The sequence below is a fragment of the Thermobia domestica genome, chromosome 12, assembly GCF_964235325.1.
Source record: "Thermobia domestica chromosome 12, izTheDome1.hap1.1, whole genome shotgun sequence".
Taxonomy (NCBI): Eukaryota; Metazoa; Arthropoda; class Insecta; order Zygentoma; family Lepismatidae; genus Thermobia; species Thermobia domestica.
In genome coordinates, this window is record NC_137465.1 from 101435577 (window position 1) to 101579755 (window position 144179).

A 144179-nucleotide genomic window follows, 5' to 3' on the forward strand; every position below is an offset into this window, starting at 1 on the left:
AAGTTCTTCTGTTTATTTCTGTAAAGAGAAAGGTGGTGTGACTCCGAACACACGGTACTTCAGGATCGAAACATTGATTGAAAAGTTTGGAGATTGCCGGCAACTACTTTTGTTCTGTCATGCGTTTACAGGATGTGACACGACATCGTGTTTTTATGGTATGGGCAAATTAAATGTAATAGATATGCTCAAATCACCGGAATTTCAAAACTGGGCCAGAGTGTTTTTGGATATTTCAAAATCTAAAGGGGAAATATTATCTACAGGTGAAAAATTAGTTTTGGCTTTGTATGATTTGGGAAAATACTCAAATTTGAATGAAGCCCGATACCACAGAATTTTGTCTTTCACAAAGAAAAGTTCACTAAGATCTAACTTTGACCTGGCCAAATTACCTCCAACTTCTGAAGTGTGTAATGAACATTCCCTCAGAGTATTTTTGCAAGTACAGAAATGGTTAGGAAATAAACTTCCTGACACAGAATGGGGTTGGAGGATAGAATTAATTAAAGAAAACGGACGCTCCAAAAAGACATTGAAACCTATTCCCACATGCAAGTCATTTGCACCAGACGAGCTTCTGTACATAATATCATGTTCGTGTAAGAAAGGATGTAGGCAATACTGTAAATGAAAAAAAAAAAACCCCTAAAATAGATTGTTCTGCAATGTGTGAGCACTGTATGGGCTGTCTTGCCTAAACTTACATTTCTATTCCGAGGAAGAACTTGTAGAATCATCATCCGAAAATTAAATAGTATACTGTATAGCTACGGAAGATTAAGTTGAAAATACTGCAGTAAGCAAAGCGGACACGTTTAATATTAAGATGTAAACATAATAAAAAATATTATAGATATAATTTCATACGCTAATTGACTGAGGAGATCCAAGGCAAAAAATAGGGAAAGGAAGAGCAAACAAAAATATTTCAAATTTTTATAGTTTATTTGTTTATCTAGAAATTTTTAGATTTATAAAAAAATAGAAAATAAAATAAAATAATTTTATCACTTTTTAAGAATAAAACAGAATGTGAAAATTATCACTGTGTTGAATAGTTTTGGAGATAATACGTTTTGTCAGAAACGCTTATTTTTAAATTTGGAATGGTAATGGGGATAGAGTGAGGGTTAAAGCTTCACAGGGGAGGCAGGACTAAACAAAAATGCTTTTCTAACATGCAGTGGTTTATTATTTGGAAAAAAAAGCTTTGTTATTTTTTTTTCTTTCGAAATGAAACATAGTGACTGATATTTGAGGCGAAAATTTGAGCCCGCTCGTCTTCAAACTTACCTCGCTACATGGCTAATTTTAAGAGTAACCCCCACAATATATACACCGTTGGAAAGATAATTTTATGCTCTTTAAGATTTATTTGAAACATTTTTCCATATCACAACTCACTAAGGAAATATAAGAGGAAAAACAAAATGGCGCGGGCGATTTTTTTCATTTTTTACTCTTTAGGTTAAAATTGCCAAGAAACCATTAGGTTTATGAAAAACTTTAAGGAATACAAAATTGTAGAGCACATTTCACAGATTACGAGAAAAAAAGAAGCATGTCAATATGTCCATTAGTTTTGAAGATATGGCCTTTTTTCTAAAACGCCCATTTTTTAACTTTGAGGGGGCGTGGTGGGGAAAGCTCCAGGGGGAGGGGCGGGGACTTTTGGGAAAATGTTCCTTTCATAGTGGTCTATCACTTGGGAGAAAATCAGCTTTACCCAAATTTTTTCCTTGCAAAAACCTTTATTGACTGGGCTACAAGATGCTCCATCGTAGCCTTGCCCTCTGCACTTCTTAACTCTAGGAACACAAAGGGTTTCTGTGAGACTCACACCCCTTGGTGTTTAATGTAACCTAAAATTACCTTGGTGTTCCTAGGGTTAATATCAATCTTTATAATTTTCTGCACAGTGTACGCCCATACAGGGGCTTATTTAGGACCGACTTCTGGGGAGGGGGGCGGTGGGTTTTCATACTGCTACTTTTAAGGGCTCCAAACTTCGGGATGGGTTTTATTTATATAAAATAAGAAAGTTTCCTCTTCTGTGGAGGGCTATCGCCCCGGGCGCCCCCTCTGGATCCGCCCCTGCGTCCATATCATGATATCCAAGGAAGCTTTCTACAATTTCGAACTTTGGGAAATGAAGAAAAGGTATCTTTCCCTCCATACACTTAGTCCTGGTTTATATTTTACATTTTATTACAGTTATATTAGAAAATTTGTTCGAAAATTTAATTTGGGGTGTTCGTTTGGGCGTTCCCTGAGGTTGGCGCCCCGGGGAGTTATCCTATTTGCCCGACCCTTGATGTTTGTGCTTGGTTCTGTGTAGCCGCGGTATCTGGCAATTGTGCTGTGACTCATAATTATGGCAACACTTTTTAACTCGTTTTAATCAAGATCTTGTAGGTCATTATTGTTGAAAGCCTGTTTCGCAGAGGAATTTTATTTAAAGTTAGTAAGTTGAATACATGTAATATAGGACTGATATCGTATTAATACACGAGGATTAATTTCTTAATCATACAGTGCTATAACCTCGAGGAATTTACAGTAATGCCAGTAAGTTGATACGCAAATGTAATAAACTGCGAGCGAAGTGAGCAGGAATTCTTGTTCTTGCCATGTTCGGAAATGACGACCGCGAAAACTTGGGGCGCCGAATAATATACCGAATGACTTGCGGCCTTAGGCAATGCCTACCCTGCCTACGCTATTGCTACGCCACTGGATAACAGTTTGAATGTGTATGAATGACACAAGGATGTTATAAAATAGAGGATCTGCCCATACAACAACATCGTGAAGCCACACGTCACAGCTTCGCCACACCTACTGCCCTATTCGCGCCACTAAGATCGCAATGTTTCGAGCCAACAATCATGACGGAAAGGGGAGTAGCCAATCAGACCTGTCGGCTCAGACGATGCTCGGTTGTTTTTTGGCTTCATTGAGTTCATATGTTGAAGATGGGCAGGTCCTCTATTATATAACATCCTTGGAATGACAGCACTTCTGTGATTGATAATTCAATCCCTGGGTCTTATTCCGTATAGTACAAGCATTCTCAAAAATTCCGGAACGTAACGCAGCACAAAATTTGCAAAAATAAAATTTGACTGCTTTGGTTTTTATCGCAAACTAAAACGCAGATTTTGCGTTGCAATGACGCAAATGGTTACGTAGGTATTCATTTTTTTTAGTGTTCTTCTGAAGTATCAATTTTTAAAAAATAAGAATTTTACAATTTAAGCTGGCAACACTGATGAATGATTAAGAGAGCCGTGTAAAGTCTAGTCTAGTGCTGTCTTACTGAATATATTTTGCGTCTAAACCTGTAATGTATCGATAATTTATAGTAAATGTTGACATTTATTAAAGCAATTTTGTGTTGATGAGAAATATTATTTTAGTTCGATGTGAGCTATTTGTTTCATCAAATATATGGTTCCAGGGATTAGTCCTAAGTTACCAATGTGAACGTCTTCCTGGAAAATTATTAAGACTGAATCACTCTTTCAGGTATGCATTCGAAATAATTATGTAGCGGTGTAAGAGACGTATAAGCTTGTGATTTTGTTGTCAGGTAGTAAACAGTGGGCCAGCTGCAGACGGATTTTCATAAACGTGGAAGACAAATGTTTCATATGATATCACTTCCTTTGTTTTCTGGTGAAACCCAGATGTCATAAGTTTATTGTATATTTTTTTACTTTAATGTTTTTATATATATTTAGGTTCGTTCATTTATCAATAAAGGCTGTTGTGCCGTGGAATAGGTCGAAAATGTAAAGGTTTGAATTAAGTTTGTTTAAAATGTTTGGGCTACTCCGGCTCTTAACCGTTAATGAACCCTATGATGATCATATGTTATTTACTTCGAAGTTGTATGATCAATTAGGGACAAGCCAGTATTCATTTATGTTTTACACAATCTTTTAAGGAGTACAATATGCATGCAGGTTTTTTTTTTTTTTTTTGCCTCAAGAGGTGAAAGTTTTTACTGATTAAGAATAATTCGTCATGAAAATGGTAACTTTGTGCTAGTCAGGTTTAAGCATGCCCCATTTGCTGTATTATATGTTTACAAGTGTAACATTGCTACTATGAAACCATTAAAAGTGCTATAGCTATTCGTATCAGTGCGACAGCTCACGTATTATCACAACTTGTACACGGTTGTCATACGCGCCTTTGAATGGGAAACCGTGGTTCGATTCCCGGTGTGAGCTTGTGTGGTTCGAATAACACGTTAAGCTTTAGGTTGATGTCTGATGTAGCCTCACTAGTGAAAGGGACACTAAAGTCAAAAACGCCCATTGTGGCAGATGCACTCCATTCGGACCCGCCAGCCTTGCACTGCCCTGCCTTGGTTAGATAACATTCGTGCCTTTCAATTTCCACCTAGTACATGTTTGTTCGTATCTTTTACTCTATATTTTTGTGCCATATATTTAACACTCTGAGCCCGACGGGTATTTAAACGTGTCACACACCCTGTCCGGCACTTTTTAGAGGTATTTTTAAAATTTCATATCTCTACTGATTTTAAACCAATTTCTTAGAAACTAACAGGATATACAGTAAATATATCAAATATTCAAAATTAGAAAAGCTAACCGTTTACCTTGTTTGGAATGTATGTGATGGTCCTGAGAAAAATGGTTGCATTTTGTCAGTTTTTTCACTTATTGCACACACTAAAAAATACACTTGCACAAAAAACAAATACACTCATAAAATTTATTATATGTTAAAATCTTATCCGATGTGTAATATTGCGTTTATACTTAAGAGAAAATGTCTTTTCAGATCTAAAAGTCCCAGTACTTCTCTTTAGTGTGATACATTTCAAAGCACTTTCCCACGCAAAGCCCAACGTCACATATCGGACAATAAATGCTAGTAAATTTTTTACTTCCCTTCCCCGTGCGGATGCTACACACTTTGCATCTCCTTTGTCCTACTCTATTGGGATTTGTGGATGTTGAGGGAACTCTGTATGGGTAATGGCCCCTTGCCACCAGCCTTCCACCGGATGAAGACTGGGATGGTCCCTGTACTTCTATGCCTGCTGAGTGCAGCAGTCCTTCTGCTACGTTCGCATAAAAAGTTCGAAGTGCGATATGTTTTCCTGTTTTCTTCCCATACAGTATATGAGCATTGACAAGTGATAAGTCAAATAAACGAAAAAACAGCTTCTTCCACCACTTGACAGACCTTCTCTCGAAGCTGTAATACGCGAGCAGCTGGTCCGACTTGTCTATCCCTATCTTGTATTTGTTGTAGTCGACCACAGCTGAAGGTTTTATTTTTTGATGCCTTCCTTTGGACATTGGCTGCTCAATCATGTCATCGGTGTGAACAGTGCTGAGAATATATACATCTTTTCTTACATCTTTCCACTTGATTGCTAAAAGATGCTTCCTTTGCATAGCAATATGTTCTCCCCTTTGTAGTTTTCTTTTGAAAGCTTCCTTTGGCATTTGTTGTCTATTCGGCATAACAGTGCCTACGGCTTTCGTATTATTTTTCCACAGATGATCGAAAAGAATAGGACTGGAGAACCATCTATCCATATAAACTGTATACCCTTTGTTTTTTATGTTTTCACAAAGTCTATCCACAACGTTCAGTGCAGAATTATGCTGCGCGTCACCAGAATATGAGCCCGCATATACTTCTAAATTACTCACATACCCACTTCTTGCTTCGCACAACTCGAAAATTTTCATACCGTATTTTCGGGGCTTCCCTTTCATATAGACACGAAACGACACCCGCCCACGAAATCCACAAATAGCTTCATCTATCACAACAAATTCTTCGGGTGTATACGTCTCCCGACACTTCCGCGTAATAATGTCCAAAATGGGTCGAATTTTGTACAGAGGATCATAATCGGGCTGATTTTTGGGGACAAGGAAGTTATTGTCATTCAAATGAAGCATAGCCAAAATTTCGAAAAACCTATCCCTTGACATATCAATAGCTCTTGCGTAGTTGGTTTGTAAAATTGGATTGGTACTCCAGTAATCCCGTAAAGCTGGTTTGCGTACAAGACACATGTGAATAATTAGTGCAAAAAATTTCTTGATTTCAACTGAAGTAACACGCTTCCATTTAGAAAACAAAGATTTTTGTTTCAGTGGTCTTTCTTTTTTCTTTTTCACGATCTGCTGTTTCGCATATTGATTAGTTTCTCTTTCTATTATATCTAAAACTTCATCGGTAAAAAACAGCTGAAACACTTCATATGGGGAACACTTTGTAGATAGACCAGCACTTTGATGAATTCCCGGGACACCACTAAACACGGGCTTTGCATTTATTTGAATTTTATCGCTCCAATCTGCATCAGATTTTGCCTTTGAATGGGAACGCCGCGCTTTTTTCTTTACCGGAGCAACCTCAGGTTCACTTGAAACCGAGGTATCTTGTTCATCCCCAGGTACGCCACTGAGCACAGAATAATCAGTGTCCTCACTGTCTAACTCATAACCGTCTGAGTCAGAATCATTCATCAGTTCTGCAATTTCTTTATCGCTCAAAATTTTGCCTGATATAGATTCTCTTCTTTCTGTAATGCCGGTGCTCGTAGAAGGAATATCCATATTTTTCTAAGAAAAGAGAACGAAAAATACACAGGAAAAATATAAATGCACGTTCGCCCGTTTCACTGCAATGAACGCATATGATGCGAGTGCGTGTATATGGTTTTGACGCCTACGAACCTAAGGGAAGTGTTGAAAACGTAATCAGTGCAACGTGATTTACAGTAGATGATAAGACGCAAAAACATCTTACGTCACCTACACAGTACATATTGTTTTCTTTCGTTGAAACAAAACATAGGACCCTTCTTCCTATTACATTCTGAAGGGGAATTGATCGCTGAACAACTTGGGTGAACACGTGATAGTCAAGGCCATGCTCCTTTTTTTCCTTTTAATTTTTAAATGTCGCGTTGTATATATACAACGCTCGGACTCAACGTATGTGCAAAGCCCGTTGTATATATACAACGTTCGGACTGAGAGTGTTACCGTATTTATACGGAAATAGCAGGGTTCATAGTGTTACTTTTTTTTTTAACTAAAAGTTAATTTTTTAAAGTTGGTCACTATATATATATATATATATTTTTTTTTTTTCGGGGATTTGCTTTGATCGTAATTGTGTAAAAGGAGAATGACATGTATTACCTATTGCGGAATGCTGTTAGAAGTTATACCTATTTTTACCAATCATGTGGTACTGAGAAAAAATTGATAACACCAATTGTACAAGAAAAATTTTATTACCAGTTAATGGTAATCTTGATGTTATGTATTAATTACATTACTTTAATTTTGTATTTTTGGACATAATGAAAATGTAGAAACTTGGCCTCACCCCATCCAGATCAGAAGACAAAACCGTGGAAAGTATGTAGTTAATAAAGAACCTCTAAATACAAGTAATCTAATTTTTTTATTAGCTGACAGATTTAAGTAAAATAATTTTTAATCTTAAAATGTTAAAATATTACGTATTTCAGCTATATTTTGGTCGAGAAAAGTTCAATTTATGCCCAAGTTTGGCATCAAGGTATAAAGTTACCTTTTGATGAGATTTTGGTCATTTTTCAACTATTTAGAATAAAACAGACCACTATGAGGCCTGAAATAGCGAAACAGTTATAATTTTTCAACAATTACTTCTGGTAGCCCCCCTTAAATTTTATTTACGCCAAGTGGAGTATTGTTTTGCCGCGCAGCGCAAATGTGTTGGAGGACAATAAGAACGAAATTAGTAAAGAACTATTTTTCCCCAGTTGTTTCAAGTGGTGTGCCTAAACTTGACTTGCACTGGTACTTTACGATTAAAATGAGCGATTGTATATGAAACAGAATTGTGTAGGATATTAAATTCTACTGTCGGAGGACATTTTCACAATACTGTAGGAAACCGGTATTTCATATTTCTAGATGTAATGTTGGAAGTGTGAAACGATTACAAAAGCTGTATTAGGGCTAAAATGAATGAGTGCATGTAGTGATGGGCAGTTTAGTTCCTTTCGCGGAATCAATTCCTTTGAATTCGTTCCTCCGGACCGAATCCTTTGGTTCCGCAAAGTTAAATGATTCCGTGGTTTTTTCGATTTTATTCCTCCAAACAAGGATTCGTTCCTCTCTGGATCGAATCCTTTGGTTTCGACGAGTCGGAATAATTTTGAGTTCTCATATGGCTCTCCAAAGTCGTCAAACCACTCTTACCGTCTGAGAAGTTGCTGCAGTGTGGTGGTGTGGGAAATTGGAATGAGTAGGAGCAAAAAGAGGGATTGCGGTGTTCTGAAACATGTTCACAAGGTTCCAGTTGTTCCTGATAAGATTAGTGTTGTAAAAAAACGTTTTTTTTTCTGTGAAGTTTTTTTCAATAAAAAACATCGTTCTTTTTCATGTTATTTTTCAAATGTCTGTTTTTTTTTCTGGCAACTATTATTTATTGATTTACGTTGCAGATTATTGAAATAATCAACAGAACTTGAGTCGAAGCCCTCGTAACTTACAAATCTTTTGTTTCTTTGTACGTATATACTAGCAAAATTGTGTGATTATTCCTTTCGGCCCCAGGTCATTTTTGGCGTTTTCCTACATTTCCAGTTAGTGACTTATTGCTCAAAAACCATTCATTCGATTGATATGGTTAAGGCCTTGTTTTTTAGAAAATAGATGTGACTATTTTTTGGTGTAAGTTGCATTGCAGTGTTGCCAATGGGTGGGAAATGTAGGGGTGAAAATTTACAAAAAAATCCCTAACCGAATTTCATTTTTTTTTGTATCTAGTACCACTCCTGCTATATAGGTTCAAATCACCTAAAAGAATCTTTGGTGTGTTGACAAGGTACAGTGAAATCCTGTAGTCGCTTGCTTCCATCCAAAGAGAGAAAGAAAAAATTCTGTCATACACATGAAATTTTGACACTTTTTACGCCTCACAAGCAAAAATCAAATATGCCGGGGCTACAACTTCTCTAATTATCCTATTGAAACATTTTATGATGCGTTCTGTAGGGCAAAGAGGAAGCTTTCAGGTAGTGGTACGTTTGTTTCAACGTAGCCAGTAAGAGGGTAATATTAGAGGGGAAGAGGGAATTTTTTCCGAATTTTTCACCTAAAAGCGGGAATTAATTGTTTTGGCTGGAAACACTGCCATCAGACAGACGAAAACTATCTAAAAATAAACCTTAGTACTCCAAGAATATATCCTACAAGTATCATGGCGATATATAACAAAGTAAGCATGAAATTTTAAAAAAAATCTCATTCTACCTCAGAAATTCACCATTTTCTTACCACTTACAGAACATGGTTTATTATAAACCTCAACTGTACTTTCCCTAATTATTCTAGTGAAACTTTTTATGGTGCTCTGCTTAGGCTAAGAATGAGGCTCCTAGACACTGCTACGTTTGTTCGAATGTAGCCAACAAGAAGGAAATAATAGAAATAAAAAAGGGAATTTTTTCCAAAATTTGCCCCTAAAATCTGGAATTAAAATTTTCTGTATCTGGCAACACTGCTATCAGACACACACAAACTATCTTAAAATAAGATTTGGTATCCCCCTAATATATCCTACAAGTAGTATGACGATATCTAATAAAGTAAGCATGTCAATAAAAAATATCTCATTCTACCTTTAAAAAAATCTCAGTTATCTTCCCAATTAGAGAACAAGGTCTACTGTAAACCTCAAGTGTACTTCCCCTAATTATCCTATTGAAACTTTCTATAGTGCGTTGTGTAGAGCAAAGACGAGACTTCCAGATACTGGTACGTTTGGTCCGATATAACCAACAAGAGGGAAACAATAGAGACAAAAGAGATATTTTTTCCAAAATTTCCCCCTAAAATCTGGAATTAAAATTTTCTGTATCTGGTAATACTGCTACCAGACAGACGTAAACTATCTTAAATTAAACATTGGTACACCACTAATATATTCTACAAGTGTTATGACGATATTTAAGGAACAAAACTTGTAATTACCAAAAATATATTACGGTAAACAGAAAAGTAGGGAAAAACTAGAAAAATCAAGGTTAGAACCTAAATATGAATTCTTCGTGCGTTCCCTAATTATCCCATTGTAACGATCTGAACTTGCGTTTCTTAAGTAAGGACAAATGTTCGATTGGCGTAAGTTGACTTGCACTCGGACATATAGGTACGGATTTATAAATAAAAATTTCTAATTTTTGCCCAAATTTAGGAAAATTTTAATTTCCCTAAGTGGCAACACTGCGCGCAGGCCCGTCCAATTGATGTCATCAGTTAGGTATCCATCCGGGGTATCTACTTGGCAAGTCTTAAGGAGGTCTTTCTACAACGAAGGAAGCTACAGGGAAAAAAGTAGTAGAGGAAATTCGTAATCAGAAAATTCTCGCATTTTTGACTGGGGTGAAATTTGAGAAGGAAATTCGACACCAGAAGAAAAAAATTAATATAATAAACTATAGTCCAACCATATTTTGCAAGAATAATATCCCGATATCTTAATTAGTGTCCACACAGGAGTGGATTAAACAAATGACACACCCGTGTGTGCCACTTTGGCTACCTGGGCCACTGAGTATACATTTGATTACATTTTGTTTTACTACTAACTCATGTTGTTGTTGTAGTTATAGTCTCGACTAATAATACTATCGTAGTTGTAAACAATAACTTTATAAGGAAAATTTTCTCCTTTTTACATCTTAGTTCCAACACTGTTGGTGAGAAATGCAGGGTGTTTCAAAATACATTTTGGGGTTTTAAGTCTTCGTAGTACTTATTACATTTTAAGTACAATTATAAACAATGCATCAAGTAAAAGAGCACCTCAAACAGTCTTTGCTACAAGTGTTCAATGTGAGATTCATTCGTCACACGGCGCACATCTAGTCGATAGGCGAGAAAGGCCCATAAACTTTCCGCCATATGGCACAAAACACATTCAATTTAGGAGAGTCTCGTTTCAAGTGTACCATCTCCTGAGGATTTGCTGACGGCCAGATACAAACATTATGAGTGTTCACATTAGCTCTTAGGTGAAATGTCGATTTACCACTGAAGACGACACGATCCAGAAAATCTTCATTGTTATGCAGCAATATTTCACTTGCGAAATTGGCATGTAAACCGTAGTCTGTAGACTTTAGCAACAGCAAACGATAAGGACGTAGTTGCAAGCGTCTCCTTAATATTCTTCACACAGACCGTTGCACTGTACAGATTCAGTCTTTGTTAAAACGCAAAGAACTTTCTGCTCTCCAGTTTACATCTTTGCTGCTTGCTGTTTCTAACGGCAGACAGAAGAAACAATGCATGTACATGCGTGCGTACAAAACTGTTTGAGTTGCTCTTTCATTTGATATAATATTTATAATTGTAAGTTAATTGTAATAGATACTACAAAGTTTCAAAACCCTAACATTAATTTTGAAACATCCTGCATTACTTCAATTTGAGTCATCCTATATTCGTGTCTTTTATATACATATCATCAGGGCCGGTCCTAGTCAATTTGTCGCCCCATGCAATGGCATAATTTGCCGCCTCCCCCTTTCTCCAGAAAGAACAAATCTTAAAAGTCATGATTTTAAGTATGCTACTCCAGCATGAACAACAAAGGTGAGGGTAAGTGCAGTGGCACTCAGAAAGGCTTAACCCTTATCCGGGCAAGACATTTTTTAACGTAAACGGGCAACCGGGGCCTGTGAAGCCCAGTATATATTTTAAGTGTAGAATACACAAAATCAATGCCTATTGTCACTTACTGTTCAGACTAGTCTAGAATGTGCCGGTATATATTTTTGTCAAGTAGCGAAACTTCGTGTCACGCTTTTGTAAGCCGACCAAACAGAATAGCAAATCCGGTCCAGACATTTTTGTAACGTAAACGGGCAACCGGGGCCTGTCAGGCCCAGTATATATTTTAAGTGCAGAACACTCAAAATTCAATGTCTTTTGCCGCATACTGTTCCGACTAAAGGTTACAATAGTCACGTGTTCAATATATAATTATGTGACAATTTGATCTAATATTTGACAGGAATTTCACTAAAGTTATACGGGGCCTCCTAGGCCCCGGTTACGTCAGGAAAAGATTTTCAATTAAAAAAAAAAAAAGCTTTACCAACTCGATATGTTCATGGTTTTAACTTCGACGAAAGATAGAAGAATTCAGTATTTTATATCTTCGAAATATGTATGGTTATTGAGAAATTTTAGAAAAATGAATCTACTGGGCCTGGGAGGCCCCGGTTGCCCGGATAAGGGTTAAATACTCACTAAAAATGCAATCCCGTTGTGTGTGTGTGTTTTTTTAATATTAATCTATTATGTTAGTGAAACATAAAGGAAACACACCTGCAGAGGATAGATGGTAATCCTTTTTATAGAATTCACTATCGAGCTTCAATCTCAATGTATCAGTTTGCAATTCCAGTGCAACTAGTTCTTTTATCTTTATTTCTTGATTTCTCTTCTATATCTGTTAACATTTTCTAAAAAAAACTTGTTTCTGTCTTCAATGATAAGGAACTTGTTTCTGACAAAAACAAGACTAGTTGTCATATCAAAACTGTGATAACTTACTAAATGGAACAGATATTCACTACTATTCCAGAATTGAATTCTTGCATTTGGCAACAATCAAGCAATTTGTGCTCGGATTTATTCGACTATTTGCTTTAGCATTGTCCATGTGGCCTTAAACTAATGCATCCTAAACTTAATTTATGAATGTAGTATTCAAATAGAAGGTCAGCTTAGTAAATGTAACTACCATCATCATAAAGTCTGTTTCCAACAAGAAATATTTAATTTAAATAATATACTTATGACAGATTTTGCCGGACCATCCAAACTTGCCACTCCATGCAAATGCACGTGTTGCATATATGGTAGAGCCGGCTTTGCATATCATATGTATCTAGTCGACAAATTATTTATATATGACATTTAGAAATATACTATTAGGCAAATTAGTATTAGTTTTTATCTTTAGACAAGTTATATGAATTTTATACTGTTCGTGACATTATTTTCGTACTTATTAAAGGCCTGCTTTCACGAAAAAAGAAAATTTCATTTCTACTTTTATTTCTTAGTTGATATTGATGAAAACTGCTGAAACCCGAATTGTTAATAGGTATGGTATTCATGTAAATTGTAAAATATTTGTAGCGTATCAGTATCTAGCGTTTAATTTATGTTGCATTTTACGGTGATTATACCTACATAAAAATATTTAATACTTAAATAGACGTAAGATGCATTAGAAATGACTATTTGAAAAAAAACGAAATTTAGAAAAAAAAACGAGAGGCAATGTTTTTTTTCTAAAAAAACGTACATTTCTGAAAAAAACGAACGTTTTTTTTCTATTTACAACACTAGATAAGATACATATTATATTGCACATAGGACAAGACCAGATACAGATATTGTTTGTTTCTTTAAAGTTTTATGTTTTATTAAAGCGTGTTGCTAAAAGTGCACGTTGAAACTGTTAAAGAAAACGGGTAGTCTTCTTTTTCTTCTTCTAATTTTTTTTTACATGGCTAGTAGACGCAAAAAAGTAAATGTTCTGTAATTTTCATTATTATTATTTATTTAAATACGTAATACCAGCAACGACAAACGAAGTCCCGGGCTTCCTTGTTTAGGGGCCAGTCATTCTTTCAGAAAAAATGTTCCGTGGGGGGACACACTTAGTATTCCGGGGGCCGCTCCTAGTACTTTTCTATTTCTTATTAAATTATAGACTTATTACTTTGGTCTCCTTCGGGGGCCACTCTCAGAACTTCGGGTGGCAGTGCCCCCAAAAATCATGTCTGGGAGAAACACTGGTAGGAGTGTCATTTGGAGAGGGCAGGGGGGCAATTTTCTATCGTATAATAATAATAAAAATAAACGTTCGCGGAATTTTGGTTCTCCTCGCGAGAGACTCGAGTTGTATTTCCAGTGGCAACTCGTTTGGTTCGGGAGGGGGGGCGGTGGCTCAGTGGTAGAGCGTTCACCTACGGTGCTTGGAGTCCCTAGTTTGATCCCAGCTCGCGCCGTGTGGACTTTGTGGTGGACAAACACCGTGTGCTTATTTTTTTCGGGGTTCTCCCGTTTCCTCCCACTTTCATCATTCCACCATTTCATTCATTACTCATCATCACCATCTCCTTCAGCCGTTATCACCAACTGGCATAATCGTGGGACGTAAAGCTCAAAGATTTCATTTCATTTCTATTTTCATATTATCTTGGTGTTGAAATAAGCATTAAAACCTAATCAAATAACTAATTGCGAATTTTATATTATTATAGGGTTATCTGGACATTACATCAGAGATATTGACTAAGAGCTTGTGCGTTACAGCAAATAGTTTTATTATCCGTCTTCCAAAAAATTATAGACCTGGTAACGCTGAACACCTGTGAAAAATTAAAAACAAAAGGAAAGAAAGAAAAAATAGTGATAAGACTAGCAGCCACTCTCCTGCTCTCTTCCAGTTGGGAGAGCAGTTGCGTTGGTCAGAATATTGCGGAGAAGTGTCAGGAAAGCGCGTAGGAAAGATTGCTTGTTTCGAGACATGCGCAGTAGGTGCATTATTTGCTTCTGTGTTGTGCAGTGTCGGTCTGTTCTTTACTACTGTTTTTGTCCCATTCATATCAATTCACTCGTTTGTTGTTTGGTTCCGGCATCTGGTTCCACCAACCGAATCCACTGATTCAATACGTAAACTTCTTGAGTGAATCCATCCCGTGAGTGAATCCGCCCAAATAAATCCGATTCCTTTCAGAGATTCGTTCCTTTCATTCCTCTGAAGGATTCGTTCTTTCGGAACGAATCATTCCGGAACTACCCATAACTAAGTGCATGTGAAAGACGACTATGTAACATACTAATTTCCACCACGGCATTATTTCTGCACGGTGTGGGAAATCTGTATTTTATGTTTACAAGTATAGAGTTAGAAGTGCTCAGACGTATTTGATTTTATGCTAAATTATTTGTGGACATTAAATATTACTGTGTAATAATTTACGTAAGAACAACAAATCGAAAACCCATTTCCTTTTTTCTAATGTTTGGAAACTAAAATTCCTTACTAAGTCTTCATAGGGGACGTACTTTGGGTAGAAACTGGTTTTCTTGTATGCAGGCATTTAAAAAACTTAAACTAAATATTTTCTATTGCATCAGAGTATTTAGTGACATTTGGTGTCCAAACAGTACAACACTATTCTTTTTTTGACCTCACATACGAAAGATGTAACTTTATAAATATTGATTCTTTATAGAAATCCTGTCTTATCCTGTAAATTAAACCTAGGTTTCTATATGCACTGCTCGTTATTGCGTCAATGTGTTGAGCAAACGTTAGTTTGCTATCAAATATAACTCCTAGATCGTTGAAAGTAATTGGTGTAGACAAAAGAACTGCCACTTATTGTGTAGGTAAAATTAATAGGATTTTCTTTCCTCCTGAAAGACAGAGATTTACATTTGGTCACATTCAGGATTAATTTGTTGTTGTTACACCATATTTGAACTCTGTAGGTCCTGTTGAAGTTTCACGCGATTGAATTTACTTTGGAGTATAATTTGAGATCATCAGCGTAAAGAACTTGAAGTTTTAATAAACGGAAGAACATAATTAATAACAGGAAGAAACAAGAGAGGACCTAGATTAGATTCTTGAGGGACTCCAGATAGAGTATTGAGCTCTTCAGTAAGAAATACTTTGTATGAAACATATTGTTTTCGGTCATGCAGTTCTTCATTGCTTGTTTCGAAAATTTCAGAGATGCTGTTTTAAATAGCAAGACAATATGAGCAACGACGTCAAATGCCTTACTAAAATCAGTGTAAATGGCACCTACTTGACCACCTATATCTAATTGTGTTACTATAAAATTAGATAAATTCATAAGTTTGTTGAAATAGATCTATTGCATAAGAAGCCGTGTTATGATGATAAGTTGAAAGAACTGGTTTTACATTATTTAAAAGTCGCGCATATGATTATATTTCTAAGAATTTTGGCAAAGGGCGACAGAGTAGCTATTGGCCTGAAATTTTCTATTTCTCTCTTGTTTCTAGATTTTGGTAAGGGACAAACTAAACTTTCTTTCCATATCTGGAAAAGTATTTGTTTTGATAAATATAATGCGGAGTGGGTATGTAAATTCATCACTGAACTTTTCACAGCATAATGTTACAGGTATCAGATCCACAAGATGCTTTTGGTTCCAACTCTCTCATATCATTTTCTGTTTCTTCGAGTTTTATTGAAAGTTGTCTAATAAATTACAATCGATCCGATTAGCAAGCAAAGAGTAAACGTTGTATGTCGCCAGGGTTTCAAAAAACCCAACCCACCTTGGCCCATATGGTTTTTTTGGGGGGTATTTTCGGGATTAATTGTTTGTTTGTTTGTTTTTTTTTTCGAAATATTTCAGTGTCTTTGGGGTAAAAGTGTTAAAATGTGATTTATATTTCAAGATTATCATCGTCACAACTTGCAACAATTTTGTGTTCACTGCTGTTTCGAAAAAAATGGCCACCATTTTGAAATTTTACGTTGGATCCCCGCCAAAGTATATACAGCTAATTTAGTGTGTCTTGTGCTTCTACTCTGAGCATGTCAACTTGAAAGGATCAAAACTTGCGCTTTATATATAGTGGATACCCGCTATTTTGAAAAAAGAATGGCCGCCATTTTGAAATTTTACGTTGGTATGCTGCCAAAATATATACAGGAAATTTAGTGTGTCTCGTGCTTGTACCCAGAAATTTTAAACTTAAAAGATCGAAAGTGATACCCTGTAGTATGTGTGGTACGGGCAGTCGAAAGAAACAAATGTAGATCGAATTATCCAGGAGCCTCAGTGACGTTCGCCGAATATGAACACCAAATATATTAATTTAGAACAAAGATATAATTCATGTTATATAAAATGAATGGTTTTATTTTGGAGTTCACTTCCAATACTTTGTGCGTTCAGTTACGGGAATTTCCCGAGCACTTGTTGCAAGACGGTTCTTTCCAGAAAATTAATTTAAAACAATTCAGAGAGATATAATTCATATTTTATAAAGTAAATGTTTTAACATTTTTCAAATGAAATTCAATATTTTCCAACGTAAAATAAGTAGTATTATTGTTGAAGTATTGAATTGCGACGCTTTGTGCGTTGAATTGCGGGAATTTCCCGAGCACTTTTTCCAGCGTTATTTTTCTTTCTTTTCAAAAATGCAGACTATTTATTATTATTATTATTATTATTATTATTATTATTATTATTATTATTATTATTATTATTATTACTGTACATTGAAACTTTCACTAGTACGGAAGTTTGAATTCAGCACTTGAAATAGTAAGCATTACGTAGTCTTCGCATAACCTTCTTAAATTTGACAAGAATTTTTACGCTATTGCTGGTGTTGATTCTACAGAATGCTTATTTGAAGAGTAGCAACAAATAACTGAACTAAACTTGTTGGAAAATTTAATTTTACTGAAGAATACTTGTGTTGCCATCAAAGCTAATAAAAAATAATACTAATAGTTTTAATAATGTTTTACGTATTTACTGGCAGTACCGGCACCTATGGCCTTAAACCCGTCCAACGTATGAAGGATAACGTCCCTCCACACTATTCACGGAAAGTATTTTCCAAAATATAAAATTGCTTATTTTACTTCAAATAGGCTATAAGCATAATCCATACATTAATTTGTCCTATACTTACCTTAAGATTTTTTATTTATTCAGTGTATTCAGAAGTTCATAAAGGCCTTATATTGAATGTTGTATACCTTAACGTGAAAGCATCTAATTCGCCCAAGGAAAGTCCAAAATTTGATAAAAGTCACTTTCAATGTAATCACCTTAGTTGTATCAATGATATACTAACAAAACGCTCAAAAACCCAGGTGGGTACAACCCGAAAAAAGCCCGTGTTTTTTTTCGGGCTGGCCCTCTTGGGCAAACCCTGTATGTGGTGGGTACATTGTTGTAAACTGAATGAAGATAACGTACGAATGCCTGTAGTATTTCATTGGCATGTTGGATATCATGGCCATTGTATGTAAGAGAGTTTGATGGCAAATGCTGTGTTTTGCGTTTAATAAAGCTTCAGATCTGGTTTGTGTCTTTTTACGACAGAACATTCTGAATTTAAAATAAAAGTTTTGTAGACCAATTTTATGTGAGATTTTATTTCGTTACGCAGTCTCTCAAATTGATCGCGATGATCAAGTATATTTGTTTATCCCTTTTTGCACTTATGGTGGTATGTCTTGAATTTTATTTTCTTAATTATATTGTAAGTAAACCAATATGGATAACTTCCATTGATATGTCTTTTGGGTGGAATACATACAGAAAATATGTTGTTAATCATTTGATAGAAGATTGTTAATGCAATATTTACATCATCCGATTGAGAAAGCCAATCCCAGTTTACTTTAGAGAGTTCTATATACATCTTTGGGAAATCTGCTTTTCTAAAATTAAAACCGGATACCTTAACTTATTTTTTATATTTCATCAGGTGTTTAAATGGGAAAGAGATAAGTATAGCTGGGTGATGCCCGTCTTCATTAGTAACATGGGAACATTGTTCTGTTGCAGAGACGTCGTTAAGATTTGAGAGTACTAAATCTAAGGTTCGACTATTATTATTTTGAATGCCATTATGGGACATTAAATCATATAGGGTCATGAAATTATTTAAGTCTTTACATTTATTTTTTAAAAATAGAAAGTCAAAATTAGAACATGTTATTTGATTTAAATTAATGTCTCCCTCCAAACAAAGGTGCTTCCTATTGGAACATTATTGTCCATGAATTTATAAAACAACTCATATGTCGTTACAGTTTAATCCGGAGGAATGCATTAATAAAAATAAATAAATAAAAACCTTGAGAGCTTGACAATTACACATTCAAAATTTAGATCACAAAAGTTTATATAGGAGACGTTGTAATTTTGATATACTGCTAGTTTTACTACACCCTCTCCCTTACAATTATTTGATAATTCAAGATTTCTGTCTTGACGAAAAACTTGGTATCTTTTATCAAAGAATTCCCCGTCAGTATGACAGTCTGTTAAAAACTTTCGGTGATTGTGATTACATCATAACTATTTGATAAAACATTTGTTTAGAATTCTAGGGCTTTGGACCGTAAGCCAATGTGATTGCATCATAACTATTTGATAAAACATTTGTTTAGAATTCTAGGGCTTTGGACCGTAAGCCAATGTGATTGCATCATAACTATTTGATAAAACATTTGTTTAGAATTCTAGGTCTTTGGACCGTAAGCCAAAAGTACTTTGATGAAGACTGACAACAATTTACAAGTATAGTTTTAAAGCGTGGTTTCGACTACTTAGCTACTGTCTACAGAACATGACAATGAATGAGCCTCGGGACTTGGTAATACAGTAAAACTTGAAGGTGAAGTTTTTTCTTTTAACACACCTGGCATTTACTAATTTTGTTGTATTTACTAATTGATGCAATTCCTGAACACAAAATTCTCATCGGTTGTAGGTCGATTTCCGCTTTACTGATTCGGAATTGAATAGTTGATTTCTTAACAATGGCGATGGGACGGGGAAGGGTTAACGTTCTTCAGAGGACTAACACCCACTTTGAACTGCCTTAGTTTGACTTGGTGACAGGGGTTCAGAGGCTGTAAGCTGGAATGTGGAGTCTTTTGTTCTGTTTGGATGCTGCCTGTTTCTATTTTCAAGTGCACTTAAAGTAAATTTCTCCTCATCAACATACAGATAAGCATAACTACCGCGTTGTCTTGCCTTGTTCATGTACACTTTGTAGACTTTTGCGTTCATTTCTCACTTGGTTCGATGTAAATGTTACTACCACGAAGTTTGCGTCTGCTTTTAAGAACATCTTATTTGAATTCGACCTCTCTCATAATTTTGCCTCTTCGAAACTCAAGATGATGTCTCATTTTACATCACCACCATCTGCCGCATCAACACACGCTTCCCTTGTATCCACTTGGACATACTACAGAAGATTACCTGACACAGTACTAACAACGAGCAGGCGTTGTACACACATCCTCAATGTTACTACCACATTTTACATGCCAAAAGCAGGTGTTTCCATTAATCAATAATAATCAGTGTGTGACATTTTTGTGTTTATATTTTGTAGATGATAGCTACCATAATAGAACAATGGGTTATGGTCAAATGGTTCTTGTGTAATACCTAACAATAAATTCATACAAATAGACTTAAGTTATATAAAACCGATCAAACACTTAGCTGAAATTGTATTTTAACTCCTAATTTGTTACTTGCAGGATCCTTTTAAGTATGAATGTTATTCTCTTGTGGAAAAGGCTATATGTGATGAGGCATTCCTTACTGCTCATCTAGATCATAGCGGAACTGTGAGTACCATAAGTGCTTTGCGCCTATACAGTTGCTGATGAAGAGACTTACATGTAAGAATAGTAAGTAAATTCTCAGAAAATGTATGTTTGTACTTACACTTTTGAAAATTTATAAATGTAGGAAAGTCAGGATGATTACGTTGTACATAGAAAAGGAAAGTAATGTAACACTACGTCAGATTATTACCATTTCAAATATACATAAAAAAAACTTAGAGTGTTACATTTATTATTCAGTGTTACAAAACTAACGATGCTACAGTATCACAAACATCCAAGTTTTGATGGCCTCTACAGCAATAATAACGGAAGTGAGATTGATGCGGCAGTGTACTTCCAAAGTACTTTGGTGCCTAATGTCACTATGATCATCATATGACAAATTTCGGGTAAATATGATCAGAGTTACAAGGGATTGAAAATCTGACTTTCTCCGAAACCTTTATTTCTAAATACTTCTTAGACAAGTACCTCATTCAATTGCATAGATGGTTTTCAATAGGTGTGTAAATCACAATACCATTTATAACAATTTGATATCTAGAACTGTTCTAGAGATATGATAAAAACTGGTAACGTTTGAAATACTGCTTAAAATTATATAATTACGAGAACTTTCGGAATTACACTTACTAAGAACTATTGTTGTAATATTGTAGAAACATAATAAATCAAAATTATTTACAAAAGATCCCATGAATACGCATTTTAAGCGGTATATCAGATTTTTCAATTTTCTTATTTCCCGAATGATTTGATATATCAAACTACTCTAACCGGCGTTATGATTTTTATGTCTGTTGAAAACCATGTACGTAATTGAATGTGATATTTATCTAAACACTTTTTCGAAATGACATCGTTTCAGAAGTCAGATTTTCATTTTCTTGTAACTGTGTTTTGACTTCTAAATATGACGTACGATGACCGTAATATTCCACATTAATTTACTTTGGATGTGCCTTACCCTGTCCGTCCCACTTGCGTTATTACTGTTATAGAATTATCCTAAATATGGTTGATTTCGATGCTTGTGATAGTAGCGTCTGTAGTTTGCAGCACTGCGTGATAAGTGTGCTACTGTAAGTTTTCATTTTATATTATATATATATATATATATATATATATATATATATATATATATATATAATATAATATAATATACAGGGTGTATCAGACCACTTGTCCCAGGCATTTTTCTCAGCTCGTAATGCACGTAAATATTTCAAACAAAAAATTAAATTACCAAATCGTATGTGAAGAACCAAATGGTGATGCTTCCATATCCAGTGGAGTAGCGGAAATACTACTACAGGGGGGTCAACTACAAAATTTCAAATGGAAAGTGGTATCAATTTCAATTTCTTTGGAAGAACTATTGAAAAAGAAACAACTTTTACAGGAAACACTTTTCGTTAAATTCTACGGTTTGGCATCTACGTTTATTTGTTGTAAAATTGCTACTATTAGACTACCCGTCTCACGCATTTTTCTCGGTTAGTAGTGCACGTAGACATTTCAAACAAAGAGATTTGGTGCTAGACAGACTGTCACAGTAAAAACAAGGAATGAAATTACATTCTGCACTTAAGTTAAGAGATTCGAAAATACTTTTTCCGATATGTAGGATAAAGAGCTGAAATGCCATTCGGCCGCCCAAATGTGAAAGGAAGTATCTACATTTTGCTTGTTTTGAGAACAACTGCAAAAAAAGGTAATTTCTGATAATTATCGTTACTGTTAAAGACTTTGTTTTGTCAATGGTCACTAATAAGGAAAGTACTTTGGCTCGAACGGGTAAATACGCACAAAAAAAAGGAAAGCGTGTGTACCGGAAATGGTTGGCTGGATGGAAAAATCTGTGCACACGTATCCCATTATTTTTAAGGGCACACATTTTGAATGAAAAAGCTGTGTCCCAGGGTCCCTCGCAGAGTCGCAGACAAGCTTCAACCAAAAGTTTCAAATACTAAGGGGGGAGGGGGGCAGGTAGAAGATCGTTGGAATGATAATGTGAAAAGAAACAAGATGAAACAAGTTCCCTTACATTCAAGCAAAAGGTGACGTTCGTTTGTCTGCAAGATGTTAGAAACCTCCACGAGAGGTCACAGGAGGCGCATGTAGATAACGTGGCGTAACTATAAGTGTACACGAGGATTGTCAAAACAGAACAGAAGACTATAGAACGCACGGGTAATAACAGAACAACACACGTCAACACCCCATACTCTGTAATGTCCGTATGGAAAGCCACATCGATTACACATTTGGAAGATTTCAAGGTTCGTTATTGTCATAACCAGCTTTTTGCCATACGTAACGAAGCATTGGTCGATAGATATCTGCCGAGAACTGATTGTAAATATCCGAATGCAGTTTCAGGAGAAAGAACCGATCATGTAAATTCGGCTGCTGCACACGGTAATGTAATTGGAGGCAGTCAGTAATTTGCTTGGCGTACAATTTGTATTGCTGAAAGAAATATGCGTCCAAAGGTTGAGCATATTTTGTAGCTTTTGGTGGGATTAGTTTCATATCGATACGTTTTCCTACACAGGCATCCCGGAGGATATATTCATTCTTGTGTCCCGACCGAGAGTCACACAGTACGAGTGATGTATCGTTGTAAGATAAATGTGAATTTAATACCGACACAAAAACATTGGTAAGATGTTCGTTGATCTTTCCATTCACACTTGCGCCCACTATTACATTAGGAAGTGTCTGTATGTGCGCCCTATCCAAAATGGTGGTCTCAGACTCTTTATGACAACTGTGTTGACATTTTACCTGTCTGCCATTTTGTACCCAGGGTGAGCGTAGAGACTTGGGACTTGCTTCATCTTGTTTCTTTTCACAATACCTTTCCAACGATATACTAGACCCCGTTACCATTTGAAAATTTTGGTTGGACCTTGTCTGGGACCCTAGGACACAAGTTTTTCATGCAAAATGTGTGCCCCTAAAAATAATGGGATACATGTTCTCCGATTTTTCTATCCACCCAACCACTTTCTGCAAACATGGCCCGGGGTCAAACTCTATAGACGCCGTATAGCTATGGCACGTGCTCTATTTTGTACTGCTCTTGCGAATGTTTACAGCATCTTCCAGAAAAACGGACACTATTTGCTTCCGGGACGCTAACATTACACATGCTTTGCCTTTTGTGGATATTTACCCATTCGAGCCCAAGCACTGTCCTTGTAAGTGTTCACTGACGCCGAATAGAAAACAAACTCTTAAACAGTAACGATCCAAAATCATCTTTTTTGCTGCTGTTCTCAAAAGAAGCAAAATATAGATACTTCCTTTCACCTTTGGGCGGCCGCATTTGAAATAGTTAGCTGATCGCTTAATGCCATTATCACGAAAAGAATACCTGAAGCTAGTTTGACTTAGCCGAAGAACTGAAAATGAATCACAGTTTCAACAAAGATAAACATAGTTCTGTGAAAGATGTTTACTACGAGTTTATGAAGTGACATCCCGATTTGTTTCTTAGAACTCTTGTGTCTACAAGTATATTGAGAACAGCAACTTTCAATAAGGAAGAAGTTGCAAAGTTCTTTTCGAATTAGTGCACACTAGTGGAGAAATATTCTTTTCCACCATCACAAACATTGAACGTAGATGAGACTCGTGTATCGTCGTATCATCCCAAAGTGATACATGAAAAAGGAAAACGAGTTGTGGGCAAGTTGACGTCGGACGAAAGAGGTCGAAATATAACGTTGATGTTCTACATGAATGCTACTGGTCAGTTTGTACCACCGCTCTTCATATTTCCGCATCAGAGAATGAGTGAGATACAGATGGTTGATGCTCCACCCGAGAGCATTGCTGTAGCAGAAAGTATTGGTTGGATAACGTGTGGTACTTTTTTAACTTGGTTGCAAACTCAGTTCTGCTAATTGTTTATGAACATGGCAGCCATAAAAAACTGAAAGTTATTTAATATGTGGGGGATCACAGTATTCAGTGCTCAGTACTTCTCCACATACCACTCGTCCCATTGACAGGTGTTTTATGAAACCATTTAAAGGTGCATACAATTAAGCTTGTTCACTGCGGATGCACAGGAATGCTGGAGTAAAGATAACAGAATACGATGTAGCGCAACTTGTTTCAGAGGCATACCGAAAGATGTGTCGCATGGACATTGCTCTCAATTGACTTTGCGTGCACCGGAATATATTCACTGAACCCTCAGATATTCACAGACATCGACTATCTGTCCGCAGACGTGATTCGTGTTGCAAGATGTTACACTAGGCCTACCGGTGAAGACCCACAACCTTCAACTTCGGCATCGGTTGAGGAAAAGGGGGCTACTTCTTGTTTGTCGTCTGCAGCAGATCCACGTTTTCCGTATATGACCGAGGAACCAGAATCTTCTCGTCCATCAACTAGTAAAGAGCTCTCAGTGAATAGTTATCATCACTACCGGAACATCGTAAGAGACGTTTAGCGTCACGAGGCAGAAGAATTGGAGCGAGTGCGATACTAGTGTCTTCACTATATAAAACGCAAATTGAAAGAAAAGTGACTTCAGCACACGAACTACCAAAGGAAGGTCGCAAGAAGCTAATGAACCACCACACCGACAAAGAGATAATAACATCAGACGAATAGGAAAGCAGCACTAAATACATAATTTGTGGTGAAGCGTTCAATGAAGGCTGGGTGTAGTGTGAACCTTGCGATGGCTAAAGTGTTTTTTACAGTCCTTTGCACCCTTCAAAAAAAAAGCGCGTAACACGATGTTGTATCAGTACGTGCACGACTATTTGCTGATTGGTGAAGAGGAAATTCGTCTACTTCCCGCAATATTTCTGCTGCAGCATGTGCGTGTATTTCTGTCACAGCGATGTGCATTACTTGTTTCACTCTCACACATCGTCGCGATATGGGGCAAAATACCGAATACTATATAATCTCCCCTCCTTTAAAAGCAACTGAACATTGTTATTTTTCTCCAAATTGTAATTACAGATGAAACTACAATGAGTTACGTCAAATTATCAACTGAACGATAAAGAGATGGCGCTGGTAACACCAAGCATATTTATCATTATGAGAGATTATTTCTTTTTCATCTATTACCTAAATCATTACGCATATCCATGAAAACATATGGTACTTTTCCTCTTTAAGTTAATTTCTTGATGTGCTTTCTTACATTGTATAGCATGCGAAAATACAAATAGTAACTTCAGTACTACAAAGTACGTAAATAAATAATGTGTATGTACTATTCTATGGGACCATGAAAATTAGCTACTTAAGGTCTTAATTTTCTTCAAGTGAATTGAACAACGTTGACATCGTTTGATAAACTATTTGCTTTTTTTCTGCACTTACGGGTTTGCCTTGTTTATGTTTAACAGAATAACTCAGAGCAGCAGGTAACCTGCTGGCTTCCTTGGGCGACATCTTTAAATTGTGGCGCGCACTTCGCGTGTTTCGTTATTTGTTATTATGACAGTTTTCTCTTACAAATTCGATTTTGGTTCAAGATTTCGATCCTATATAGATGCACACTTTGAGTCGGATCCTAAATGTTCTTACTATGTCTTAACAATACATTAGTTACCGTAATATGTTGCATTTGTTGTGTACTATTTGCTTATGGAAGAATCAACTGTTATTAGTCTCTTTTCAGTGTCGCTAACTTATAGTTATTTTTCAGTTTGTAACGCAACGGGAATTGTATTTTGGGAAACACTTGGCAATATCCTGTTTTGCGTTGTTTTCTCTTATTATTTATAAACGTACTAGCCAAGACCTAAAACATAACATATTTTTAGCATTTGTTGCCACTTATAAAGAGAAGAAAAACTTATCAAGGAACTGATTTTCCTTCACGCATTCAGGTTCGCTGCTTCAAGACTTGTGCTATTATAATTTCGTTGCCACGTGACACCTTATATTAAATCTGGACCATAGTCATTGTAAAAAAAAAATACTATAGCGGTCATTCCTGAAGGACAATAAAATGTTCAATTTATTTAACACTTACTGTACAGGTAAAACTGTATGCCGAAAATCTTACCGTAGTAACCAATACACGTAATACTTTGCAGCTGTGCTGTAATACTTTAAAAATGCAGATAAGTCTTTAGTATTTTCCGATTTCTTGAACAATACTATTACTTATAAGTGCAAACATTCTAGCACTAGAATTATATCAAAATCCGTTTGCTTTCAAAAGTACATCCATACAGTTTTTACTATATTTTCACTTTGCATTTTGTACTTAGATTTCGTTCATACCTTTCAAGAATAAAATGCACAAAGGAATGTTGTACTGTAAATATTCTATTTCTTTAAAAGATATACTTATCCTGCTCATCAATTTGTTAATTTCAAAATTATTGTGAGATAAGTAAGATACTCCAATCTTCTCTACTTTTTTTGCTGTGCAATTCCGGACAGTGAACAGTTCAACTTACTCTCTTTCTTTACGGAAATTCTTTTCAAAAGCACAGCATACAAATTATAAAGACTAACTTTGACAATTGTAAAGACACTAGTTAAACAATCTCAAAAACACACCAAACCAAAAGAGTGAACCATAATCAGAATTACATAAACAAATGGAAACAGACAAAAACATTATAAACAGAATATTCAAAATATTGTAGGGGAAAAACTGAACGCTACATCCTTCCCTGCCACACGAAAAATGAGTAAAAAATTTATTAACGTTCCTTTTTTTGCTTATATTATTTAGCCTCACTTAAATATTTCACTAATTACTTAGTCTTCAATATATAAAAGTTTATCTTCAAGAATGATGTAAAGTTAATTCACTATTTCAGCGTCCATTATATGCACAAATGTTATCAAAGAATGTCTATACAAGGAAAACGAAAACCAGCTATAAATTTACTAAATATTGATATATAATAAGGCACAAAACAAATTAACTTGATGCAACTACAACATAGTCTTTTAACAGTTCTTCTCGTTTCTCTCGGGAACAATCAATTATTTTTAAATTTGAAAAATTCTGAATGCCAGCAGCATTTCCTTTAAGATCCTGCAACATAGCACTATTCTTCATAAGTTTAACTACATACGGTCCTGTGTAAGTACTCATGCATTTGCGTATTCTGTTCTTAAAGGATAAGGAAAGCGCATGTGTTTTTACCAAAACCAAATCCCTTTCTTTGATTATCACTTCCTCTCCTGATGACTTCACTGTGTTTTTGTCCCTTTTAGAAGTTATTTCTGACAACTTCTAGGAAACGATCCTTGATATCCACATTCTCCATTTCCTTATGCCAGGGATAGTTAGATTTAAAACGTTCTGAAGCTGAATATGAAAGAAATAGTTCAGATGGAATATACCCCGTGCTGCTACAAAACGAATTATTTATTAGATCCTGTGCTCTTTTCAATACTTTACTCCAGTATTCTCATGACAATACACTCTGATGATAGTATGTCTCTATGTTTCCTATGATGATAGTCTTTATGATGATAGTATGTCTCAATGGAAAGTCCGTATGTTTCCTTTCAACTAAACCATTATACTTTGGATTATAAGGGGATGTCATATGTCGCATTTTATATTTTGTACAAAATTCTTTCCACACTTTCGAATTGAACAGCTCCCTGATCAGTAATACAACATGCTGGAATAGGATAATGATAGAAATATCTCTTTTCTAATATTGCAACAATTTCTTTCGTCTTCGCTAATTTTAGTGGGTAAAAGCAAGTGGACCTTGAAAAAACATCCAAAATGGAAAGTGTAAAATAGTATCCGGAACTGCCTGGAAGTTTACCAACAATATCAACACAAATCTTCTCGTGTGGTCTCTCAGCAGTAATGTGATAGGTTTCTCTAGCTATTTTTCTGTTAGTGAACTTAAGACGTAGCACAATCAAGGCAGTCCTTTATGCATTTCGCGAAGGTAGACCTCATACCTTTACAATAAAACACTCTTCTAGTGAAAGCTAGGCATTTTCTTAATCCCAGATGTCCGTTAACATGTATCTTTTGGGCCAAATCCGAAATATATGATTATCTTGTTCGTTGTAGCTTTGGAAATATTTCACAGTAATAAAACTAAACTGACCAAAGCATCATATTTATACTAATATTTGTTTAACAATTTCGGCAATGTAGCATCGCCTTTACCAGATACGTTATGAAAGACCAATCGAAGAATAAGAGTTTAAATATACAGAGAAAGTGAAAGAAGGGCCCGCCCACACTTTCCAATTTATTCTTGGGGTGAGTTTTTCTTCCGACGATTCTCTCAATAACGACTCATATCATTTTATCTATATCTCATTAATAACTCTATAATATTGTGCAAATTATTCCTTACGAAAATAATCACAAGGGGTAGTTCATTCTTGGGGATAAGTTTCTTTTGAGACATTCTCAACGACAACGGACGCTTTTTGTCATGTTTTAGAAATAAATATTTCATTATTATTCTTGTAATTTTGGATAAATCACTTTCATGAGATTATTGGCAAGGGGCAGTTTTTTCCTAGGGGTGTTCTTTTTTTCTGACGACAAATTTGTAAAATACCACTCACACGATTTTGTTACTATTTTATAAACAAATATTTCATTACTTACCCTAATATATGGCATAAGTTATTGCATAAGGACAAATCTACAAGGAATGGTTTATTTTTGGGGATGAGCTTTCTTTCAGTGAAGTTTCCCGAAAACGCCGTAGGATTTTGTTCATATTTCACAAGAAAATGTTGCATTATTAACTGCAGCACATCATCATTTACGAGGTGTGTTAGAAAAGTAATGAGACTGATTTTGTACTAACTACAGTTTTTATGTTTTTCAAACAACAATGTTATCTCCTTCAAAGTAGTTCCCTTGGGCAGCAATTCACCGTCGAAGTCGTTATTCCCACTCTTGGTAGCAGCGCTGGAAGCCTTCAACTGGTATGGCTTTTAACTGGTCGGTTACAGTCTTTTGAATGTTATCCAAAGTTCCAAAATGACGTCCTTTTAGGACATGTTTCAATTTCGGGAAAAGGAAAAAGTCACAAGCACTCAAATCAGGTGAATAGGGGGATGAGGAACAACAGTAGCGCGTTTTGAGGTCAAAAATTCCGCGTCAGTGAATTTTTGATGAAAATGACCATGTGACACGGAGCATTGTCATGATGAAGCATCCACTTGTCTGCAGTGTTTGGTCTCACACGAATCACTGTTTTCCTGAGACTTTCAAGGACAGTTTTATAAAACACTTGGTTGACAGTTTGTCCTGGTGGAACAAATTCTTTGTGCACGATACCCTTTACTATTAAAAAAAAAAAAAAAAAAATCAGCATCGTCTTGATCTTTGATTTGCTCATTCGACATTTCTTCGACCGAGATGATGACGGAGTGTGCCACTCTTCGCTTTGCCGCTTTGTTTCAGGATCGTACTCAAATATCCAGGATTCATCACCTGTGATCACACAATTGAAGAATTCTTGGTCATTGGCAATCCTTTCAAGAAGATCAACGCCCTTCAACGCATACGCATACGTTCGATTGTCCTTCTGTTCAGTTGTGAGGTTTTTCGGCACAATTTTGGCACAGATCTTTTGCATGTTCAAATTGTCTGTCAAAATTTGATGTACGGTGACAGTGTTCAACTGTTCACTCATCATCCTTATTGTTAAACGACGGTCTGTTCTCACAAGAACCCTCACACGTTCAACGTTTTCGTCAGTTTTTGAAGTTGAAGGTCTCCCTGAGCGAGATTCATCTTCAACGTGTTCTTGGCCTTCCAAAAATGATTTGTGCCAGTGGAAAACTTGTGCTCTTGTTAAGCAATGTTCCCCATAGGCCTGTTTCAACTTTTCAAAAGTCACACTCGCGGATTCACCAAGTTTAACACAAAACTTTATTGCACAACTTTGCTCTAAATTCCGATGCTCCATTTCTGTAACACACAACAAAACACAACTTCACTGATGGCGCTGTCAAAAATAATGTGTTAGCTGTACGGAGTTGTAACTCGGACTGAGGAAGTGGAAGGGATAAACAAACCGGTCTAGCACAGGCCGGTAGACACAACGTTGTCAGATGACCCGCAGTGTTGCCATTATCATTACTTTTCTCACACACCTTGCACTTTAAGTAATCGTTTAGTGCGGTGCCCCGTATCTTTGATTCAAGTATCGAAGATATTTGTGTGTTTTCGTACTATAAGTGGTTGTTCAGTGCTGCAAAATTTTAATATGCTGCTAAGTTTCCTTTTACAATCAGAGCTATGATGTTTCACAGACTAGGCAGCCACACAAAGTAAACTCGCTAGACTTATAACGTAAACTTACTAAAGGTTAAAGAGTACAACAGGAACATACTTCCATACTACATTTTGTTCCAGGATTTTGAAGCTACTCGGAATTTATCTGAGCTAACTGAAATGAAGAGCAAAAGTTCTGAGTGGGAGAGTAGCTCCCTGTCCAACCAACTTCATGTAAACAGTTTGATCAAGGCGGACAGTTGGCGTGTTTAGTCGAACTCCAAGTTTTGACAACCAAATCTCGTGATTTGTGCGGCTTTAATTAGTTAAGACGAATTAAACTACAAATGGGATCTTTCTTTATATTCAGACGAGTTTTAAATTCAAAATTAAATATACTCTGATAAAGATCGTATTTGCAGTCCAGGGTGGACCACAATTGTGTAAATAGAATACTATTGTTTTCACTAAGGGATGATCTTAAAGGGAACACTATTAAGCGATTGTAGGTAATACTTTTATAAGAATCATTCATTTGAAAGACTTACAGGATTCTAGACCACTAATGGGATAGAGAAAATGTACAAGTTCCCGAATGAGGAAACTAGCCAATTCGAGTGGAAGCCAGGTAATTTTTGCTTGTCGCCCACACTTTATGGGAGATTCTAGTTACTAGGAACATGAGCTTTTTCCTTGAAATTGTGTACAATCAGGATCGAATATTTGTATTTTACTTTCTCGTATGAAGTTCTAACTGTGAGGAGTCTTCCTCACCGAAACTATTTTAGTAATAATAAACTTATAAAATCTTATTTCTGGTGATCTTTTTACGCTTTCTGTTACGTTAATAAAACATTTTATTTCAGTGTTGATAAGAAGGAGGAGCAATAATATTTTGAGCATAATTACTGAAATATGCAACGGTTAAGGATCAGGCTGTTATCTTCTGCAGTATTACATGTTAATAAGTACTTTACATGTTAATGAGTACTTTAAGTAAACTTTCTTTACTGAAATTAAGTTATTTAGTTGGAATTTATGACATCACTAGAAACGGACGTGCTGCAGATTTTTCCCGGTCGGTCACAATCGTTCCCGCCCAAAATATGATGTGCTGTACTAGTTACGAATCAACAAGTCAATTTGTATTAATTTGCATTAATTTCCATTTTTACAGGGTTCTAAAATATAGCTTAACAATGGCTCATAGCAGTCGAAGTGCTGATAAAGCAGGTATGTTATAGATTTGCTCTTCTTTAAGAAGTAAGTTACCTTCAACAGATACAGCATGCCTCAGTTGAACATCCCACATTTAGTTCTTATGAAGAATTGTAATTAGCACGAGACAAAAGAATAGTTCAAATAATTTTATGTGCAATTCCACGATTCAAATGTTCACATTTATTTAAAATAATAATAATAATAATAATAATAATAATAATAATAATAATAATAATAATAATAATAATAATAATAATAATAAAACAGCTACTACCAGCACAACCACCCACTCCACTCTATATGTGCGTGTGCATATAGTGGTAATTATTATTATAATATCAATATCCAAGCAATAACAGCGTAAATCTAAATTTAGTAGTTTTCTCATATATAAAATATATGGGAATAAGAATATGAGAATAACATGTTTCATCGTTTTCGAAAGTTCTGCATCTAAGGGAGGGAAAGGGTGTAGTTTCTATAATATCAAAATATCCCTTTCTTTATTGAGAAAGTGCCCAGTGTGAGGATTCACTTCAGTTAAAATGTGAAATTCGGTGTAAACTCTTAAATACTTGTTTCACTTTATGAGAATACTTGTTTCACTATTTTGCAAAAGATTTTGTTCCTAAGAGGGAGAGTTTCAATACTATTGAAATTTACCTTTATTTATTCACAAGCTACCGAATATAGAGACTCGCTTTAGTTGAAGATGTGAAATTAGTTTTATAAACTCTTTAACTAAAAATAAGAGAGTAAGTGTTTCAAAACTACTGAATAAGTAGTTTGGAAAACTCCGCTTCAAAGAGGAAAAGAGGCGATATTTCTATATTTGAAATTTCCCTTTATTTTTTCTCAAAGTGCCATACGTGGGATTTGCTCAAGTTAAAGACGTGAAATTTGATATATAAACTCTTAAATACAAATAATGAGACACGTGTTTCAGCATTTTGGGAAATTCCGCTGTTATGGGGGAAAAGGCGATCATTGCCATTATACCCAAATTTCCTTGTCTTTATTGAAAAAATGCCTGTGGTGAGGATGCTGTTAAGTTGGAGATACGAAAATCGGAATATAAAGTCTTAAATAAAAATAATTAAATGTATATTTCAGCGTTTGCGAAAATTCCGCTTCTAAAGGACATAAGAGGTATAATTTTAAGATTGTCTATTATTCACTCAGAAAATGCTTAATGTAAGGATTCGCTTAAGTTGGCGCTGTGAAATTTTTCAGCGTTTTCGAAAATTCCACTTCTGGAAAAGGAATGGGGATTTATATGTACTATTATATGGAAAAGTGAAATTGATTCACTGAAAATTCATGAATTAATATATCTAGGAACGTGAGATTTGGATAAGAAACTTTTGTTACAAGAATAATGAATAAACAAGGGATTGTTCGAAATACTTATGCTAAGTTTGGTGAAGGGGATCCAAATGTTCCAGATTGCAAGGGACCCCTTCAGGGCCACTTGCTAGTTTCTTATATATTTCTATTATTATAATTATTATTATTCATATATACTTCAAGGTAATTATATATATATAAACGAATATATTCTTGTATATTTGTAATTACAATATAGGTATAAGATAAACCAGCGCTGGTTTCAAAGGTAAAAGGTTATGTGATATATATTATTATTATTATTATTACTATTTCATGTAAGATATGTTGTATTTACCATGTGTAATCCATATATTAATCTTGCAAATTCTTTTCTGCAGCATATAAACGAAAAAAAAAAATCTTCCTCTTTTTTATAGATAACGAATGTTAGTTGGAAACATTATCCGTTGCCAGCAACGTTTAGGATACAGACAGAGGGGAACGGGGACCTGGGTTTACTTTCGTATTCTTTTATTCCGCCTATGCCATCTATATGGGTCAATAGGTAGTTTTGTTAGAAAACAGTGGGATATCTTTCCGAACCTCTGATATATATATATATATATATATATATATATATATATATATATATATATATATATATATATATATATATATATATATATATAGAAGGCATTCTCTTGAAGCGGGGAACCATTTAGTGCTTCGAATAGCGGGAGAGGCAGTTTTGTCCTTCTCTGGTTCCATTTCAGGGATTGGGGATTCCTTGGTCTAAATGATGAGTTATTTGTTTTGCTTCTCAATCTAAGAATATATATATATATATATATATATATATATATATATATTGGATAATGTTTAGCTCGCGATTTCTCTTTAAGCACTTTAACTAGGAAAATTAGTGTTTGTAGTTTACATTAGTTTGCCTGGGCTCCTTGCTCGGGTCCAGTGGATAGGCTTATTGCTTTTGAATTGGAGAGCTCTGGGTTCGATTCCGGCCGATGTCTGGCTATATAAGGCCAGGCTGATAGTTTGTTTTTTAATAACACATTTAGTTCCGCTGTAGAATGCTAGGGGACTGGAACGGAGTGTAATTTAACCTATACCTATAGATCTGAGTGTTGATCTAGAAAGGCCTCTTATTGGGGTCTATTCCTATATCCTCACTGAACCTATCCTAGTAAATTTTGTTAGCTAGAATCCTTCTTGAGGAAGGTCTGGTTCCGAACTTTTCCTCGCTTCAGTTTAGGCCAGGTGCTGGATAAGTGGTGAAGACACCTTTAGAACAGTAAATTGGTTCACTTCATCAGCTTGTAAGAGAACGCTTCCTGAGTGGGCCCTGATAATTTAGAGTATTAGTTTATGTAAATTTGTCTTTTGTAAATTACTGAAGTAGGAAATTCTTAGATCTATTATAGTAGGGACTAATTCCCTATTCTTTAGGGGTTAGGATAAAGATATACTTAAGTCCCTCTCAGTCTCCGGGAGGGCAAATAGAGACAGATAAATATTTTATCTAGAGATCATAGACTATTTTCTCAATATCATTCGCACTTTATTGAATAAAAATATCAAAAAGAGGAAACTTGATGACTTTTTCATTATAGTTTGAGTCTGTATGCTAGTTGTAGTAAGAACTCCCGTAGATTCTTGCAAACAGGGTGAATAAAGTCGTTAATTTAGAATTGGTCGACAGGAAAGGTTGTACGAGAATATTTAAAGGATTAAGAGATAATTAACTCATCTTTTCTCTCTGCCTCCCTTGAGCAAGTTAAAGGAAATAAGGGAGAGAGGAGAATCTTAAACCGATCTGGTCGTAAACAACCTTGGTTGTAGTTAATTATTTGTAATTAGTGGTTCTACCAATCCTCCTCCAGAGAAATATTCTTTTGGAAAGATAGCTGTTAACTGGTGGGTGAGGTAATAACTTTAGATACTGAGAGTCTGGTAATAGCACTCGCACCCAGATAGGTACGCCCAAAACCGTTACAGCTGAGGGCTTGTAGAGGGAGCCATTGCAAACTGGGCGCGTAGACAGCGCTTACAAACTGGGGGCTCGTAGTCATCTCTTACAAGATCCGGAATAGAGTGCCACATAAACTCCTAAAGTTAGGAAGATGAAAGTCTTAATTAAAAGTTTACACGTGTCAGCGTTATTTTTTTTTTTTATTATTAATTCCCGTTTTAAGAAGAATTATTATTTTTTTCTTTCGGGTAAAAAGCAATGTCTGTTGTTTGTGATCCCATCACGGAAAAATGGCTGACAATTTCTAAATGATTTATGGAACATACGTCTACCTCGGGCTAGGTTTCATCTCCACTTTTATTAAAGGACGTATCCTAAAGGAGTATAGTTTTTAAAATTAATGCAATAAGTAGAGTATCTCACGTGCCCTGTCAGTTAGCAGAATGAATATCTGTGTATATACTCCTAATTATAAACGAGTGCATATGTGACACAGCATTTTCCAAAATTCTGATTTTATGGGTAGGAGTGGTGCAATATATTTTTTTTTCTGTATTTCAATAGATGTTATATGTTGTTTGTTCGTCATAGAAAGTGGATTTTGCGTTTAAAATGAATCTTGGAACATATTTAGTACCTGCCTCAAGCTTTTTTTTTTTTTTTTTTAATCATGCCAAGAATAGAGTATCTTACGGATTTTTAAAATTACACTTTCATTGAAATATGTATCTTAAGGGGGTTCATTTATTTTCTATAAACCTATCCTCCCCGTGAGAAGAATGAGTATTTCAACTAGTATATACAATACCGTCCCAAGGTTTTTAAGCACTAAGAAATGGAAACAAAACTACGAAAAAATAATCAAAATCATTAATAGAAAGAAATTCTTTTTCCATACGATAAGAAAACTATGTCAAAAGAAATGAGCAGAAACTAGATTCTGGCTTCGTAAAATAGCCACCTTAATTTTTAATGATTTCCTGACAAATGCTTGACATTGTACTGATTAATTTGTAAAAGAATGCTCTATCTAGATTTTTCCCATTCGTACTGTAACTATCGCAGAAGTATTTGGCACTGATTTCAAGCCGACTTTTCACTCCTCCCTCTTTCATACCTCACAAACTCAGTTCAGGGTATATTGGGTGATTATGATGACCATTTCACGACTTTTATTAATTCTTCATTCTGTTTCTATTCTAACAATTCTCTACACAGTTTAGAATCATTCTTTACATCTTTGTCTTCCTGATGTACAAAACCAGAGCCAATAATATTTTACCCAAAGGGTTTAGCATGGTTTCGAAGAAATTTAAATGTCCTTCTGTTTATAATATCCCGTCTGTTTTTAAAACACCCGCAAATAATTATGGAACCTTCTCTGTGCTTAATAGTACACATTCAGATGACTTCGGAGGGGGGAGTAGTCCACAAACATCTTTCTATTAGAACCAAATAACTGACAGTTTTATGCATCTTTCAAAGAACTTGGTTCCATTGGTCTATAGTTCATTTTTTGTGTATATTTTTACCTACCTTAAGCTATTTTTCTCATATTTGGTCGTTAATTTTGGTTTCTTATTGTCTACACATCCTCCTAAAACAACAGACTATTTAAAAACTTTTCAACGGTAGTACTGAGTACTTGAGTTTCACGTGTTTCATTTAAAGTATCTGTGAGTTGTAAGGCAGTTAAGCATCGGTTCATTCTAGATAAAACTAATGAATTGTTCCTGCTTCATTGTGGTGGATTTGGGCCTCCAATTCAATTTCAGTTTCTGTTTGTACGAGTCGCTCGTTTTCTAACAGGATTGCGATGGAACTCTTCCAACGATATGTTGAGTTTGTTCCCAATTCACCGATAGATATCTGATTCATGTTAGCTTTGCTTTACTTGAGTAATTTCACAAAGGAAATAAAAGTCTCTTAAGAAAGCAATAATTGTGTAACAGTTTCGCCAGCTAAACTATGCATCTTGTCTTCATCAGAAACAATACAGTACGTTAGAGAGTTAACTCTTAATAGAACAATTCCTGAGACTGATTCTGAACTCTGGTTGGCTGATCAGAATGATCTTAACTAATCAAAATAAGAGTTGAAAAAGGAGAAACAAAAAACTATAAACCCATTTTTTCCCTGGTCCGGTAGACACTACTGGACCTAAATAAACTACAAACTAAGTTTTTTTTCAATAACTTGTCCCCACTGGTAATCAGTTTTAAGACCTACATTCCAATTCATGACATCACCTTGTTCATTTTCAATAAATATGGCCTCCTTCCAATTTCTTATCGGTGTTCTTTGTTCTTACTTCACCTTCGCACCAATTAATATTATGCCCCGTTTCCCTACATACTTGTAAATGACATTTCTTTCTCTTTGTAACCTTACATCATCTTTGTGTTGTTTTACACGTTCTTTCAGTTTTTTCACCGTTTCACCAACTTCACAGTTGTCACAGTCACTACTCCCTATCTTGTAAATAACTCCTTCCCTTCCCACCACTTCTCGGCTTTCCTTCATACATATCACATTCAATATTCTCCTATCTTAAGTGCTTCGTTGTTACCTCAGTGGCCTCACCCAGGCTCTCTATTCCCCACCAAGATTTACTTCCTTCTCCTCCTTCGTCTTTTTCTGTTTTCTCTTCCTTTGTGTTTTTACTGCTTTGTTCTTTTCTTCGTCTTTCCATTTTAAGCTTTCTTTTAGGATATATGTTTATTTCCAGTTGCTTGTGAAAATCCTCTTTGTTTTCTTCTGCTTTTGTTTTATCACTATTTACTAAGCTAATAGTTTGCCGTAACAAAACACTATCACTAAGAGGAGGCCGCGGTGGCTCGGTAGTAGAGCGTTTACCTCTGGTGCATGGGGTCCCGGGTTCAAACCCTGCTCCCGCTAAGTGAATTTTGTGGTGGACAAACACCGTGTGCGTGCGTTTCCTCTGAATTCTCCCGTTTCCTCCCACTTTCTTCATTCCACCATTTCATTCATTTCTCATCATCACCGTCTGCTTTAGCGTAGCCGGCATAACCGTGGGACGTAAAACTCAAAGATTTCATTTACTAAGACAATATTCTTTCACTTGCCCATTTTCAAGTTTAGCAGTTATTCCCCTCAAATTTTGATAATTTCTCTGCAACTTATATAAAGATTCATGAAACAAACCGTTTCTAAAAGTTCACCTGAAACAGCTGTTTCTATCCCTTCAAACTCTTCAATTTCTTTTGAAGAAGGAATAAATTCAGTAAAGTGGTAAACATGACTGAAAAAATCGGCTAACGGATTGGCTCTTGAGCTCCAATAAACAATATCGAATTGGTATTTGTCTAAACGTTCATTAAATATCATATTTACGCTGTCTTTTGTGATTTCTGAGAATCCATGTCAAAAACAAGTTACCAGAAAAACTATGTATTTCTTAAAAAGATACATGTCAAATTTCATAACCGCAAAACAAAGGACACGAACTTCAAGCTCGAAGATGTTCTCTAACAATTCGTTTTCAGAAATAGCCTTGAACCAAAGTACACTGGTCTCAAACGACCATTTTCATCATATTGAGACAAAATTGCACTGTAACTTTTGCAACTGCTGTCAAGATGCACTACAAATAGTTCACGAAAATCGAGGACAACATGATTCACCATTGCTTCTTTAATTTTATAAAAATCTCATCTTCAGTTTTTCCCATTTGAAAGAAATATTACTAGAAGTAAGTTTATACAATGGAGCAAATAAATCAGAATATGAAGGTAAAAATTTTAAAGAATAAGAATTAAGACCCTATTAGACGAGCCAAAGAGCGTCGAATTTTAGGTTTCGGCGAATTACGAATAATCTCAACTCTTTCAGAATGTATTCTAATCTCTCCATTAGAAAATTCTATCCTATATATTAAGTTCTATTACACTACTTTTTATAAGATCATCAATAAATAAATTAAGCTTCTGGGCTTATGTTTAAGCGGCAGATAAGGTTGCTGCACGTTTAATTGTTTCAAGATGATGTGAAATAGTATTTGAATAACGCTCAACTAGACATCGTACATAGTTCTATTACAGAGGAAAAGAAATTTGCGGCTATGTCAACCTACCTTTTGCTTCTTTTCCTAATAGCGTTTGAGATGAAAATGATCCACAGTCTTGAACTCCATCGATATAGATGATGACTCAGATAACCCCGACGAATCTCCGCCGACTACACATCTCTCAAAAACCAAATTGTAACTTGGTCCTCGACGTATGGAACCACTCATAGTCTGCTTACGATCAACGAGCAAATTTTTCAAAGACTTGTTAGATGCAGAATTGTTTTTCTCACTAGAACTTCTGCCATAACGTTAGAAACATGCTGACGTTGGCCCCCTATGATTAACCCTGCAGTGGGAGACTTGGGCAGAAATATTCTCCGTGGGAACATTCTTACAAGTAATGTTAAATGAAAGGTCTTCTTGAGAAAAAAAAAAAAAAACTAAGGTTTACTGTTCGTAATCAACGAATACTTGGGAAACAAGAAACAGGTGACCAACCAACAACTGGACTTAGGGTTTATTTGTTTACAACTGCAATCAATCAACATATTTATGACGTTTTATATATATATATATATATATAAAATCTGCACCATTTCGGTTACTATTTCTGAATTATTAATTCCAGATATGTAACGTTAACCTTTTTTTACACGAGAATGATACCTCTCCCAAAGACAATTTAGAAATCCCGAGTCCACTGTGTTTAATAAAGACGCGCTTTCTATTATACTGTTCTCACACTCATGGCAAACTGAAACCATCATTTGTGTTACTTTGCTGTAATTGACTACTATACTGAATATTCTGTTCGCGAAGAAACGAATAATTTGTTACATAGTTTTGTTTTTGCGTCATCTTTAAATTTACACGTAACTGGACGATGAATATTCTGTCCACAAGAAAGAAAGAAAGAAAAAAGAAAAGTTCTTTTTTAATTTCGAAATGTATTCTATTTATAAGGAGCTCTTACCTGCTAATAACCAGAAACACTAACAAAGTCCTTATTGTGATGAATCTTTAACATCACCACGTACAGTACCAGGACAATATGAAAAAAATAATAAATTCATTATGATTTAAAAATTGCAAAATGGAAAACATCATTTGGTTAACAGGTTATTCTTGTGTATGTAGTCCAGATAGAAAGAGAAATCAGGATCCAGCATTCTCTTTTAAGGTAAATCACTACCCGGATAAGCATTAGTTTATTGCCTTAACCAACGCGTAAAGAAATGACACATATTATAAGTATTACACTATAAAATAGAGTTATGCGTCAGCTACAACATGAGATACTATTTTCTGTGCTTATGTATTCTGTTAGCTAAAAAAGTAAAATATAAGAGGAAAACTTCATCAGTTTTAAGATGAGTACGCAAGATGGCGTTTGCTGTTAGATTTTGCTACTCATGTGCTCAGTTTTATGAAATTTTTACTTACAAGCATAAATTATTCTACAAGTAGTTGTCTCATTACGGAACATGAATATTATATTACCATTTTTCGTGTTATGTTTTACATTTTATCCAAATATTATTTTGTGTTTAGGGAAATAGTTTTAGCGGCTGAATCTCATGCTTACGCAGGACGCCATAATGCTTCGTTGCCAAACTTACATGTGTACTGTTGTAGTCACAGTAGTAGGGCAATTCCTTGTTAGCGTTTGAAGTCCAGAGGCGGAACCTGTGAACTGTGACAAAACTATTACAAATAATAAAAGTGGAAAATGGGGAAACGGAAGGAATCATACACAAAAAGAGGAATCCAACTCAAAGATCGAAGAGCCAAGGGAAGCGAAGAGAAAGGGAGAATAATTCGAAGAAACAGCTAAGCGCTTTTCAATTTTTAACTGTTTGTTTCCACGTAAATATTATACGCACGTGTAATACGAAGATAGTTTATTTTGACGATCATTTTGAACGTTAAATATGTAATATGTGTTCTTTCTTTTTCTTTTCTTTCTTTCTTTCTTTCTTTATTTTTTCTGAAACTCATTTTGGTTAGGTAAAATATTATATCTTCTTGAAAATAATTTATATATGTTTTTGAGCTTTCATACATCCCCGTTAGTGTCTGAACCCGTTAGTGGAAAATAGTAATTAATTCAACTTACTAGGGAAGATCGTGGGGTTTACTCTGACTTCATTTTGATACTATGCTCAGTCGACTCCTTTTTACATATGAAACAATTAGGCAACCGGAGAAATCCTCGATCGCAAGCTTCTTCGAATTATGGACGTTAAAATTTCAAAATTGAACAGATTTTGAAAAAGGTTTGAAGAAACCATTTTTTAAGATACACGCTTCATTTTTGGTACTGGGGTGTTTTCTTGGGTACTCGACGGAATGGTGAGGTCAAAACATACGAATTTTGCAAGATAAGGAAACTTATTGGGGAAGGGATGAAGGGTAATGGCGTCTTACAACTTACAAATTGCATCCTATTTAGCACACCGGATAAATAGGCTAATAAAATTTATTTGAAACCAACTGTATTGTCATTCAAATGCCACTTTCTGTGGGGCCATCTAAACATTAAACAATGACATGTGTCTCCGAAACGCTTTGCCGCGGGACTAACTTCAACGTGACACTCAACCCAGCCGGCCTCTGTGCATTGTGGAAAAAATGAAATATTTCAGTTTAACATCCGATGATTATACCCTTTAGGCTAAGGAAGACGATGTTTAAGGCAAGTGAATGATGATGGAAGAATTGATGAAATGAGAAGAAGGGAGGAAACAGGAGTACCCCGAGAAAACCCATGGACATGATGGTATCCATTGTGGAAGACGGTATTTCAATATTTCATCGCTAGCCATTTTTTAAAATTTTCAACGGATTTCAATGGCGATTGTTTGAAAATAGTGACCAAACTTCAGACAATATTTTACGGTATTTCGCGAGAAATGTGACCAAAAAACAAACAATCGGCTAGAGGTGATGTATTGAAACAGCGGTTTTCTCAAGAATAAAAGTCACCTAGTTCACAACTTTGAGCGCACATTCCCGCTAACCATTTTTTTCTTCTTTAAATTTTTTGGTCTATTTTCTCGTTGAATATCTTAAAATATTTCCTGGAATTTGACCAATATTTCCCCATAATCGACATTCCAATTGCTGAAAACTAAGCACATGGCTAGCGATGATGTATTAGAACACCGTATTCTGCGATGCATAAGCATAGGTCGACAGGATTCGGGGTACCGCGGCATGGCAAGCCTGTCTGGCGCTGCTCGAGCTGTTTGGACCTAGCTACAGAAGGGGAAGAACCAGGCCAGTAGTCAGTCCAAAAATGCGGGGGAGCGGTAGAAGTTAGGGGGGCCGATCCAACCATATTATAGTTCATTTGCAAGCTTATCGTGAAAATTTTAGGGGAGCAGTAAAAATTTAGGGGGAGCCCGGCCCCCTAGACCCCTAGGTTGAATCGGCCGCCATGTTGGCTACGGACATGCTAGCGACTTACAATTTTCACAAGTGGTCTTTACTCGTGATTACCTTTCAAACGAGGTACCACACGATGGGGGTTGCTATTTAAAATTTTTGAGTTACCCCCAGTAACCCCCTTTAGCCCCCCTTGTGGGGGATTCTCCTTGAAGGTTCCAAAAGGTTTCATGTTTCTATCTGCCTTCGTTTCTTCAGGAGGTGGATCTTAGTGTTATTCGTGGAACGCACTGTATATATATAAAGCAAGTGGGCTGATAGTATACGATAGTGTCGGGGATGGTGACACCTTTATATCGAACTTTGCTTCTTGTCGTGTAAACATTATTTGACATTAGTGTCTTCATCTTCGACGTACCTATGAGCAATTTACTGTATATTCGTGTATTGAAACTGGTGAAACAAATTTCAATGTTTCAGAATGTGAAAAAACAGGGTCGAGAAGCCTCAGACAACTAACAGCAGAGATATATTATAATGAACAAACTCCATGGCTCTGGATAGGTAGAGTAACAAATAAAACACATTTCTGACCAGAGCAGAATGAAATATATTAAAAACTATACTTACAATGTGTTACAGTTTCAAGGACCTAACGTCCTCTTCATCAGACACAAACACTCAGAGTGTTTGTGTCTGATGAAGAGGACGTTAGGTCCTTGAAACTGTAACACATTGTAAGTATAGTTTTTAATATATTTCATTCTGCTCTGGTTAGAACTGTGTTTTATTTGTTAGATATATTATCTTGTAAACTATTTGTCCTTGCCTTGTGAGCTTATTTGAATTTATTTTTAAGACCTTTAGACAACTTTGGCCGAATGGATGATGATGGGAAAATTAGTGGAATGGAGAAAGTGGTAGGATACTAGACAACTTCGAGAAAACACACACATTCGAAAAATGAAATGAAATCTTTGAGTTTTACGTCCCACTATTATACGGGTTAGGCTAAAGGAGACAGTGATGATGAGTAGTGAATGAAATGGTGGAATGAAGAAAGTGGGAGGAAACGGGAGAACCCCGAGAAAACCCATGTACACGGTGTTTGTCGACCACAAAGTTCACTTGGCGAGGCTGGGATCGAACCCGAGACCTCACGCACCAGAGGTGAACGCTCTACCACTGAGCCACCGCGGTCCCCACACACATTCAATGTTTGTCCACCACAAAGCTCATATGGCACTAACCGAGATCGAACCGAGTACCACATACACCAGAGGTGAAGGCTTCACGGTGTAGCTACCGTGACATTTCTTGTCTTGTCTATTCTGGGTTATACTTGTAACTTAGTTGTATCTTGAATAGCATATTGCAGCCTGCTACATTTTACTTTCGTTCCCATGGTATGCTGCTATATTTTTTACGAGACGAGACAAACGAGACGGGACGAGCACATTTTTCGAGGCGAGACATACTTTGCACGAGACGAGACAGCCTGAAGTCTCGTCTCGTGGCAACAGTATACGTATAGCACTCAATCATATTGCCTAGGGAGTTTTAGAAATGTAAAACCGACGCGGGCATTCACCACCGAACCGAAACATGCACAAGTAATACAAACAAGACAATTGACTTTCTTCCAGTGGAAGACGACCAATTGTTTCCGTGTAATAGTGTCCCAACTCGCGTGTTCACAGTGCCTTAATAATATGCATGATTTCCATGCGCATTATACAGTTTCCTGAACGTTGATGCATCTCTGCCATGAGTAGATGATAGCATTCTGGGAAAGAAGGTCTTATTCCATCTGGAAGTGTAAATGAGATCCTTCAGTATTTCTAGAATGCTGCGATTTCCTGCAGGAATCTTGCATTATTTCTGGAGTGAAATTCTAAAGATGACTAAAAGCGGCAGTCTTCAATATCTTTCACATATAGTGGACAAAGAAAATGGACTTTTCCAAAAATGCGTTTTTATTTTCATTCCCTTTCAGTTTCAGTTGAGACTTAAACAACCGTCCTCGGTTGATAAAAACCTCTTTCGAAATAGTTCTCAAATTCATATGTTAACATAATCATTTCAGTTGCAGGTTAATTTATTTACCTTGTCCAACGTATTTTTCTGTGACTCGATAAGTATGTATACAAGGATGAGTCATTAGTTGGCAATATTCTGGTACACAACATACTTATATTTATTACAGTACAATGATACCAGGTTAACCTTCAATGTATAGTTCCTTATGTTGGACTGTCTGCAGCCACCTTTTTGCCAGTTTTCGATTCCACGTCTTTTCCTTAGGGGTTAAGAATTCAGTCGCTGCTGCTTGGTGAAGGATCGTGATCTCAGGAAGTACGTCATGGACCGAAACAAATAGTAATCTAAAGGAGCAAGATAACTATATGCAGGGTGTGGCATTAGTTTGATACTTTAAAGTTTGTAAATGTTTTTTTTTTTTTTTTAGTTTCTCGAGCCGAGTGTGTTTTTGCTTTATCCTGGGCAGCATGGCGCGCTTTTGGTTCACCAATGCAGGATGTTTTTCTTCTTTGCGGGGGGTGGGTTAGTATACCATATATTCGCTCCAGTTGCTCGGATTAAAGGTCTACATTAATGGTACAACCGTAAGAAACGATCCCCTCATAGTTCCTTTACACACACAGACAGCATGACTTAATGCTCGAGCAGGCCCTGTTTGATGATCGGTTCGGAAAGTTTCTTGCTCAACTGTTTTGGCATATCAGGATTTCGATAAACACTCACTTCTCGTCACATGTAAAAATCCGTCAAACATATGTCACGCGGATTTTGCAACAATTGAAGACTTGCTGTAGAAAACAATGTAAGTGCCTAAAACAGTAGTTACTGCAACAGTAGAGAGAGTTGTGCCCAAGCGTCACAAAATAGAAAATATTATTGCCTAGACATACAACCCAGCATATAACAAAGTGAAGCTATGTAGTCCAGTCAAAATAGCCGAAAAAAGGGCCGTGCCTTCCAAAAATTAGGGAAAAGCTGGAAATGTTTTTAGTTCACTTGGGACATCCCAAAGAAGAGAAAACTGAATTTACACCATTGTCTGAATGGAGCTTTCGACGCTATGGCCAAAAAACTGCCAAAATTTTGGTTTTTCAAACTTTTTTCAGATTTTTATTTACATAACTACTGCTTACACAGTGTGTGTCCGAATTTCATGGTTAGTACGTCATTCTCTTGTGAATAAGGCAGGCTTTTAAAAACAATATGGAGTCGTCCGTATCACATGTGAAAAAGGAAAATTGGGGAAAATTTGGGAAATTTCTCTGCAAAAATTTCCTTTTTGGAAATTTGGGGCCCTCTGGACGGGCCCTGGGTCAAAGTATGCAAATCTAAAATAGTCTGAAAAATACGCTTAAATATTAGTAAAGTTTTTGCCAAATATCACTCCAATATCTTATGTAGTAACAGGGAAAAATATTTCCACATTTTGTCTCAAAGTAGTAACTATAAGAATAGTAATAGAGATAGCGAGGATCTAAAATTTCTGGACCGAGTAATATTAATACAAATTTGATGGTTAGTACGTTATTCTCTTTAGAGTGATGCAATTTTTAAAATCCAATATTGTTCACGTCCCTATGACGTACCAATAAAGGGAAATTTGGACAAAAGTCGGGAAATTTATGTGAAAAATATTTTAGGAAAGTGAAATTAAGATTTTGGTTTCGAAAAATTCCTTATTAACCCTTCTTGAAAGTTTTAGGACTGAATTTGCAGATAGATCAACCCTGCATGCGTGCATTTATGGTAAAATTTAAGGAAAACCTCCAGGACTTACAAAATGGTCCAACAGCGAAACTGTGGGTGCAATATTTTCGTACGGTTACACTTATCAAACGCTTTGTTGAAGTCAAAAGAAGCCGTGACTGGCAATTTCACCTTGAAAGTATAAAGGACATGATACCATATTTTCACGCAAGTGACCACTTCAATTACGCAAAAGCAAGCCAGTTGTACTTGCAAGATATGTTGGTGCTTGAAAACCGGCTTACACCTACTGAATATGGACAATATGTTACGAAAGGTTTCTTTACTATCAGACGGTCACATAAATATTGGTCAGAAATAAGGTCAGATATGACCTTAGAGCAGGTGCTTGTGAGAGCAATATCTGCATGTGGTGGCTTGTCACGAGGACGGGGTATTATTGACGGATGGATCTCAGCAATGCCAACTGCTGTAGATGTATCAAATCAGATAGAGGAATTATGTGGTATGGCTTTTAACGCGACAGATAAGCACGTTGATACAACAAGTTCTAGAAAAGTGAGAGACGACACCGATGTTAAGAAATTTTGTGACTGACTAGATTAGGGTGACCAAATCGTCAATTAGAAAAAACGGGACGCCTTTTATTTTTGAATAGGTTGCTCTCCTATATATATATATATATATATATATATTTGAAAACATTACTAAAAATATACGAAACATTTCTCAATTATAAAAATGAGTTACATGAAGTATGAGAATAATGTAATGCGAAACTTGAGTTCTTTTCATGAGGTATATTCATGAAATTACTTAGCTGTTGTCAGTGGCGTATTTACGATTTTGTTTCGGGAGGGGCTTTGCTAACTTTCGGGGGGGTGGGGCTTTGCCTGGAAATGTGAAAATTCTGCAAGATATTTCATAGACTTTACTATACTAAGTAAGATTTCAGGGGGGGGGCTTAAGCCCGGAAGCCAGCCCCCTAAATACGCTACTGGCTGTTGTCATAGCCATCTTTGAAATTTCCTTCTTTTCTAATACAAAGTTATAAAAGTTACAACAGTCCATTTCTAAATTGTATAGTGCTTGAAGAATTGCTGAAAGGGTCTCCACTCCCATCCTGTTTCTTTCGTCTGCCCACTGAATGTTCATGAGTGAAACGTTCCTAACTGGAGATGTCCTTCAACAACATCCATTTGAATATTGAAAAAATAGAGAACGATGCACAATATTTCCTTAAATATTCAATGCAGATTTCATAAAACTCATAACTACATTTTTGAAGTTGATTTTGTCTTGTTGTGTAATTTCATTCCTTTTAAGAACGGATTTTACATTAAATCATAAAAACTGTCCCCCTTTTCCTTTTAGACATAGTTTTAGACATGCCTTCCAATACATCACTGACCTCCATAACACTTCTTGCACTTCCTTTAATTTTCTTAATTCCGTGGTGCAAAGTACTAAGTGCCTCTGGATAAACCATAGGTATGCTTCATTTAAAGTATTATTTAAAAACGTGAGCAAAATCTTTGGAGCTTTCTCCTTGCTTAGAAAGAATCCTTTAAAGCATCAAACAGTTTTAAAATTCGTTCCACTGCAGGCATCAAAGAAAACCAACAAGTATTGGAATGTGACAAAATAGTTCCAAATTCAGCACCAACCATTTCACAAAATTCTTTTAGCCTCTCTGTTCGTACACACAGAGAAATAAGACAAGAGCTTGGCAACAATATTTTCTATCTCACAGCTTAATCTATCAGAAGCGTATCCAAGGGCGCCCATGTTGTGGTTTCCAAGGAGGGCAGGTATAAGCGATATTTCAAATGTAGTCTCAAATTTTGCGGTAAATATTCTAAAATATCTATTGGCTTTTCGATCTTCCGAAGCACAATTTCCTCTAATGGGGGGGAGAGCGACCCACTTTCCCCCCTCATGGGCGCCCTTGGCTGTACCTACGCAGTTATGTAAGACACGTGCTGGACAACCCACACCTTCAATATTTCCATGTAAATTAGCTTTTAATTTTGTAAACACATTACATTTTTCCTGTCTGTTCAAACCACCATTTGTGTTTGTATTGTCACCACAAAACGCAATACAACTGTTTTTATTTAATTTAAACTCATCAATACAGTTCAAGCAGAAACTAGATATCTCGTCTGGCGTTTCACAGGGCAAGAAAGCAACTTTCAATAACTTTGGCTTTACTCCTTCGTTTATGTCAAGAAAAACAGCATTACAAAAGGAAAGATTTTGATAGCTTTATGATTACTCGCATCTGTTGAAATTCCATAAAAGCGGGATTTATTTATCTTTTCGATTTTAGTTTTTAAAGTAAATGGAGCTAAAACACCAGTTATCAGGGCTGATTACTTTGTTCTGTTAGAACTGAACTTCGACGCGATTGATCATTTGACCGAAAACTGTGATCATGTTTTATCGTATGATAGGCCTGAGTTAGCTCAACAGTGCGCTCATTTTTCTTTCTTCATCTGATTCTTGTTTCATAAAATAAACAGACTTACTGCAACTTCGCGCACTCAGTCTATTCCTATGTTTCACTAATTTGATGTGTTGTTGTATATCTGCACGACCACTGTGTCCAAAACTAAAAATACTGCTGCAAACTGTGTACTCGGTTTCATTGTCAAAGCGTCCATTTTTAATATAGTTTCACTCTTTAGAATACTCCTCCTCGAGGGCGACGATTTCTCTGTAAATTTGGGAGGCCCATCAGACGCAGAAGGTATATATATGAGGATTTTAAGACAAATTACATTCAAATTACGCAAAATATTGTATATTCATAAATACAATAGGGGGCCCACATGAGCTTTGGGGGAGCCCGAGCTCCCCCTACCAGGATCGGCGCCCTTGCTCCTCCTTGAACTTGCATACACGCTTAGGCATTGTTAAGAAGATACTACGGAAAGCAACAAAATAAACAATTCGTTCTCACAATTAAAAAAAAAAAAAACGCAACACATCCTATTTAATTTGAAGTTTGACTCACTCTGACCGAAGATAATATTACTCTACGGAAAGATGGGCAACAATAATGTTAAATTCATATATCGAGTTTGCGGCTGGAGCGATCAAATCTGTCACCTACAGGATTTATAATTACTCTCAGTATCAAATTCCAACTCCCTTTATTTGCTTTTTCGTACTTTTAAATATCATTTCACTTACAACTAGTTTTCTTTTCACTTTCACTTTTATATAGTTCTATACTTTTGTTCTCCTATCGTGGTGTGTGACATCGTAGTCAAATCACGGAAACACTGTATTGTACTGATGACAGCGCCTCAATCCTCCATCGTCCGAAACAGAGAACTCAATCTTCCAGCGTCCGAAACAGAGAATAAAAACACAAGTTACATTTGTTCTCCATGACTTTCAACCCCTTGCACTGTCGTCTGCGGATTTGGGAGGCCTAGGAGGGAAAACAGTGCAGCCACCACATCCAATGTCAGAAACGTCGTAATGACGTTGCTCAGTAATTACTATATTCAAATATAATCACAGATATATTCCGTATTCCAATATAATCACATAACTTAGAAAATAATAATATAAATTAGGAAATTTTAGCAATTGAAAAGTTTTTTTTTTTTGTACCCAATGTACGTAAATACGGGACATTTTAGCGTCCCGGTAGAATTTTTCGGGACACCGGGAATGGTAGTGAGAAAACGGGACAATCCCGTTTTTACGGGACGGTTGGTCACCCTAGACTAGATGCTCATGATCCATTCCCTCTCGGAGATACTATTATGTGTATAAGTACTGGAGTACTGGGGGTGAAAGCATCAACTGCCACGAAGCTTACGAAATTGAGAAATTAAGCATGATAAGCATTTCAAGGAACTGAAGTTGAAAAGAAAAAAACTGAGCTCCCTCGTGGCTAAGCGGTTAGCGTACGCGCCTGTGGCGTGGGAGGCCCGGGTTCGATTCCCGGCGGGAGCTCATGTGGTTCGGATTCCACGTTAATCAGTAGGTCCACGTCTCATATAGCCTCGCTGCTGAAAGGGACGCTAAACTAAAAATCAAATCAAATCAAAAGAAAAAACCGAGTAATGTCACTGCGAGGCATGAACTGTGCTGTCTATATCCACGACGAACAGATCCCTGTAAATCTAGATATGATTTTTCGAAGAATTCCTTTCCATGTGAAATCACAAGAACAGCTAATGTCATATTTCGCATTTGAATTAGCTCCTTATCCATTATCCCTTTTCGATGACGGTGGAATGCGTAAAACACCTAAATCAGCTCTGTATAATTTGTTCATTCCAGTCAGCGTGACTGATAAAAGCAATGCAGATTACGTCATTGATGGAGGATTCCTCTTACACCGAGTTCTGTGGCATACTAAGGAGCAATTTTCATCTATTATTCACAAGTACATGAACTACGTAAAGAATCATTATGGATGCAATGCTACCATTGTGTGTGATGGTTATCCTGAGGATCCGGCACATAAAAGCATCAAATCAGCAGAACCAATGCGAAGAGCTTGTAAGTTGCCATCAGCTTCAGTCATGTTTGACAAGACTATGACGGTAACGATTTCTCAAGAAAATTTCATATCAAATGACTAGAATAAAAAGCGTTTGATATCAATGCTCATTGTTAAAATGAGAGCTCAACATTTGCATGTCAAGCAGGCTATTGAAGATGCAGATCCATTGATTGTCAGCACCGCAATTGATCTCGCTGAACATTGGAGCTTTTTCATTGTTGAGGAGGACATCGACCCATTGGTTCTTCTGACGGCTCAGGAGAAGCCAGAACCCTACGGCAATATATTTTTACTGAAACCTGGAAAAGGGCAACAAGACTCTGTGATGCATAGTCCTAGTAAGTGTAAGTTGTCTGAAGAAGGAAAGAAGAATCTTTTATTCTTACATGCCTTCAGTGGTTGCGATAGCACGTCTGCATTTTTCAGACAGGGAAAAATAAAATTCATCAAAACGTTTGAGAAAAACACCAGCTTACAGAAAACAATTGCTGCTTTCATGGATCCTAACGCCACTCCTGATCAAGTTGCTGAGGCAGGAGCCAAGTTTATTGTGACAGTGTACACTGGTGGCAGTAACAAGTCACTAAATAAGACACGCCTTAAACTCTTCCACAAAGCATTATCAAAAAGTGATTTCAATTTGACACGTTTGCCTCCAACTGAGGTAACTGGTCGACAGCATTCTCTAAGAGTGTATTTTCAGGTGCAAGTGTGGAAAACCAGCTTTCTTAATCTTGAACAGTGGGGTTGGAAGACCACGAAACATGGTCTCCTTCCGATTACGACAGACCAACCAGCAGCACCCTAAGAATTGCTGAATAAGATTTCTTGCACTTGTACAAAATATTTTCAGAAAAATTGTTATTGCCACAAAGCAGGGATGAAATGCTCATTCATCTGCACACAGTGCAAAGGACACTGAAGACGAGTATATCCAATTGGACGTCAATTCCTACGAGGAGGATGTCGACACTAAAGACCGATTGACTTTTATCCTTTCCTGGACGAGGGGTTGGATGCAGACAACGAAACAGCACATGAAAATTTGGAAGAGGACAGTCTCGGTCCATCTTGTTGCAAATTAAGAAGAAAATGAAAAATCGTTGTATTGATCATTCATGTACTTAATTATTTGATTGCTCTGGCTTGTTGTATTGACATACTTGTATTTATCGTTCTTTATATTATTCTTTAAACCAGTGTTTGCATCATTTTAACTGCATTTCGTTATTGAAGATAAATTTTCTTTTTCATTTTAACAAACATTTATTTCAATTTTACGATTACTAGCTTCGTTCATCTGAAAAGTGAGCCATGTGAGAAGCATTTTGACGGAGCGTAGCAGAATAGAGCGATCTACTTCGACAATGTGGTCAATGATGTCAGCGTTAAAAAGTCATTATAAATTGTGAGATGATGTCCAAACAGAATCGAAGTGTTCAGAGAAAAAACGAGGATGAGGGTTCAGTTTTTTGATTATTTTTTAGATATTATGCCAAGTGATAGCTCAGCCTTTTACTTTTGCTATATCATATACTAACAGAGCAAAAACAATGACAGTTTTTCAATGAACACGGCAGAAGATACAGATCTACAATGGTAAATATAGGATACATGAAAGTTTATTTGCCTTTTCCAAAACGCTGCCAATGGTGGACCTTATTCGTTTTCTTCTAGACTCTTCGACTGGAAAATATTTTTCTTTTTTTTAAACGACGACATTATATAGATTTCAAAACGCTTTGATAGAAACATTACCAACACCCCGTAGCTCAGTTTCTAATGTGTATTAAAGGCGCATACTTTTACTTGAGGCCGCTCTACAGCACCTTAAATCTCAAAAAATATTTTTCACAGAAATTTCCCGATTATTGTTCAAATTTCCCTTTATTGGTACGTCATAGGAACATGAACAATATTGGATTTTAAAAATAGCATCATTCTAAAGAGAATAACGTACTAACCGTCAAATTTATGTGAATATTACTCGGTCCAGAAAATTTAGATCCTCGTTATCTCTATTACTATTCTTATAGTTACTATTTTGAGACAAAATTTGGAAAAATTGGGGCCGCGGTGGCTCAGTGGTAGAACGTTCACCTCTGGTGTTTGGGGTCCCGGGTTCAAACCCTACTCCGCCAAGTGAACTTTGTGGTGGACAGACACCGTGTGCGTGGGTTTTCTCGGGGTTCTCTCGTTTCCTCCCACTTTCTTCATTACACCATTTCATTCATCTCTCATCATCACCGTCTCCTTTAGCCTAACCGGCATAACCGTGGGACGTAAAACTCAAAAATTTTATTTAATTGCAAAATTTGGAAATATTTTTCACGGTTACTATATAAGATATTGGACTGATATTTGGCAAAAACATTACTAATATTTAAGAGTATATTTAGACTATTTTAGTTTGTCATACTTTGACCCAGGGCCCGTCCAGAGGGCCCCAAACTTAAAAAGGAGAATTTTTGCAGAGAAATTTCCCAAATTTTCCCCAATTTCCCTTTTTTCACATGTGATACGGACAGACTCCATATTGTTTCTGAAAGCCTGCCTTATTCACAAGAGAATGACGTACTAACCATGAAATTCGGACCATACTGTGGAAGCAGTAGTTATGTAAATAAAAATCTGAAGAAAATGTTCGAAAAGCCAAAATTTTGGCCGTGTTTTTGACCATAGCGTCGAAAGCTCCACTCAGAAAATGGTGCAAACTCAGTTTTCTCTTCCTTGGGATGCCCCAAGTGAATTAAAAACCTTTCCAGCTTTCCCCTAATTTTTGGAAACCAAAATCCTAATTTGACTGGGCTAATGTATGAAAATCTAACTAAGGCATAAACATATTTTAAAAAATAAAACTAGTGAAACAATTGCAAGGTGGCACTTACATTGTTTATTACAGCGAGTCTTCAATTGTCGTCATATCCACTCTCCTCTAGGTTTGAGCTCGGGTCAACTCATGTGGCACAGTGATTATCCCGGGTTCGTGAAGATGATGCACTGCAGTCGACGGAGACCTGACAAGTTGGATTGACAGTTGTGTGCTAGAATGAATTTTCCTTAAGAGGCCCCATCACGGTGAAATTAAAATACCGCTAATTTTACGGTATATTCAAATAGGTAAAAGATAATCGGAATGTGGAACAAGATCGCCCTAGACAATATTCTTTTACATAAGATACCGTTAACACGGTTCTTTTATCTGTTTTCGATTCCCAGTTATTTCGAAAATCGGCATTTATTTTCGCGTTTCTAAATGGCTACAAACAGAACACTACTAGGTGACTCGTGATTAAAGGTACCTCATACAAAATAGTATTGTCTAGCATGCTGTTGTTCCACATTTCGATTATCTTTTATCTATTTGAAGATATCACATTTTTTTACTGTAAAATTAGCGGTATTTCAATTTCGCAGCGATTAGGCCTCTTAATGGCGTGTTGTGTGACCTCGGAATCTGTTACGTTGAGGCAGCTAGACCTTGATTAATCTTCGACACAACCTCTGCGAAGTTTCTGGAACTAACAGGTCGGTATGTTGTAGTGCACTGCACCTTTTCCTTTTGCATAACAAATGTTTAATGTTTTGGGTTATTGCCGCAGCGTTATACCTGAGTTTGAACCCATAAAGTAATAATTCACTTATCAAAGGTTGTTGCACGGATCCTCAGTGAAAAAAAAAAGTTATTTGTACAGTCAGAAACTTTAGAACCTGGAAATTGGATATATAAGAAATGATAGCTTTTTCCAGTAGCAGAATAGTTTCACTGTATGCCTGATAGTTGGACAACCAACATGACAGCAAATACATGCCCAAAAACATGACATGCCAGGATATTCCTCCACTTGGAGGAAAAAGTATTACTGTCTGAGAGCATCACTTAGAGAAAAAACCACGAGATAAATCTGCAGAAATTCCATTCACGTTAAGTTCTAAGAGATAGGAATTAATGCAAAGTAAACGAAAATAATAATACACATCATGAAAAGACCGTAAAAGTATGGAAAGCAAAAGAAAATGAGAAGAGAAGGAAAGAGCGAAAGACATGGGAATAAATTCAATTTTAACGCTTAAGGAGAAACGCTCTGCGTCTTTATCCATTCTCCCCGTGTCTGTAGGGTTTTTCTCCCTTTATGGGATAAATCTTTTTCAGTGTCAATCGCGAACCTCATTTAAAATGTTTAATTCCGTGAAAAAATAACTCTTAACCCAGGCCGGGATTCAAACACAGATCCCTTAGAACGACAGCCGCAAACGCTGTCTACTTAGCTACACAGGCCGTATCAAGTATGTTCTTAAATCAGCCATTACACCGGCTATTACCAAACGTGTTGTTAAATCAACTATTGTCTGCGAGTTACCCAAGTTCCATTTGAAGTTTGAATTTTATTTACGGCCTTTAACCAGCTATGGCTAGCAAGCCCATTGCTTTCATAAAAAGCATTGGCTAAACTGCCACAGATGGCGGCCCGAGATAAAACCCACATGAACCTGTTTTCGGCGTTGTATTACAACTTATCTGTTCTTTCTTTCATACATCTTACCTACAATTACATCTGTTTCATTTCTGGCCTTCACTTTTCACTGTTAATCACAAATGTTTTTTGCTCTTTTGTACATCCGTACACATCAGCATACTATTACTGCGCAGAATTAGTACCTTGGAACTGTTAAGTGTTGCAAACTACACACTACTCATTAATGACTAAAACAATGCTGCCAATTAATGTCTTCCCAAAGGGTGAGGTAAAATTTACATTGAAGTTGCACTACTCGAGGTGACGTAATGTCACGTAGTATTTAGTTCATTTTGCACGCAAACACAACTTTATTGATAAAAAAGTGATTTATCTACAGTATGAAACATAGCTAAGCGAGCATCAGCGAGCGAAGGAGGTTAGAAACCTCGCAGTGCTGGTTTTTTTCCGCCTTGACCCCCATGATAATACCCTTGTACATATACTAAGTAAGTAACACAGTGGGTTTAAAACGCTGTCAGATTATGCTGTATTACCACCTCACCTCATATCGCATCAGTCCACGAACACACAGTTCACAATTTAACTTAAGTTTTCTCCCTTATTAATCAACCTACAGTGATGACCTTTCTAACGTTTGTTACTCTCATTGTCACATTTAGTCTGATTCTGTTCATTTCTCCGTAAACTTTCTATTTCGGGGTATAGATATATACATGACTACACACATGGATAAAGTAGTCATACATGTATTTTAAACTTCTGACTACTGAATCCCCACTAATTTAAGAATCTACAAAAAATGCAAGAAAGCATTATTAAGAAAAAATATAAACAGATAGAAATGTATTTTGAAAGGGAAAAAAAGCAAACCGTACCAGCTGTGATATGAACCTGGGTTGCCCATTCAACAGACAGACACCTTACCGAATTATCCGCGACAGAACTTGCATTTTTTTAAAAAAGTTTTGATTTGGACTTACGTATTATGCAAGTGAATAGCCCTGAAACATAGATGCTAACATAAAAAACAGAAAACGAAAAATACGAATAAAAAGAGTGGACTTGGGATGTTTTGCAATTCAGGTCTTCAATTCAAACTTCAAATGGAGCTGAAATAACTCACAGACAATGGTTGATTTAACAACACGTTTGATAATAGCGGGTGTAATGGCTGATTTAAGAACACACTTGATATGGCCTGTGTAGCTAAGTAGACAGCGTGTGTGACTCATTCTAAGGATCCTGTGCTCAAAATCCAGCCTGGATTAAGAGTTACTTTTTTGAAAGGAATTAAACATTGTAAATGAGTTTCGCGATTGACACTGAAAAAGATTTATCCCATAAAGGGAGAAAAACCCAAGACAGACGCAGGGGAAAGACGCAGACTGTTTATCCTTAATCGTTTAAATTTAATTTCTTCCCATGTCTTTCGCTCTTTCCTTCTTTTCTAATTTTGTTTAGCTTTCTTTACTGTTTCGGTCTCTGCATGATTCGTATTATTATTTTCGTTTTCTTTGCATTAATTCCTATCTCTTAGAACTTAACGTGAATGGAATTTCTGCAGATTTATCTCGTGGTTCTTTCTCTAAGTGATGCTCTCAGATAGTAATACTTTTTCCCCCCAAGTAGAGGAATATCCTGGCATGTTAGGTTTTCGGGCATGTATTTGCTGTCATGTTGGTTGTCCAACTATCAGGCATACAGTGAAACTATTCTGCTACTGGAAAAAGCTATCATTTCTTATATATATATATACAGTGGCGGATCCAAGGGGGAGCTATAGGGGCTATAGCCCCCCCTTGACGCTCAGGTTTACACTGGATAAAATGGGCTTCAATCCAGCTTTATACTGGATAAAACGGCAAACTATGGTTTAGCCCCTCCGTTGATCATATCCTGGATCCGCAACTGTATATGTATATAGTAGAAGAAACAAACGAGAAAAAATGGCCTAACCCGGAAATAATTGCAACACAAATGTTTTTTTTTTTTTTTCTATCACTTCCAAATAGCGTTGCTAATAATATATTCAAAATCCGCTTTCGTAATGCTTGGGGAAAGTCTGCCATCTTGGATTCAATATGGCGGCCACACCGAGACATCGACTCACACTTAAATGACAATATCTACTCACCGATTTAAGCTGAAAACTTCGTTCCTGCGCCATTTTCAAGATAATAGCATACCTTAAGGGATGCAAGTTTGCATGCCTCTATGTACCACCGCCATATTGAAAAATGGTGGCTATTATTAAAAATAGTTTTTTTTTCAATTGGCAATAATGATTTATTGGCAGATAATTCAGAAACTAACAGATATACGCAGAAATTTCTTGAAATAAACGTAAAAACTCATGATCTTAGCTTTCCAACGCGGGTACTTATGTTCGTCTATCTTACAAAGTAACGGAGCTAGTCGAAATTATGTGGCACTGGGTGTGCGATTTTCGATAATATGACTTTTTCCTCAGGTTCCTGCTAGAAGCTAAGTAGACGCAGTATACGGATTGATCAGTAAATAATTGCAACACAAATAATTTTTGAACCAGAATGTGTAACAAGGTGTATTTAGCTACATATTAAAAATCTTCTACTCACCTCCTTAGGGAAAGTCCTCCGAAATTTCGTTGAAATATGACTTCTGAGATTTCGTACAGATGTCGCTACAGATCGCGATAATCCATCATTGAAATGAAAGATGATGTGAAAAATTGCTCAAAATTACGATATTTCTTCAGTCCTTGTTATGGTTAACGCTACATGTCTATTTGAAAGGCAAGAATTAAAACAGTGTAGCAACCTCTTCACTGAAAAATTTGTCCTCGTCTTTACAAAGTTTACACCGTTTTCCACATTATCACAAGTTTCTTCCAGGCAATTGTCACTAATTTATATTAGTAATAGATCACGTTTCTGGCATGAATACTTCATCTCTCTATTGTTTTCATGTATGTGTATATATAATGGATAACAATTAAAACAGTGTAGCTATCTAATCATTAAAATGAATGATCATCTTCATAAAATTCTAAAATTTCTTTACACATTGCACAAGTTTCTCTCACATCATAAGCTAAGTAGACGCAGTATACGGATTGACCAGTAAATAATTGCAACACAATTTTTGAACCAGGATGTGTACATTCAATGTAGAAACTATATCTGCTTTGCACCGCATACGTGTATGTTCATACCTTATATGCATATTCAATACATAAAAACTACATTAATAACTAAAACTAATAATTTTCATTTTCAAAAACTTCAGTTTTGTCTCACATTATCAAAATATTTAACCAGAAACTGGTCACAAATTGATGTACAAAACTGTCCATACTCCTTGCATCAACACACCATACTGACATAGTTTTCTGTGGATATGTATATTTAGTAAATGGCAAATAAGCAGCACACCAACCTAATTACTAAAACAAGTTGTCTTCATTGTCAGAATGTTCTGATTCCCTTTCTACATTATCACAAGTTTGTCCCAGACACTGTCCACAAAATGATGTACAAAACAGACCATACTTCTTGCAAGAACACTTCATGCTTATACAATTTCCATGACAATTACAATGATTACCAGTATATTATCAGGAGCAGGTTTCCTGTCCATCATCACTGGAAAATACATTCCCTTATGTAGTCGCCATCCCCAATCTTCTGGTCGCATTTGAGAGGATAGACTCTTCCATTCCATGATTTGGTAGTAAACACGCAGAGAATGATATTTAAGTGCATCAGGAGTAGGGGGAAGGTTTTCTGGTTGTACAAAATCTGTTGCTGTACTGATTTTGCTAGAAAACATTCTTATTCTTAAAGCAACAAGAGATTCATCTTCCTTGCATTTGTACAGCCTTGCTGTTGCCTGTTCTCCAGCACGAATAATTTCTTCTTTAAAGACATTTTTAGAATTAAAAATAGAGATGGATTTCTGAAATGCCTCATCGGAATTAGCTAGTTGTAATGCCACTTGTTTTCCTTTTCCAAAAAATCGTGATGATGTATCACAACCAAGAAATGCATGGATACTAGAAGATTGTTACAGAGTTCGCCAAGGTCTGTTTTCGTAGATTTAATGTCCCAAAGCCTAGTTTCTGTTTTAAAAAAACAAAGCGTTCGTGTTTGATGGTGATAGACTTAGGAGAAGAATGAGCAGATCAGTATCATTTCCAACAACACAAGTATCTTGGTTTCGTGATTCTTGAATAGCTGTGTTGACTATCAGTGTGTCAGCATCCCTGTCTGAATACAAAACTTGAAATCCAACATCAGAAAGCTCCAAACCCAATTTTCGAATTAGTCTGTCTTTGTTTTTGAAGTTCCTTGAAAAGACCTCCCTTTTCATAGAAAGTTTCATTTCTGGAGAAAGGAGCACTTCAGGAGCGCTCAAACCTCTAGTTCTCCTTAGGTGTGTGCAATCCTTTATCGATGGACCACTAATGTAACCATCGAAGATAACTGAAGCGTCACTGAAGTGTGTCTTCATGTAAGAAACGTAGGATTCAAATATTGTTTTGAATGTATGATTCACTGGCCAATTGACCTGGTGGAGCAACCACCCACCGTCAGTCACATATTTACAAGACGTTGGTGTATTTGAAGGTGAACTTGTCATTTTCCATAAAGCATTAGCCAGTGCTGATTTATTTGCTGGTCGTAGATTCTCAGAATCTTCAAATAAAGTTCTTGGAACAGAACAAAGCTCATAGGAGAAAACGTCTTCTAGATTCATGTTTCCTCTCATAGCAACAATTGCTAATCTTTGGAAAAGCTTGTTATGTTCCATACTGATTGATCCGGTACTCGTATGTATGGATTTCTTGTCTGCCATTGTAATGGCTTTATCCTTCTTCGAAAATATGAATGAGTCTGACGAATTTTCCTTCATTTTCAGTAAAATATTTTGTCCAACGCATCTTGCTTTATCAACATTGACACGATCTTGGGCAGTTAAACCGTTCGTAATATTAATAAGTTCCTCTTCAGTTCGGAACGGCTGACATAATGTTAAGAAATCAAGTATTTTTTTAGTATCAGCTGCATCCCTATTAATCCTCTTCAATGAAATATCTCTATGCTGGTCTCTTGTGGAGAATGATATGTTTGTAAGTTCTTGCATAGAGGCATTGATCTGAGAGCAGACAGACATTGATAGAACCCACATTGATCTTTGATTTTCTGTCATTCCACGTCCATGCGTAAGACCGCCTACACTTTTCACAGATCTCATGAGTGTTCAATTACCAAATCAGCAGAGAGTCCTGCCCAAAACCGATTACTTCTTCTTACAACAAATTTACCTTCATGGAACGCAGAAGCTACATCATGATGCTTTTCGTCTAATTCTGCCATTTGCTGGAGATAAATATAAGTTGACTTGGTATAATGAGCATGTCCAGCCGCTGCAAGATAAGGCATCATCCTATATATGCATTTCAAGTGCAAGTCCCAGTCTCCAATTCGTTCTGCGGTTATGAAACTTCTTAAGATGGAAATCATTTCCATGTACTGGAACCAAAGATGTGCAGTTCTGCTAGTAACGGAGTTCTTCCAAGTTTCTACTAAGTGAACTATTTTCTTCAGCTGAGCCGACGAAGTTAACATCATCAACATAAATTGTATCATTTAAACATCCCTCATACAGGTTCTTCACATCTATAAACTCCGATATTTTGTCTTCAAGATGGTCATCATCTGTATCGATGCCATAAGTTTGCATTAAAGCTAGGATGTTCAGTGCTAATTCTACTAAAATGTGAGCACGAATAGCCCTAGAGACAGCTTTTCCGCTCAGTATGTGACCTACTGTCTTGTCAGAATAAGCAGTTTGGAGAACTTCTGACAGCCCTGTGTCTTCCATGATAGTACCAATACACCCAAGAAAGCTCATTCTAAGATGGAAACCTCCAAGTAAAAGTACAACAGACTTTAAAGGACTGTCTGTTGGCTCACTGTTTATAATTATCTGACCTTTCCAGTATAATGGTTGGTCGAATGTAACAATGGGTGTTTTGTTGAACTTCTTGGCTTCTTGACATATATAGAAAAGTACTGAATATGTACAAGATGGATCGTTGGGATTGTGATCTATCATAGGAAGGAAGAGGATATCAGACTTCCCTGGGTGTTCTTTTCTTGCATGAATGGCTTGCATAGTACAGGACCGTGTGGGGCGAGTCTCGTGAAAAAACCAGGACATATACCGTAGCATGTCTATCGCACTTATTTGTTCTTCAAACAAATATGTAGATAGTTCCTCAAAATTTAATTTCTTATTCTGTGATTTGTGGAAGTGAAGGAATGGAATGGTGGAAACTTTTTTCACATCATCCAATGAAACTGATCGTCTAGGAAGTTGGAAGTTGTGACAGCTGCAATAATTCCCATTCCGTGGAGTTTCTCGTCCATCAATGGTGCAAATGTCATGATCGACATTGTCAGCAGCGAATTGCAAGAAAGCGTTGGGTAGAACTTCGATTATGTTCTGTCTAGTTACTTCTGCTGCACATCTTTCAAACTTTGTTACTTCGTGATAAGATGAACAAAATCCCAGCTTGTGGAGGGTGTCTATAAGAAAGCGTGAACCGTAATGGTGATGCATTTGAACATCCAAGCCAAGCTGAATTGGTGTTATAAGTGCCCGTGGTCTACATGCTTGCATGATAGCCTGTCTAATCGCAGCAATTAACTACAAGTTTTAAGTTTTCATCACTCATAATTAAGGTAAGAAGTAGTGGTAAGGATGGAGAGAGAAAATCAAGAGCAAATTCTACAGAGAAACTGTTGAGATCAGTGTACATATCCAATAGTGAATTCTTCTCTTTTATTTCATTTTTTACAATCTTTGCCGCTGTTTCTAAAATTCTATGCTTTTCCTTTTCAATGTCGTTTTCCTTTGGTTGATGGTGGAACTCCTGAAGAATTGACTGAGCACTTTCTCTAAATTTAACCACATTCTCTTTTCCGCAGGCATTCCCTATGATGTTATTTTCTCCGTAAGTTTCTAGTAGAAGATTTTTACTGTGTTTCGTTGTGTAAGGTTCAAAGTCAGTTCCAACTAAATACTCTCCCATCTTATCAGAAAACTCTTGTAATGTCTTTTGATCATTTTCTTGCTTTTCAAAGAGTTTACAAACTTGCTGAAATGAATCTGTCCTAATGCTATTTGGAGGTCTTCCTACTAACTTCTTCCTTTTCCTTCCATCACCTTGAGGAACTGAAGAATACTGTTTCGGAATATCTCTCCCGGTGCGGAAATTTGTTGAACATATTCGATGATATATTGCGTCGGCAGCATACAAATCAGATATAGTTGCATTAACTCTTCCCAACACAGTCAACCCCCATTCATCATTTCTGTCCAAACAAACCTTTGTGATTGTATCCTTAAATTCTATTGATCTAACTGTAATTACCTCTGATTTTAATCTGTCAATATGGCGTGTATCGTCTACAGCTTTCTCTCTACAAAAAACGCATATTGTTGGGTAACTGCGTGGAGACACCGAAGGAGAACGCAATTTCACTCCCGAAGTTCTATTTAAAGCTTCATCTGCTTTGTTCCTTCTCTTATTAGCTTCAATCCTCTTCTTGTCACAAAACTCTTTCCTACACTCACTATGAACTTTTTGACCTGTATGAACAAAAATTGTTACAGTTCTTGCTCTTGCAGCACTGCATATTCCTTCAACACCTTTTGCAGTTAATAAAACACTTTGTTTCCCATTATTCAGAATATCATTACATAATGCACATTTAGCTTCCTCTTCAGCTTAATTGGCTCCATAATTCCTCGTAATATATTCCTTCAGCGTACATAATGTGCAGTGCCTGTAAAAAAGATAAAGAGCATTTATCAAATATTGTATCATACTTTAATAGTACACTCATACTTCTATTGTATATACATCTCCATTATATTCAAAGAAGAAAGGAAATGAACGGCAATATTTTAATATGGTAACGATAGGTAGGAAGGATATAAGTATTATTTAGAAATTAACACAAGAACGAAGTGTCTAGCTTAATTCTTTAACAAGATATTGCTGTCTAGGTGTTACATCGGTCTCTTCACCTAGACGCCATATTGAATCCAAAATGGCGGCTAAATCGATCACACAGGCCACCTGACTTAATATTTTCTTATGTTCTAAGAACCTTAAACAAACACCATATCTCAAATTGAGTTGAGTATTCATATGATGATGAGCGTGTACACGAAACCGTTATAGCAGGAACCTGAGAAAAAAGTCATATTATCGAAAATCGCACACCCAGTGCCACATAAATTCGACTAGCTCCGTTACTTTGTAACATAGACGAACATAAGTACCCTCGTTGGAAAGCTAAGATCATGAGCTTTTACGTTTTTTGCAAGAAATTTCTGCATATCTCTGTTAGTTTCTGAGTTATCTGCCAATAAAACATTATTGCCAATTGAAAAAAAGAAAACTATATTTTTAATAATCGCCGCAATTTTTCAATATGGCGGTGGTACATAGAGGCATGCAAACTTGCATCCCTTAAGGTATGCTATTATCTTGAAAATGGCGCAGGAACGAAGTTTTCAGCTTAAATCGGTGAGTAGATATTGTCATTTAAGTGTGAGTCGATGTCTCGGTGTGGCCGCCATATTGAATCCAAGATGGCGGACTTTCCCCAAGCATTACGAAAGCGGATTTTGAATATATTATTAGCAACGCTATTTGGAAGTGATAGACAAAAAAACCCATTTGTGTTGGAATTATTTCCGGGTAAAACCGTATATTGCCTCTACTAATATCCAACCTCCAGGTTCTAAAGTTTCTGGCTGTACATGCCACACCACCTCTTGGGCCAGTTTAATCTTGTACTTACGATCGATCACGTGGTATATACACGTTTGTGTTAAGGAAATCCTGCAAGACTTATGAGTCACTTTATATATATATATATATATATATATATATATATATATATATATACGAGGGTCATTGCAAAAGTCGTGGCAACTATTTTTTTTCTCGAAAATGGCAACGAATAAAAAAAAATCTGAAATATGCAAATGGAAGGTTAGTTCATATGTAAACATTGCATATAGGGAGATTGATGAACACACACACCACCATAAAGACATAGCACGAGAGAAAAGACGAAAAAAATTTTTGCCGTTTCATGCGTGTCAGTTGCAACAGTACACAATAGTACAGGGCAGAAACACGTACCTGTGACATCTTAAAGTCCCTGCCATCTTGTGGATTCTTGGAGAGACTCCTGGTGTCATGGAATGTACGTAGTTTCTAATGTACTATTGTATACAGTTGCAATTGACAGAAACACTTTTGAAACGACAAATTTTTTTCGTCTTTTTTTTCGTGTTATGTCTTTATGGTGGTGTGTGTGTTCATCTGTCTCTCTACATGTAATGTATACATATGAACTAACCTTCCATTTGCATATTTCAGAATTTTTTAATTCTTTACCATTTTCGATATATCTATATATATATATATATATATATATATATATATATATATATATATATAATATGTATGTATTTATGTGTGTAAGAGAGAGAGACGGAGAGAGAAAGGCTTATATTTAATTTCTGTATTTATTGTTTTCATCTTTTTATGAGAGTTTTTTTTTATGCATTTCAGATTTTTCCTACATGGATGGTGTTCCTGTTAAGATTTCAGAGAAGTATAAACCACCAAGACAAGTTACATTACCTTCAGGTTTTCGACATCAAGTATCAGAAGATATACTTGGTGATGAGGTTAGTCACTGGTGACATATATGTAATTTGGCTTTGAATTGTCAGACCGACAGTATAATGATGGGGATAATTCCTTTGCTGGTCCCATCGTATTTTGATAAACATACATGCAGAAGGTACTAACAAGTAAAATGTACTTCACGAGGCATAATAATTCGTCGTGCAAACATGGAAGAAAAATAAAGGCGTGAAATAATAGAGAAAGGTTTCGCTCATGATCACCGTGTTAAGAGTTGTTTGTTCTGAAAATGTCCTTTCACTGTCAAAATGTAATTTAGTGCTTTCAGCATTCCATACCCCATCAGAATCCATTTATGGTGCTTATTATGTCTACAGCTTAATATTAGTAGTGGACTATACATCGATTATTTCATAAGAATTGATTATTTTCAATTCCCTTTAAATGACTAAATCGTATTTTGTAAGTTATTAAATCTATAATATGTTTTGTTTTGAAACGTTTTACTATACACTACGAAGTCTATTATAGATCCTCTAATTTTCAATCACGTCAAATCATGTTTTACAGTAATATATTACCAATTGCAAAAAATATTTAAGAAGTTGGACAGTATAATAACTAGGGTCATTTCACGTCAAATTATACAGCAAAATTTATTTATCTATTATCCACTTCTCAGATTTTAATGGAAATTCTGTCACTTGTTAATAGTACAAAGGTCATAACCTGTGTGAAGTTTTTCCTCCTTAGTCCAAATAGGTTGAAATGTCTCACTACTTTCTTCACCATAACGACGATTCAATATCTCCACGACGTCTGCAGCTCGTCGTGACGAACAGTCCTCGTCACATGATGGTTGGAAACTTTGGCCCAATGTCGATAATTCATTATTGTGTGTGCCCACGCAATCCGAAGGTTGTAACCCATAGGACAAACGCGAGGCGACACAGACAACTATACCTAGGTCGCCACCAGAACAGTATTCTGGAAAGTTATTTAACTGAGCTATGGATAACGCGCTCCAAGTTCTTGACACAGACGTTGTTAACCCCGAGCCGAATAACAAATAAATACGGTAAAATAAACAGTGTTTTAGACAAATTTACACAAAGCGAATGAATATTATACACAATATCATATAGTTACAGAATGAGAGAAAACAGCTCAAAGATTAAATGCACAATAACACAGATCAAGATATTTCTGATTTAAATTTGAAAATTATTATTCACAAACAAATGTTAAGTATTAAGTACATTGATGTTCACCATAACTCCGGTATACAGATGTTGTTCCAGGTCTTCACGTACACATAGGTAAGTACCCTTCTTCATAGGTAGTTTTCCACTAGGTTAGGTTGGATGTTAGGTTAGGTAGGTAAAAACGCCATATAATTAGCTTCAATGGATTTACCTTTATGAGCCTTGGACAAGTAGATTATGAACACCTCCATTTAATGCATAATTTTAATATTATAGCTCATCTCCATGTATTATAATTCCATTTATCATTTACTTTATTAATTACTTCTTACGTTGCTATTAGGGTTATTCTTATTTAATACAACATTATCTCATTTTAATAGCTTATTTTACACAATTACGTTTATTTATACTTATTTCTTCCTCCCTTCATAGATTAATATGGAAATGTGTCCACAAACTACGAACCGCAGCAAAAGAACATTGATATAAAAGCTTGGCGTACTTTACGTTTAAACTAGAATGGTACCAGAGTTAGGCTTAAAAAAATCTTATTCACTTCTACTGGAATTTTGATTATTTTACATATTTTAGACTATTATCATAAATATTGTTAAAAACATGACATCGAATCAAGGAAGACGGACAAGGACCCGGTTGGGTCCGGTATTAATTAGAACTTCATAGTGATATTAACAATCATACCATTTCAAACTAATTCTTGATCTTCTGTTTATTACATTTTTTAAATCTTTTTCTTCTTCTTGCAGTCAAATGAGTTGGCATGAAAATTGAGACAATTTTTCCCAAATGTTATGTACATTGCTGACAATGCATTAATAACAAAGAAAATGGAAAATAGATAAATAAAAGCAGAAATGATAAACAAAACAAGCAATCGGAAATCGAAATGATAAACAATAAACTGAAGACTAAACGACGAACATTAAACAAACAAACAATATAAAACTTGTGAAGTTGTTCACACACTTGTTATGACACGCATACAAGCGGTGCATAACAAGGTTTGGAGTTAGAGGGGATCAAAGTTTGGGAAAATAGCACATATACACAACTTCCGAGTTTCTGCTTTGAGACTGCACTCTAAATTGAACATGTTATAGCTCAAGATCTAACAAATATAGCTGCGTAAAAATTTTCTGAGAGAAGCACCAAGGGTTGTAGATTTCACACGAAAATAGTCAAGCAAGATGGCCAGTTCTTTGTCTTAATAATAATAATAATAATAATAATAATAATAATAATAATAATAATAAATAATAAAAACGAATGGTATAACTTAAAATTTTTGTAGAGCAAAAACACTGTATCACTAAACAAGAATTATCACGAAAGGTACATGTGTTTTGGTGGTAATATTTGTCTTCAGCTAAACGTAAATCTCTGCACTAAAGAGTTATGAAAGAAAAACTGGGATTTTGGATACATGCTGATATTATTAATAAATGTTATAAATTTATGAATTGTTAAATTACAAATCACAATATATATGCTTGAGCTGTGGTGTGGGGAGTGAAATATCCCAAAGATTGCGCCCAAACTAGGACGAAAAGGCCCAAGTACAGAAATGCAATATAACCTGACACACAAATTAATAAGTACAAGGAGTCTCTAAACTCTTTTTTTTTTTTTTTTTTTTTTTTTAATTTGGAAAGCAAGTTCTGCGTGTTCGTCGCAACATCGCAAATTAATATCGCTGCTAAAATGAAAAACAGTGCGCGAGGTGCTCGGTAACACATATGCACATATAGGCAATGTGGGGAACAGTGTTGTCACCTTAGGATATATCTGCATTAATTCAGATATCCTACAACATCTACTATTTTAGACGTTTGGGAAACTTAGTACTTTGCCCTGTGTTTCTGCACCTTACTGATCATGAAGAAAAGTTATTACAAACAGAAATACATTTCTTACTAATATACATTGGATTACCACTATACGCTTGTATATATATATATATATAATATATATAAATTGTGTGTGTGTGGTTTTACTGAGTTAATAAGTTCATGTTATAAACAGAACCTTCAGAAACAGTTCCAAATCCTACGGCTTGTAGAATCAGTTATAGTAAGAGGTGTTTTTGCAGTGAAGTTTCTGTTGTGTGTCACACACGAATAAGCTGTGTACTGACTTTCAGCGATTAGGGTTGTTGTATGTGTAAGTAGTCAATCGAAAGCTGTCCGAAAATTACTGCCTTTTTGAAAGATTTCATTACATTGGTTATAATTGTAGCCAAATAAATTTTTAAAAAAAATGTATGACAATAGGTTTCCGTTGTTCGCAGTGGCTTAGCGGTAGAGCGCTCACCTCTGGTGTGTGTGGGGTCCCTGGTTCGATCCCAACTCCCACCAAGTGGGCTTTGTGGTATACAAACAGCGCGTACGTAGTTTTTTTTCTAATTCTCGCGTTTCTTCCCATTTTCGTTGTTCTACCATCATCACTGTTCCTCTTAGCATTGACGGATAATCATAGGGTGTCAAAAAGAGAGGAAGTTCCGTGTGTCAAAGATGATGATCAATACAGAATTACAAGATTCCGGCTTTGGCTGGGCATCGGACTATTTCTGATCTTGGGGGAAAGGTGCTACTTGAAACCTACCATCCGAAAGAACAATAGTAATAACAGACCCGCCGCGATCGGAAATCAAATAATTGTGCAAAATTTACGTCTGCTCAAGAAGCATAAGGCTCGAATTGGTATGCTCACATATCGTGGAGAAGAAGATAAACATTCGAAAGCTGTATGAAATCATCTTGCGGAGGACAGATGGACTTTAGATGAGCCATAAATTTGAAAATGTAAATATAAAATATTTTTTTCTTCTCGTTAATTCATCTCTTCGTCGAGTTTCTTTTTCCTTCAATTGGGCTAGTGTTAAATCACTCCATCTATAGCGAAGGTGATAGGAAAAAGAGATAACAATGGAAGTTCTATTACATTAACATGGAATACAGTAGTTCCTACAAGATCATGTAAAAGAACCGATGATGAATATCTAATAATAGAACAAGTACTTAAATTGTATACCATGTTTTTCTTCTCGGTGGTATTAATTGTTACACAAACATATTTTTGGCTAATACATAATGTAAGTTAATTTTAAAATGCTTTGATATTTAAACATTTTAATATATTAGTTGACTACTATCAGATATTTATAATTTCCTAGGAATAAAATTTTTATTAAAAGAATAGGAACAATGAAATTACCATATTTCTGTCTTATACAGAAGGCTTCCCACGATTAAAAAAAGTCAACTTACACTGATCCTCCTGAACGACGTTTATGTGCTGTCATGTACAGATATATTGCTGGATACTTGACAACAGTATTACTTGAGCACGGTCCATAAAACAGTGAAGGTAAAAGTAACAGCTTTCTAGGAGAGGTTAAATTGTGAATCTAACCTGATCATTATAACCATTCATCAATATTGAAACAATGCAAAGATGGTGTGCATCTTCTTATCCAACAATGTGCCCTACAGTCTCCTGTGATGTGTAATCGGCCGAAAATTGTGAGAGAGCACAGTCCCAGCCGGCTCAAACCGCACCATTAGGGGAGCAGGACACAGGACAATCCTCCAGCGCAGAGAACTATATCAAAAGGCACAGTTTCCAACATCGTTCGGAAAAATATTAGTACTAAGCCTATATGGGCGATAGAGGAATAAGCAATCAAAGACTTTACATCAACCTGCCGTAAGCCTCGCATTGGAAGCACATTACAAAGCATACGGATACCGCCTCACAGAACGTCACATTCAGGAGAGATTCACAAACACCAGAAAACTGTATGAAATATTTCACAAGCGACAAATGGAAATGGGTGTGTATCCCAGATAGAGGTAGTTCTACGTAGATGAGATCAACATAGTTCGATCCATTTTCTGCTGTCAACAGACCACAGGAGTTGGTATGTCTGTGCTGCAATACAAGAAGAAAGTTTTCAAAATAATTTCTGATATATGTGGGATATTACAATCAGGGAACGCTGTCACTCGTCGAAGTGCCTTTCCAGCACCAAAGCGAACGCAGCTCACTTCCAGGAGAACGTCATGGAACCTCTGTATGACACACATTCCCAATCTCAACGGTGACGAAAGTACAAATGTATGGATCCACATGAACAAGGCTTGAAACCATTACGCTCGATCATCCCAGGCGTTCTACACAAAGAAGGCAGAATAGATGAGAATTTGAGTAATCCCAGTTTCGTTCATCCTTGTGAATTCCCCGGACACCTCACCAATGGACTTGTGTGCGTTTGTACTCCTCAAATAGACATTTGCTTGACGCTGTCCCCATACGTTTCTGGGGCTTTGGAAACTTGCCAAAGCTGTATGGCGAGACATTGTCTTTCCCATTCTAGAGAGAGAATATAGTAGCCAGATAAGTGGTTCAAGTCGACCAGTTTTTTCATGGGGAGCCTTCTATATTTGCTTCTCCCAATATGTCTTTTTTCATCCCTGAATAGTTGGCATTTTTTTCTTAATATTTATATGGTCTAGTTAACAAATATACCTAGCATTGCATATTGAGTATATTTTTTAAAAAATATTGTTAGAGTCATCATAAGTCACACTTTTATTATATTAGCTTTATGTATCGCATTATAAGGAGATTGGGTTAATCGGCTTTAGCATAAGATTGAATTTCTTTCTGTATTGAGATTCATAGTGGCAGCGATAAGTTTTATGTCGCAACTGGAACTGCACACCTTCTGTTTTTGTATCAATGTAAGTTAAATTTTAGGATTCTCTCTCCGAAGGAGGCGTACGAAAACTAAAGTAATAATAAAACATTCGTTCCGCTCGTGTTCCCAGATTCAGTGGAGGTACATGCAGTATTAATTTCATATTAAATTATGAGTCCATAACTTAAATACCCTTAGTGACCGTGAATGTTGAACTATGTGTACATCCGGTATGGTTTTTATGATTTGATTGAAGAACATGATCAATATGAGAAGTAAGTTAATTGTATATATATCAGTTAGTAGTTAGGAAGAATGAAGGTTTTATTCTACTGTAACTAAATTAAAAATGATAAGTTTAGATTTGAATTAAGTATTACAGTCAATGCCCATTTTGAACAAAATTCGCTTAAGTAGTTGTGAACTATATCTTTTCTTTTAATCTTATTTCAAGGTTTTATGGTTTAAGGTCTAGTTCTTAATGTCTTATATATGTGTGTGTTTTTAGTATAGTGTTATCTGTGAGCGGTATATTTTTAACTGTTTTGTTCGCCCCTGTTGTGTAGTAATTTCACTTTCTGATCAACACACGTAGGCAGAGAATATTCTTTCTTGAAGGAGAGAAATTGACAGTTGTATTTCTTGTGCGAATGGGTTTTGCAAGAAGTTGCTTTTTTAGTAATTTTATTATTTGGTCATGTCAAAAAAAATCGATTTAGATCGTGTTATACTGTGTATGAGATATTTATGTTCGTGTGTCCAAGATGTATATAAAAAGACAGGCATCGAGATGACCAGTTTATACTGTTGCCTCACATTGTCGAGTCTGACTTGATTCAAGATAAGGAAAAAGTTCATTTAAAAACATAAGTCCTTAGAACAACTTCTCAGGTACAACGACTTTTTTTTTTTTTTTTCATTTATTCTTTGGAGGGAGTGCTTGTTGCGCGATTGTAAAGAAATTTTGTGTTGATACTAGCTTTCGTTTCAAAAATGCCATGATAGTTTAGAGTGAAGTCACTTTTTGTGTGGGTTGTTGGTTGTAATAAAAATCGTAATTTGTGAGAGTATTCGTATAGATTATGGATGACGGAAATAAGAGAAAACTAAATTAAACCATTGATAGCACGCTATATCAATATCAATTATATTCACAAGTTATTAACCAACATTTTCATGTTAACAATTTCTGAAATATTTTGAATACTGTCTTCATTGCTTTTCTATATATTGCGCTGTGGTTGTTATAGTGATGGCTAGGTAACCGATTTTAAATTAGAAGTTTGGTGGTGGTGAAATAATAATAATAATAATAATAATAATAATAATAATAATAATAATAATAATAATAATAATAATAATAATAATAATAATAATAATAATAATTATTATTATTATTATTATTATTATTATTATTATTATTATTATTATTATTATTATTATTATTATTATTATTACTGTTACTGTAGCACATAATGTAAAGCGTTTTAGCATATCTTTAGCATAAAGCGAGCGTCGTAGTCCAGATTTATAAGTAGATACAAATTAATTACTATCTTCATATTGCTTTGTTTGATACGAATTAATAAGCTTTATCTAGACTATATGTTAAAGATCAGTCTTGTTTCTTTTCTTTTTGAATTTTATTTTTCATTAAACAGATTTTCACTTTCATTTTCAGTATAATTTCCAATTGGAACGGAGTGTTTTATCTAAAATCAACGAATGGCAGGAGGCGAGAGAGGCTGAAGCCAAAGAGCGAAAACGAAAAATTGATGAACGTCGGAAACAAAAAAGTGAAAAGCTGGCGGAGGAGTTGAAGAATTTTTCTCTAGATGTGATCGCTGAAACTGGTACGTCATCCCAAGAAGAAAATGCCTCCTCTGACGGTCAGGATGTAGCAGTTCCTACACCGTCTGACAGTGTAGTTGACACAAGTTTGCAGCAAATGAACAAGGAAAAATCGTATGGTTTAGCTTGTAGTGCTAGTGTTGATACCACACAGTATACCAGTTCTCAAATTATTGCTCGGAGAAACACAGAAGGCATGCTTAATACAAAACAGTATTCAGATTCTAGTTCTATTCTTACACCAACACCCATATCCCAGCCATTGCAAAATATTGAAAGTCATTCCCATTCCACCATCATTAACATTTCAGATTTTGAGTCTGACACTTCCAGTCCGTTTGACAACATGGAACTAAAGACGATAAATGACATGGAAGAACTGGCACATGTACTACAGCCAGTTGCAGAAACAGCTAAGCTTTCGAGTGAAGAAAATAATCAGGCTACCATTCAGCAATATCAAGTAACACAAAATTCATTTTACCCTAAACAAGATGTACAAAATAGCATTGTAAATTCCAAATACCAAACATTTGATCAACATATTTTACATAATAAAAATATGATTGTGCCACAAGTTAATGGCATTACATCCTATGGTATGTACAGAAGAGTGCCTTTTACTACATTTAATCAACACGATAATTCTCTTTACATAAATACAACAAGTAGTGACCAGAGCTATGGATACGCTGTTACATCTACGCAAAGTAACGCTGTACATTCAGATATTTATCATGGATATACAAATCAAGTATGGAATCCCGTGTACAGTAGCTGTAGTAGCAGTAGCAGTAGTGCCGATAAAGTTTCAAATAATTACTCAATGAATTCAGGAATTGTTAATTCTTACAGCACGTTGCCTATTGTGTCTAGCAGTGTTGAGAACTCGGTGCAAAATTTACCACCAGATCCCGTTCGAAGTGCAGACTCTCACAATGTAAGTTCTTTTAAAGTTTCTCCATTGAGAGGTGGTGAATGCGGCAGTTACTCTAGTCCTATGCATAATATTCACCACGATATATTTTTCAGAAATAATTGTTCCAGTCAACAAACCATTGATATGCTAAACAATACAATAACTTCTCCACATTCCACAGATACAACGTCAGTTAACAGTTCTGCTGAAAAACCAAGCTTACGATCATGTAGAAGTGTTCCTGATATTGTCAGAGAATTGGACAATGAAGTGAATAGGTTAAGGACGACATGTACTGTTGCACGGCAAAATAGTCATACTCCACCTCCTCGCCCAAACAGTTTTGGCTCTTCAGGAGTTGAGGTAAGCTAAGTGTAAGTCTTGATTGCTATTTTGTTTATATTGTTCGATTTTTTTTTAATGTATATAATTGGAACAAAGAAATCCGTAGCGGACATGAAAAGTAAATTACCAGAAATTAGTTAAAATATAAACAAAATAGAAGTATATTCTAAGCTCTTTCGCTGCTGCTTTATCAGACAGGAGGAAAAAATTATATATATATATATATATATAAGACATTTCTGTCTTGGGGATTATTCCTTTACATCAAATTGAGTGAGGAAAGGTCTTAATACAAAGGTTAGATTTTTTAGTAATGGCAACAACGGTATATCTTGAGAAGTAGAGTATTTACAAGGTTCGAAGTTTTACAGGCCCTCGATGTAATCACCAGCATTGTAAATCACGCGTTCCCAGCGATGTGGAATCCGCTGGATGCCGTTGGCAGTGCCTAATCTCTGGATAGTGCTCACGGAGCGATCGGTCGCCCGGAGGAGATCATCAACTGTACGGAAGCGGTTGAAGTGTTGAACTATATGAAGTGTTGCACGAAGCGGTTCCTTCATCTTCGGGAAGAGGTCGTAGTCGCAGAGACTTAAATCTGGAGAATACGGGGGTGAAACAGCACTTCCCAGCTCCAACGATGCAACAAATTAGTTAGTGACCGCACCTGCTGAATGTGCCCTCGCATTGTAATGCAGAATGATGGGTGGGTTCGTCAGGAAGTGACGTCGTTTTCGTCTTACAGCTGCTCGCAGATTGTTTTGCAAAAAATTGCAGTAGTACTTTGCACTAACGGCATGTCCTTGGGGAACGGTATGGTTTATGATTACACCATCCCAGTCGTATGCAATGATGAGCATAGCTTTCACATTGGTTGGGGTATTCCGAACTGTTGTTTTTTTCGGTGACCCAGGATGACGCCACTCGTTTGATTGCCTTTCAGCTGTGGTTCATACGCTCTGGCCCAGGTCTCATCAATAGAAATGATCCGCCGAGAAAAGGCCTCACCTTCACGTTGATACCGCTCCAAGTGTGTTCGAGCGGCATCATATCGCAGCCACATGTGTTGTTCAGTCAGATCATGTGGAACTCACCGTGAGGCGATTTACCCAGTCCCAGGTTCTTCAGAATTTTCAGCACAGTCGAATGCGCTAGTCCTATATCGTTGGCCAATTGACGAATCGTGGCGTCCCGATCCGCGAGCACTAACGCGTTCACATTCTGTACATCTTCTTCACTTACAGGAGGATGGCCGGAGTAAGGCATGTCTGTGACATTTTGTCGTCCGTCATTAAAGGCTTTGATCTACCTTGCTACTGTATGGTATGGTAATGCACTTGCAATACTCTGTAGCACTGCTTCGCATTCCTACCCCTAGCGCATTCAATTTTCAACCAGCTCCTCTGATCTTGTTTCGTAAACATGACTGTATTCCTCGAGCACTCACGCAGCGTGATTGTAGACCAGGAGCATTCACTCAGAACTGCCTTCTAACTGCTGGCGCTGTGCGCGCATGGAAGGGAGGGCAGGCGAGTTCATGTGCTCTGAGGTAGGGTCGGCATCTAACCTACCGCTGGTATGAATTATGATGTATTGCTTTGTTCCCGAGTATTTGTATAGCAGTGTTGCCGTTACTAAAAGAAGCCTGGGTTGAAAACTCATCCCATATAGAACTACAGGCGTTCGAAAGTTAGAGCGGTTATATAAATTGTCAACAATTTCGCAAGAACTACGAACTGTATGTATCAACATTCGTTCACTTTTCACAGAGGAAGTCAGATGTTTTCGGTAATGAAACATGTTCCTAAATTTGTATGCAGGTCGAACAAGTGTTTCTTGTACAGTCCGCAGCAAAGAACTTGCAACATGAGCATGTAAGTTTATTGTGAAACTACGCCTAACAGCGCAGGAAATCAACGTAACGTCTAAGTGGCACGAATTACGCCAGAAGAAACTTACGGAAGTGGCACGAATTACGCCCTCCCCTGCACACTTATTTTGGAGCAAAAGACTTCGTCGTTTCACAATAAACTCACATGCTCATGTTGCAGGTTTTTTGCTGCGGACTGTACTACGTATGGAAAATTATACAACTATGTGGTAAAACTAAGACTGATGAAGCAATGTGCGAATTCGCCTCGAAGACTTACTTTATGGCACTTACTAGTAACGACAACCAGCTGTACAGGGTATTCCTGAAATCTAATCGTAACCATTCAATCAGCGATTTCTTAATTTTTACCCTACAACCGTGTCTGACTTTCACAATTTGAAAGGTAGCCCAGGAGCTTTGTGTGCACTTCGTTGTCGGTATTAATGTGTATGATATGGCGTGTCTTCGAAGCTACTTTATACTATTTTATTGGTTTTAGTTACCGATTTCGGTCTTTTCTCCTTCCATGAATCACACGATACCAAGAAATCTCGCATTGACTTAGGTACAGAAGTTAAAAAGATCTCTCACTAACGGAAACAGCCATCACTTGTTTTATGAAAAATGAAATAGATGTATCTACTACAATTCTACTTGACATTTTATGTCCTTACTCCAAATAGCTACGTAATAATATGTATATTGAGGCATGTGTATTAAGAAATCATTACTGCATTCGGTGAAAGAAATCGCACTACAGGTTGTAGAGCTAATTTGCAACCTACAATATTTCTTAATGGGTGAAGGAAAGGCATTTCAAAGCGAACAGGAAAAAACTTTCTCGCAAACCATTCACAAAATACCTTACCGTATGCGAAACAAGAAACGACCATAGAATTCTCTTTTCCTAACAGGATTCTGATCCTCCAACATTCCATCACAATAATAACACACATTCCACCATTCAGGTATTGTTGATTCTCTCAACCTCTTTAATTCACCTACTGTAAAAAAAAAAAAAAAAAAAAAAAAAAATATATATATATATATATATATATATATATGAGGCCCCACGTGGCTATCGCTGCTGAATGGGACGTTAAACTCAATCAACTCATATGGTTAGCGTACGTTTTCTTCGACGTGGGAGACCCAGGTTCAATTTTCGGCGGGAACTCAAGTAGCTCGGATCCCACGTTAAACTAAGTCTCATAGCCTTGATGCTGAAAGAGACGAACTCCAATTCTGTCACTATTTCGATTTCTGACTGGGCCTGTATGCATCCCGTAAATATTACCCATGCACACGAGATGTCTAGCCTTCGACTTTATTCTCCTTAAAATATTTGTGATCCGTAGCTAATAGGAGGTTCGGTATTGTGTAACTTCGAAAACTTCAGATCTTTTCTTGTTTTCCGCGTGAGCCAACAATTTTTACAATATCTTCGAGTTTAGTAGCGACCTCCTCCTCTTCATTCTTTTTTTTTTCCGGTTCAGTTGCACATACATACTCGATTAATTTCTCTATTTTTTTTTTTTCTAGAATTCGTTTTTATTTGTTAGCATTACACCTGAGAGTTTAAATTAATTCAGTCTCCGCTGGTCTAGTGGCTAGCGCTTTTACCTTTAGTGCAAGTGGTATCAGATTTCACTAGTGGGAGAGTATAAAAAAAATGAACAAATTACGACAGTTCGAATTCCACCTTAAACTGTAGGTCCACGTCCCATATAGCATCAGTACTGGAAAGGGAACTTTAACATTCAATAAAGAGAAGTCTGCTCTACACTGTTGACTATGATGTGTTGGTATATACTATCTCTGTTTGTTACCATGTACTTCACCTTTTCAATATTCACTTCGATTTTTTACACACTGCTGGAAAAATATTTACATACTCTCATACTGACTGTACACCTCCATGGAAGTCTTTCACCTCCAGGAAGGACTGTACACCTCCATGGGAGTCTTCCACCTCCAGGAAGGCGTGTACACCTCCATGGGAGTCTTCGACCTCCAGGAAAAACTGTACACCTCCATGGGAGTCTTCCACCTCCAGGAAGGACTGTACACCCCCATGGGAGTCTTCCACCTCCAGGAAGGACTGTACACCTCCATGGGAGTCTTCCACCTCCAGGAAGGACTGTACACCTCCATGGGAGTCTTCCACCTCCAGGAAGGACTGTACACCTCCATGGGAGTCTTCTACCTCCAGGAAGGACTGTACACCTCCATGGGAGTCTTCCACCTCCAGGAAGGACTATACACCTCCATCATCTGCGTATACAAGACCTGCTTGAAAGCATGTGATAGTCCGTTGCTACTATGTTTGTTTTTGCAAATCGCATATTCTAAGGTGAATTTGAAAAATAACAGAGATAAGGTGTCTCTCTACTTCAAATTTAAGTTTCTTTCCTTCGTATTCGAAAGAAGACACACCTTCACCAACCTTAGAAATCTTCCTGGAAGTGCTTCCGGCATGTTACAGCATATCTCTTTTAACCGAATCATAAGCTTTCGTGAGTTTATGAATATTTGCCAAATTGCACCATCGCATCCCCACTTTTTATTATTTTTTTAAATAGTATTCATCTGGTGTTTAATATTTGATTCACTGTTTTGAGATATATTGATAATCTCTGATCATATCATCTACATCTAGGATTAACCATAGTACAAAAATATATCTTCAAATAGTGTGACGTAATGGGCTTAGATGTTGAACTGAGTAGGAACGAAGAGATCTCAGGAACATTGGTTGTTTACTGAATAGTACTTTTTATTTACTATTTTATAACAGAAAATTACCAAAGAAATTGTAATATTCTTCTTTGATTTGTGCAGTATCTTGACAAAAAGGTCAGCAGGGAGAAAAAAAAAAAATCGATGAGAATCTTTAATGAAATCTGTCAGTACATCTCGGTACTTTAAGGTGATGCCTTTCAGCCTAAAATAGGATCAGGTGCAGGGGATTTGTTAAAGTTCAATTTGTAATAGCTTATTCAGTCTCTAGAAGGGAGGGTTCCACAACCCAAATTTTACAGTGTATATTTCACTATTCTTACTTCGCTTTCAGTGTGTGTATTCAACAGGTTGTTGGGATCGCTTATATGTACTCGTATATATCTAGTTCAACTTCAGGTTCAACCAGGAGTTTCCGTTTGCATCCTGAACCGCATTGAGTCTAGGCTGATACCCTTTTTTGAGTCCACTTACGCTTTTATACATATCTTTCGTGTGTTCTGTTCTTTTCTACTTATATTCCTTTTCCATTGATATTCAGTATATATATATATATATATATATATTCAGTATTCTCCCTTTTCGTATTCCTTTTATGTACTTATAAGGACCAAACCATGTCCGTAGGAATGTAGTATCTTCATTGTCTCTCTCTCTCTCTATATATAAAATATTAATGGAAGAGGAATACAAATAGAAAACAGCAGAACTAAACACACATGGGATATATATAGGGCTTATTTAAAAATAAAAAGATAGTATGTATGTTTACTGCTAAATCACCAGAGTACGTGAATATTCTGTTCGAGGGAAATACAGGAGTACATGAAAGAAGTATTCCTGTGCTGTTGGTGAAACCAGAAGCTTACTAAAACCTACAAAATCATAAGTGGAAAAGTACGTCTTGTGATATCTCAAATTGAAGGGCATAGAAAAAGAAAGATTTTGGTGAGTAAATTATAGTTGGACAGCTGCTGGTTCTCTAATAGTAACACAAAAATTATAATTGCGTATGTTTTCTAAGTAGTCAGTTCGTTTACTGCTTAACCAGAAAAATGTTAGCAATTTGTTTGCGAGAAACGTATAAAATTAATTTACTCCTAAACCACATAAGATATGAATATTATGGTTACAGGAAACATGCGGGAAATATCTAGAATTAGTTTACTGTTTGCAGGAAATATATAAAATTGTAGGGAAAAGTATTTCTGTGTTATTGATGATGAGGGAAGCTCTCCCCACCCTTAAAATCTTAAAAGAGAACAAACATCTTGTGACACCTTAAATTAAAGGGGGAAAAGAAGAAAGAAAAGAAAATAGAAATACTTTGTAAATAAAACATTTGAATCAGACGGCTGATTCTCTAGTAATAACAAAATGTAATTACGTATACATAACCTTATTTTCTATGTAGCTAGTTCGTTTGCTGCTAAGCTACGAAAGAAATGAATGATCTGTTTCAGGAAATATGTGGAAGTATAGGAGAAAGTATTTTGGTGCTATTGGTGACGACGCGAAATCCTCCCCCATTACTCCTATCCTTAAATTCATAGATGGAAATACATCTTGTGATACCTCAAGTTGAAGTGCTATAGGACGGTTAAAATGAGTGAGTGAGTATGAAAGAGGACTGCATTGGATATTGATTACCGCTCGCAGAGTTTTTCTGTACAATGTGGTAAAGCTGTATTCTATATTTACCTGTATAGTTACTAATGTGAAACGATTACAAGTCTATAGGAAGTCGTATCACTACGAGAAACATATTATAGATACTTATAAACACAATGTACAAGCACTAACCTATTTTTGCATATCTAACCCTACTCTAGTAAGTTACTGTACTAACTTAACCTACCTTCCTCTATTATACCAACCTGACCAACTCTACTATCCTGCTCAACTCTTTAAGAATATCACTTCAAGGAAGGAAAGCACAGGCTGATGGGTGTTTCTGGGATGAACTCATTTTTATGGCACATCGGTTTACATGCATGTTATTAATCTGTACGCAATTAGTTGGGCATGCGCCAAGAAGCAAGCAAATTGATTTTTTGTTTTAAGTTTACGTCCTATTATAAAATTGAACGAATGATTTTTGCTATTGGGTCTCTTCGTTTATCGTTAGTAAAATATAATTCTAATCTTGGATCATATAGGAGTAGTCGTTACCTATAATTTTCAATTAATATTTACCTAGTTTATTTTGTACACACCATATTTGAATATCAAGAACGGCACAATAGGTCTTCCTTACTACCTAAGAAAAAAGTGATATCCTCACCAACAATCATAGAGTATCAACAGTTATTAAAAGCCCTTTTCATTAGCTTTATTTCAATAAAAATTGAATGGATTTTATTTTAAAAATTGAATTAAGTGTTCAGAATGTTAAGAATTGAAAGTTAAGAATGACATGTCACTTGCTATCATACACGACCAAATTAGAGTTGGATGAAAAGTTTGATGTTATACTAGATGAAAAAATGGATCATCTGAAGTGGCCTTTAGTTTATTGGTCCGTTAATGGTAAATGTGACTTTTTTTTAGTGTTGCGTTAGTGGCAATTGTGGCTTAATTTAGTGTTATCTAAGTATGTTTTGTCGTGATGACATTGAAGTAGTGTGTCTCTCATTGTGTGTAGTTGGACGATAGTTTAATGATAAACACTACGACGGCAACACAGTTATCGAACTGGAAATACAACAAGAATCCTTCTCTGCACCCTCCTAATGTTATATGTTTCCCGCAAAACAGAATATTCATATTTTTGTGGTTTGGCAGTAAATAAACTTGTCACTTAGATAACAAGGAGTTTTGACTTTATTGGGATGTTATTATTAGAAATCAGCCGTTCGATTTAAATGTTTTATTTACCAATATATATATATATATGCCCTTTAATTTGAGGTGTCACAAGACACATGTTCCTCTTCGAGGGTGGGGCTGGTGGGTGGATGATTTCACACATATTCTATAGCACCGAAATAACTCCTGCTGTACTCCTATAATTTTCCTGCAAACAGAATATTCATATCTTTTGTGGTTTTTAGCAGTAAACAAACTGGCTACTTAGAAAGCAAGGTCCATATACACAATTCATTGTGTGTCATTACTAGAGAATTAGCACTCCGATTATATATATATATATATATATATATATATATATATATATATATATATATATATATATATATAACCAGAATGTTTCATTTTCTGTGCCCTTCGATTTGAGGTGTTCTCATTTAAGATTTTAAGGGTGAGGTTGGTGGAGAGGGGATGGTTTTCACACATCACCCATAGGAGAAGAATACTCCCACCTACACTCCTAAATGTTTTCTGCAATCAAAATATCTATATCTTCTGTAGTCTAGGAGTGAAAGCACTGGCTATTTTTCAAAAATACATCCTGTATATACTCCCACTGGATAAATATATTAGGTTGGTACGAATGATTTTTGTTTGGGGGGGGGGATGTACCTGAGCAACACCACACAGGGATGGACTAAGATCACGCATTATTATATGTTTAGCGGGATGGGGTACCCGGACAGTCAGGAGACAGTACATTGTTGAATAGGGTTGTGTGAAAGTACATCATGGAGAACATAAAATTGCGAATTATTTTTTTTGTACAAATTCTGCATAGCAAGCCACAAGAAGCAGTAATACCGAAATACTGCTTTGGTAAGTATGATATCTAATCGCGGAGATGGTTTTCAGTGAACATAAAAATCATGCCATTTACAGCAGTTGGATATTTTAAACAGTTCCCGGGATAAGGTAAACATTAGTAAAAATTTGTTACACTGCTTAAAATTATGCACAGCTGAACTCCAGTTATACAGACTATGAGCTCTGAACGAAATCCGGATAATTGGGACAGTCATCGAAAAAAGCTTATGAAGTGAAAATAATTGTATAAAATAGCTTTGACTTAATAAAAATATAGGCATATGACATGTTGGAAATTACGAACAATAATAATAATAAAAAAAGACATATTTTCTTAGATTTGAGAATAGAGTAATACAGTATTCTGAAATTAATGCAGTAGAAATTGATTAACTTAGAAATATCCAAAGATAGAGTTCGAAAATTCCAGTTGAATAAAATTAACGTTTAGGTAGGATATTAAATTCCAGGAAATCATGTTTTTACGAACGTACACATACAGTTCGCGGTAATAGTGTTTAAATGTATTTCCTGATACTGTTCCGCTAACTGAAATTCGGATAATTTGGAAGAACTTGTTGTAATTACTTAATGATTTCCCAAATATGCCAGTTTAAGCAACATAACAGTCTACCTATGTTTTTCATATGTCCGGGAAGGTTTGCAAAATCAAATTACTCTGAATAGTATTGAAACTCATGTACATAATTTAAGTGCATACTGACCAAAGTTTCTTGAAGTAAAGTCTTTTAAAAACAGTCAAATTTTCAGTCCCTTGTGACTCTGTCTCTGTATATTGGAAATGCATAATATCACATCATTCATGATCATAATATTCAGCACTAAGATACTTTCGGTGTGCATTACCATGTCCGTCTTTCTAGCATTATTATTGTTGTAGAGGACTCCAAATTTAGGCTGTAGTACCCTGTTTGTAACACTGAAGAATAAATGTCGATGTTTGTTTTATATGTCGATTTGAAATATGTAATAATCTGATGTAGTGTCATTTGAAAAATACCACTTTATGTTGTGTTAGCAACGCTCTGTTATTCTTGTAGTATTGTGGAGTGCCTCAGCACGGTGGCTCAGTGGTAGAGCGTTCACCTCCGGTACTTGGGATTTCTGGTTCGATCCAGCTCGCGCCGTGTGAACTTGTGATGAACAAACACCGTGCTTGTGGGTTTCCCGGGGTTCTTCCGTTTCCTCCCACTTTCTTCATTCCACCATTCCACTCATCTCTCATCATCACCGTCTCCTTTAGCCTAACCGGCATAACCGTGGGATGTAAAACTTAAAGATTTTATTTTTGACCTCGAACACATACAAATTGATAAAATTAACTAATAAAATATGTTGCACTGTATTTACAAATATCCTACTTTTAATGTCAGTGAATAAAATATATGATTTACCTTTTTTATATGTCATTAATCGTATTTTATTTTAGGATTGTTGTAGATTTGCATTCATTGTTGCCATTTGAATTTCTTTTGAACTATTTATTTTAATGAAAGAACACACCTTCACATCAACATTCATGTCAGAGAACTGTCGTCTGATTTGTAATAGAATCTCAGTCAAAATAATCGACTGAAGATGATGTACTTGATGTAAAAAGCTTGTTAACTGACATAAAGGTTTTACAAATTATTTATAGGGTTTGTTTATGAAGTAGTACTGCTTGTTAATGAGATTCATGCTTTATATTCCATGGGATCCGGCGAACAATAATTGTTACTTGTGAGCTTGTTGGTGTTTAAAGTCAAGTGTCTGGTTAGAATAGACATTATTTGTGAAGATTTACTGTGCTAGCTTTGCTTTGACCGGTTCTTCCTTTCATACCTATTTCTCAGAATAAAAGCGATAGCATATTTTATTGAACGCGGTTTTATTAGGTAGAATTATAGTTCTTAGCAATTGATTTCAGGATTGGAAACCGTGGCCAAGCCTAGATAGCCCAACTCATCAACCAGGAGCGTCGAGAAATTCAGCAAGTCCTAAAAGTAAATCTTCTCCTGCGAGAGGAAGAGCCAAAGAATCTCAGCTATCTGACCCTTTCTCAACTTTACCTCTCGATGCACAAAAGCTTGTAAATAACATCAGTGAGATGGGATTTCATCGTGCAAGAGTAGCAAGAGCTTGCAAGTATCTTGGAAAGGACAGGCAGAAGGTAATTACTAAAATGTTATAACAAATTGATATATACTATGCATTTTATTTTATTTTATTTTATTTATTTATTTATTTATTTATTTATTTATTTACTTATTTATTTATTTACTTATTTATTTATTTTTTGTAGATTTTTATTGTACACTTGGGCTTAACTGTAAATTTTTCTGTGCTCGAGATATATAAGTGGCTAATATGATTTTCGTATCCCTAAACACGCGAAAATCATTTCTCAGAAGAAAGACATCACAAAAGACTACATTCATGTTTCCTTGGTGGCGATAACGAAGGAAGGATATTATATGGATTTTTTTTTTTTTCGTAAAGCTATCAAATGTTCTTCTAGGCAGAATAGTTTATTATCAAATATCGAATACTGATAGGCCAAACGAATGGATACAAGAACCTGATGAAAAGTGGTATTCTGAAGTACGGACTATTCACAGAAATACAGAAATTCACTTGGAATTGTTCAGAAATTAATTGTCCGATTTTTATTATTATTATTATTATTATTATTATTATTATTTTAAAACTAAGTGATTACGAGAGTCATTACACTAAACTCTAGGTTACAAAGTGGTTACACTAATAGTCTCTCTTAATCATAAATGCGCGAAGCAGTCTGCCAATGTAATGAGTCTTATATCATCATGACGAGACGTAACATTAAGGCCAGAATCAATTAACGTACTAGAGTGCGAGAAACAACAGGTGACAATATACTAGGTCTTTCTAAACATTTCAGAACAACAAACCATTATCTTGCACAAATCAGAATTCTGTATTATTCAGTTTTCAGAATATAAGCACAAGCGTTGGAAACACTAAATATCGATCCACCAAATTCATAAAATAGCACTTGACTGGCAACAGAATTTTGTCCAGTGCGAGTTAAAAATCTTGATTGCTCACTTGCATCTCGAAAACCGTCAGAGCAATTTCATCAAGATTAACAATTTTCATCCGAAATATTGAAGTAATTATATTTACTCACAGAAGTAAGTTTCACAAGTTTCCATTTATGAAACAGTGAGGTAAGACTGTTCCATAAATGGAAATATGTGTTTTCATCATCGAAGCGGTTGAAGGTAGTACTTTAAAGATACTGATACATGTACGTGGAGACAAACTTGAGTAAATTAAAAACTTAATGAAATTTGCCTCTGATATTGATATTTCTTTCACATGAGATTATTAGATTTACAGTAGATAATGGTACAGTGTCCTATGAAACATAATTTGTTCTTGTTGTTCTAACAGTAAGAGGTATCATAAATGAAAGCGTCAGGCTTTAAGTCTTGTTACATGATTTAAAAAAAAAAAAAAAGCCTCTGAAGAGTTAAGAAATAAACAGTCAGAATCAGAATTTACCTCAAGTAATCTGTTAAAACAATTGTATTTAAATAGTATTCACAGAGGAATAAAAAATAAAGCTAGTATTTGCTCACAAATTATTGGTGTTGTATAACATTCTGAGACTAACATGCTGACTTACGGTAGTCCACACCGTATTGATCAGGTAAGCTGCATTTTCTTTAGGCGTTGCCATTGTTGTGATTGCGAATGGTGATAATGATTAGAAATAATGTAAGTAAAAGGCTAATAGTCACCACAAAAACAAACCTCATCACTAGGAAGTACTTTCGAAGAACATCGTCTTCATCGTCAACATAGGCATAATTCAAAAAGGATTTAAACCATAAAAAGAATTCTAAAAATGTGCGAAGTAAAAATCATCTTGTCACTAGAATTAGACATATGTTAATAGTAAATCACTTGTCACTGTACACGTAAATAAGTCGTATCTTGATACGAAACAGAGATTAAATTTAGAAGTGAATTATAAGTACAGGCGCGAGTTTTACGCAATGCGCGATAAAACGAAATGCGTCAGAGTTAAGTAATTTTCAGTTTCTTGATGTTTTATGATATTCTATCTGTATTTTGGTTTCCGTTGCGCGAAATTTTTAACAATACGCGATATAACGCGAAATTTTAAAAGTACGTTTCATTACTTTAGAAACGCTAGTTTTCCGCTGACGGAACGGTAGAACGTGGCATGAACTGTGCATTTTGGGAGATTAGGACACGATTATAGGGAACATGTTGCTCGTTAGCTATCACCATCGCAGCTGGATGGGGAGTTCCGAAGTGATGATTGAAGTTTGTTGTAAATGCACTTACATATGTGTGGCTTCCAACAAGCAATGCCAGTTGAGAGAGATTTTTTTCCAAGTATGGACTGATGATAAGTGACATATAGCATGCTTATATTTAATGCTTAAATGCAACTTGTGCCTATGTATTTTCAGAAGACAACAAAACTTTCCTACTCATAGTAAGTTTAGTTACTGATTTTCCTCAGTTTGATTTGAAAAAATATAATTTTCTATAAATGAAATTGACATTGTCAAGTGAAGTATTCAGTGTATTTTGTTTTTAGGTAATTAATGGTTTATTTTTATAGTGATCTAAGAATAAAAGAAACAATTGTAAAAATGTCAGGAAATTCTTTTCCACAAGAGCTACCAAAGGCGAAATTTTATTTGGAAAATGCGACAAAACGCGAAATATGAAAAACGAAACGCGAAATTTTCAGATTCTTAGTGCGAAAAACTCGTGCCGCTAATTATAAGTACACTATAGGGAATGTTTATGTAACCTACACATGTAAATAAACAGACAGTGTATAGACGTATAATAAAGAAGAGTATGTTGCTAAAAGAGAGAAAAAATGTTGGAAGATACATATACAGGACAGTCCATTCATCTTGTACGCTCTTATAACTTTTAAACTAATAGACAAAAAACGCTGAAATTTTGTACCATGTAAATATTCACGGGGGACATTGTTTGGATACTTTGTGATACTACAAGGTTAACAGTGTTGCCAACCCGACATAAAGTTGTATTTTTTTTTCCAATAGTGCTACGTCATGTTATTACACGTTTCAAATCTCAATATAAAACGAAAACTTACAATGCCGCACTTGTCGTGTCGTGCCAATATAAAACGAAGAATGCTAAAATATTGGGCATCACAGTATATATGCCAAAAGTTGTTCTCCTGTCGATATATGCATGGTGCTCAATTTCAGCTTTTTTCTATCCATTAATTTATACGTAATAAGGGCGTATCAAAATAAATGGTTCACCAGGGGGCGCGGTGGCTCAGTGGTAGAGCGTTCACATCCGGTGCTTGGGGTCCCTGGTTCGATCCCAGTTCGCGCCGTTTGGACTTTGTGGTGGACAAACACCGTGCTCGTGGATTTTCTTAAGGTTCTCCCGTTTCCTCCCACTTTCTTCATTCCACCATTTCATTCATTTCTCATAATCACCGTCTCCTTTAGCTTAACCGGCATAACCGTCGGACGTAAAACTAAAGATTTCATTTCATTTCATTTTTAAAATGGTTCACCCTGATAAAGACAAAAATAAATTAAAAGCAGGAGGGATTAATCTGTTACAAAATATACATTAGGTCGTTATAATTAGCTTCTAAATCAGTAGACTGAAGAGTGTCAACACATTCTTAATTTTTTTGACCCTAATCTAAACGTTATAAATTTTACGGCGTAATATACGGCAGGGGCCGATTAAAGGAGGGGGCGAGGGGGGCGATCGCCCCCCCTTCCCCCAAGAGCCCTCTTAAATATTAAAATTACACACACTGCCGCTCGTAGCTTACCGCCACACGAACGAAAGTTTGGGATCATTCTTGCATTATTTCAAAAGAGGGTTAATTCTTTAAACTCTATTTAAAAATAGTCTCTGTTTAGCATGGCTCGTTTACGCTAACGATAATTCGAGTCATAATATCAGATAAATCTCAGGAAGAAGAACGATGTTACTTGAGGCCAGAACATCTGGAAAATCCGTGGCTGGTTCTTTCCCATAAGGAGAGGGATCTCTTTTTGTAAATATTGCTCACTTTTTGCAACGGGTTTGGGGAAGGGGGGCTATTAAAGAAACGTGCCTCTCCAAACTCTTGAGATTAAACCTTTGAAGAAATTCGCTACTTTCTACGGTATTTTAGAAACTCACAACAAGGCACAATATCACATTAACGCTCTTGAGGTCGGAAAATCGTTTCTAAAAAACTACTGGGAACCAGTGAAATCAGTCGAGAATCAAATCAACTCGTCAAGAAGACAAGTCATCCAAAATCGCGACAAACTGAAATTAATGTTGGGAAATGTAATATTCCTTGGAAGGCAAGGCATTGCTTTTCAAGGCCACACGGACAAGGGCGCCGATTTCTCCGTAAATTTGGGGGGCTATTCAGATGCAGAATGTATATATATTAGGATTTTAAAACAAATTGCATTCAAATTATGTCAAATATTGTATATTCATAAATACAATAGGGAGGTCTACATGAGATTTGGTGGGCCCGGCCTCCCCCCACAGGATCGGCGCCCTTGCACAGGGACGGTGCGTGTGCAGATAATTGGACCTCAGATGGTGACAGCGCAGAAACTAAGTTCAACGAGGGCAATTTTCGAGAATTGCTCAAATTTAGAATGGCTTGTAGTGACGACCTCTTAAAGAATCACTGGAAGAAAGCATCGAAAAGGACCATTTTTGCGAACAAAACCATACAAAATGCCCTCATTGAGGATTGGGGATGAGAAATCACGTCTGTGAAATTGTCAGTCGAGTGCGAGAGAATCAGTTTTATTCTATTATGTTTGATGAGACTACGGTCGTTTCGCACACATCTCAGCTGTCTTTGATTCTAAGGTACGAACACATGGGTGAAATAAGAGAAGACTGCTTCGGTTTCATTGATCCTCGATCAGCAGAGCAGAAAGGTGAGGACATTGGTTGGAGCTCGGAATCCGAAGACGCAGAACCGACCGAACTTTCACTGACTCGAGGGAAAATTGGAGAAGTTGTTCTATCTTTGCTACGAGACTTCTCACTCGACCCGAAAAACTGCGTTAGTATTGGTACAGATGGTTGCGCCGTCACGATCACTCAAGGTCGCCGGGCAGTGCAGGAGATCCAGAAGGAGGCTTCAAACGCGCTGCACTGTTCATATTGCAGTCACAGCCTCAACTTGTCCATCTTCAGGTCGTCGTCAGTACAGTGCATGGGGAACTGTCTGGGAACATCGAAAGAGATCATTGCGTTTTTCACCGCATCGTCAAAATGTAATACTGTCCTTAAGCTTATGGTTAGTGGCCAGTTGGAGACATTGTGTGAAACGAGATGGGTTGAACGGAACGACGCGGTGTTACAACTTCACGTGAAATTTTAATAAATAAGTGAGGTTCAACAGTGTGGTCCGAGTTAGATACAGCAGCCAAAGCATGGGCACTTCTGCCATGCACGACAGCAAGTTAATCGTAACTATTACGTGTCTTCAGGGTGTTCTCACGATAACCCTCCCCTCAATCGACTTTTGCAGAAGACAAATTTAGACATGAACGCAACGTCAGATGCCATTCAGGACACTATCGCAGCATTAAACAAGAAGCGTTCAAACAGGAAAGAATTCAAGGCAACTTTCGAAGCAATATCCAGAATGGTTGCCAGTGTCGACGTGCAGATTCAAACTCCTCATCTCACCCAAAGACAACACATCGTACGAACTTCAGGGCAGATGACACGACATCTTACTACTGAAGAACTGTCTACATTCCGTTGATAGAGTCGGTTGTAGAGACCTCAAAACTCGTCTTGCGCAGGAAGTTTTAAATGTATACGGACTCAACATTTTATTGCCAACACGCGCAACTGACTAAACTCTGAGCAACAACTTCCGCGTTCTAGCAGAAAGATTTTACAAAACTATCGTTATTCAAGAAAAAATGCTGTTTTCCCTCTTTAGTTCTGAATTTGCAATCTGTACTTCTAAATGGAAGAGAATTAAAGAGAAAGGTGGAACTCTATCACGGACTACGTGGGAGGCCTTGACCACCAGCGAGGAAGATCTTCACGTAACTATTCGAAAACTGCTGCGCATACTTGTAACCCTGTGGTACGGATTCCACGTTAATCAGGTCTCATATAGCCTCACTGCTGAAAAGGACGTTTAACTCAACATCAACTAAATTTGTAACCCTGCATTCGAGCGTGACCAGTGCAGAACGGTCTTAATCCACATTGCACTGACTGAAAACATGGTTGCAATCTCGTTCTGGTGAAAAGCGGCTGAATGGACTAGCACTTTTAAATGTCATAGGGACATTGTCGTAGATCGCGACAATATTATATCGACAAATACGCTTTGTGTGGTATTCGCCGAAAAGCGTATTTTGCGTTATAACTTGTAAGTTTTTTTGTCCTTTTGTTTAATTCCTTTTACTAAAATACTGAAACATTTTGAGCGTTCTAAAATATGTTTAACCTGATATTTTTTCTAGCGAAATATTTAGTAAAGCATAGCCACGACCAGGCCTGTAGACAGAATATCTTTTCGGGGAGGGGGCATTGTGGTGAAAGTTCCGTAGCAATTATATCTTTCACCCTCTTTTTCTTTTTTTGTGGGGGGATTTTGGGGAACATATTCCACTCTACAATAAAAAGCCCCACTAAGACGTTTGGTTTAATCCGCTAATGATATACGGTGTATCGATAGATGTGATTGAATGTCAGGTTAATGCAATAATGTTTTATTTTGGTAGCAATAAACCGAACATGATCACATTGAATGATAACTAAATAATTTACTGATCTAAATATACATGTGCACTGGTGTCTCTGGCATGTAAAATTTGGGGGAGGGGGGACATCAAAGAAAGCGATTTAAGTGGTACAACCTAGCCCAACCTGTTTATTAACTTCGATTCTATTTGTTACCTTTCTGCTTACCTTCACGGACCCCCTAAGGTATATCAAGAACTCGATTACAATCGTTTCACACCCTGAATATTATATTCCAAATAAATATAATTATTATTATTTATATGATATTCTGTCGTTAGTAAATAAATTAAATTAAAATAAAATATTGAATATTTTGTACTTCAAAATATTGGGAGGACGCGTCCCCTTCGTCCCCCCGCTAGAGACGCCCATGTACACGTGAATAAGCAAATATAAATTCAATGAGCTGTATTTTCACGTTCCACGATAGTGACTTGAAGCTAAAGGAGACGGATAATTCTTGAAAGTTAATTGATATGAGTTGATGGAATGAGAATGTAGGAATAAATGAGAGAAACTCAGGGAAACCCATGCACCCAATTTTGCCCACCCTAAATTTACCTGGCCTGGAATCGAACTGCGAACCCCTCGCGCCAAAGCTGAGCACTCTGCTTCTGCGTAATTATGCCCGCCAACAAATGTAGAGGCAATATCTTGCACAAAGCATTGATCATAATATGACTTATGATAAAGGAAGATGTGTTATATCACACGTGTTGAAACATATGAGAGATTTACACTGAAATCTCATCACGAAATTAGTATAAAACCACAACACAAATGACAGAATATACTAGTGTGATTATAAGTAAATATGTGATCTCGTGCCAATATTATATCACCTTGAGTATTAGAAAAAAAAATATTGAAATATACGTTCATTGTTTCTATTATATACTCACATATTCCAGAAACAACCAAAGATGTTCAAGGAGAAATTTTTGTACTAGTGGAAAATAATAAAATGAACACCCAGAAGTCATGATCCAATATGAATGAAATTTATACACATCCTCTGTACATGATTATGCGCACCAGCTCATACCCCATGAGCAGTGCATAGGGTGTGTCAAAAGAAAATGTCAGTGCATTGCGTACCCTACTCCAGCTTCAATGTAGGTCTATACTGTTGCATACAAACGATCGTAAAGGTACCGTGTTTCATCCTGAAAATGACGTTCCAAACTTTCAACGGGTGGCACAATTTAAGGTTTGTAGCTGGTATTGCATACTGGACCAAATGTCGTCTAATCGAGTTCCACATATGCTTAATGGAAATGGTGCCTGGCAATCGTGCAACCTAGGAGAGTGACGTACACCTTGGAGAAAGTACAGAAAGTGTATAGGCCGACATTGTTCCTGCTGAATGATGTTCTGAATAGAGGCGAAAGTCATTGTAGGTTATGGCTCTCCACGCCATCAGATTTAGCGTTAGGTTTGTTTATTGCTGCCGTATACACAGGGAAGGTCCTGGTCATATTATCCGATGAAGATCACCACTAACACCGAGGGTGGGGTGGAAGTGGTTCAATTGTATGGCGCGCACCTCTGATGCATGGGGCCCCTGGTTCGTTCGCGCTAAGCGGGCTTTGTAATTTTGGTGGGTTTTCTTAGGGTTCTCCCACTTTCTTTGTTCCATCATTTCTATCATCATCTTCCCTATCGTCTCTCTTAGCATCGGAGCACAGTCATAGGACGTTAAAAAACTAAGGCAGAACCAGCTTTTATTACTGCATAGAATGATGCGCCACTCCTTCCTCCAACTACTGCTTTAGTGACCCCATTGAAGGCGAGCTGTACATAAACCAGACCTGGGAGGAGGATTGCTGAGTGGCATGCGTATCATAATTCTGCGTCCAGCAAACGGTTGCATTTGATTTTGATTGACTCCCTAATCAGTGGTGTAATCGCTGTGCAATACGCAGTATCAGCTTGTGTGATGCAGAATCCAAGGTGTGCATCTTTGTCGTCTTGAATGGGCTGATCTATTCACCTTCCTCGGTCCAACACTGATCACAGTTCCCGTGTAATGTGTTGTACGATTCTGCTGAGAGACTCCGGCCTTCAGTTGGCGCACACAGTTGGCGCACAATATGCCCTTGTTCAATTTCTGTTAATTGTACGAACTGAGCTCACGTATGGCGACCTGGTCTGTTTCTAACAAACTAATTTGACTCTCAGTGTTGTGTAGGAAACACCTAGTCACTCTTTTGTAACATCACCGATTGTTTCTACAAGCTTGTATTTTCCATACGTACTTTCTTCGCTTTTGGAGAGCCTTGACCCTTCCATTCCGAGCTCTGATGCTTTGTTAGTAGTTCGTACTGAAAACACCATGGTTCATCATCTATAACAATGCTTGACTTGCATCCTGGATCCTCATGAGGTGCTTATTTCATGCCTATGAAGTGTTCCACTGTGTATTGTTTTTGTTCACTACTGAGTGTGTGAGACACAAACTACGGACATGCATTTCGTTTGCCCAAATTTTTGATTAGAATGAGACAGACAGTGGACTTCGGAATTCAAGTGAGATCCTCGATAAGCCTTGCAGATGCCCAACTATCCTTGTATACAATCTTCGCCACTGTTTGGACACTTTTGTTAGTTTGCACAATCACTGCTGGTCCTGATCGTGGATCATCTTCAATGCTCTCACGACTATGACGAAACCTTGCATACCACTTAAACACTTCAACACCTCACTACCTTAAAAAATTTGAAACGTCTTTGTTGCATGTTTACCCAGTTTGAAACAGAATTTAATGGTGGCACGTTATTCCATTGCTTCCTTTCCGACGACGTTCAGCAGGTACCGTCAGTCACAGAATTCGTATGCCTCGACTGTCATTGCAGCTTTGACGAAGACAGTCGAAATGTGTCGCTACGAGTACATATACTTCTTCATAGATATTGCTGGTAGTTCCGTGGCAGAGAGATCAGTCACCTTCCCATTGGACAGACTGTATAACTTTAAAATGTTCTCGACAGATGGCATTAAAGGTTTCAGAATCTATGTACCCCTGCAGGAAGCAGAAAACAAGAAATTCGTATGAAAATCACAGACTGCTGAAATCATTCTTTAAGGGTCTCGAATACCTGCGCTATCGTTTTACTCCAGATCTAATTAAATGCTTCTTGTATTGATAAAATGCATTTAAATGACACATAAATCTAATACTACATAAATTTCATTTGATATTTTATTTTCATATAGCAAGGGATATTTAAATAGATTTGAAGAGGAAAACTAAAATCAATCTATTCAATTCCAGTTCATTTCAAATGAAAGAGAATATTTATATGAATCAGTGAGGAGTTCCCTCGTAGCTATGTATATAGCATAGACGATAACCAGATTTTGGCGCAGGATACTCAGGTTCAATTTCCGGCGAGAACTCATGTGGTTCGGATCCCACGTTAAGCTGTAGGTCCACGTCTCATGTACCCTCGCTGCTGAGTGACGCTAAACCCAAACCAAAATAAATAAGCCAAAAGACAAAGTTAGCGCGGGAATTCAACATTTAAAGTGCAATGTTCTGCGACCCACTTACAACACAAGAAGCACGTGAACGAATAACTTTGTGATCAAAAATTGATTCACTTTCTAATCCGAAACTGCCCTGGTACTTTCAGTCTCGCTAAGTTCAATATTCAGCTTCACTGTCCATTTTTTGCGACACACACGAGAAGTAAATTCGAAACTACTAGTTTCAGAAAATAGAATTTCGTCGGCAGTGGCCCAACATAAATTTTACTTGCTAACTTAGCTTCTAGAATGTGCTACATTCTGCATTTTAATATGGGCATTGTAGCGAAGTAGGCAGACAAGCTCTGTCGAGCATTTAAACTATGTACAGGTAAACAAGATCTAACCCTGAATATACTCGAGCTTTTATGTTAAGAAGTTAAAGCTATCGGAGTGTAAAACAAGTGATTGCGCATAATTATATATTCAGGGCAATGTGCTTTTGAACATATTTTATAATTACCTCTCTGAAACATAATTGTACACTCTCTTCAACTTTTGCATGTTATTACTTTTTAAGTTACTTTTTGCTGATTATTTCTTAGTTATCATATGTGTATTTTTAGAAAGTAAGCTATACGGAAATTCTTTAATTTTACAGAATAGATAAAAAGTAACATATTATCAGTGATATCTGAAATACAAAGAACTTTATATTCCAACTTTCAGGTCATTTTTCTCATAACCCTATGAGCAGGTAGGTTTAACAATAGTTCCAGTGGATTCCGAGTCCTCAGATTAATATCAAAAACGCAATTAAAATTTATCCAAGCGAGGACACTTTTATCTTTGGTATGAGTGGTAATTCTTTTCTGATCACTCGTCCTTATAGCTCTGTACATTTCTTACCGTATATTAATTTTCACGTTAATGTCGCAATAAAGACCACTGATTTAGTACAACGCATATATACTACTGCGAGTGAAACGTACATAGGTTTTCATATTGGAGATACATGTGTACCGAAAGTAACAGTGTGTGTGATATAGGATGTTTCTGAATTGATTTCACTTCTCTCTTCTATCATGAAATCTACATGAGGTGAGATAAAGTTGATATACGTAATAAAAAGAAAAAGCTAATAAATAAAGAATGTTTACCAAATGAACGCGGAGTGAGAGAAAAGCAGTTCTTAAATTTTTAGTATTTGGAACATCTCCGTTATTCGATATGTACATATTTTGTTTGTTTTAATCCATTTACCTTCCCAGCCGGAAACTCTTGCATGTTAGATTGAAATCATTGATATGTTTCTTTGGTTTATTTGTAGATCGTGGAGTTCTTGATACAAGTGCAGATGCTGGAAGATAAGAACTATCCAAGTGACCGAGTAGAAATAGCTGTTATGTTAAATGACTGTGATTCAGCGCGAGCGGAAAAATATTTGAATTATTTAGAACAGTTAGTGGACTTCGGATTTCCTGAAGAAAGAGTTTCAGAAGCCTTAGTGAAATGTGACAATGATCGTGATAAGGCATTAGATTTTCTAATGTCGTAACTATTTTTTTAAATGCCATTCACTGTGAATAATGAAGTGTACAATAAAAGTTACTGTTACTTTGAATACTTTTAACAGATTTGTGTTGGTAATTAACAGTTTGTAAATTTGTGAATATATATATATATATAAAGAGTGAGAGCATTATTATACATATATATACATATATATATATATTAAAATTATTATTTGTAAAACAAATCCTTTCTCTAAGTCAGTATATCTCCAGAATTATTATTTTCAAGCGAAAAAGAAAGAAATCAGTATAGAGATTGTTAATACGTCCTGTGCTTATTTCTCTTTCTTTTTACTTGAAAACCACCATGACTATCTGAAACGGTAGTTAGTTTATTTTGCAATGTTTAATTTCTTCTGCAAAATGTTCATAGTACTTAAAAAAACTGTAAAGCCTGATCCACTCACAGTTGTCACTTTGGAGAATAGGTTGACAGACAAGAAATACTAAATGAAAAACAAATCTTTCGCCCAACCTTTAGTCGAGAGGGGTTTCTTAGGAGGGGAAGTTTTTAACGATCTATATACCAAACCTTCTCAAGGCAGCTGTTATTAAGGAACATATGTACTATGAATTGTGGTACTACACGGTACTGGATTATTGGAAGTTAGCCATTACGATATCAAAAAATCAAACTATCCATAATATTTAGCAGACTGATACCTGTAAGGAATCGGACATAAAAAAACCTGGTCAAAATAGAAAATGGAAATTATAATAATTTCTGAAATATATAAAGAAAAGAACTGCAGCATCTCTAACTGTATTTTGATAACAGACAATGGAAAATCAGTAATCAAAGGTACAAGCTAACCCACTAAATTCTTTTGCTCTGGTACCTTATATTAAACCATACCATCTGTAGAGTTACTAGTGAAATATGAAATACGAACAAATGTATAATTATTGTTTTCGGAAAAGCTACGTCCTAAAATAAAAATAAAATAAAGTTTCTTTCTGGATTCTTCGGGTATTTATTCATAAAATACTAACGACGCATTAGAGCAAATAGTCGTAACAAAAAACAGCCAGACCAGTAAACTACCTTCTGAAATTTGTATTGAAATCTCCAGTTTATTTTTCTTCCTATACTATCACATGATTTGGATACTTGTCTCGCTGGAAGGGAAAAGAATCCAATTGTATACTATCCCTTATGGCTTCTTCCAAGATAAATGGTTTGTGTTATATTGTAGGACCAGTGAAATGTTGTAGGGTGTATGGAATACGAACAAAATCGCCAGATCTACATTTTGAGAAAGTTCGTTTAGTAAACTACCTACTGGCGTTTTCCAATTCAGAAGAATACAATAGCAGCATATCACACTCCATTCTGCCAGTTCTTTAATGTAATGTGATTTTTTTATTTTGTTAAGATTATCTCTGATTAGAATTGCGAAAGATAAATCACTGCAAGATTGAGCTGTGGCTAATTCTTCCATCATTTGCTTAATTCGTAACTAACATAATTACTCCCCGTAAAACAAATTAGGCGCAGTTCAAATGTGAATTCACGCTTCCATATAGTCAGAAGAAGTAGGATGATTTCGTTCACGTCACTACTCCTTTTGATGTTGAAGTTGGTAAAGTACAATTGTACTTACAATACTTCCAACCTATGTGCGTATCAGTGGTCTTGCCATAACAGAAAAGGGACAATTTTTTTATCTGTGAAATTACCAAAAGCTTATGAAGACATAAAACCATTTGTGTACACTAAATACAGATGGTGATCAGAAAAATGGAAACACGTGAACGAAATTGCAACTTACCAGATTAATATGGTGTCGGGCCACCTTTCGCCTTCAGAACAGCCTTGATGCGACGCGGGATGGAGGCATAGAGGTCGTGAATGGTAGCAAGTGGAATTTTACACCATTCCTCGTGCAGGGCATCGGCCAGTTCTGTGAGAGAGGATGGAGGTGGAAATCGTCGCCGGAGTCGTGTTTCCAAGACGGACCACAGATGTTCAATTATGTTGAGATCTGGGGATTGGGCGGGCCAGGGGTAGTGTTGAACTTCATCCCGATGTTCCTCAAACCACGCTGCAACAACGCCAGCTGTGTGAATGGGTGCATTATCATCCTGGAAGATGGCGTCATTATCCGGGAACAACATTCGGATCATAGGATGCAAGTGATCTCCTAAAATTGCGACATAATCGATGGCAGTGATTCGTCCGCTAAGTGTGACCACAGGACCCAATGAAAACCATGATATGGCGGCCCACAGCATCACCGAGCCGCCGCCATGTTTCACAGTTGGGCGGAGACACTGCAGATCATAAGCTTCTTTGGGCGTTCTCCACACATAAACACGGCCCGTGGTTGGGAATAGAGTGAAGGATGACTCATCCGACCATATCACACGTTTCCAGTCCTCAACGGTCCAAGTTGCATGGTCGCGGCACCATTTGCGGCGTGCGAAAGCGTTATGGTCCCTGATGAGCGGTTTGGTCCGTGCAACACGACCCCGTAAGTTCATGTCATGTAATTCGCGGCGGACTGTGATTGTCGAAATAGGGTGGGGGAAGTGGTGATTGAGTTCCTCCGTCACTTGCTCCGCAGTGGCACGACGGTTCTGCGTGACAATGCGCTTTAATACCCGGCGTGACCTGTCACTCATGATTTTCTTCCGCCCACTGTTCCGCTTCCCCGATGTGGTTTTCCCGTGTGTTGTGTAGGCCATCATCACCTTCGACACTGTCCCACGCGACACACCTAACACAGTAGCCACTGCCGTCACGCTCACTCCACATAACCGCGCACCAACAATTTGCCCTCTTTGAAAATCTGAGGTGTCTCCCATTTTACACTACCTCCGTCTGCTGCAGCCACTGGACACTGCTGTTCCACTGCGCCTGACGTAGTATGAAGACCAACCTAACACACCACCACCAGCGGTCCGGCGCTGCGGGCGCCACGACACCACTGCCAACCCATACATTTGACGTGTTGCCAACTACAGGTGTTTCAATTTTTCTGATCACCATCTGTATGTCTTATGATAAAATTCGAACACATTGATGCTTACACATTTTGATGTGATTACTGCGGAAAGGTTCGTCGCTACACACCTTTCCGCCATCTTAAACGAGAAAAAATCAAACCGTAGCACAGTTTGTGTTAACCCTAATGGCAATGTCATAATCACAGAGCTCAAGCTCATTTTCTCCAACTTCTATTTGCAGTAGTTGCAAATGGGCACTACCTACTTGCACATGCGAGAGATCTAGAAAAGTTTACCCCAAAGAGTAAGTATACCGCCTCAAGGTGTACCTGCAGCAAGCAATGTTTTAGTTGTTCAACAAGTAACCATTTTGTGTAAGCGTGGAATGTCAAATGAGGTCATAAGAGCATCAAGTATACAGACGTGACGAAGTTCAACTAGATATAGAAGATGCAAAGAACGTCGTGGAATCGAAGTTCAGAATAAGTTTAACTTCTAAGAATAAGTTCAGAATAAGATTAGATTCGATTGAATTAGCATCAGAGAAAGATGAGTATCAAATACCTCACACTGATGAATATACCTTTTGGAACCTTAAGTAAGCTTGAACACTTGAATAGGTCGCCACCTGGTATTAGTCACGGAGCAAGTTGTACTTCAGGAGAGTTACAGGGTGTGGAGATCGGGAAATTATAGGGACTGCACACTGATAAAGCTGGAAGGGACAAGGGAAGAGGTAATCGAAAAAATGCAGCTAGAAGTTGTTGTTGATAGGGGTGGACGGTTCCTGAAAAGGTAAACCGCGGTTTCGGTTTGCCACTTAAACCGGTTTGGAACGGTAACCGAAACCGAACTGAATCGTACCGTTCAGAACTGTCGGTAGAACTTTGACAAACTAAGCTGTCCAAAGGGTTTGAAACGTGGTTTCGTTTACTATTGGCTAACCGAAACTTAAGCGAACTCCGTCAAAGCGAATTCAGCTGTGTCCAAATGGAGCTGAATTTAATCTTCAACTCACTCGTAACATACAACCAGTTAGCAGATTTGTGTATAATAAAAGAATAAAATAGCAATGAGCTTGAAAGTACTCATTGCAGTATATATATAATGTTTGTATATATTTTGTATGTATGTAGATAGATAAAAATATCACACAATTAGATACTACATATGCACAAACATAAATCTTGGCAATACAAGTATTTGATGGAGAAATAATCCCAATAAATTCCTTCAGATTAGAAGCATTTCATATGTCAACGGAATAACAAAATCACTGGTAGTGATCAGTCTTTGAAATAGATGAAATTCGTTAGGTTAAGTTCTGACCTGTTAAGCCCCTTTTCTACAACTGCTTCAAATTCGAAAATGTTATTATTCCCCTTGTTAAGCTTCACATTTAATATTCCCGCTCAAATAGCAGCTTCCATGTGTCTTCATTTCTCTCATTTTTCATACTTTCATTCTCACCGTCGTGATTAATATTATAAGAAAAGCGTGATTAACTAACTGGACTTATCATCATCGAAACGCCGAACACATATTTCAGACTTTGACGGTTTCTGATTTTGAAAACGCTCCTACGTACAATATAAGTCAATACTCGGCACCTTGTATATCACATCGTTATTAATAAATCATACATAATAACTTTCTGTAAGTAATAAGTAAAAACTACTTGTGAGTCTTACTGAAACGTTTGAATTGCGAGCGTAGCGACCAACAACATTTTTAACAAATCTATTTCTTTGCAAACCGACAACAATAATGATTTAATAGGGCGCCAATACTTTTACAGGGCACCACATCGTTTACTCATTTTCAATTCTTCTTTTGTCTTATTGCTTGTTCGGCGCCCTTTTGCTACCAGCTCTCCCCCCCCCCCCCCATCGTAGCTACGGCTCTGGGTGTGGTACCTTCTCCGTCACGATATAGGTTTTGTACATTTGCTAACCGTACGCATAAATATTATTCTCTGACAGAACAGTTGCAATATCGCTATTTTCGATTCTGGACAGTGAACACAGTGGCAAGGAAACATCTATCATTTCCCACTTTCACTCCTCCCTAATTTCGCTTTATTTCATCATCATACGGCCAGCAACTGGGATTACAGAGGTAATGGAGGAGTACACACGTGAAGAATTGGGAGACATTGATCTGGCATACGGGAAAGCGGACGGTAATGGCCGTGTGGCACAACGGCTGTACAAACAACAGTTTCCTAATCTTAGAATTCCATATCGTCCAACGTTTTCCAGTGTAGATCGAAGATTACAAGAAACAGAATTGCTGGAAGCACACAGGCTCAATGCTGGACGAAACAGAACCGTATGGACTGTGGCTTTTGAGGAGGAAATACTTGCTTGAGATAAGAGAAAACCGTCTTCCAGCACACGGGTAGTAGCTGCTGAAATTAACACCCATCATCGGCAGGTTTGGAACATGCTTTACGAAAATCAGATGTACTCTTTCCATGTCCAAAGGGTGCATGCATTACACGCCATCCACGTAGGCGGGAGTTGGTCCAGTGGCTACGTGAACCATGCTTCATGTCTCGTATTCTCTTCAAAGATAAAGCTATGTTTTCCCATGATGAAGTGATGAACACTCACACTCAACATTTGTGTTCTGAAGCAAACCCATATGGAATGTCAACTCGTGCCCATCAGGAACGGTGTTCTGTGAATGTGTGGGCATGAATCGTTGATAATTCTCATCAGACCGTACCTACTACCACAATGCCTGACCGGGTGGGAGTATCGGATATTTTTGACAGAGATTCTGCCTGAACTACTAGAGACTGTGCCACTGGCTGTTCATCGAAACATATGGTTTATGCATAACGGTCCTCCAGCTCATTTGCTGTGGAGGTGTGAAATCGTCGGAACGCATCCTTTCCGAACAAATGGACGGCAGAGAAGGACCGGTATCTTGGCCACCTCGTTCATCCGACCTTAACCACTTAGATTTCTTTTTCTGGGGCCATATGAAACAACTAATCTACGCGACGCCTGTGCAATCAGAGAATGATTTGGTTGCTCGAATTGTTGCTGCAGCGTGGAGCATTCAGGAAACGCCAGGAGTGTTTCAACGCGTTCGCAGCCTCTTTCCCTTCGACGCCGCTGTAATCTTTGCATTGAAGTGGCGGGTCGAAACTTTGAACACCTTCTGCAGTGTCCGTTCTGACATCCATCCTCTTGCCATGTAAACAAAGACTCCCCTCTGTACCTTGCTCCCTACAACTACCTTCTGTATGCAGTCCCGTTATACGATTTGGAACCAGAAATATCGGCCACTGTTACAGTACGTACAAATATCGTGAATGGAAGGAATATTTTCTTTTACATCCGTCGGTTTAGAACATTGATTGAGAAAAAACGTACTGTAGTCGCATTTGTGTGATGTACTGATCGAAATGAATGTGCAAAAACAGTTATGTGTATTATTATTATTATTATTATTATTATTATTATTATTATTATTATTATTATTATTATCATTACACGTTCTTTGTTTGTTTGTTCTTGTTCACTTACTGTAGTTGTAAAGGTGAATGCGTTCTCAAAAGCGTTGCGATATCATTAATATGAGCAGATCAGCAATCGGAATTTCTTTATTTTCTGTTACTTATTGGCTTGTGCCGTACGTATTTTTACATTTTAGCTACGTAAACTTACCAGTGAATTCTTATACAACGACTTTACTAATACTTTTTGAGGAGGTATGCAACCACACACAGTAATTTTTACATCCGCCATCTTTTATCTTCGTGTATGAGTATTGACCTGCCACGTAGTATTATTTCCAGGCAGTGAAATCTCCTTTACATGTTGTCCACAAAATTTACGTCATAAAATGTCAGGGAATCCGTAACGTCCTTTGGGGAATCCCCTGCGCCGCCATTGCACAAATCTGCAAAATGCAGATTTGGATAGAGCAGGTTAGGGTCCTTTGTCGATATCATGCCGCATCACATCTACAATCAGTAGTTTGTGTAATATTTAACTCTAAAGTTTGTTTTCCCACGCTTTCGGCAGCCTATAACACGTAAACGACACGCTTTTCGTCCTATGTGTACTGGAACTTTTTTGTTTGTTTTGCTCTTAAGAATCACCCCTCTGTTTTTGTACAACTAATTTAGCGCCATACTGTGTAACGTCATCAGAATCAATTTGACCACACTAACGCGACAAAAGTAACTGTTCTCAAAAACAGCACAGATTTTCTTGGTTATCTGATAATATTACATCACGATATATTCCACATACAGGGCCCCCCCTAGTCATTTCAAGATGAATATTATTGTTTCATTCTAAACGTAGCTTCTTGGAATAGCATCCGCCCTTCAAGTAACTGCCCCTCCTCCTACCACGGCATCTCCTAAATCCGTCCATGCCGTAAAGTTGTCTTCCAACTGATATTAAGAGTTTTATTCCAAAATCCAAAGCATCAGTAAAAGTACCCACACAAGTACGGCCCCTCAATTGTTTCAGTAATATCGAAATAATTTTAATCTGAATAAAGTTATACCGAAAAACGCAACATTCAGCCTTATTATATATAATGTCTGGGTGGACGGTTCCTAATAATGCAAATTGCATTTCTGTCGATTTCAAATATTGAACTGAAAGCGAACAAAACAGTCCTCAAAAAGGGCCCAACAGTTCTGAAATCGAACCGAACAGTTAGTTTACAAACCGAACCGAACCGTTCCCAAACCGGACCGGTTTGAAGTCCAAACCGATTGATTCGGTTTAAGCTACAAATCGAAACAGGTTAACCGGTTCTTGGAACACCCCTAGTTGATGGTTTTTAATAGCAGTGAAGAACAGGGTGCGGCAGAGAAGAAACAGACAAAGTCAACCGAAAGTAGACGACGACACGAAACACAGGTAGGAGGAGAGCAGAGCATAGAAGACAAAAGGAGTCGAATAAATTCCTTCAGTAAATTCAGGATACGGGAATACAAACGGATGAAGAAATGTGGAACGATGTAATGTATCAGTTGCTGCAGTATATATGGATCATTACTATGCTAATGGTGTATTATACGCAAATTGTTGAAGTTCGTTCAGAAGAGGAGGAAGAAATTAACTTTCTTCATTTAGTCATAGATCGGGGAGAGTAAAGAAATGAAATAATCTGCCAGATTGTTTTTGTAGTTGCGCGAATCAGTTCTAACTAGGAAAGATATCTTTCTGTGTATTTTTGTTGACTTAGATGATGTAAATTCTGTACGAATATTTGCAGCAAAAGAGTTCGAGAAAAACTATGCCATGGAGATGATGATGTACATGATACTGTCGCGTCCTTATATTACTTTAATGTTTGGCGATGATGAAGGGTGTTTTAGAATTTGTGAAGTGAACCGTTTCCAATCGGAAATATCACAGAATACACTGGTTATTCCTCCATTCCTTAAGTGTTCCTCCACTTGTTCCCAGTTCTTACATCTACATTTCCGTTCCTATCAACAAACAACTGACAGCTTGTTACAATACAGTTTAAACTGACATAGACACTCAGAACTTTTTCGTTCTCACTACAAATGATCCAGTTTTCAAATTTATACAGCTTACCCTTAAATGAATAAAAATAAAAACACTTCATTAAAACTCATAATCTTCTTTCAGAAACTAAAGCAGCAATAAATTATTACAATAATTTATTGTGGTAATTACTGTATGTTCTTTTTTTCAGTCTAAAGCAAAACGCTGAAACAAAAAGTATTGAACATCTTTCGTGGGAGAAACAAACAAACCGTTCTAACTTAAGTACTAATAAATATTAAATTAACAAAAACACTCACAAGTAAACAGTTCAAGCTAGAAATAGAGGAAAACATGAAATAAGAAATTGTTTACCTATTAATAAACATTCTGAAAGAAAATAGTTGTTTGGCGTCACTAATATTATTTTAAAAACTAAATAATATGTTCTCAAAATGGAAGTTTATTTGGGTAGTCATTTTTAATAGTTATTGAAAAAGATTGTTTTGTAGAAATAAAACGAAAATAGCACAAACATTGGGAGGCTCAGGTCCTCAACATAATTGAGGGGCTCGGGGTTCTCCCATTTCATTTCATTTTTTCTCATTATCACCGTCTCCTTTAGCCTAACCGGCATAACCGTGGGGTGTAAAACTTAAAAGATTTCATTTTCTTTTTGATATTCTAATAATGTCGGCCCACTGATATGGAGTGTATACTGCTGTTGTACACCTCTGCTTCTTTTCAATAATTCCAAAATCCCTGTCACAATGTAGGAGAGTATGACCAGGTAACGGAAAATTGTGTCGTACCTCATCAAAAATCCCTAGGTCGTGCGCTAAGCTGTACTAGAATGCTATATATATATATATATATATATATATATATATATATATATATATATATATATATATATATATATATATATATATATATATATATATATATATATTCTGGACACGACAAGAATCGGAGCATGCTATTAGTATTCTTCTTCCTTGAAGTACTTCATTATTACTCTTTATATAGGTCATTAGACATGAGGCTACACCTTGCGAATCTCGGCTGGCTACACCTTCTGGCCTGCCGTGCATAGATTCCTCAATTTACGTCATGCAATCCTAGATTCTACGTCCAAGGTTGCCTACAATGGAAAACAAAATTAGTGGATATATGTGGTGTATGCAGTGCCTGCTGCATATCAGAAGCTATTGTTCATACGTGTGGATTCTCTCTTGCAACACGAAAATGGTGTATCATCTGGGTTTGAGCGGCTTCAGCTTTTCGTATGTGAAATTTCCTTGTTTGCTCACTTATCTTTCGTGCATCTGCATCCCTTGCAGTTAATCACACGTTTTGCATATATCCAATATGGGATGTCCAAAATGAAGATTAAACATCTTCCACGAAAATCTCCCTGAAAGTATGAAATGTTGCTGGTGGAATGGCTTTTTCTGTTGCATACTGGACGTACATATCGTAGAGCCTTTTCTCATTTGGTCCCAGGCGTGGTCACAGTGACTTAAACGGCTGGGATACTGCGGGGTGGAAGACAACGGAAAACCACCACTCTACTTTTCCATCGTTTGCTGCCAGCAAAAAGAGAACATATGTACAATAATCTTTCGCAGGTCAAAATATAGTTCCGGAGGTAAAATGTCCTCCCATTCGGATCTCCGTGAGGGGGATGGCTTGGGAAGGACTATTGGACGAGAAAGTAATGATGGAGGGAAGACAGAGAGGGAAGAGCAAAAGGTTTAGGATAGGGACATGAAACGTACATACTATGTTACAGGAAGCAAGTTAGAAAATTTTAAAGAAGAAATGAAACAATCTAGATTTGGTAGGAGTTTGTGAAGTTAGACGGGAAGGTAATGGGGTATTGAACAGCGAAGGATATAGAATGTTATACTCAGGTAATGAAAAGAGCGGTCATAATGGCGTAGAAATAATTTTTGGAAAGCGCTTAAAAGAGAAGGTAGTGAAAGTAGAATTTATTGAAGATAGAGTTATGATGTTAAGGCGTAACGGGAAAACGAAGAATCTAGTGGTGATACAGACATATGCACCGACGACTTCGCATGCAACTAAAGAAGTAGAGGAAAATTATGAGAAAATAGAAGAAATTATAGATAGGGAGAAGAGGGGTGCATGCGTAATTCTAATGGGAGATTTCAATGTAGTTGTGGGAGAAAAACAGGAAGGTAGTATAATAGGCAAAGATGGTTTAGGCAAAAGAAATGAAAGGAGAGAGGGACTGGTGAATTTCTGTAAACAGAATTCACTAGTAATTGGGAACACTTGGTTCAATGAACACAAGTGAAGAAGATACACACCAACAGACGGCGAAGATATCAGATAAACTAAAGATATACACCAACAGACGGCGGAAGATATCAGATAGACTATGTTATGATTGAGGACGAGTATCGGAATAGCTTAAAGAACGCGAAGACCCTTCCGTGTGTAGTCCTGGACACCCCCCCCCCCCGCCATCACGCAATTCTTCGAAAACAATTTAAATCGTTTCTACTTCGTTTGCTCCCATTTGCTCCGCAGTAGCTCCGTTTGCTCCCTTACCGTTCTCGAGAAAATAGAACCTTAAAGTGGGGGGGGGGCAGAACAACGTCGTTCCAGCCCCCCACCCAACTAAAAATAATCGCTGAGGGGAACGGATGATGGCATTCGTTTGTACTTCGTTTGCTCCCATTTGCTCTGCCGTTTCTGCGTTTGCTCCCCTACTGCTCCCGAAAAAATAGAAATTTAAAGTGGGGGGAACAGAACAACATGGTCCCAGCCCCACCACCCAATAGCAGAGAGGAACGGATGGGAACATTCGTTTGTACTTCGTTTGCTCCCATTTGCTCCGCAGTTTCCACATTTGCTTCTCTACCGTTTCCGAGAAAATAGAAATTTAAACTGAGGGGCCAGAAAAAGGTGGTACCAGACCCTCGAATTAAAAACAGCCACAGAGAGGAACAGATGGTCGCATTCGTTTGTACTTCGTTTGCTCCCATTTGCTCCGCAGTAGCTCCGTTTGCTCCCTTACCATTTCCAAGAAAATGGAACCTTAAAGTGAGGGGGGGCAGAACAACGTCGTCCCAGCCCTCCCCTAACTAAAAATAATCACTGATGGGAACGGGTGGTGGCATTCGTTTGTACTTCGCTTGCTCCCATTTGCTCTGCAGTTTCTGTGTTTGCTCCCCTACCGTTCCCGAAAAAATAGAAATTTAAAGTGGGGGCCAAAACAACATGGTCCCAGCCCCCCACCCAATAGCAGAGAGGAACGGATGGTGACATTCGTTTGTACCTCGTTTGCTCCAATTTGCTCCCCAGCTTCTACATTTGTCCCCTACCGTTCCCGAGAAAATAGAAATTTAAACTGAACGGCCAGAAAAAGGTGGCCCCAGAACCTCGAATTAAAAACAGTCATAGAGAGGAACAGATGGCCGCATTCGTTTGTACTTCGTTTGCTTCCATTTGCTCCGCAGTAGCTCCGTTTGCTCCCCTTACGTTCCCGATAAAATGGAACCTTAAAGTGTGGGGTGCAGAACGTCGTCCCAGCCCCCCAACCCAACTAAAAATAATCGCTGAGGGGAACGGATGGTGGCATTCGATTGTACTTCATTTGCTCCACAATTTCTACGTTTGCTCCCCTACCGTTCCCGAGAAAATAGAAATTTTATGTAGGGGGCCAGAACAACATGGTCCCAGCCCCCCAATCAATAGCAGATAGGAACGGATTGTGGCATTCGCTTGTACTTCATTTGCTCCATTTGCTCCGCAGTTCCTAAGTTTGCATCCTTACCGTTCCCAAGAAAATGAAACTTTAAACTATGAGGGGCCAGAAAAAAGGAACCCAGGAACTTCGAGCGGCCAGAAAAAAGTGATCCCAGCCCCTCGAATTAAAAAAAAAAATCACAGAGAGGAACAGATGGTCGCAATCGTTTGTATTTTCTTTGCTCTCATTTGCTCCGCAGTTTGTCCGTTTGCTCCCCTACCATTCGCGAGAAAGTAGAATTTTAAACTGGGGGTTTCAGAACAACATGGTTTTAGCACCTCACTCAATGGTAGAGAGGAACGGATGGTGGCATTCGTTTGTACTTCGTTTGCCCTCATTTGCTCCGCAGTAGCTCCGTTTGCTCCCCTTACGTTCCCGACAAAATGGAGCATTAAATTGTGGGGCCAGAACAACGTCGTTCCAGCCCCTCACCCAACAAAAAATAATTGCTGAGGAGAACGGATGGCGGCATTCGATTGTACTTCATTTGCTCCCATTTGCTCCACAATTTCTACGTTTGCTCCCCTACCGTTCCCGAGAAAATAGAAATTTTATGTAGGGGGCCAGAACAACATGGTCCCAGCCCCTCAATCAATAGCAGATAGGAACGGATTGTGGCATTCGCTTGTACTTCATTTGCTCCCATTTGCTCCGCAGTTCCTAAGTTTGCATCCTTACCGTTCCCAAGAAAATGAAACTTTAAACTATGAGGGGCCAGAAAAAAGGAACTCAGGAACTTCGAGGGGCCAGAAAAAAGTGATCCCAGTCCCTCGAATTAAAAGAAAAATCACAGAGAGGAACAGATGGTCGCAATCGTTTTTATTTTCTTTGCTCTCATTTGCTCCGCGGTTTGTCCGTTTGCTCCCCTACCATTCGCGAGAAAGTAGAATTTTAAACTGGGGGTTCCAGAACAACATGGTTTTAGCACCCCACTCAATGGTAGAGAGGAACGGATGGTGGCATTCGCTTCTACTTCATTTGCTCCCATTTGCTTCGCAGTTTCTCAATTTGCTCCCCTGCCGTTCCCGAGAAAATGGAACATTAAACTGGTAGTCCAGAAAAACGTAGTCCCAGGACCTCGAATTGAAAATAATTTCAATGAGGAACGGATGGCGGCATTCGTTTGTTCTTGGTTTGCTTCGCAGTAGCTACGTTTACGCCCTTACCGTTCCCGAGGAAATGGAACTTTAAAGTGGAAACTAGAACAAAATTGTCTCAGCATCCCACTCAAATAAGCATAGTAACGTAGGGGAGCGGATGGTGGAATATTTTGTACTTCGTTAACTTCGATTGCTTCGCAGTTTCTTTGGTTGCTCTCCTAGTGTTCTCGAGTAAACAGAACTTACACACGTGATTTCAGCCACCCTCCGAACCAGGGGCGGATCCAAGGGGGGGCACCGCCCCCCCACAGAAGAGGAAACTTTCTTATTTTATATATATAAATAAAACCCATCTCAAAGTTTGGAGCCCTTAAAATTGGCAGTATGACAACCCCGCCCCCAGAAATCGGTCCTGGATCCGCCCCTGCTCCGAACTTATATAATCGCAGAGAGGAGTGGATGTTGGCTATATCTTGTTTGTTCATATTTGCTCCACAATTCCTCTGAGTACTCGTCTACTCCGATTGATGTTAAGAAAGAGGAATTTTGAAGCGGTTGGTGTCGAAATGTGAACCAGTCCTCAACCTCCTAAAAATCGGGGAACAGTAGGGAAGAAAGTGAAACAATTCCAGAGCAATTCGGGGCAAATCACGCAAACAGTTATTTTTTACTACATTTTTTAGCAATTGGGAGCAAATGGGAGCAAACGAAGTACAAACGAATGCGACCATCTGTTCCTCTCTGTGACTGTTTTTAATTCGAGGGTCTGGAGCCACCTTTTTCTGGCCTCTCAGTTTAAATTTCTATTTTCTCGGGAACGGTAGGGGAGCAAATGTAGAAACTGAGGAGCAAACGGGAGCAAACGAAGTACAAACAAATGCCATCATCCGTTCTCCTCAGCGATTATTTTTAGTTGGGTGGGGGGCTGGGACGACGTTGTTCTGCCCCCCCACTTTAAGGTTCCATTTTCTCGAGAACGGTAAGGGAGGAAACGGAGCTACTGCGGAGCAAATGGGAGCAAACGAAGTAGAAACGATTGAAATTGTTTTCGAAGAATTGCGTGATGGTGGTGGTGGGGGGGGCAGGACTACGCACACCACTGGATCCTATGTTGTTATTGAAAGGAAATGGTAAATCATATTTCGATGATTGTCTGTAAGTGTGTTTGCTTGAGTATCAGCGCACGAACTCACTGATTAATATCAACACAGGAAACAATAAATAGTTCCATCACCTTGTTAGTAATCTCCTGTTCTAATTCTAAAGTGGGTTACGCTAATGTACTAATTTTTTCTTCACTTTCTGTATTTTCATACAATGGCTTGATTCTCCTATCAAATGAATCAACTTTAAATGCAAATGCAAATTCAATTTTTAAATGCAAAATTGAAATAGTAATTAAATTTGTATTACTTTCGTGTATTTTCACAGATAATTGTGAATTATTTAGTGAGATTCATTTGTAATGTGAATTTATCAAAGAATGGAAAAATATATGTTATCTTACATTGGACTGAGAAGTCGCATTTTTAGCTATAATTTTAATAACTACGATAAGTTTATGCTCTCTTGTTCCAATTATGATGCTATTATCATCATAAAATACATGTACTTTCTCTCGTGTTCGCTATAGTCGGCTAAGGCAATAACAAAAGGTCGAAAAATTATTCGCATTATTATGTTTTCAAAAAACATTTGAAGTTCATTCAAATATTTATTCGAGGAATTAGTTTGTTCAAATATTGGTAAAATATATTGTTTGAATGAGATTGTTCGCATCTGAATAGCATTAATTAATATATTATTAACAGAGGAATTGTAGTTTAAAAATTTCCTGATTTAAACCATTTCGTGAGATTCTTTTACGGCCGGTGTCACAGGGATTTTTTTACCCCTGGAAACTTTTACCGCCTGCAAAAATTTACCCCTTGTCGGTTTCTGGTAATTTCAAAAGAAAAGTCAGAAGTCACATAAAAAAAATTCTTATCATTGAATGTGATATCTCAGTGTATGCACTCGCTTTGGGCAAAATGGCTTTAAATCCAAAGATTTAGTAGGCGGGTAATAATTTCCTAGGAAATTATTAACCCCCTGTCGGTTATTGGTTACTTCAAAGACAAACTCAAATGTTACATTATAAATTGATATCACTCCGTAGTATCTCTTAACAGACACAGTCACTTTGGGCAAGATGGCTTTAAATCCGAAGATTTGGTAGGGGGTAAAAATTTCCTAGGAAATTATTAACCCCCTGTCGGTTATTGGTTACTTCAAAGAAAAACTCAAATGTTACATTATAAATTGATATCACTCCGTAGTATCTCTTAACAGACACAGTCACTTTGGGCAAGATGGCTTTAAATCCGAAGATTTGGTAGGGGTAAAAATTTCCTAGGAAATTATTACCCCCCCTGTCGGTTATTGGTTACTTCAAAGACAAACTCAAATGTTACATTATAAATTGATATCACTCCGTAGTATCTCTTAACAGACACATTCAGTTTGGGCAAGATGGCTTTAAATCCGATGGTTTGGTAGGGGAGTAATAATTTCCTAGCAAATTATACCCTCCTGTCGGTTTTTGGTTACTTCAAAGACATCAAATGTTACATTATAAATTTGTACCATTATGTGTTATCTGTTAATATGAGGCACTCATTTTGATCAAGATGACTTTATGTCCGAAAATTTGTCAATGGGTAATATTTTCCTAAGAAATGTATACCCCCTGTCGGCTCTTGGTTACTTCAGAGACAATATGAAATGTTATATTATAAATTGATGCTACTCCGTGTTATTTCTTAACAGACGCAATCAGTTCGGCCAAGATTGCTTTATGTCCGAAAACTTGGCTTCATAATCCAAAACTTGATAGTTGGTAATGTTTTTCTAGGAAATAATTGCTCTTCCAGTTTTACACGTGATTTGCTGTCTGACGATGGGGCCAATACCACTGAGTCAACGCGCCTCGCAGGTGTCTTAAGATTGTTGCAGGTGAAAGTGTTATTTTCTATTAATTATTTTCTTATTATATCAATGAAAGTTGTAAAAGCTGCTCTTCAAGAGGAACAATTCAAATCTTACATGTTAGCAGCCTGGTATAAAAAAGAGGAAGTAATTTTCCTCAGAAACACTGCACTGTTAAAAAATATTTCATAGTTTCGTTCATGAAAGCAGCTCTTGACTTGTTCTACCAGTAGTCGAGATTTAAGGATTCAATAGCGTCGAAAGGAAAATATTGATTTTGAAACTCGATTTGACTCTTTTGACAATGTGGAACCCGTGGAAAGAGAAATATATTGAGAATAAACAATCTGTTGAAACAAAGGTAAGTCAATCTAACTTTAAATTATGTTATTTGCAACTGAGAAAGCAGAATTTGATTCCAAAATATTATCTTGTTTGCAGTGTAAAATATTAGATATTAGTTGCCTTATAATCTTGATAGCTGTTATTACACAGTTTATAACATAAATGATTGAAAGCATAAAACATATTTCAATTAAAAACAACGATATTGCAAGTTATTCCTCTATCTCTTTCCCTATATACACATGGTGGACAATTTATCATGATCATTCGCTATAACGGGTTTAGACACAAATTCATAACAGTGTTGCCAACCAAATATAAGCTTATATTCTTTCAAATGACACTACTTCAGGTTATTACATATTTCAAACCAACATGTCAAATTAACTTCAAATACCACTTTTATTAATCAGTGTTACAAGCTAAAGATATTATGGTATCACAAACACCCGAAATTTGGAAGCCTAAACGCAGACTCAGCACAACAGAGATACACAACATAATGTACATCGAGAGAACTTTAGCGTTGAATACCATGGTCATGGTATGAAGTTTTTAGAATGAATAGGAACGAAGGTACAGGGGTTGAAAATTTTGAATTTTTTGAGAGTCTTTATTTAAAAAAAAAAATCTTAGCAGGTAAATATCATATCTAATTACATGTATGGTTTACAATGAACGTACAAATTATTTTATCGTTTACAGCACTTCGATATCTCAAACCGTACCGGAGATATAATAAACATTGGTAAAGTTGTCAACACTGTTGAAAATGGCGTACCTAGCTAGCGCGAGCTATAGTACTCGCGCCGAGTCCTGAAGCTTGAGCTCTAAACCAATCAAAAAATATTTTGCTTGAGCTCCGATACATCGGAAAACTTCGGTACAATTCATGGAGCCGCTTCCCGAGCGCACACTTGGAGAAACGTCGAACAGCTGATATTCACAACTATGCTGCCAAACTTTGAAGACATAGTAAGCGAGTATATATCTATCTATCTATATATATAAAAGAGAACGTACAAAATCCTTTGTCCGCTCATCACGCTAATACGGCTGAACCAATTTCTTTCATTTTTGGGGGGTTATTAGGATTTGGACCCTAGATGGTTTTTATCATATCACTTTAATTTTTAATTACCAGTGTCTTGAGATAATTGACCATTCAAGTGTCCATAACGTACAAATCCTTTGTTATTAGTTCATCATAGGTAAAAATAAACGTATTTATATGCAACCCGCATGACCGTGTCACTCGGCGGGTTAACATAAATGACAGGCGATATACAGCGGAAAATAGCTTGAATCTTCTGTTTAAAATTTTTTAATTGATTTGCTTATTTTTACAGACACTTTTACAATATGCCAGCACCGGGATGACCGCAGCGAAGCGGGGCGGGTTAACATAAATGACAGGCGATATAATGTTAAGATTTACTGCAATCTTCTATGGTTTTTATCATATCACTTGAAAGCGAAAAAGTAAAAATTATCTAAGTAACAAAGTTTATTGCGTTCCGGGGTGACCGCAGCGAAGCGGGGTGAACGCTGCTAGTATATATATATATATATATATATATATATATATATATATATATATATATATATATATAAAACAATTAAAATTACCAATAATAACATTGCACAACAATAACTACTGTAACAACTAGTCTAAAATGGTAACAATATCACAAATAGTAGCAAAGAAAACATAACGCAACAAAAACGAATTAACAAAACGGAACTTGACGCCAATCCGACAACACTGTACTCTCGGGAGATATTTTCCCTGTAGCGCGAGAGAAGACACTGACAAAATCTGATGGGTGGGGGTTGACGAATGCAACACACCCTCGCGTTCTATTGGTAGTTCTAGGTCAAGCTTCACGACTCGGCGCAAGTACAATAGCCACTAGAAAAACGTGCAAGGCTTGTAAAAACAAGATGCTCAAGTCGTATGTATACACGACTCCAAAAGTGCATTACCACCTGCAATTCTCGTTTTCCTGCAATAGCAGGCAACCCAAAAAGCTCGGCGGTTGGGTTGGTTCCGAATTCGAAAGGCGTTGGACCAAACCTCAATTTTGTTAAAAATATATCAGTGTGGCAAACTGAAAAATAAGGAAATAAAACAAATTGTTAAGAATGACAATTTTATTATCGTGACGAAGTTGGATGACATCAAAAGTTACAAAACGATCTTACTTAAGCAGTTCAAAAAAGATGAATGGCAAAAGACACATATCAGAAAAAACATTTCTCTCTTTCTCCCCCCCAAAAAAAAATAATTTTAAAAAGAAAAAGTTACATAAAGTAAAGGTTTAATATAAAAGACTCACCCAAAATTTTGAAAATTGACACGCGAAAGGCAAGAATAACTGAACCTAAGTGAATAAAATTGTGCACAGATATTGCAGACGTAAAATGTGGGAATACAGGCTTCATATTTTCCTGAAAAAAAAAAACGGTAGGGTGGGGCACGGACCCCTCCAAACCCTTGATCACGAGATATCAAAAATGCTTGTAACAGTATGTCAGATGTGTGTAAAGGACATGAAGAATTGTAACGAAACTTTTTCTATGGACAACACGTAAAAAATAAAGGAATACGAGGTTTTAATGTTCTGCGGAAAACAATTTTAGAGGGCAAAAGCCCCCACGAAAAATTTTGAAATTTGACGTCCGAAAGGTAAGAAGAAGTGAACCGAACTGAATGAAATTCTGCACAGATATTATAAACATAAAATGAGGGAATACGGGTTTCTTATTTTCCTTTAAAAAACGGCTGGGTAGGGCGCGGACTCCTCCAAACATTTGATCATGAAATATCAAAAGTACTAGTAACAAATGTCAGATGGGTGTAAAGGACATGAAGAATTACAACGAAACATTTTGTATGGACAATACGCAGAAAATAAAGAAATACGTTTTTTTTTATTTTCTGCGGAAAGACAGTTTTATAGGGTAAAAGAACCCACCCCAAAATTTTAAAGTTGACGCGAGAAAGATAAGAAGAAGTGAACCGAAGTAAGTGAAATATTGCAAAGATGTCGTAGGTTTGAAATGAGGAAATACGGGTTTCGTATTTTCCTGCAAAAAAAGGTTCGGTGAGGCACGGACTCCTCCAAACATTTGATCACGAAATATCAAAAGTGCTAGTAACAGTATGTGAGATGTGTCTAAAGAACATGAAGAATTGCAACGAAACTTAATGTATGGATAATATGCGAGAAACATACGAATACTGTTTTTTATTTTCTGCGTAAAAATGGTTTTACGGGGAAAAGCACCCACCCAAAATTTTGAAAGTTGACGAACGAAAAGCAAGGACAAGTGAATCGAAATAAATGAACTTGTGCACACATATTGTAAACGTAAAATGAGTGAATACGGGTTTCGTATTTTCCTGGGAAAAACTGTTGGAAAGGGCACGAACCCTTCCAAAGTTTTGATCACGAAATATCAAAAGTACTAGTAACAGTGAGGTGTGTGTAAAGGAAATGAAGAATTGCAACGAAACATTTTGTATGGAAAATAACCATAAAATAAATCAATACGAGTTTCTTATTTCCTGCGGAAAAACTGTTTTAGGGGTCAAAGGCTCCTACCCAAAATTTTGAAAGTTGACACCCGAAAGACAAGAAGAAATGAGCCGAAGTGAATGAAATTTGCACAAGTACTGCAGACGTAAAATGAGGATAAGGGTTTTATATTTTCTTACAGAAAACAGTTAGGTGGGGCGCCGACCCTCCCAAACGTTTGATAACAAAAAATCAAACATGATATTAATAGTATGTGAGATGTGTGTAAAGGAAATGAAGACTTTCAATGAAACTTTTGTGTGGGAAATGTGCTGAAAACAAAAAAATACGGGTTTTTCATTTTTGCGGAAAAATGGTTTTATGGGGCAAAAGGCCCCACCCCAAAATTTTGAAATTTGGCACCGAAAGGGAAGAAAAAGTGAACCGAAGTGAATAAAATTTTGTGCAGATATTGTAGACATAAAATGATGGTATACGGGTTTCGCATTTACCTAAAAAAAAAAACGGTTAAGTGTGGCACGGACTCCTCCGAATCTTTGATCACGAAATTTCATAAGCGCTAGTAACAGTATGTCAGATGTCTGTAAAGGACATGAAGAATTGCAACGAAACATTGTGTATGGAGAATACGCAAAAAGAAAATGAATACTTGTTTCTTATTTTATGCGGAAAAATTATTTTGTGGGCAAAAGAACCCACCCCAAAATTTTGAAAGTTGATGAACGAAAGGTAAGAAGAATTGAGCCGAAGTGAACGAAATTGTGCGCAGATATTGTAGGCATAAAATGGGGGAGTATGGGTTTCGTATTTTCCTTGAGAAAACGGAAGCGTGGGGTGCCGACCCCTCCAAACTTTGATCACGAAATATCGAAAGCACTATTAATAGTATGTCAGATGTGTGTAAAGGACGTGAAGAATTCCAAAGAAACATTTCGTATCGACAATACGCAAAAAATAAAGGAATACGGGTTTTTTATGTTCTGCGGGAAAACGGTTTTAAAGGCTATAGCCCCACCCAAACTTTTGAAAGTTGAAGCCCGAAAGGCAAGAAGAAGTGAGCCGAAGTGAATTAAATTGTGCACAGATACTGCAGACGTAAAATGAGGATACGGGTTTCGTATTGTCTTGGGGAAAACGGTTCCGTAGTGCGCCAACCCCTCCAAACCTTTGATCACCAAATATCAAAAGTACTAGTAACAGTATCTGAGATGTGTGTAAAGGACATGAAGAATTGCAACATATCTTTTTGTATGGACAATACGCAAAAAATAAAGGAATACGGGTTTATTATTTTCTGCGGAAAGACTGTTTTATGGGGCAAAAGAACCCACCCCAAAATTTTAAATTTGAAGCTGGAAAGGTCAGAACAAGTGAACCGAAGTGAGTGAAATATTGCACAGATATTGAAGGCTTAAAACGAGGGAATACGGGTTTCGTAATTTCCTGGAAAAAGAGGTTGGGTGAGGCACGGACTCTTTCAAACATTTTGATCACGAAATATCAAAAGTACTAGTAACAGTATTTGAGATATGTGTAAAGGACACGAAGAATTGCAACATAACTTTTTGTATGGACAATACGCAAAAAATAAAGGAATATGAGTTTCTAATGTTCTGCGAGAAACGGTTTTAGGGGGTAAAAGACCCCATCCAAAATTTTAAAAGTTGACGCCCGAAAGGTAAAAAGACATTAGCCGAGGTAAATGAAATTCTGCACAGATATTACAGACGTAAAATGAGGATATGAGTTTCGTATTTTGCTGAAGAAAAAGGTTGGGTGAGGCACCGACCCCTCCAAACCTTTGATCACGAAATATCAAAAGCGCTAGTAACAGTACGTCAGATGTGTGTAAAGAACATGAAGAATTGCAACGAAACATTGTGTATGCAAAATAACCAAAAAAATAAATGAATACTGGTTTCTTATTTTCTGCGGACAACTGTTTTAGGGGTCAAAATCTCTCACCCAAAATTATGAAGTTGACACCCGAAAGAAAAGATGAAATTAGCCGAAGTAAATGAAATTTGCACAGATATTGCAGACAGAAAATGAGGTTACGGGTTTTCTAGAGAAAACAGTCGGGTGGAGCGCCGACCCCTCCAAACGTTTGATAACGAAAAATCAAAAGTGCTACTAACAGTATGTCAAATGTGTGTATAGGACATGAAGAATTGCACCGAAACTTTTGTATGGACAATGCACTGAAAACAAAGGAATACGGGTTTTTTATTTTTGCGGAAAAACGGTTTTATGGGGCAAAAGACCCCATCCCAAAATTTTGAAATTTGACGCCAAAAAGTAAGAAAAAGTAAACGGAAGTGAATGAAATTTTGCACAAATATTGTAGACATAAAACGAGGGAATACGAGTTTCGTATTTACCTAAAAAAACGGTTAGTTGGGGCCCGGACTCTTCTGAACCTTTGATCACGAAATATCAAGAGTGCTAGTAACAGATTGTCAGGTGTGTGTGAAGCCCACCAAGAATTCCAAAGAAACTTTCTGTATGGACAATACGCAAAAAATAAAGGAATACGTTTTTTTATTTTCTGCGGAGAAACAGTTGTAGGGGGCAAAAGAACCCACCCAAAGTTTTGAAAGTTGATGCCCGAAAGGCAAGAAGAAGTGAGGCGAAGTGAATTAAATTGTGCACAGATATTGTAGACATAAAATGAGGGAATACGAGTTCCGTATTTTCCTGGGGAAAACGGAAGCGTGGGGCGCCGACCCCTCCAAACCTTTGATCACGAAATATGAAAAGTGCTAGTATGTCAGATGTGTGTAAAGGACATGAAGAATTGCAACACAACCTTTTGTATGGACAATACGCAAAAAATAAAGGAATACGGGTTTTTTATGATCTGCGGGAAAACGGTTTTAGGCGGCAAGAGACCCACCCAAAATTTTAAAAGTTGACGCCCGAAAGACGCGAAGAAGTGAACCAAATTGAATCAAATATTGCACAGATATTGTAGGTTTAAATTGAGGGCAAACAGGTTTCGTATTTTTCTGAGAAAAACGGTTAGGGGGCTCGGACCCCTCCAAACCTTTGATCACGAAATATAAAAAATGCTGGTAACAGTATGTCATATGTGTGTAAAGGCCACGAAGAATTCCAACGAAACTTTTTGTATGGACAAATACGCAAAAAAATAAAGGAATGCTTTTTTATTTTCTGCAGAAAAACAGTTTTATGGGGCAAAAGAACCCACACCAAACTTTTGAAAGTTGACTCCCGAAAGGTACATGTTGTCTCAAAGGTCGAGGGCATTCTTTATTGCTATTTTAAGGAAAAAATTTTCTAAATCCAGCTTCGGGTATCTTCGGGAAAAAGTAAACCAGGTTCGAACCTCGAAGTCACCCTTTGGAATCGGAGAAATTTTGCAGATGTGTTTTTCTTCTTTTAAATATAATAAGACTTGTTATTAATTGTATAAAAAAGCAACATTGATTGAAATACTTAATAATTCAATATTTCGAAACTTTGTATTAATATCAGCACATGACTGTTTGTCATTTAGCTCTCCATACGTAATGAAATATTTAGATACGTAAACGAATCTTTCCATATGTGAAAGAATGCAGAAAATTAAGACATGGAACACAATTCTCGTCTGAGTACTAAAATAAAAGTCAAAATGGAACAAAAACAGCGTTTGCAGTGGATATGAATCAGAGCCCTGCACCAGAGCCCTGCACGGGCCGGGCGCGCCCGATTCGGTCCGGTGCCCGGCCCGGCCCGGCCCGACCGTTTCAAGTAATATCAAACTGGACCGGGCCCTATCCGGGCCGGGCACACTTCGGGCCGAACCGGGCCGGGCACATTTCGGGCCGAATCGGGCCGAACCGGGCCGGGCACATTTCGGGCCGAATCGGGCCGAGCCGGGCAATGTTGTCAGCCTACTTGTTTTTTTAATGTCCTCCACTACCTCTATTTTTGCCGTGTTTGTACGGTCTTACTGTCAGCCTATGTTAATCGTAATGTGTTTGGGAAACTGACTCTTTATTCAAGACTGTGATGTACTGGTAATACTATTACTATTACTACTTCTACTACTACTATTACTACTTCTACTATTACTACTACGACCACTGCTAATACTACTACAAGTGCTACGACTTCGCGTCAGAGTTGACATGTCTGATGGTACCGAATTTACCTTCTAAGTACAGAATAAAATTGAGAAATGCTAGTTATTATGGCCGGTCTGCGTAGAATGTGAACCGATGCTTGATCTACGAGGGAGAATAGTGGCTCAATAGAAAAAACACTCACATCTGGTGCTAGAGGTCGTCGGATCAATCCCTGCTCATGCTATGCGAGCTTTGTTGTGGACAAACATCGTGTGCATGTGAGTTTCTGGGGTGGTCCCGCTTCCTCCCACTGTTTTCTTTCCACCAATTCATCCCATCATCATCCATTCAGCCTGAGCCGTAGTTACCTAAAGAACGTATGGTAAAGTCAAGTACTTGACCTAGTAAGTAGAATTTGGTACACTACCATTGGACCACGGAGGGCAAAACCATAAACTGGCGTGCTCATAAGATCAGTGCAATTTGTAGTAATGTTCAGCTAGCAAGGCAAATATCGAATGGTGTTACATGTTCATGTATTGTTTATAGTATGATGCTACAAATATAACAAAATATAATGATCAAATAAATCACCAAATCGCCAGGGTCGATTAGGTGTTCCTGGAACGGTGGCTCAGCGGTTGAGCGTTCACCTCTGGTGTATGGGGTCCCTGGTTTGATCCGAGCTCTCGCCAAGTGAACTTTGTGGTGGACAAACACCGTGTGGGGGGTTCGCGGCGTTCTCCTGTTTCCTTCCACTTTATTTACTCCACTATTTCATTTATTTCTCACCATCGTCTCCTTTAGGCTAGTTGGCATAACTTGGAACCACCTACCAAGAAGAATAAACTAATGGATTGGGAAGATAGACATTCAGTCTCTGGTGAATTTGATGATGAAGTAGACATCTACCTCAACATGTCATCATGTGTAAGAGAACTAGATATACTGCAGTGGTGGAAGCAACAAGAACAAACATTACCAAAATTGTGAAATTAACGCGTCAGTATCTCGTCATCCCTGCTTCTAGTGCGTCTACTGAAAGAGATTTTAGTACTCAGGAACGGAGAAATGCTCTAAAGCCTGAAACTGTTGAATCTGTTTCCGTGCTATTCGATGCGTACAAGGACATACAGTAAAGCGATGTTCATTTTGCACTATTGGTTTCTTAGGAAACCTTATATTTTCATTTTCTTAATATCAACTATCCCTTCTATTATATGTGATGTTAAGAGGCATTTTTGATAGCTGATATCTATACATTTTTCATTCAGGGGACTTTTGAGGTATTTTTTGATCAACAATGATATGTGTGGATTTTGTTTTGATTTACTGCCTCGCATTCCGTCATATAGCTCTGTTATTTACTTGTTACGCACCGTTCCAGGAACACTTCATCGATCCTGGGGTCTGGGTGATTTATTTGATCATTGTTTTTTGTTATTATTATTGTAGCATCGAATTATAAAGAATACAGGAACATGTAATATGATTTGGAATCTGCCGTGCTAATTGAACATTACTACAAATTGCGCTAATCTTATGAACACGCCAGTTCATGGTTTCGGCCTCCGTGGTCTAATGTAGCGGAACAAATTCTAATTAGTAGGTCAAGGACTTGACTTTCTCATATGTTCTTCAGGCAATTACGGCTCAAGACGTATGAATGATGATGGATGAATTGGTGGAATGAAGACAGTGGACGAAAACGGTCTAATCCAAAAACTCCCACGCTCACGATTTTTGTCCACAACAAAGCTCACATAACACGAGGAGGGATCGATCCGACGACCTCTAGCACCAGACGTGAATGCATTTTACTGGCCAGACTACGCAGACTGGCCATAATAACTAGTATTTCTTCGATTTTTTCTGTACTTAGATTGTAAAGTATGTACCACCAGACATGTCAACTCTGACGCTCGTAGCAGTTGTAGTAGTAGAAGTAATAATAATAATAATAATAATAATAATAATAATAATAATAATAATAATAATAATAATAATAATAATAATAATAATAATAATAGCAGTAGTAGTAGTAATAAGAGTAGTAGAAGTAAAGTACTTTACAGTCTTGAATAAAGAGTTAATTTCCCAAACACCAGTGGCGGCGGTTGGACGTTAAAAGTGAGGGGGCAAGACATGATCTGAATATTTGTATATAAATGTTAGTTTTCCTGGTTGTTTCTAACATTTTGTTTGACGAAAGGTTGTATAACTAATAGGATACTATATTTTCAGTTAAAATACCGTATATCGTATATAATAGTTTATTAAGTAAATTGAGAAGAACAACGCAAGTAGATACTAGCCCTTTGTACTCTTAAACAACGAAAGTGTAAGAAGAGATTTGATTCCTTGCTCATGAACATCTTAAAATTCTGTCTGGAAAATTGTGTGATCAGATTATTTAATAAATTTGCAAAATAAATAAATAGAAAGGATAATATTAATCATAGTAATGAATAATGATGCTTGTTTTGCAAAAGTTATATTGAAACTGAGGATTAATGAAAAACTTAATATTTAATTCCACACATGATATTAAATGTATGTTATTACTCTTAGAAAACGAAAGACAGTAAATACTACAAGCATATGCTACGACATTTAAAGAAATATTTGCTTTTGCAACTTCTTGAAATATGTTCGTTGCCATTAGGTGCAGATTTCACTTTCTTGGAACACATCAAAACACAACAATACTTACAATCCACACTTCAGTTATACAAAATAAACTTAAAACCTAGAATTATGTTTAATTTACTAAATTTTATTGTATATACACTCGTACATCCTTAAACACAACACTTCACTCGTATATTACACTACAAAACAATGGAAAAGGTAGAAGTTGTTTCTTATCACGCTCTTTTTAATCGATATTTCTTACTTTAGAAAGAAGAAAAGACATTTTAGGAACTGTCAATTTTTGTGCAATTAAAGAATAACTTGTGAAATAGGCCCTACTTTTTTGCATAATGTTCTTTCGATTAGCTTCAAAACGGCTCACTAACATATCGAGCCCTTGTAAGAAGAAATGAAAGTATGCTGAAATTGTGCTCCAATAGGTTATTTTTTGGGGTTATTTTCTGTGGCGATTAAAACGCAATTACTGTAGCTTTCTTTACTCCATGGGAAGACAACCAATACGTATTCACGCAACAGCAAATATTATATGGCAGCATTTTTTCCTATTAATCAGTAACACATACAAAATCGTTACATTTCCAAATGAAACTATATACATTAATTGGTTACTTAAAAAAAGTGCGGGGGCAACTCCCCCCTTTGCCCCCCCTAATCGCCGCCCATGCCAAACACATTACGATTAACACAGGCTGCCAACATTAGTTTCCGATCCGTCTTTCACAGTGTTCGGGCCGAGTCGGGTCGGCCCGGCTCGGCCCGATTTGTGCCCGGCCCGGTTAGAGCCCGGCTCGAGATTCGGGCCGGGCCGGGTCGAGCCGGGCACAGAATTCAGATCCATTCGGGTCGGGCCGGGCCGTCTTCGGGCCTGGGTTTGCAGGGCTCTGCCCTGCACGGGCTGGGCGTGTCCTGTTCGGCCCGGACACAAATGCTATAGGGCCGAACCGGACGCACGTATTTCCGGGTTGGAACCGGGCACTCAAGGACGGATTGGAAACTAATGTTGTTATTTTTTCCCTTAAATGTCCTCCACTACCCCTGCCTTTGCCGTGTTCGTACGGTCTTACTGTCAGTCTATGTTAATCGTAGTGTGTTTGGGAAACTGACTCTTTATTCAAGACTGCAAAGTACTGTAATACTACTAATATTACTACTACTTCTATTATTACTACTACGACCACAGTTAATACTACTATAACTGCTACGATTTCGCGTCAGAGTTGACATGTCTGTTGTACATGGTGGTACAGAATTTACCTTCTAAGTACAGTATTTTATAACAAGACTTGTCAAACAGGGTGAAATATCCCTATTTTCATTTTCCAACCATTTTTGACCATAAATCGACTTTTGCGAAGTGAGAAAGGAAGATACGACAGAAGGAAAACAAAGTTATTGTAGAAGCATTATCATCAATATTTTGCATTCCAAAATACGGAATGTTACTTAAAAAACATAACTTTAAAAGAAATATCTACTAAAATGAAAGAACAATCATGGCATTTTAGGCGTGTGCGTAACAGTAATATACAAAATAAATATTACAATACTTTTGAGGGTCTAGATCATTTAGATTAGATATTGGTATTCCAAAGGTAAACAAATGAAATATTTTTTTTTCTTTTGACTGAAAACGTGATTTTGAATTATATATATATATATATATATATATATATATATATATATATATATATATATATATATATATATATATATATATATATATATACAGACTGTTATACAATTCGTGTAATTTTCTACAGCACTGGGAGAAGATGAAGTTTTCACACTATTAATATAAAATTTGGCAGTCTTATTGAGAAATATCTGAATTTTTAGAATTTCTAAAGGAAATAGAAGAAAATTAATGTTTAGCCCCCCTTTTGGAAGTGTAAACACAGAAGTTCATTTTCTTTATGGGAGGTTCAATGTTAAATTTTGGAAGCAGTTTTCTCCAATAATTATTCGTAAAGATTTTGGGGCAAATGAGTTGTATTTGTTACGAAATGCAAAAACACTCATTCACAAAGCTAGTAAAGCCGTCTCAAACATTATTTTGGGAAGGCCCCCCTTCGGGGGGCAAGGGCCGTAAAAAGCTGGTGGGTGATGTGTTACCAAATCCCAAAATTTATTTTCGGAGTGCCAGTAAACGTCAGATTAATCACGAATGTCACATAATTAATGCTCCAATGCTCCTTACATGTAAGAGTGACTGATAATGGGGCTACAGCCCCCTTTCAAAAGTAAGAAAATCACCAGAAATATCCTTAGTAGGGACATACGAGAAGAAGGTGTTTTTGTTAATTAGTGTGAAATTTGGCGTCATTGTAGCAAAAGAGTATGCATTTTTGAAATACGGAATGCTATTTTGGTAACGCACCGCCTTAGGGGGGCACAGGGGACGAAGCATTAGATGATGTACCTTTATAAAAATTCAAAATTTTGTTCCGGAAATGCCAGTGAGCGTCAGATTTTTCACAAATGTCACAGAATTAATATTCTAATGCTCCTTGCATGTGCCAGTAAATTGTGTGGGGCTATAACCCCCTTTCATAAAATATCCCCATAATTCTTCAATTTATTTGAGGTGACCTTTGTGCTGCCTCTGTACCATATCGGGTTGTGCATTAATGGAAGCCATGGCTAAAAATAATATACATTTCCTTTCCCCCGACTTCGATCCGACATTTTGTTCTCGAGTTACGGCTGTTTTGGGCATTTTTCCGACTGGTTTTTTGCTGGTCATAGCGCCAAAAGGAAGCATTGTGCACCCAGGTTGTCTTATCACGGTGTCAGGAATGAGCTCTCAAACGTTGTAAGTGTTGTTTTGAAACACCCTCTATATTTCTATCCTGTTTCTGATTAGCTTCTCTTTGCCAATCAATTTCCAGTATTTCCAAAATAAACCAAAAGTGAACTAAATTCACTAAATCGCCTTCCCCCTATGCTTTCTTCTTGTATAGTACTTATTATATACTTATATTGTAATTGACAGAGATTGCCAATATTGATTGAAATATCTGGTTAAAATTCTATTAGAGGAATTCCCTCTTCAGTACAGAAATTCCCTCCTTGCATCCTACCGCCATTTTAGGCGAGATGGGATTAAGTAAGATGGAAATTCCCATCTCGCCTAAAATGGTAGACATTCTTATTTTGGAGATATAAGTGGCTGATAAATCGTTAGGCGAGGTGGGATTAGGCTAGATGGGATGGAATCATCTGAAAAGGTACCCAGACAACACGTACCTGTACGGCACATGTGCACTTTCCATGCATAAGCCGTACATATGCACATGTTCATTTGTGTGGATGATGCATACATACATAACCCGTGCTTAAGCCGTACATGTGAATTTGCGTGGATGAAGCACACATACAGAACCCGGGCAAACACACATGTGCATTTGCGTGGATGAAGCACACGCACATAACCCGTGATTAAGTCGTGCATGTATACATGTGCACCTGCATGGATGAAACACACATTTATATAACCCGTGCTTAAGCCGTTATGTGCACATGTACATTTGCGTAGATGAAACACACCCACATAACCCGTGATTAAGTCGTGCATGTGCACATGTGCACTTGCATGGATGAAACACACATTTATATAATCCGTGCCTAAGCCGTTACATGCACATGTGCATTTGTGTGGATGCTGCACACGTACATAACCCGTGATTAAGAAGTGCACGTGCACATGTGCATTTCCATGGATGAAAAACATTATATAACACGCGCTTAAGCCGCTATATGCACGTGTGCATTTGTGTAGAATAGGCACACGTACATAACCAGTGATTAACAAGTGCATGTACACATGTGCACTTGCATGGATAAAGCACACACTTACATAACCCGTGCTTAAGCCGTTATGTACACATGTGCATGTGCGTAGATGAAACACACGCACATAACCCGTGAGTAAGAAGTGCACGTGCACATGTGCATTAGCATGGATGAAACACACATTTATATAACCCGTGCATAAGCCGTGATATGCACATGTGCATTTGCGTGGATGAAGCACACGCACATAATCCGTGACTAAGTCATGCATGTGCACATGTGCAATTGCATGGATGAAGCACACATGTATATAACCCGTGCTTAAGCTGTTTCGTGCATATGTGCATTTGTGTAGAATAGGCACACGTACATAACCAGTGATTAACAAGTGCATGTACACATGTGCACTTGCATGGATAAAGCACACACTTACATAACCCGTGCTTAAGCCGTTATGTACACATGTGCATGTGCGTAGATGAAACACACGCACATAACCCGTGATTAAGAAGTGCACGTGCACATGTGCATTAGCATGGATGAAACACACATTTATATAACCCGTGCATAAGCCGTGATATGCACATGTGCATTTGCGTGGATGAAGCACACGCACATAATTCGTGACTAAGTCATGCATGTGCACATGTGCAATTGCATGGATGAAGCACACATGTATATAACCCGTGCTTAAGCTGTTTCGTGCATATGTGCATTTGTGTAGAATAGGCACACGTACATAACCAGTGATTAACAAGTGCATGTACACATGTGCACTTGCATGGATAAAGCACACACTTACATAACCCGTGCTTAAGCCGTTATGTACACATGTGCATGTGCGTAGATGAAACACACGCACATAACCCGTGATTAAGAAGTGCACGTGCACATGTGCATTAGCATGGATGAAACACACATTTATATAACCCGTGCATAAGCCGTGATATGCACATGTGCATTTGCGTGGATGAAGCACACGCACATAATCCGTGACTAAGTCATGCATGTGCACATGTGCAATTGCATGGATGAAGCACACATGTATATAACCCGTGCTTAAGCTGTTTCGTGCATATGTGCATTTGTGTAGAATAGGCACACGTACATAACCAGTGATTAACAAGTGCATGTACACATGTGCACTTGCATGGATAAAGCACACACTTACATAACCCGTGCTTAAGCCGTTATGTACACATGTGCATTTGCGTAGATGAAACACACGCACATAACCCGTGATTAAGAAGTGCACGTGCACATGTGCATTAGCATGGATGAAACACACATTTATATAACCCGTGCAGAAGCCGTGATATGCACATGTGCATTTGCGTGGATGAAGCACACGCACATAATCCGTGACTAAGTCATGTATGTGCACATGTGCAATTGCATGGATGAAGCACACATGTATATAACCCGTGCTTAAGCTGTTTCGTGCATATGTGCATTTGCGTAGAATAGACACACGCGCATAACCAGTGATTAAGAAGTGCACGTGCACATGTGCACTTGCATGGATGAAGCACACATTTACAGTGGCGGATTAAGCTTCGTCGGCGCCCTAGGCACAAATTTAATGTGCGCCCTTCTCAAAAGAAAAATAGTATTTGCAGTATTTAAGGCTAATATAAAATTAGTGAACATACTGAAATAAGAAGCAAAGTATAAAAATCAATAATAAAAGTAATAGGCCTAGTACAGACAATTCATTTTATGTGTTATCCTATGTGCTATACCTAAAACTATATGCTATACCTAAAATGATGTAATGTGTTGAGAAATTAAATTCACGAGTCATAAATGAAGGTGCTTCCGCCTCAATTTGATTGCTGCAAACTCGTATATAAGTTCTTCAAAGTTGATGTGTCCATCATAAAGATGTCTGCTTCGATGTGGAGAATAGATAACTCGTCTAGTCTTTTATTACACATCGTTGAACGGAGATAAGTCTTCAATCTTTTTAGAGCCGAAACCGAACGTTCAGCTGAACAGTTTGTTACAGCAGTACACAAAAATATTCTTAATGCAATCTCCACATTTGGAAACACAGAATGCAACTTTTCTTTCCGTATAAATGCTAACATTTCTGCTGGTGAGTCACAGATTCTTCTAATTTCCAAAAGTCCCGCAAAATGCACACATTCATTTGAAAATGTTGATTCGAGATCAGTTTCATTTGCAGCTTGAAGGTTGGCTGTGCGCTCCGAAATGACACAAGAACTTTGCAGAAACTTACTAAAAAACATGAAGTTGTCCGACATCATTTTATAGTTTTCCTTTCTTCTAATTAATTCAACGTGCAATTTGTCAAGAATAGGAAGAAACACCTCAACTTTAAATTTTTCTCTTCCTGTTAGAACAACCTCATTTTTTCTTACTTCATCGGCTTGAATGTTACGTTTTCTAAACCTTTTATAACTACACTCGTAATCCATATCAATTTTCTCCATGGATTTTTGCTCATAAGGCGCGCTATACATTACGAGATCAGTCCTAGGAAATATCTTAGGATTTATCTTCGGAAAAATGTTATGACATATCTTGTAGGAAATCTTACCCTTGTGTGCCATACACGTGAAGATTTTTCCTGTCTGACCGAATGACGTATATCAACATTGTGAAATAGTTCTATTTAATAAAAGTATAAAGTTGAAGAATTACTATGCTAACCACACTGCACATCCCACTGATATTAATATCAGGCGCTATATTGTTAAATTGGATACCTCTTAAAAAAAAGCATAAGTCAGAAGGGTGCTAGTATACTTTTGGCGCACAATATTTTAGAAGATTTACAAGTAAAATTTAATACTTTGCATGAAAAGACATATTTATAAGGAACAAATTTTTTGGAAGCAACATAATTAAATACAAAGTAATACACCTGTATTTTATGTTTACAACTGTAGGGTTACTAGTGTAAAATCATTATAAATGTTTTAACGACGGTTAAAATAGGTGAGACAATGTTTAACAGAAAGGGTCCAGCTATTTTTTCTAAGAAATGCTACAATTTCGGTAGTTTATATTCACATTAGTTTAGTTTAGGTTGGTTCAGGTTAGTTACGGTTATGTTACGTTAGATTATATTAGTATATGGGTCCAACACAATTTTCAAAAAGTGATAGAATTTCGCTTACTTCTATTAATATTAGGTTAGTTTAAGCTAGTTAACTTCATTAGGTTAGATTTAGTTAGGTTGTGTTGTCTAAGTACTTGCAGGTCTAAGTACTTGCAGGTCTAAGTACTTGCATCTTCCATTTCTCCTGTAAATTTTGTATGTTCTGCTTACTTCTGGACCCCTTCTGCGAAACTTTTACGTAAGTGAGTGCATATGAAAGTTGACCGGTGATACTATTTTCCACCACCGGTGTATTTCTGCATAGTTTACAGAAGCTATAATTTATGTTTACGAGTGGAGCGCTACTACCACGATACCATGACAAGTGCTATTCAAACTCTTATCATTGCCAAAACCCACTCGTTTTCACTACATCAACTGACGCGCCTGCTTCCTTCGCTCGCACCCCCTCACTGACGCTCGGAACCCCGCTTAACCCTGCTCTGGCTCGGTTAAATAGCATTCGTACTTTCTAGAAACAACCTAGCACAACTTGGTTTGCGTTTTTTGCACTATAGTTTTTATACTATATATATATATATATATATATATATATATATATATATATATATATATATATATATATATATATATATATATATATATATATATATATATATATATATCTTGACCCCGTATTTGTACGCAAATCGTAAAAGAATTGTAGTTTATCAACAATTGCTTTTGTTGGTTCCCTTCAGGGATTTTATCTATGCTATGTAAGATATTTTCATGTCGGTCAACGCAAATCATTTAGGAAATAGTGACAAATTATAATTTTTCAACAATTATTTCGAGTGGTGCATCTAAAGTAAACCTGCACGATCAGAAGATACCTCATCATTTGTGTTTTCATTTGTTTTGTTTTCACTTTCTCTCACCTGATGTCGCTTAAATCGAAATCTTACGAATTTTCTTTCCGAAATAGAGCGTGCTCTAAACAAGAGAAATCTCATAGGATCGTTCAGAACACAGGAAATGACATGGGATCTGTTGCCATACACGTTGAGATTTTGACTCTAGGATAAATCGTAAGAGATTTCCTAGGATCTATCTTATAGTGTATAGCCGGCCTAAGAGTCGAACATGTCACGAAGAGAAGTTATAAAGTTCACAAGTGATTCAACATGTACTATTGTTAAATCTATGTTGACACTTTGTAATTTCACGGTGACACTCTGGAATCTTTGCAATATGTCATTCCAAAAAGTGATCATGAAAGCTGTTTCCAGCCTGCTTAGTTGATTCAAGAGGGATAAGGCCTCATTTCGAACTAGAGGTTTCTCAAAAGGATCATCGCTTACATGAATAAGGGTCTGAATTACAATATCCCAGTTTTCATATATACATGTTCAAGCCTCCTCTCGTGCTGACCAACGTGTCTGTGAGTATTTTCGTTCCTGGATACACGAAAGAAGCAAGTAAGTTCCAGCGTTTTGTTGAACTAGAAAAAAATTAAATATTTTGAAGCATATTGAAAAAAGCACATGCTTCCCTACAACTGCTTGCTGCACTACTTCCGACCAAATTCAAAGAATGAGCTGCGCAGAGCACATAATACGCTTTAGAATTTATTCCTTTAATTCGAGCCTGTAAACCTGTATATGCCTCCGACATATTGCTATCATTGTACGACTGACCTCTGCAATTAGTAAGGTTAATAGAATGTCTGGTCAAAATATCTATTACAGCTTCGGCTAGATTTTAAGACTTGTGAGCTGGATTTGGTAGCAACGAAAAAAAAAAAAACTTTCAACAGGTTTACCCTCTTCATTCACATACCTTAACACAAACGATAACTGATCAGTATGCGAAATATCTGGAGTTGAATCAACTATTATGGAAAAATATTTGCTTTGTTTTATGTCATTAATAATTTATTTTCTCACTCTATCAGCAAGTAGTTCAATAACTTCATCACAAATTGTAGAAGACAAGTAGCTTGTATGACCTTTCCCCGGATTTCCATACAGTTCAATGTGTTTCGCAAGAAATGGATCAAACTCGGCAATCAGGTATTGCCCGTTGTGCAGAGAATTGAATTTTTCATCGTGACTACGAAGGAAGCCCGCGACTTGTCAACTTCTTTACGACAGAAAAAACTCTTCTTAAGACACTGACCAAGTACGTATGTTCTGTCTGAATGTGTGATTTAAAATGGTTCTCCAAGGTCCCAACAGATTTCTCCATTGTTAAGAGTGCCAACTCACAGTTTTTGTGTTCAGAATTTTCGTGTGATGCTAGAATATTTGAAATGTTTTTCTAGTCTGAAATGCCGTGAGTTTCGATCTTTGTCTTGATTTGAACAACCTACATACTGCACAATAAATAGCGCCAGTGCCTACACAAATATACCAAATAATTCCGCAAAATCGATTCGCTATTTACAACTTTACGAAAGAAAAAAGCACTCTTATTTAAAAATCTTGACTTGCCTACTATGAATCTTTGCAATTTAGAAATATCGTTTTCAGTATTCTGATTAATTCCACGTCTTAGAAGAATGTCAATTGTAGACTCATTCAGACACTAATCGGCAGGATCTTCACTAACAAAATTTGCGCTCTCACTATCACAATCACTAACTCCTACGAACTGAGGAGACACTACTTTAAGTGCACTTTCTACCTACACTAAACCCACAATATTGTCAACATTTTTCGTTTCACAGAGTTCACCCGTGTAACGGACCGTTTCAGCCGATCCGTTTACAGAATAATGTTTCAGAATAATTTTGTAATGTGCAGTTTTATTTCAACTTTCAAATGTCGACTGATTTATGTTTATTTTATTTTTTGTTATTTGCCGACATTATCTCAATCTGTACTTGTTTATTTTCATTTATTATTTGTTAATTAACTTATATTATGTGCAGTGAAATTCATATTCCATTTTTATTAATGTCTCTGGTAATAGGATATGGCATTCTTTATCTGCACCTAGGATACTGCACAATGGACTTTCTAGCAGATATAAATTACCTTTGAAAGTTTTGTAACCAAGAATGATAAAAAATATACCATGATACATTGTGTAGTTGTCGTAAAAGAAAAGATGACAAATTACTTTGAAATTATTTTGTTTGATTTGGCATAAGAGGTCTGTGAAAATGATGTGTCTATAAAATAATATCCTTTCGGAATCCTAAAGATAACATTTGTTGTACAAAAATATATCGGATGTACTTCTTAAATTCAACATATATAGTTCAAGAAATGATTTCTGATGACAAGTGCGCTTGACCATCTGATGTTTTATCACCAGTCCATTAAATCTTATCAATGTACTTATTCACTTATGTTGTAATTCAGATTTCTCCGTTGGCTAATATAAATGTTTCTGAAAAGAAGATTGAATATATTAATTAAGTATACGTATGATTATATAGTGGTATATTACTATAGTATTGCAACGATAAACAGAAGCAATAGTATTAGTATATATATGTGAGGTTAAGTGGAAAGGATTAAGATTGTATGAATTGCAACTGAGATGATATGCTCACATTGATATTATGGTCGTTGGATGGTACGTTCATGCTACATAGCTATAACAGTCTGTCACTTGCTTAGTATACTTACTTTGGCTTGTGTATAGCCCGCTTCCCCCAGTTCTTTGTCACCGGAACTGGAAGAGTCACTACTACTACTACTACTACTACTACTACTCAGGCCCGTGCTGGCCCACCGGGACATGTCCCGGTGTGCCCTCCGAAACATCACATTATATATAAAGGTACATTTTTTATTAATAAATTCTTACGGTTATTATTGGTAAAGAACCCATGATAAGTACAGTGCGATCTTTACATAAAACGCCCTTGCGAGAACATATCAAAGATAAACGGTTTCATTTACTCTTCTGTATGGTACAGTTCTGTACCATGAATACATACTGTTACTGTTGGTAAAGAATTCACAAAGGGTACAGTGCGCCCTTTGCAAAGGTGCCCTAGCGAAACCACATCAAGATAAACGGTTTTATTTTTCTATATGGCACAGTTCTGTACAATGAATACATACTGTTGGTGAAGAACCTGTGAAGGGTACAGTGCGCCCTTTACGTAAGGCGCCCTTGTCATGTGATTATTCCTGTGTGTTTTAGAGCAGTATTGGAACAATCAGTGCCTGTTGTATTTCTAAAATATAGCTATATTGATTTATTAGTATATATTTAGCTTTGTTTGACAAAAAATCTTACAAGAACTAAAAAATGTTTCTCTAGTAAAGAAGTTTTCACAGTTTAGCTGTTTACGTTATTAAACAAAATTTGGGTTTTAATACATAAAATGGCGCCCGTATATATACAGAGTGTAACATAATTAACATAAACTTCAGGAGGTGACTCCTGACACGGATATAAAACGAAAAGTATGCACCAACTTGGGTGTAAAAATGCCTCCTTTTGGCGCCTTGATCACATGAAAATTTGGCGGAAAAATGTAAGAACAGACATAGCTCAAGAATAAAACATAGGATCGAAGTCGGATAAAAGAGAATGTCCATTATTTTTAGTCGTAGATCCTATTAGTGTACAGTGGCGACGCAAGGGTGCCTTCCAAAGAAACTGGAGTATTCCGTCGACTATTTTATCAAACTTTGAATGAGGGCAATGAATAACAATCAAGTACAAGATTTCAACAATCAAAAATAGATCTAATTGTACATCTTTCAAATAAGAACACTTAGAATTCGAAAGAAAGTGATATACACATGTGTGATTGATCTATTTCGTCTCAGCACAGAATAAACTCTCGGAGGAATAATATAAACGAAAAGAATTCTTTAACGTATCACAGTTATATCTTCCAGACTATTGATAACAGGGGAACCGGTCAAAACCCCCACAGCCAAAACCCCCACACTCAAGAAATGTCAAAACGCCCACACAAACGGTCATAATCCCCACACAAATGGACAAATCTCCCAAACGCACGAACGGTCAAAACCCCCACAGCCAAAACCCCCACACTCAAGAAATGTCAAATCGCCCACACGATCGGTCATAACCCCCACACAAATGGACAAATCTCCCAAACGCACGAACGGTCAAAACCGCCACAGCCAAAACCCCCACACTCAAGAAATGTCAAAACACCCACACAATCGGTCATAACCCCCACACAAATGGACAAAACAGCCACACATAGCAACGGTCATAATGCCCACATAAATGGACAAAACCCCCACACAAATGGACAAAAACCCCATACTCATGTATTGCCCTTGTACTTTTTAATAACATTTTTTATTCCACTTAAACTGATGTTGCAACTATTCTTCTTGGGCGTCATAAAGAGCCGCAACAAAGACGTGAAATGACGATCATTTCAGAGGATCATTTCATTGACTTTTTTTTCATTTTATTCAGTGTCTTTGGAAGTCTAAAAAGTAGATAGCGAAACTGTTACACGTTTAAGTTTTTCAAAATAAAATATATTACTGTGCTTAGTGAGTAATTAGATTTGAATCAAATTAAGTACAGAAAACAGAGCTTTTGAAGAAAGGTGATATTATAACTGGATTTTCAATAATTACATAAGAATATACTTTTCATGGAAATGTCCCTGTTGTCTCGCTAAGTTATTTGATATGTTTTATGTCAAATCTAACTCAAAATTAAAATAAGTTTTATTTGCACTCACTGTAGAGGGAAAATAGATTTGATGAACTGTATTACTGGCACGTACATTTTTCATAGCAAGGTTGTTCGGGAGCTAATAACGCCAGAGGCAAACATATTTCACGAGAGGGAATCATATCATCTTCCATCATCTCAATGTAAATGGATCGGTCGCTCATAGGACAGATAACAGTTCCTGTCGCTAATAGGACTGTCGCTTATGGGACAAATTCCTATCCAAGTTATGAGTGTGTGACAATGAAAAAAAAGAACTTTGATCCAGATTAGGTTTAAAAAGTCCCTGCATAGGACAGTCAGGCGGTATGCAAAGAAACATAACATGTAGTATTCAAAAATGCAAAGATCATATGTGATCAACGAGTGTACAAGAGATTTTCCAGATACATATTGGGCGAAAGTACGCTGCATTAAAGAATTGTCTCCTCGTAATATGTAATTCCGTGGAATATGATACTTCTGTGCACAGAAGCAACAAAAATTGATGAAACACGAAATGTTGTACACGTTGCATAATGATACAAAGAAATGCGATGGAACAGTATACTTAATTTATCCGTTAGGTAATTCTTCTTCCAGGGATACTTTCGAGGGGCTTTTCCCCTCTCTTGGAGTTGGAAAAACGCTCCTTAATTCTGACCTACGAAAAACTACATTCCTATTGTGAATATACCAAAATAGTGTTGTAGTGTAGCCCACTTATATTTTGATTTTGTCACTGGTGGAACAATTTTTTAGAAGAAAATTGTTTCTAGAAGAAAACACATGCAACAAATGGTGGAAAATATTCTTTCGACGTTCTCTACGTTCTTTGGAGGTGGATGAAATACCAACATGGAGGAAAGAGAATGTGTCACTTTTGCTTAGATGTAGCAGCACTTACGGAATTATCGTCCCTTGTATACCACTTGCAAATGGCTCGCGGAAGGCTGTATTGCAGTTTTGATGTGGATGGCATAAATTAGCGTGGCTGTGTTATAGTAGGCAGCTGACGCAACTTGTGAGTGATATACAGTGTCTGATACTCTGGGGAATTGCTGTATAACAGGATAGGAAGTGTTGCGCATGACGGTAGAGTGTAGTGTCCAGGTATTAACGCGATGTAAACCTGTAGACGTTGGTGTTTAAGTAAAATTAATTTTGTTAATCTGTATGTGCCTGCGCAATGGCAGATTACCCTGTTCACGAGCTGGCAGATATATGTACCTCATTTATGGAAAGTTAAGGGGAAATATCCCAGAGGCAAGGCGTTTATATCGCAACCGTCGCCCTCATACGAGCGTAACTTTCCCTGTATTTTTTCCACGCCTCCATATTCGCCTTCGGGAGATAGCGTCTCTCCAATTTCACCTATATGAAATCGGAGGAAATTGCACCATGTGGACAGCGTACTGGGAACGATCAAAGATCGTCCTGAAACTAGCAGTAGCCATGTGTAGGGCGTAAAAATCCACATACAACTCTAGTGAACGATCAGCAGAGAGATTTAGAGTGAGCGCGCTGTGCAGTATCGTGGATAATTTTGTGGTAGGGCCTTATTTATTACTGGCCTGCAAGTTTGGGAGTACGTATAATTTATTTTTACGTAATGTTCTCCCAAAATTGTTAGAACATGTGCACTTGAACATAAGACAGTGGATTAATTCCAGCATGACAGTGCACCTGCACATTTTGACATGTATATGCAGACATACTTTAATGAAACATTCCCAGATAGTTGGATTGGGAGAGATTGACCTGCGTTATGACCACCTCTTTCACCCTACCTCACGCAGTTGGATTGGGAGAGATTGACCTGAGTTATGACCACCTCTTTCACCCAACCTCACGCCCCTTGATTTCTTATTTGGGGCGTTATGAAACGCCTTTTGTATTCAACACTAGCCACGACAGCCCGAGTTAGCATAGCTGCGGCATTCACCTCCGAAATTTCAGGTGTGTTTGACCGCACGCGGAAAAATTTGCTTCGGCAATGTCATCTTTACAATGCGATCAACGGTTGACAATATCAGACTGTGAACTGTTATTCTTCACAGCTGTTTCGTGTATACATACGTTTGATAAAATACTACAAGGAATATTTCAGTTTCTTTGGGAGTCACCCTTGCACCGCCACTGCACTACATCCGATTGTACGCTAATGGAATCTACGACTAAAAATAATAGACATTCCCTTTTGCACGATTTTGGATCCGACATGTTTTTCTTGAGTATGGCTGCTGTTGCATTTTCTCAAAAATTATCGGTTTTTGTATGGGCGCCCTTTTGGTAGACTTGTCCACCGCCCTTGTTAGTGACCCAGCACGGGCCTGCTACTACTACTACTTATATCGAGAACAGAAGCCAACCAACCCCTGCGGGGCTTCTACCTCGTTCCTACTACTACTACTACTACTACTATTGCTACTATCACTACTACTACTACTACTACTACTATTGCTACTATCACTACTACTACTACTACTAACTACTGCTACTACTGATATTACTACTACTACTACTATTGCTACTATCACTACTACTACTACTAACTACTGCTACTACTATTACTACTACTACTACTACTACTACTACTTATCCTACAGCTTCCTTAGCACAAGATTTACATCTTAAATCTTTATACATGCGATTTCGATTCATTATGAACTAGTATGAATCGCTAGAATCATTATGATTCGTTAAAAATCACTGGGGGGAGCGGGCTATACTCAATCCCTTACTTTAAATATTGTTATTAAACTTAACTTGTGTAGAGTATACAACCGATTTATCGACTACATCCGATTATATTCACTTTCTTCCGAGGGCCACACCGTCGTGTTTCCGAACTTGCAATCTGAATAAAAATCTAAATTTAAAGACAGTTTGTTGTCCAAACAGTAGATCAGGACAAAATAACAAAGATAGTTACACCTTTCAGCCTGCGTCTACATGGGGAACAGAAGGGTGTTTCACAATACCCGATGTAACCACTTCCACCTCAGTTACTGAACTGCTTTCGAAAATCACTTGTCCTTCCGCCTAAGAAAATGTATCCACTGTACCATGCTTTTTCTGTAAGGTTGCCTCTCTTCCATGCTTTTCGTTTGCAAGTTTACGATAAGGCGCACCACTTAATTTTGTTTGTTCATGTTGCTGGATAAAAAAAGTAAAAAAATATATTAAAAAACCCACCAAATCTCAAACACACTAACAACCAACTGAATGCACCAGAAAATACAGTAAGGCAAAAACTAGTTGCATCGAATTAGATATCTGCGTAATAATTTATTGCAAAGCACCAATACTCGTCTGCATATAATAGAAATATCTCCGAATAGATTAATAACACACTTACGAAACAACCACTTTTTAGGCCCATGCGAAAGATGCGCCAACTCACTTAACAGTAGTCTCAAAAATGACCGTCTGTATTTTCTTTCGCTCTGTCTTTTATAGTTTCAAACAGTCTTCTTTGTCGTCTAGTCATTAGTTTCGCAAGGGTGGTGAGAAATCGACAGTTTATTTACAAAAACAAACCATTAAGATTGGGTGGGTGGCTTGCATTATTGTCATTGCAAGCGATAAAAGTCACAGCACGGGTTAAAAAAACAAAGTGATTGACGCCTCAATCCGAATGTGAAGGAGGCAGAGCAGACGAAACATTTCTCGATAACACATATACGATACACCAAGGTTTCTTTCGCATGAAGCGAAAGTGTTGCAAACCATTGATTTGAAACATTGGTTTCAAAGGTCTAAATTGTTACTGCGTACGTAAGACTTTTTTTATATATATTCTGGAGAAAAGATTTGCCGCCCCCAAGAGTTGCCGCCCCTAGGCACGTGCCTAGTGGGCCTATTTGGTAATCCGCCACTGCACATTTATATCACCCGTACCTAAGCCGCTATGTGCACATATGCATTTGCGTAGATGAAGCACACGCACATAATCCGTGATTAAGAAGTGCACGTGCACATGTGCATTAGCATGGATGAAGCACACATTTATATATATATATAACCAGTGATTAAGAAGTGCACGTGCATATGTGCATTATCATGAAGCACACATTTATATAAGCCGTGCTTAAGCTTTATATGCACGTGTGCATTTGCGTAGAATAGGCACACGTACATAACCAGTCATTAACAAGTGCATGTACACATGTGCACTTGCATGTATGAAGCACACATTTATATAACCCGTGCTTAAGCCGTTATATACACATGTGCATTTGCGTAGATGAAACACACGCACATATCCCGTGATTAAGAAGTGCACGTGCACATGTGCATTTGCATGGATTTAAAACGCATTTATATAAGACGTGCTTAAGCCGTTATGTGCACATGTGCATTTGCGTGGATGAAGCACACGCACATAACCCGTGATTAAGAAGTGCATGTGCACATATGCATTCGCATGGATGAAACGCACATTTATATAACCCGTGCTAAAGCCGCTATGGGCACATGTGCGTTTGCGTAGATGAAGCACACGCACATAACCCGTGATTAAGAAGTGCACGTGCACATGTGCATTAGCATGGATGTAAAACGCATTAATATAACACGTGCGTAAGCCGTTATGTGCATAAGTGCATTTGCGTGGATGAGGCACACGTACATAACCAGTGATTAAGAAGTGCATGTGCACAAGTGCATTAGCATGGATGAAGCACACATTTATATAACACTGCTTAAGCCGCTATGTGCACATGTGCGTTTGCTTAGATGAAGCACACGCACATAACCCGTGATTAAGAAGTGCATGTGCAAATATGCATTCGCATGGATGAAACGAACATTTATATAACCCGTCCTTAAGCCGTTATATGCACATGTGCATTTGTATAGATGAGGCATACGTAGATAACCCGTGATTAAGAAGTGCACGTGCACATGTGCATTATCATGGATGAAGCACAGATGTGTATATCACGTGCTTAAGCCGTTATATGCACATATGCAGTTGTGTGGATGATGCACACGCACATAACCCGTGATTGAGAAGTGCATGTGCACATGTGCATTAGCATGGATGAAACACACATTTATATAACCCGTGCATAAGCCGTGATATGCACATGTGCATTTGCGTAGATGAAGCGCACGCACATAACATGTGACTAAGTTATGTATGTGCACATGTTCACTTGCATGGATGAAGCACACATTTATATAACCCGTGTTTAAGCCGTTTCGTGCATATGTGTATTTCCGTAGAATAGGCACACGTACATAACCAGTGGTTAAGAAGTGCACGTGCACATGTGCACTAGCATGGATGAAAAACGCATTTATATAACCCGTCATTAAGCCGTTATATGCACATGTGCATTTGCATAGATGAGGCACACGTACATAACCCGTGATTAAGAAGTGCACGTGCACATGTGCATTATCATGGATGAAGCTCAGATTTGTATATCTCGTGCTTAAGCCGTTATGTGCACATATGCAGTTGTGTGGATGATGCACACGCACATAACCCGTGATTAAGAAGTGCATGTGCACATGTGCATTAGCATGGATGAAGCACACATTTATATAACCTGTGCTTAAGCCGTTATGTACACATGTGCATTTGCGTGGATGCAGTACACATTTATATAACCCGTGCTTAAGCCGTTGTGTGCACATGTGCATTTGCACAGCTACTGCACATGTGTATGACACATTCGTAATACCGTGCAAGTGTATTTAGTTTCATTCTGCTAATATTTACATTAAATATGGCTATAGTATTTTTAATTGAAAGTTCAATTTTTTAAAAATTATTATATTACTCATTCTAAATAAACAATATAATGTAACCTGCATTTTTCGAAGGCTTAAGTACATTGGAATAAATATTCAATCAGATAAATCAACACGCTATAAATAGGCTCTCTCAGTAGCATAAAAAATGTGCAGTGTTCGCTTTGATGTAATAAATGACGTGAGAACCGAATAGACATGTGTCTGATTATATACATACAAAAAGATATGTAAATATAATAATCTTAATAAGATTATTATTGTTTGGAAGTAAAATATTATTTTTCTCTATTAGTTATTAATTTAATTTTTATTTCGAATCACGCATGCGCACTGGTTGGAGCTGTGTATTAGCCATGCACGGCGCGCTTATTTGTGTGGTCGGGTAGGAGCTGTGGTGTGGTGGTGTTTGTCCAATGTTGTTGAAGGCGAAGAATTCAACATTATATTATAATCAGGTGAGTGATGAACTTAATTTTACTGTAATTTGTAAAATTTAATAAAGCACCCGTTTAAATAATAAAACTGGTGTTAATGTTGCCGTATACACATGCATCCTGTTCTTCTCAAGCAGTATTTATTAGTTGACATTTTATGTTTTTGGAGGGGACATTGAAGCTATAGATATACATTGAAGGCACTGTCATGATTTGCATCTCTTTAAAGAAAGATCTGCAAGAGTCATTATCACGTAGTCCTTTTAACATGAAATAAATTATGCATACATAACCCTACATTTGAAAGGAGGTAGTGTTCCAACGGCAGAACCTCCGAGATAATTTACAATCAAATCAAGGTATGCTAGTATCATTACCAAATCCAGAATGGGAATTAGGGGTAATAGTTAAAATAGGGAAGGTTCTAGATTACTGGTCCCCCATATAGATTAGTAGCTGGGTAGGTTTCTTTCTGTACTAAGTTTATGCATTTAACTTATACAGTATTGCCGAGCGAGCGTTAGCGAGTGAAGGCGGGTTAGAACCCCGCAGGGCACGTTGTTTTCTGTCTTTATTACTGCTCAATGGGAAGGGACCAGTAATCAAGAACCTTGCCGTTAAAATAGAACCTGATCGTATGCATGTATTTTTCTTGAGCCATCTTTTAAGAAAGGTATAAAGGCATTACTCGAGCAAACGGTTCTATGAAATTTACACGCATTTATTGCATTTTCCGGTTTCTTTTTGCAGAACATGCACTAAATGAGGAGCTAATGCATAAACCACGAACCAACTTGTCTAGGTGGCCACTAAAAAGCACGAATGCTATCTAACCGAATCAGGGCAGGAGCGCAGCAGGAGGCCCGAGCGGATCAAAGGGGTGCGTTCGTAGGGAGCAGGCGGGTCAGCAACAAGGGCATACGCATAAACGAGGATAGTGAAAACATACATTAAATATCTGCAATAATTTTTACCTTCAAAAGCACTTATATAATAGTAGTAATTCTTAATTTCAAAATGGCTTCACTGCTTTCCCGCGTACAAATGGTCTGCTGCGAGGAGAAATTCGTATGCTCTGAATGTTTACTTTTCTACACTTACCATGACGCTTGAAAAACTATAATACGACGCTCTTTATCACACGTATCGACGCTCTCTAATCGTATGCTTACATTATATCTATCGCAGTCGTCCATTGCTAACACGAACGGAACTTTCCCGCAGTTTATTTTCACCTTCTTCGCATTCTTGTATTCTTCCGCTTCAGTAAATAGTTACATGTAGAATACGTTCACTACCATTGAAAATGTATTTCAATATGATATCCACTGACAGAAATTACTTATATTTACACTCTGCTTCTTTTACGAAAAGTGTTTCACATCGTATTTTACCTATAAATTTTGTTTTCGGTAGAACCGCCTGCTCGAGTGAACCCATACAAGCATTTTTTTGAAGACCTTACTGCAACATGCAATATTTAAAAAGGATATCTGAATATAGATCGAATTGATTCAGGATATAGCTTAAGGGCAACTCTTTACTGTAGGTCTCACATGTAACATCTCCACTGTGACTTACTTCACAAAAGATAACTCTGCGAGGCAGGGTTGGTTTAAACCAGCTGGTTTTTCAGAAAAAAAAAAAAAAAAAAAAAATGGTTTAAACAAGAAAAAAAAAAAAAAGAAAAATGTTTAAATCGTGTGAACTTTATGGTGACGTTTCCACATATCAAACCATCCGCATTACGTTTATCTACTTTTCACCTTTTAATCGAGGGGTCCCGTGTTCAATTCTCGGTCCATCTTTCAGGTGTAAAGCAAGTAGCAATTCGAGGTGTCTCTTTAAGCGAAAGTCTTCTCCGTGATAACGTTGGTATTTCATAAGGAATTTAAGCCTAAACATACGAAATGAAACCAAGTTATATATTTCTACTTGTTTTATAAAGAAGCCAAGGCTGCTTAAACATATTGATAGAAATTGGCAAAATTTATCAACTGCCTACGTAGCTTCCAACATCAGCTTGGATTTCACTTTGTTTTAATTTTATTGAATATCTACATACCCAATTTTTAATTTAATACCTCAGTTTTAGCCTAGTGATTATGATATGTTGACCTTCAAATTTTACACACAAATACATTTAAATAACAGGATTTTCCCAATGGAGTTTCCCGATTTAT

The 144179-nt window shown here is 37.0% G+C and overlaps 2 protein-coding genes across 7 annotated transcripts in view; both read left to right on the forward strand.

Annotated features, from left to right (window-relative positions):
* The first annotated feature begins 3261 nt into the window (after positions 1-3261).
* LOC145666552 (uncharacterized) lies at positions 3262-96467 on the forward strand. 5 transcript variants are annotated; one of them, XM_081733878.1, is made up of 7 exons: positions 3262-3531; positions 31893-31948; positions 65072-65190; positions 72759-72930; positions 74029-74210; positions 84410-84652; positions 96111-96467. In XM_081733878.1, exons 1-7 carry the CDS (start codon positions 3404-3406, stop codon positions 96336-96338), a joined length of 1128 nt encoding a protein of 375 aa, XP_081590004.1. In that variant the 5' UTR covers positions 3262-3403; the 3' UTR covers positions 96339-96467. The 5 variants fall into 5 exon arrangements, with proteins under 5 accessions (XP_081590004.1, XP_081589999.1, XP_081590001.1 ...); XM_081733875.1 differs by adding an exon at positions 20395-20547 and having other exon boundaries at positions 3394-3531; positions 72759-74210; XM_081733874.1 differs by adding an exon at positions 20395-20538 and having other exon boundaries at positions 3394-3531; positions 72759-74210.
* A 44627-nt stretch (positions 96468-141094) lies between these two features.
* LOC145666553 (uncharacterized) overlaps positions 141095-144179 on the forward strand; it is an 11687-nt gene continuing 8602 nt past the window's right edge. The window contains exon 1 of one of the 2 annotated variants that reach the window (XM_081733879.1): positions 141095-142017. In XM_081733879.1, coding sequence (XP_081590005.1) covers positions 141976-142017 — 42 coding nt within the window. In that variant the 5' untranslated portion in view covers positions 141095-141975. Of the gene's footprint in view, positions 142018-142113; positions 142356-144179 lie in introns of those variants that run through there. The other variant, XM_081733880.1, reaches the window with a different exon arrangement.

Bases quoted from the DNA above. Each gene is read 5' to 3' on its own strand.
- LOC145666552 (XM_081733873.1), top strand. From the start codon at position 3,404: ATGAGAAATATTATTTTAGTTCGATGTGAGCTATTTGTTTCATCAAAT. The intron at 31,949-65,071 runs GTATGTTATAGA...TATGCATTTCAG, and splicing joins TCGAAGTGCTGATAAAGCAG to ATTTTTCCTACATGGATGGT. The intron at 65,191-72,758 runs GTTAGTCACTGG...TTTCATTTTCAG, and splicing joins AAGATATACTTGGTGATGAG to TATAATTTCCAATTGGAACG.